This window comes from Microtus oregoni, unplaced genomic scaffold (assembly GCF_018167655.1).
Source record: "Microtus oregoni isolate MIOR12 unplaced genomic scaffold, Mior012 000015F_ref0000493, whole genome shotgun sequence".
Taxonomy (NCBI): Eukaryota; Metazoa; Chordata; class Mammalia; order Rodentia; family Cricetidae; genus Microtus; species Microtus oregoni.
In genome coordinates, this window is record NW_024543074.1 from 42,754,055 (window position 1) to 42,896,593 (window position 142,539).

The 142,539-nt window shown below is 48.0% G+C and overlaps 3 protein-coding genes and 2 non-coding genes across 6 annotated transcripts; 3 read left to right on the forward strand and 2 right to left on the reverse strand.

Moving 5' to 3' along the window:
- Positions 1-923: 923 nt before the first annotated feature.
- Positions 924-28,158, reverse strand: G3bp1 (G3BP stress granule assembly factor 1). The gene is made up of 12 exons (XM_041665687.1): positions 28,029-28,158; positions 15,409-15,521; positions 13,501-13,582; positions 11,613-11,786; positions 8,371-8,461; positions 6,913-7,006; positions 5,546-5,744; positions 4,795-4,896; positions 3,341-3,452; positions 3,068-3,196; positions 2,621-2,730; positions 924-1,967 (listed from the first exon to the last, which is right to left on the reverse strand). The coding sequence occupies exons 2-12, from the start codon at positions 15,501-15,503 to the stop codon at positions 1,758-1,760; spliced, it is 1,398 nt and encodes a 465-aa protein (XP_041521621.1). The 5' UTR covers positions 15,504-15,521; positions 28,029-28,158; the 3' UTR covers positions 924-1,757.
- On the reverse strand, positions 18,314-18,451 carry LOC121457204. The gene has a single exon (XR_005975703.1). It is a non-coding gene; the product is annotated as a small nucleolar RNA SNORA29 (small nucleolar RNA).
- Positions 28,159-39,964: 11,806 nt separating the features above from the next.
- Atox1 (antioxidant 1 copper chaperone) lies at positions 39,965-53,997 on the forward strand. The gene is made up of 4 exons (XM_041665268.1): positions 39,965-40,103; positions 46,118-46,193; positions 50,254-50,417; positions 53,858-53,997. Exons 1-3 carry the CDS (start codon positions 40,098-40,100, stop codon positions 50,376-50,378), a joined length of 207 nt encoding a protein of 68 aa, XP_041521202.1. The 5' UTR covers positions 39,965-40,097; the 3' UTR covers positions 50,379-50,417; positions 53,858-53,997.
- A 22,632-nt stretch (positions 53,998-76,629) lies between these two features.
- Sparc (secreted protein acidic and cysteine rich) lies at positions 76,630-101,157 on the forward strand. Of its 2 annotated transcripts, none has more exons than XM_041665498.1 (10): positions 76,630-76,746; positions 86,195-86,264; positions 88,547-88,609; positions 89,227-89,314; positions 90,563-90,684; positions 94,405-94,525; positions 96,708-96,841; positions 97,334-97,482; positions 99,504-99,652; positions 100,240-101,157. In XM_041665498.1, exons 2-10 carry the CDS (start codon positions 86,208-86,210, stop codon positions 100,266-100,268), a joined length of 912 nt encoding a protein of 303 aa, XP_041521432.1. In that variant the 5' UTR covers positions 76,630-76,746; positions 86,195-86,207; the 3' UTR covers positions 100,269-101,157. The 2 variants fall into 2 exon arrangements, with proteins under 2 accessions (XP_041521432.1, XP_041521433.1); XM_041665499.1 differs by having other exon boundaries at positions 88,550-88,609.
- Positions 88,056-88,158, forward strand: LOC121457263. Its single transcript, XR_005975757.1, has one exon. It is a non-coding gene; the product is annotated as a U6 spliceosomal RNA (small nuclear RNA).
- Positions 101,158-142,539: the final 41,382 nt, after the last annotated feature.

A 142,539-nucleotide genomic window follows, 5' to 3' on the forward strand; every position in this document is an offset into this window, starting at 1 on the left:
TTTCTTTGGCTTGCCTGAAACAAATGACCCTATAAGTCATGTGACCTGGTTATCTCCTATATGGTGGTTGCCAATGTTCAGATCTGTGAGGTGCTCCGACCACACGCCTGACTTCTCATTTTCATCCAAACTACCCGTGGTGACAAACCCATCACAACAGGTCTCAAAACAAACATCAGAAGGCTGGGGAGACAACTCTGGCTGAGGCGCAATGTGCGAGCCTGGAGCCCTGACTCTAATGCCCAGAACCCAAAGACAAGTCAGGCATAGGCCGTGTGCAGTCCTTGTGCTTACAGCAAGATGAGAAGCCAACAGGGATCCCTGGAAGCTTGTGGTGTATGGGCTACTCAAACAGGGTGGAAAGCAAGGACTGGTACCCAATTTGTTCAGTTTGCCACAAGTACCCTGTGTGAATAACCCCCACACACCTACACACACATACAAATAAACATTAAGTTAGATTTGACAATTTGGTTGTCCACACACTGAGGCTGCACACAGCACTCAACGCAACACTGTGTAGCAAGTTTTAGCAGTCTACATTGCCAGATAAAGTTTTCTTCCAGAAATATTTTAATAAAAATCGGCCTTTTCCAAGAAATACCCACTGCATGTCCAGAGAACCGTAACAAAATAGAAAATTTACCATATGGCTATGATTTAAAGAAAAAAATATGCAGACCCTGGGGCACGATAGCCAAGTCCGAGATTCAAGCCAAATCCTTCTGACGGGCCCATGAGGAACCTGGATAGACAGCAGAGTAGAATGTAGCCCACCAGCCACTGAGGTCAGAGGCCTCACAGAAGCACCTTCCTCAAAAGCGGTCCAGTCTGAGGTGTGATTTTAGGATAAGGCAGAACAATGTTAACACGACACATACACGTGATCAAAAAAAGTCTACAGCTCCCCCACATAGTCTGAATCTGAAAACAAATCTAGAATCTTTATTACTTTTCTTTAAACAATTGCGGGGACCGAAATCAAAGACAAATAGAAGGCACAGTTTTGCTCGGTTATGTTATCGGATTTGGGGTTTGTTTTCTTGTGGGGATTTTGTCCTTTTTTTCCTTTCTTTTTTTTTTTTTTACAAATACAAATAAAACATGAAAAACTCTACCTCAAAATAATCTAACAGTTCAACAAAAATCCTTAGCTGTGGTCTAGACATTGACAGGCTACGTCACAACTTAAAATCCAATGGCAAAAACAGAGGTTTAGAACTGTTTGGTAATCACATGTCAAAAGAACAAGGTTCTGGAAACACCTTTTATTCAGTTAGCCACACCAGCAGGGACCCAGTGGCAGTTGCCAAAAGGTAATTTTTCCACACCAGACAGGAGACGTGACTCTTGACAGATAATATGGATTTTTCCTGCTTTCAAAATGTTTATCAAATCCTGTGTCTCCCAACAATGAAACATCCATTGTCAGTGAAAGCGAGATGCACTCCTGTGGGGAATGGCTGTTCAACTCCAGTCTTTATCTTCTGCGTGAGCAGGAAAAGAGTCTCCCCTCCTCTTCTTTAAAAACCTACTCCTCCTAAAGTATCGTTCCGGAAAACTGGAAGTGAAGGACTAAAAGGTCAGGGGAGGAAAGGAGAGTGGGGGGCACACACCATGAACACAAGCGAAATGAAAATTGTACAAACTCGAGCAGTTTATAATAGACTACTCCGAGACACCAAAGGCTGGTTGAAGAAATCACCGCTCTGCAGGAGCCAGGGCTGTGTGCTGTGTGGAGATCGGGGCCAAGCAATTCACTGCCTTGGAGTTGTGATCCCCCTGCCTACACCAAAGCCTGGTTTCTGCACCATGCCTCCGCGGGGAGGGCCTCTCATCCCACCACTTGGCCCACCACGGGGGCCTCCTGGTCCACGAAGACGGTTATCCCTGCGGTCGCCTTCCCTGGCAGCTCGAGTCTTCTTCTCCTCCACATTCAGACGGACCGTGCCTCGGAACATGATGGGCTGTGAGGAACAAGGAGAGCAGGCACTGAAACTCCCAACCGTGACTACTCAAAGTGACAGAGACACCCCAGGAGCAACCAGCCGTCAACCCACTAGTCCTCACACACCTGCTTCTGCCAAACTTCATGTTACTAGTGCATGCGTATGGAGAGCTGTGCAGGAAGTGGAAAAGCCCGGAAATAGGAGCAACTAATGACACAAAGAAAGATGCTTCCACAGCTTTGGGATTCAAACCTTCTCACATACTGGGACAAAATACTGGTGCCTCAAGTAAAAACATGAAATGGAGTTAAAATTCCCAGAGAAAGCAGCTGAGGGGTGAAAAAGTACGGCACTTGAAGAATGTGAGCAGGGCCTGATACGCAGGGAGCTAGAAGAGCTGGACCCACAAAAAAATTGGAAAGAAGTACAGCAAACACCACTCAGTCCAGCGAAATGGAGAGAGAAGGTGTCTGTCACCCACAAGCACAACCAGCCTGTACAGTCAGAAACCTTGGAGTTACCAAGCTAGGTAACTCCAGTTCCAGGGGAGGTTTCCCCACTTTTCTCGCCTCTGAGGATACTGCCCATACCTGGTATGCATACAAACATGCAGGCGAAATGCATACACAAAACAAAAATCTTGAAACACTCATAGATGCAAATGTGCTTACCCTGTTGTTAAGGACCTTTTGAACAGGCTCAGAATCGTCAAACACAACAAAACCGAAGTTGGGTAACTTCCCGCCACTGTTAATGCGCAGCTCCACCACGTTCCCGTAATCTGTAAGTGCAAAGAGCTTATAACTTCCTTGCGGACACCCAGCTTACCCACACTCAGTTTTACATGAATTTAAAATGTCACACTAAAATGCAAGAGAGTTTAAATGTCCCTAAGATGAATGCTTATAACCAAGATCTAAGTGTTTCAGGAGTTTGTGAACTTTTGGTTCTTGGAGAGAGGACCCAAGACAATGCATTATGTTCACATGTTCCTTATATACTCCACTGTGAAGGAATCCTATGTAACACTGTAGCATGCCTACAACTCATTGTGGAAGCAGACCTGACATTATACCTCCGTTCCACTATGTGGCGCTGCATTGAGACTCAGCACTTACTTTGGAAAAAATCCTTCAGTTCCGACTTGTCAACCTCATGTGGCAGGTTCCCGATGAAGAGCTGGTGACTGTCAGGGTGCCTCACCATCCTTCGAGGTTCCACATCTCCTGCTTCCCCAGCCTCACGCACTTCAGAGACAAAGCAGACTCTCAGACTCTTCAGACAAGTTTCCCTCCACCCAAACAAAGTCTTTCCACTGCACAAACCAGACCCAGAGAAGAAATCCTCATCTCAAAACCACCCCAAGCTAGACAAACTGTCAAAGCTCTTACTTGATCGAGGTCCCCTCTGAGGAGGGATATTGATCCGTTGCTCTCGAACTCTCTGGTCTCTCTGAGGCCTTTGTGGTAGATTCTGTGACTCAGGCTTAGATTCTGGGCGGGGCTAAAAAAGGTTACACATTACCCTTTGTGGGAAGTAGCTTATGATGTTAATTCTCTTTAAAAAAAAATCTAATCGGGGGCTGGAGAGATGGCTCAGAGGTTAAGAGCATTGCCTGCTCTTCCAAGGGTCCTGAGTTCAATTCCCAGCAACCACATGGTGGCTCACAACCATCTGTAATGGGGTCTTCTGGCCTGCAGGCATACACACTGACAGAATATTGTGTACATAATAAATAAATAAATATTTAAAAAAATCTAATCATGTTTACTGTGTCTAAGTGCAGACATGCTATGCACAGGCCACAAACTCAGCCTTGTTATTTAGCTTTCATTTTTTTTTCTGTATGAGCGTTTTGCTCGCATACGTATTTGTGAGATTTTATTTATATATGTCTGGTGTTGGAGAAGGCCAGCAGAGGGCACTGCATTCCCTGGAACTGGAGCTACAGGTGACTGCGAGCCACCTGGGTGCTGAGAATTGAACCTAGATCCTCTGCAAGAAGAGCAGTAAGAGCTCTTAACCACTGAGCCATTAATCTAGCCACACACATTTAAAAGAAAAAAAAGAAAAGCCTTATGTGTAGGGCAGGAGAAATGGCTCATAATCCAGAGCACTGGTAGCTCATCCTAAGAACCGAAGTTTGATTCCCAGCATCCACCTGGTTGCTCCTAACTGCAATTCCAGGGAATCACCATACCTCTTCTGGCCTCCAAGGACAGACAGATACATGACGCACAAACATACTTGCAAAATACCCATGCCCAAACAATAAAAAGATTTTTTTTTTAATTATGTGCTCCTGCATGAATCTCTGGGCACTGAGTGCAAACATTGCCTATAGAGCAAGAAAAGGACATTGGATCCCCTAGGGCTGGAGTTAATGAACAGATGTGAGCCACCATATGGGTTCTGGGAATTGAACCCAGGCCTCTAAATGCTCCTAACAGCTAAGCCATTAAACAAAATTATTAAGCTAGAAAATAGCAATTTTGGCTTCAGACAGGTAGCTCCTGAGGCTCACAGACTAAATCTCAGAGCTCCAGGCCTACAAAGACTATCCCCCCTCCCCCCCCCCAAAAAAAAAGAAAAAGAAAAAAAGTGCCCTCAACGTGCACAGACCTATGTGTACAGCCTCAAAGAAAGAAAACTTCACACAAACCGAAAGGACCCTGCTTTCTGTCCAAGTGCTACTCTAGCTACTGCATAGTTCACCGCCCTGCAGAGTCCTCAACTGACCCACCCCAGTGAAACACCACCACCTCCTATCCACCCCCCTTCCCCATACACCAGGATCCCATTCTCTTAGCGTGTCGAGCAGCAAGTCTTAGATGCAGACCCTTACCTGTGAAGGCGGCACTTTAACCACATGAGGTGGTGTCCCTGTCACTGGAACAGCCCCGCTGGGAGGAAGGTTCTTACTAGTCACAGATGCCCAGGAAAAGGTCTAGGAAAAAACAAGATCAGCAACACAGTCATTAACTTCTGCTTCCTGCACGCCTATGCACCAGTCCCAGGCACCTGCCGCCAGCTTACAAAACTGTCTTGGAAGCAGCCAAGCATACCGGTTGTATAATCCCAATACTTCAGAGACTAAGAAAGGCTAGCCTGGCCTAGACAGTGAGACCAGCTCAAAGTCAAGCAAGCAATTACTATGGAGAAAAAGACCTTTCAAAAATAAACTAGCAGAAAGCCAGGTGCATGCCTTAATCCCAGCATTAGAGGCAGATGCAGGTGGATCTCTTTGCATTCAAGGCCAGCCTGACCTACAAAGCAAGTTTCAGGACAGCCAAGACTAGAGAAACCCTGTCTCAAAAAAACCAAAACAAATAAGCAAACAAACTAGCAGAGAGTAGGGATGTGACTCAGCTGCTGAGTCACATAGGTTTAGTCCCTCATGCCTTATAAATCTGGCATGGAGGCACATAACTACATTCCCAGTTCTCAGGAGATGGAGCCAGAGGATAGGAGCTCAAGGTTAGCTTTGAGGAGACAAGAGACTCAGGCTCAAACACAAAGAGCTATCCACAGCATAGGAAAAAGAAACGGGAAAATACTGCTGAGCCAGCAACTTAATGCTAAGCCCCAATCCATACCCTCAGGTCTTCCTGCGCTGGGGCAACATCCACTGGGGCCGGGGAAGTGCTCTTCTGCACATCCTCGGGAGCAGCTTCCTCCACTGGTGGCTCAGGCTTGTCCTCTTGGATGTCAGGCACGGGTTCTGGTTCTGCCTCCGGCTCCGGTTCTGGCTCTGGCTCCACAACAGGCTCCTCTAAATGCTCCTCCAAGTCATTGCTGTCATGGGAGAATGAGAAATGTAAGCCTATCTGTATGACTCACTCACCCAGAAACTTCAAGCTACCTAATGACTCCAGAGAAAGCTCTCGGGACATGAGTTTGTTGGCTAAATTCTGATGAACATACAATCATAAGGATCAAACAGAATCAAGTGATTCTCATTCAGTTACTACTAATTGGCTTACTTATATGTATCACAGAAGCACTGTATTGAACGGAGAAAGATCAAACTCTCCGATCTCTGAGCACTAGCTCAGGCACAGCAAGGCTAGTGAAGCCAGCCAGTCTCAAAATCCAAGACAGTAAATGTCATTAACTGTGGCTTTTAGTAAGATGAAACAGCTCCCATAAGGGGGGCTGAAGAAATAATGACTCAGGTTCTTCCCCAAGGTTCTGAGTTCAATTTCAGCACTCACGTGGCAGCTCACAACTGTCTATAATGTGAGCCGATGTCCTATTCTGGTGTGCTGACATACGTGTAGACAAAACACCCATATACATAACACCATAAAATATAGGTAAATAAATCTTAAAAAAACCCACATGGAATTCTGAGATAAGGCAGTTGCACCTCACACAACAGTGGTTACATTTCCACACCAGTTGCCAACACACACTGTCCCTGGCCATGTTTTAACTCCTGGCACCTGACCTCAGTAGGTCTGTGGTAAAACACATTCTTCCTTAGCCAGAGTGAACAGGTATGACCACACCTTGATAAACATTTATTTGAAAGGGGCTTCAAGCACATGGAACATCCATGGCAACGGTACACATTTTTCTGCCCTAGAAGCAGGACAATTAAAAAGACATACTTACTGAGGTCATGAGAAAATAATTTTAAAGAAGGGGGTTTGACATGTAGCCCAAAACTTGCCTTAAAAATTAATTTTTATGTCTGTGTATGTTTCGAAGTATGTATACTCAGCAGCGATAAGAGCTTTTGCTGCTCTTGAAGAACACTTGAGTTTGTACCCACCACCCACATGGTGTCTTAGGACTTCTTTTACCTCCAGTCTCAGAGGTTGAGATATGTTCTTCTGGCCTTTGAAGGCACTGACATGGAAGTGTATATACACTTAAAATTGTTCGTCCTTAGAAGACACACCTATCTGCAAGACAATTCAACTTCTTGTTGCAAGTCTTGAACAGAAGTTGCCCTTACCTGACAGCCTGATCATAGAACGTTCCAGAATCATCAGGCACCACCTCAGGTGTTTGTTGTCTTTCTTCAGATTCTTCTACTTCTTCCTCAGATTCTAAGAGAAAAATATGTAAAAGAATTATCACTCTAAATCCACAAATTCCTTAATTTAGTTTCTAATATAGGCACAAAGAAAAACACAGTAAAAAGAAGCAGGGCGATTTGGTTAAGTCAAGGCATAAGACTTTAATTGGAAAATTAAATATTAAGAACACAGACTCTTTAATAAGAAAAAGTTTGGGTTGGAGAGATGGCTCAGGCTGCTCTTCCAGGTCCTGAGTTCAATTCCCTCTTCCGGCCTGCAGGCATACATGCAGACAGACTACTCTATACACAATAAATCTTTACAAAATGTTAAAAAAAAAAGCTGTTTCCTGTGTGACAAGAACGTGACAAGCCAGCTTCCTGCTCCTGTCAGATGCCTTTCCTGCCTGTCCCCATGCCTCCCCCCACATGATTGGCTTTTCCCCCTTGAATTGTGAGCCAATAACCCCTTTCTTCCCAAAGCTGCAGCAATTTATCATAGCAAGAGAACCTGAGATGTCTGCCGCAGGGTATTCTGGGATGGGGTAAGAAAGGTTACTTTGTCCTGGGCTCAGCCTGTCGTCTGTCTTAGCTGAGAAAACCAGAGACACAGAAGTGAAAAGCAACAGAGCACCCATGTTCTCTACAAAAGTCACCCTGGAAGGTTCGTGCGGCCCAGTGACTGCGAGACTAGAGAACAAGCGGGCGCGTCAGTGCAGTCCTTGCCCACTGCTGGTCACACGGTTCCCATAATAAAAACAGTGCGTCTGGGAATCTCTCAAATCCACACCCTCAAAAGTGACTCCCTTTCACCAAGGGATGCAATTAACAGTAACAAAGACTAATACAAAATTCCTTCTCAGAAAGAAAATGTCAGACTTTGTGAGAACACTGGAGCAAGGTGAATAAACTGATTTAAAAAAAAGCAAAAGCCACAACTTGCTTAGACCATGCACCTGCAGCAGGCCACCCTGCCTTGTCAGCTGAGCACCTGGCCACTCTAGAGCTGGGTGGGTTGGAGACCTTTCCACAGGTCTGACTGTGCACCCCCCTCGGCCCTTTCTCCAGCCATTATCTACGCGTCATCACCAGCACAAAGCTTTAGAACAGCAATCCCAGCAGAGCAAAGGCCGTCACCTCGACTGCCCATTCTACCTGGGAAGGGCTGTGCTCCTTTTCCCGCACTCTGCAGCACAGGTGTGCCAGGCTCTCTGTGTGGCGCTCTGCACTGAGCCGGGCTAACTGGCTTGCTTCTGACCCAGGAGAAACTAACTATTCACATTAATTAGATCCCATGCTTTGAAAATATACACTGTAACACAAAGCATTCTCGTAAATTAATCTGGTGCTATTTACAAATTCCACACAAGTAACTGTCTATGGCCTCACACTTACCCTCCTGAGGTTCAGTGACAAAGCCACCAAAGACCTCATCTTGATATCTGAAGATGTCGTTGTGAACATAGAATTTGTTGGCCACAGAGCCCTGCAATGTCAGCACAAGTGTTCAGTTATTCAGACTTATAAAAAAAACTGAATCATGAGCATTCATCTCTCTACCTCCTGCTTCTGACGAAACGTAGACAGCTGGCTCGTATTCCCACTGCCTGACTTCCCTGCCATGATGGACTGTAGCCTCTAAACACGGACCAAACAAACTCTCCCCTTAAAGCCGGAAAACATCACTACAATACCAGCAGGTCTCAGCTACAGAGGAAATTGCCCCCAGCAGACACCTGACAACATCTAGAAACATTTCTGTTTTAACAATAAGGACTGGCTTCTGAAACCTTGAGGGAAGAACAGGGAGAATGCTAAATGACAAAGCACTCATGGCAGACAATGTCATCTATGCCTAGACTGAATGCCCTACTGTGAGAAATCCTGTTCGTACACAGCTGAAAGAACCATAGACATACTGTTAAAATGTTCATCCTTACCAGACAGACACGTAAAGACGACAACTTTTCAACTATTTAGAGGCAATGTAGTCTCAACTCAAAGTATTTAAAATGATCTAACTCTTACGTAAGAATATTAGTTCAAGTACTTATGGTAGTAAAAGCCAAAAGATTCTTTTAGGTTTGGACACACTCAATTCCAAATCAACCATATGTTTATTTGTTTGTTCTGGTTTTTTTTTTTTTTTTGCTTTTCAAGACAGGGTTTGGGGGCTGGAGAGATGGCTCAGAGGTTAAGAGCATTGCCTGCTCTTCCAAAGGTCCTGAGTTCAATTCCCAGCAACCACATGGTGGCTCACAACCATCTGTAATGGGATCTGGTGCCCTCTTCTGGCCTGCAGCATACACACAGATAGAGTATTGTATACATAATAAATAAATATTTAAAAAAAAAAAAGAACACAAAGCCCTCCTGCGCAGACACTTGGTTTCTGTTGTAAAAAAAAAAAAAAAAAAAAAAAGACAGGGTTTGTCTGTAGCTTCGACGCCTGCCCTGAAACTACCTCTTGCAGACCAGACTGGCCTCTGGCCACCCGACTCTGCCTCCCAACTGCTGTGATTAAAGGTGTGTGCCACCATTGCCTGGCTTGGCTATTCAATTTCTAATTTCTTAACCATAAAATGGGATATCAAAATATACTACAGTGCTTTGTGTACTGAGATGATTTATGCAACAATACATTTTCAAAGGAAACAAATACTTCCTTTGAAAGACAAAAAGGAACTATGATGAGCCTGTAATTAGCAATACAGGTTGTAATCCTTCCCATATGAAGTCGTCCTCCTCCTTTGAGACATCATCTCTTGGTCTCAAGCTAGCAAACCTCCTGCCTCAGCTTCTTAAAAGCTGGGAAATTGCTGGAATGGAAAGATAGATCGCTCAGTGATTAAGAGCACTGGCTACTTTTGCAGGAGACCCAGACTAAATTTCCAGCACCCACATGGGGATCCACTGCCCTCTTCTGGCCTCTGAGCACACTGCATGCATGCCAACAGAACTCCCAAATAAATGAAACAAAAAGTTTTTAAAGCTGGAATTCCATGTATACACCACTATGGCTGTCAAGTATTTTGCACTTTAAGTCTTAAGTACACAACTCAATGGTGGCACACACCTGCAATCCCAGTTCTTGGAAGGCCAAGGCAGAAGGATTCCTGTCTCAAAAACATCCGCCAGGCCGCAATGGCGCACGCCTTTTAATATCAGCACTTGGGAGGCAACACAGGTGGAAGTTCCAGCATAGTAAAGACTACAGAAACCCTGTCTTGAAATCGCCCCCCTCCCAACACACAAAAAAATTCTTCCAAAGATAGGGAGAGTAATTTTACATTCTAACTAGAATTTTTTAGGTGAACGCTGGAGAAAACACTCAGCAAATCCTTCTAAGCAGATTCCATACTTCTGCAGCTTCCTGCCCCTGTTCTCTGAAGACACAAAGATGGCATCCCTCATCATCCACTGAGGCACCTTCAGAGGCCTAACTACAAAGAGCCACTGTGAATAGAACAAGCTAATTCTCAGGTGGGACTTAAGGGGCCAGGGGCAGCACAAGAGCATATAAAGCATCCTGTGCACACCCCAGAAGAGAACATCACGAAGGGTTCCCACTGAGTAGGCCTAAGACATGAGGGATATGCTTAACAGTTACTAATGAATCATAACTCACTAAGTAGTCTAGAAATACATGTATGATGGTTGGGCGGATCTTTATAAGATAATGCCATGAATGAACACAGGGTAGTGGATGGGGTCAAACATTTCCACTCAGCCAAGACCAACAAAGACCAATGACAGCATACAAAACTCTGATGAAGACCGGCACATCCACACAGAGTCCAAAAATTGGTCACAAGTTACAAACCAGATACAACAGCTACCTAGCTTTAGTGGCAAGAACCTGTATACACTACCTGGAGAAACCAGAGCCACTAAATAGTTTCATAACCACTAAATGAAAACAAGAAAAACACATGGACATCATGTGACTGTGCTCTTCAGAACTTTCAATGCCAAGCCAATCAGAATAAGGTACTACCAGTGACGGGGGAACCAGGGACACACTACAAGGAACGCAATGTATACTTACATACAGAATCTTGATCAAGAAAAGCAAACTACTATGGAAGACTATACTAGCATATTTCCTAAAATTTAAATATGGATTATTGAGTAAGTTATACTGAGTATATTTCTTGAATCTGGTTGTTAACAGGATGTTTACAGGACAGAATTCCTTGTCCTGAGGAGATGCAGCTGGATGGGGCTGAATGGATACAAAGTGCCCTTCAGTACTAAGAGCTTAGAAGGATGAGACCACCAGGTGGCGGCAGTACAAACCTTTAATCCCAGGGGAGGCAGAGGCAGGCAGATCACCGTGAGTTTGGATCAGCCTAGTGGTACACAAAGCTAGTTCAAGAACAGCCAGGGCTGTTACAGAGAAACCCAGTCTTAAAAAACAAAACAAAAATAAAAGGGAAGAAGAAACCCACCTTTTTCACCCCCTCAACACATCTCCCTAAGCAAGTGAAGACACCATAGCTCCAGGCCAGGAGAACAAAGAAGTTCGGGCCCTGCGGTCATTCCTATAGTCCTGGGCTGCCAGGAATCTAGAGACTACACATGGCTTTTCATCTCTCAGTGCTCCATCACTAAGAGCCAACCATCATGCAACATACCTCAGGAGCAAGAACAAAGGTCTGCATGAACCTCCGCAGAGCCTGGTTATTATTGGACAGCAGCCCCATCACTTGGACCACCACCCCGTCATTCAGAGTGGCATGAGCATCCACGTGGCGGATTTTGGTGTGACAGTTGGTGAAGTTTTGTGACATCACTTTCCTGTGGATTTCCTGAGAAAGAGGTACAAGTCAATCTCTGAGGAACTCAGCAATTCAGAAACTAAGACAGCAGCTACCAGAACCCAAAACAGACCCTGGTAGATCCTCCAGTTCCTCCCAGTGTTCCCTGGTCCCTGACACTCAACCCTACCTCCTGCTTCAGCAAGCAGTCCTTGAGCAAAGACTCAAAGCAATCTCAAGAGCAACACAACAAGCACACTGAAGGGCAAAAATTTATTCCATGGCTTTGGTCAGCCTGGTAGTGCCTAGACCCACCTAGTCCTCTATGTATGCCCATCAGGAGGCACTAGATAGAACAATTGTTCTAAGACCCATCCTAACCGAGGACAGCACCATTCCCCGGGCTAGGGCTTTGTACTGTATAAGAGAAAAGAAGCCGGGCGGTGGTGGCGCACGCCTTTAATCCCAGCACTCGGGAGGCAGAGGCAGGCAGATCCCTGTGAGTTCGAGACCAGCCTGGTCTACAAGAGCTAGTTCCAGGACAGGCTCCAAAACCACAGAGAAACCCTGTCTCGAAAAAGCAAAAAAAAGAGAGAGAGAAAGGAAACTGAGGACCAGCCCTTCCTGGTGCTCCTGCTATCATTTCTTCCCCACCAGGATGGACTGGCCACACCTCAATAGCCCTTCCTGCCTAAGTTGTTTCCATCTGAGAACAGCACATAACCCAGAGACTTCTACAGTTCACACCTTAAATTTTACACAACACCCAGTTAAAAATTAAAATACAATAAATCTCATTCTGGTGAGATAGAGCAGCAGGTACAGGTGTTTGCTGTGGGGCTTGATGACCCACGTGTGATCTTGAGGAACTCCTGAAAAGGTGTCCTTTCACCTCCACATGCATGCCATGGCAGTCACACTCGCCCAAAGATCAATAAATGTAAGCATTTCAGAGCTGGAGAGGGCTGCATGGTTAAGAGCTCTTACTACTCTTAGAGAGGACCTGTATTCAGTTCTCAGCACACACATGCTCAGCCCTTGCAACTCCAGTTCGTGGGGACCCAAAGCACTCTTGTCACTCAGGCACTAGGCATGCACACGGCACAGATCTAAATGCCAGCAAAGCACTCACACACATAAAACAGATAAGCGAATGCACACACTGCTGTTATAATATGGCCCAACTGTCTGTGTGTGCTCTAGCTTCAGTGTCGCAGCTCAGCTCCTTACAAACTGTCCTGTCACATCCAAGCACTTGAGAAGCTGAGGCAGGATGGCCAGGCATACATAACAAGTTCCAGGACAGCCAAACACATGTATCAAAATCATGTCTCAAAAATAAAATATCGGCCTGGAGAGATGGCTCAGCGGTTAAGAGCATTGACTGCTTCTCTTCCAAGGGTCCTGAGTTCAATTCCCAGCAATCACAAGGTGGCTTACAACCATCTGTAATGAGATTTGGTGCCCTCTTCTGGCCTGCAGGTGTATATGCATAAAGAATACTGTACACGCAATAAATAAATATATCTAAAAAAATAAAATATCAAATAGTTGTCTTGAATGAGTATCTTTTAAGATTAGAAATGACAGTCCTATGCGGAAGCCAGTTATCAAACACAGAAATACAATATGATAACACACAGGCATTTCAGCAAACCAAGGAATTAAATAGGAGTCACCCTGCCTCCCCTCCCCACCCCCATGCCCTAGCCCCTGGTAGGCAGAAGCTCTCTCTTCTCTGCTACTACTGGTCCATAGCACCCACCTTCTGCCCATAAACTGCATCCGCTGGCTTCCCGTTGGAGTCCAAGCCCCCGTGGGCATAGGAAGAGTTCTTCCCATAAAATCTGTGCAAGAGAAGGCAATTTACTTCTCATCTTCAAGGACCCAAAGAGTAGGTATTTAGTGTTCAGGCTTGATACCTATCCACATCACTGGCAGACTCCCAGCAGGATCTGTTTATGTTTGTGTATGATAAATCCATTGCGACACCCCAAATGGGAACAGTCATCATTGAGCATGTGTGTGGTTTAAGTCCCAACTTGTTTCAGGCCAGGAAAATCATGTTGGAAAGGACCTTGGAGTTTGTCAGCAAAGCCAGGCACTTCTAATCAAAATGAAATTCCTGCTTCTGCTGAGGACATCTGCCCTGTCAAGACTGAAGAGCCGGTGCCTTCCCACCTGAGAAGGCAGTGGGCAGTTGTCCTGTGTGCCGGAGGTATGAACTTTTAACCCTTAAGCTCTCTCTCACCCATACACTTAAATACCCCGTTTTCATTAGAAGGACGTCGGAGAGACGCACAGCAAAAAATGCCAACTAAAGAACATCACTGAAGACATCTGCAGTCAGCCCAAAAACCCTAAAATAAGTGAGTCGATGCTATGGTTGTCTATTTTCCATCAACATCATGTTGCTACTTTTTTATTTTTTTGAGCCAGGGTTTCTCCTATGTATCCTATAGAGATCTGGCTGGAACTCACTCTGTAGACCACACTGGACTTGAACTCAAGAGATCCACCTGCATCTGCCTCCTGAGTGCGGGCGGAGATTAAAGGTAACTGCACCAATGCACCGGATGACATGCTATTTTTTACATTATTAAAGGAACTCACTTCAGCAGCCTCTGCTCTTTCCACTGTACTCAACAGAAATGGAAATGTAGGAAAAGGATATTGTTGGCCATAATAGCAATAGCCAGACAGTTGTGCACATAGTGTCTCCAGCTCCAGCTTGGGTTGTCCTGATGTGGATTCTAATACCACAAATTTAACGAACTTACATGGCAGAAGACTGACATAAAACTCGGCAAAAACTAAGAAAAAAGATAAAAAAATATGTAGAGACCTTTTCTGTGGCTCAAAGCCAGAGAATTTTAAATGCTCTGAAAACCAACAGCCCCAAGATGAGACCAGTTTCCCAAATGCTTTACCCAAAGTTTGTCAAGAGAAACAGACACTGTCTTAGAAATGATAAAGCTTGCCGGGCAGTGGTGGTGTACACCTTTAATCCCAGCATTCAGGAGGTGCAGGCAGGCCGATATCTAAGTTTGAAGCCAGCCTGGTCTACAAAAGCTAGTTCCAGGACAGGCTCCAAAATAACAGCAAAACCCTATCTTGAAAAACCACATGAGGCTGGAGAGATGGCTCAGTGGTTAAGAGCACTGACTGCTCTTCCATAGGACCCTGGTTCAACTCCCAGCACCCACATGGCAACTCACAACTGTCTGTAACTACAGTTGCAGGAAACCTGACACCACGGCAAAACACCAATGTGTATAAAATGAAAATAAATTAAAAAAAAAAGAAAAACCACAAAGAAATGATAAAGCTTAAAAAAAATCCTACTTGACTGAAGTAAAAACTATTGTGTTCTAGCCCACACTCATCTTAATACTTGTATGAAAAAGAAAAAAAAACCTAAGTTCACATAGTTTTATATACGTCAACACTGAAAATAGCAGATTAAAACCACACAGCTTTAGAAAGTAAATCTGTGTGAGCCTGGCAAGGTGGACACTTTTAATTCCAGCTCTCAGGAGGCCCAGGGACACAGATCTCTGTGAGTTCCAGGCTAGGCCAGGCCAGGGCTACAAACCACTGTAAGATCTCTCTTTCTAAGGTGCTTACGTGAAGAACCATTCCACACCACCCTCCTAGGCCTGTGAGAGCACACCTGTGCAGCATGTCCGGGGCTTGGTTCAGCAAGGTGTAGTACTGTCGCACAAACTCCCGCCCGACCAGCAGGGGACTAGGCTTCTCCATAACCATCGCTTTGGTCGATTCAACCTGTAAAACAATACAAATCAGTCAACCCATCCTAAGGCTTGAAAAGAACTGACGCACTGTGCTGGGCCAACTATACAGCATGGCTTCAGCATTCCTCAGTCTGACACTAGCTAACCTGGAACTCAGTGTGTAGACCAGGATGGCCACCAACTCAGATTTGCCTGACTCCCAAATGCAACCAGTAAGATTATAATCACACCCACTAATCTTTTTTTAAAATATTTATTTATTTATTATGTATACAATATTCCGTTTTGTGTGTATGCCTGCAGGCCAGAAGAGGGCACCAGACCCCATTACAGATGGTTGTGAGCCACCATGTGGTTGCTGGGAATTGAACTCAGGACCTTTGGAAGAGCAGGCAGTGCTCTTAACCTCTGAGCCATCTCTCCAGCCCCACACCCACTAATCTTAAAGCTTAAAAAGAGGGGGCTGGAGAGATGGCTCAGCGGTTAAGAGCACTGACTGCTCTTCCAGAGGACCTGGGTTCAATTCCCAGCGCCCACATGGCAGCTCACAACTGTCTGAAAATGTAGTTCCACGAGATCTGACACCTTCACACCAATGAACATAATAAAGTTAAATAAAATAAATAAATAAAGCTTAAAAAGAATAAACATCACAAGAACAAACTAAATCCATAAATTTTGCATCCAATATATTGTAGTCAGATGAATACATGAGGAAAAAAGTGTAAAAACTCATTATTCCAAATTCAGTTCTTAAACTAGAGATAAAACCCCAACAGTACACATTCCCTGCATGCACCAGCTTACGTTCCTAAACTCACTTAAAGGACTCCCACTCCCTTTTGGGGGTGGGGAGTAGTTCAAGACAGGGTTTCTATGTATAGCTTTGGTTGTCCTGGAACTTGCTCTTCAGACCAGGCTGGCCTAAAGTACTTCCACAACTGAGTTCACTCTCCTGTCCTATCAAGGACAGCAACCCCAGGCAGTACAGATAATGGCCATACCACTCTCCATACTCCCTAGTCTAGCCGGATCACAGTTAGTATACTAACACCAACCGCAAAATTACTACAGGCTGGGCGGTGGTGACCCAGAGATGGGCAGATCTCTCAGCTCAAGGCCAGCCTGGTCTATAAGAAAGAGTTCTAGGGGGGGCTGGAGAAATGGCTCAGAGGTTAAGAGCATTGCCTGTTCTTTCAAAGGTCCTGAGTTCAATTCCCAGCAATCACATGGTGGCTTAAAACCATCTGTAATGGGGTCTGGTGCCCTCTTCTGGCCTGCAGGCATACACAGACAGAATATTGTATACATAACAAATAAATAAATATTAAAAAAAAAAAAAGAAAGAAAGAGTTCTAGGAAGCCAGAGCTACACAGAGAACTATCTAAGAAAACAAACACACTCCAGGGCTGGAAAGAAGGTTCAGCAGTTAACAGCACTAACTGCTTCTCCAGAAGATGTGGGAATTCAGTTTCTACCACCCAGATGGTTCAAACATCTTCTTCTGGCCTCTATAGGCACTGGACACATATATACATACAAACACTCTTACACATTAAAAAAAAAAAAAACACCTGGTGTGGTGGGGCATGGCTTCAATTCTGTCTCTCAGAAGGCAGAGACAAGCAGGTTTGAGACAAGCCTAGTCTACATCTCTACCTCCAGGTTAGCCAAGGTTACATAGTAAGACCCTGTCTTAAAAAAAAAAAAGCAAATAAAAATTCAAGCCCTACAAATAAAGATAATCAAAATCAAATAGTATAGAGTTAACAAAATACTTCTGTACTAATATCCAAACATGAAAGCAAAGCAGAACATATACAAATCTAATTATAGTATAAAAGATCGATTTTATTTCCACTTTTTTTGTTGCTTTAAGTATATGGTATCCGTGTTTCGCCTGCATATGTCTCTGTATCACATGTATACCTGGTACCCTTGAAGAGAACACTGGATCCCTAGAACTGGGGTTGTAGATGGTCATGAGCTTTCATGGAAGCCCTATGAAAAGCAGATGGTGCTCTCCCTTAACCAGAGCCATCTCCAGCCCACTGCAGTTTTATTTTTTTTTAAATATTTATTTATTATGTATACAATATTGTTTGTGTGTATGCCTGCAGGCCAGAAGAGGGCACCAGATCCCATTACAGATGGTTGCTGGGAATTGAACTCAGGACCTTTGGAAGAGCAGGCAATGCTCTTAACCACTGAGCCATCTCTCCAGCCCCCCCCCCCACTGCAGTTTTAGTATGTGTATTCAACAGCAGCACAGCATCTACTGTCATTACAGAAGAAATCACCATCTATTCTACAATATGGGATGATATGGGCATCTTTATCATACAATTTCTCTCCCAAGTACACCTCTGTTAACACTTGGGTTTCCACTGATAGAACATACTGCTGCCTGTTTAAAATACAGAGTGGGAAGTAGTGGTGCAGGCCTTCAATTTCAGCACTCAGTAGGACAGCAGGCGCAATCGGAGTTCAAGGCCACAGAGTTCATGGTCTACAGAGCTGAGTTCCAGGACAGGCTCCTCATCCAACTACTTAGTGAGTTACATGACAATGAGTTCTACACAGAGAAACTGGACAGTGGTGGCTTTAACTCTAGCATTTGAGAGGCAGAGGCAAGCAGATTTTAGTTCAAAGCCAGACTAGTCTACAAAGTGAGTTTTAGAACAGCCAAAGTTGTTACAGGGTGAGAAACCCTGTCTCAAAAAAACCAAAAAAAATAAAATATGGGAGGGAAAAATTCTTTCAGGTTCACTACTCAAACTTGGGTTTTCCTACATGCAACAGTGTCCACTGTTGTAAGCAATGGTTTCCTGTTCAGCCATTTCATATAGAGGGAGAACACTGGAAAGCCCTCTCTCTTCAGATCATGGCAACTTTAATCTATCCCATAAGCATAGCCACTAAAATCTATTATCAAGAGAATGTGGTAGTCAAATGGGACATCAAGGTTTAGGAACGGTGGGGAAGCATGAACTGGCTCTGTCCCTCATATCTGGCTCATGCCTGCCCTTTCTGACCTAGGTCTTGGTTTTGGTGCAGGCTACCTTCTAACTCCTTGGCTTGGGTGATCCCCTAATTCGCACCACAATTGTTCAGATTATGGGTGCTCATGCCATGCCTGGAGCTCACAATCCCGCTGCCTCGGCCTCCCAAGAGCCAAGCTGCAGCATGGCCCGTTTATTGCGCTGTTCTTGAATATCTGACCCACTTACTTTATTTCACTAAATAAGGGTGATTCAGTTTTCCAACTGCAGCTGTGAGATTAGGTGTCAAATGTACAGTCGGGAAGCTTATATGGGTTTGACCTAGGTCCTCTGAGTATGCATACGGCTGTGTAGCTTGGTGCTCTTATGGAACTCCTAACAGTGGAACAGGGGCTAGCTGATTCTTTTGCCTCCTTTTGGGATCCTTTTTCTCCTAGTGGGCTGCCTCGCACAGCCTTAATCTTATTATAACTTCATATGCCAGGTTTGGTTGATATCCCCAGGAGGCCTGTCCTTTTCTGAAGGGAAAGGAGGAGGGGTAGATCTGGGGAAGAGCAGGAGGGAGCTAAAACTGTGGCCGGGTTGTAATATATAAGAATTAAAAAGAAGAAAATAGTATCTAATCACTCTGAACAAACAAGCAAACAACCAAAATTCAATCTCCAAACTGTGAATTCAGAGCTATCCATAAAGCTACTGAGACATGGATCAATGGTCTAGAGCACCCTGCATCTCTCCTTCAAGTGACACTGGTAACCCATGTATAACATAAAGGAATGCACTAAAACCCACCCCAAACCATTCCGTAAGCAAACATTTAGCTCCCACTGAGTTCCCGCCCTGACTTACCTCATCAGAGTGTGACCTAGAAGAGAGTAAGGCAAATAAACTCTTCCCTTAAAATAGGTAAAACAAAACCCAAAATAACTGAACCATCAGGGACTTTCAGCTATCACAGGTCAAGGTGGATCATACCTGTTATCTCAGGACAAGAGGCTAAGGCAGGAGGATTGCAGAGTGTGAAGCAGTCTACACTTTGAATTACTGTCCAATTCATCTTTCCCAGCTCAAACATGAAGCATGGATAACACAGCAACCCCTGAGAACACTTTTATCTCTCTCAAGCAAGTCAGCTCAATTCTCTGAAGCAGATTAATTCTATGGAGCCCAGTCTGGCCCAGAACTCATTTCTCTCCAGCCTTGGTCTCAAATGTTGGACCTCAACAGGCTATCGACACCCAATTTCTGTCCAACACAAAACAATTTAAAAAAACAAAATTCGGATTCTTTCTAGACACACATCTGCCAGTTACTGCTCCATGGTGACAAATGGAGACTGAGCACAAACCTGTGAAAACCAGAAAGTTCTATGAAAACACAAGTTGGAAGCACCAACTTGTGCCTCACTCAGCGGCAGCTTCTGGTTACACTGTGTCCTCTCCACTAGCTTTTAGAAATAGCTACAAATATGGATACTCTGCACACACCTCCTCCATTCTCAATGTCTAGCAGGCTAGAGATAAAGCTAAGGAGATCAGCACCAGGAAGCAGGCCAGCCCCATGACTTCAACTGCAAACAGCAAGTCCTGCCCCCGACCCTGGGAGAGTTATAAAGGAAAAGCAGACACCCCGTCCTAAGACAGTGCTCACTCAGTTGGCTGCTTGGAGGTGACTCCTGTTTCTTATCCTTTTCCCCAGAAGGGCCACCTCTGAGGGAGTTATGAATCCTACCCTTATATTATGATTTAGGGAAGTCAGAAACCAAAGAAATTTAGCCCAGGAAAAGTGAACAGTTAAATAAGCCATCTTCACTTAACAAAGCTGAACATTACAATAATGTATTATAATTTGTTTTTTATTACTGTGTGCCAGCACCCGTGGTGTGTAAATGCCATGTGTCCAGAAGCCTTAGGAGGCCCCAAATCCCCTGGTGCTAGAGTTCAGGGTGCCTGTGAATGGCCTGACATGGGAGTTGGGAATCAAACCCAAGCCTTCTGCAAGAATAGCAAACACTCTGAACCACTCAGCCATTTCTCCAGCCTCCCAACTTCATAAGCATTCAGTCCTTCAATAAACTCAATCACTGGAATTAAGGCCCGCTCCATGAGATAAATGGTAAGATGCTTGAGACAGCTCAGGGGCCAAAAACCTGAGACTAGATAACACATGGACCACAGGAAAACCAAATATTACAGTTAACATAGCAATAAAATGGCTCCTAATGACAACCTGCTATGCTCACAGATCAGTGCCTTGCTCAGCACACACCAGAGAAGCTTCCTCCTGCAGCAGATGAAAGCGAATACAGACCCACAACCAGACAACGTGCAGAGAGTGAGACTTTGGAATACTCAGTCCTAAACAGCACATCTCCATCAAATCCCTCCCCTCAGGGAACCCTGCAGAAGAGGAGGCAAAAAGATTAAGAGCCAGTGGAGACAGAAGACACCAGGGAAACAAGACCTTCCAGACACAACAAAGCTGACCCACAAATGAACCACACAGACAGGCAGCATGCAGAGGGCCAGGTGGGGGTCTGCGTTCCGTTCAGGGAAGAGGATGCCAAATATCCACCCCTACCTCAAAACCCCCCACCCCTAACTCAGAAGTTACCTCTAATTTTTAACTACTTACAAAGGAAAAATTAAAAAAAAAATAAGAGGGGGCTGGAGAGATGGCTCAGTGGTTAAGAGCATTGCCTGCTCTTCCAAAGGTACTGAGTTCAATTCCCGGCAACCACATGGTGGCTCACAACCACCTATAATGAGATCTGGTGCCCTCTTCTGGTGCGCGGGCATACACACATACAGAATATTGTATACATAATAAATAAATATTTAAAAAAAAAAAAAAAAAAAAAAAAAAAAAAAAAAAATAAGAAAGAAATATTAAGGGCAGGCACTATGCCCAGCAGTAGATGACCAAACAAAACGAACTCAATGGTATCTTTGGAGGTTTTTGATCTCACAATGCTTTATCTGGACCATTTTTTTAACCTTACATAGCTTTTGCTTATTTATTATGGTTTTCTGTGTGTGTCAATGTTTTGGCATCTGTATGTTTCTTGTTCTCATTAGCATTTTTTACCAGTTTGTTTTGTCCTATTCTGGTTTGTTTTTATTTTCTTATTTGTACTATTATTTTAGATACCAGTTTATATTCTAATGAAAGAGAAAGAAAGGGCATAGATTTGGGTAGGCGAGAATGTGGTGAGGCTCTGGGAGTAGGAGGGAATCAGAATATACTGCATGAAAAAAATCTATGCTCACATAGCATAGACCTGGAGAAGTCTCAGAGCCACAGAAGAAAAGGCAGTAGCATACCACACACAATAAAGCCCTTGATATTTCCTATTGGCTGCACTGACTTGGCTTGCAAGCAGCTACTTTTAAAAAGTCTCACTTGACCTCAGGTTGCCTGATCTCATGACATCTTTGCTGAAATGGACAGTACCACTTAGGGGTCCTCCCCTTCAGCACAGACAACCAGTGTCTACTCTAGTTACTGACACACGGGGCGTTAACAGCACTGCTTACTCTTCCCAACAAAACCAAAATAGCATGTCAACAGCTTACTTCAAGTGACAGTTTTAAGATTTTCTAAGCAACATATTAGTCACTATCCAGAATGCACAAGGATGAGGAGGAGCATGCTTGGCATGAGCAGAGCCTGAGTTCAAAGACAGAGAATCACTAAAGGACAACCCAGCATGGGAATAGACTAGTTGTATAGGAAGGACAGGACTAACAATCCCAGAAGAGCGCACACACGCACGCGCGCGCGCACGCACGCACACACACACACACACACACACACACACACAAGCACCCACATACATGGAAGTCAGAAGACAACTTATTAGAATCGATTCTCTTTGTAAAGTTGGTGGGTTTTGGTTGTTTGTATTTTTTGTTTGGTTTTTGTTTTGAGACAGGGTTTCACTGTGTAGCTTTGGTTGTCCTGACAACCAGGCTGGACTTGAACTTCCAGAGATCTCTGCCTCTCAAGTACTGGATTAACTCCAGCTCTACCCAGAAGGAATTCATTAACAAGCAATGCAGAGTATTAACTAAGGTGTCATTTTGACTATTTTACAAATGTATCAAAACACTAAGAAAAACAAACACTGTGATCCCAAAACAGAAGTTCTTATCAATGTGTTTGAAGGTTATATACATTGTATTTCAATGTTTGAAACCAGGCTCTGAGAACTGAAACAATGTCTTCCCAGGAGCAGAGTAACTTTGTTACAGAAATCAATCTCTTTAAGAAAGAGACCTGTCTAAATTCTTTAGATTTCCTCCCTACCTGCCACAATCCCTCCAAAATTCTCCCTGGAGAATGGCTAATTTTAAGCCTTAATCAGGCAAAATACCCTGCTAATCAATGCAAAGAAGAAAATACCTAAATTAAGTAAAAATAAAGAAGCAGCTAGATTTCAGGGAATATGTTTTTAAGCCCAGCTACTTGGAAAACCACAAGTTCAAAGTCTGCCTAGGCTCCAGAGTTCAAGACCATCCAGGGAAAACAAGCAACTCACAAAAAGCAACGAGGACTGAGCCACAACAAAGCCACAGTGCTGGCCTAACACAAGGCCCCAAGTTTATTGCCCACTACCACAAAGAAATATCCAATGGGGGAGCAGAGTGATTATACCAACAAAATATTAACATACAAGATTAAAAATCAAATATTGGGTAAGACAGCCAGGCAGTGGTATCTCATACCTTTAATCCATTTGGAAGGCAAAGGCAGGTGGATCTCTGTGAGTTCAAGGCCAACCTGAATTATAAAGCAAATTCCAGGATAGTTAGCCATAAACTGTTACAGGGAGAAATTGTCTCAAACTTATAATAATAATCACAACTAAAAGAATAAAAATTAACAAAAAGCTGAGGGTACTGCACTCCAGCATTTCAGGAGGTTGAGACAGATCAAGTTCAAGGCTAGCCTTTAAAACAAAGAAATCCCTGTCAAGCCAGGAGGTGGTGACACACGCCTTTAATCCCAGCCACTCAGGAGGCAGAGGCGGGCAGATCTCTGTGAGTTCGAGGGCAGCCTGGTCTACAAGAACTAGTTCCAGGACAGGCACCAAAAGCTACAGAGAAACCCTGTCTCAAAAAAAAAAAAAAAAAAAAGTTATGGCTCTAAACACTCGACATAATCAGGAATGTCTATACACTTTTAATCCCAGCACCCTAGCCGGGTGGTGGTGCCACACGCCTTTAATCCCAGCACTTGGGAGGCAGAGGCAGGCGGATCTCTGTGAGTTCGAGACCAGCCTGGTCTACAAAAGCTAGTTCCAGGACAGGCTCCAAAACCACAGAGAAACCCTGTCTCGAAAAGCCAAAAAAATAAATAAAAATCCCAGCACCTGGAAGGCAGAGGCAGGAGGATCATTAGAGGCCAGACTAGATTATAGAAGACTACCTCAAAAACAAAAACCCAGCTGGGTCTATGTGCAGGGAGCTTATGGACAGCCTGGTCTACAAAAGGAGTTTCGTGCAAAATTAGTCTTAGCAGCTTTGGTATACAAGCCTACAAACTCAGATTATCTCTCCTAAAGGAAACAGTCACATTTCCTTTCCCTTGGGTGTGAATGGAAAGGGGAACACAGTAATCCAACACATGCCACCTCACCCGCCCCACACCCCAGCAAGGTACCATGAACTACAGTGCTAGCGCTACATATGTCACTGGGGTGTGATTCAGACCTCTGAGGGCCTTCTCCAAAGCCATAAACCAAATCCAATCATAGGACAAATCCAAGAGAGGTCCTAAGTGTCAAAGATGTGAAGTACAAAGAACAGAAACTAAGATGAGACAAGGGAGACAACACATCTCAGGTGGATCCTGAAACAGAAAGGACATTTGCAGAAGGACCTGAGGAAACCAAAAGAAAGCCTAGCTTCCCTAGTTTTGACAAATATTGACTGCATGGGATGAGGTCCACAGATCTGCATTGTATTTCTAAGTCTAAATCTCAAATACTAGGAAGAAAAACTAGCTGGACAATTTGCTTTTCTCTCCCTGAGTAGACTCTGCCTATTTTTAAAGTTAGCAGAGAATTAGTTAACCCACGTGTGGCAGCTCAAACCTTGAAGCCAGGCTCAGGAGCACAGGCAGCCTATTCTAGACAGCACAGAACCTAGGGCTCAGCATGACAGGGTCCTAGTTCTGATTTCATTCCAAACACCACAAACACACACACACACAAAACTGACTAGATGGAAAGGTACATTACACTCAATCCTGAACAAAAGCTCCTACTCCTTGGATCCCATAATGCAGATAGACATGTCAGAATTTAAGAAAGGGTCTCATGCCAACTTATGTAGCTGAGGCTGGCCCTGAGATTTATTTTTAAAATACCAGAAGTACTTGGGGTTATGGTTGAGTAAGAGTCGCACACCACACCAAAGCAGCCATTTAGTGACCAGCCACCAGAAACTGACACCTACAATGATGTTCCCAACGAGGCACATTTCTCTCACTGGCCTTTCATACCTAAAATGTAGTGCATGTTCAAGAACATCGTTCCAAAGCCAAGCCCTCCCTCCTAGGCTGCAGCTTTCTGCTTTACAAGGCAAACCAGGCATTACAGGTATCCCTGGCTCCAAACCCTCTCACCTGCCTAGTCTAGATAGCAACTTGGTGTGCCAGGTAAAGATGCACATTAAAAAAAAAAAAAAAAACTAAAGAATAGTAAATATTTATATAGCCAAGGAACACTGGTCACTAGCTACAAGTAAGGTGACAGCAGCTAAAACTAACTTTAACTCCTGAGCTTGGGCAAGGTTCTCCCACTAACTGAGACAACTACAGGATCACATAAGACATGAGAGTTCCTTTTAGGTTTTGTTTTTTTGAGACAGGGTTTCACTGAGTAGATCTGGCTGGCCTGTAGACCAGGCTAGCCTGAACTCAGAGATCTACCTGCCTCTGTCTAAGAGTCCTGGAATTAAAGGTGTGCATCATCATACCTGGCCTGAACTTCCTATTTGACAATTACCACCTCTGTAAGTCAGCAATGTGATATAATTCAAGTATACATTCTATTTGAGTACTGAAACTCAACAAAACTAACCAGGCAGTTTTAATACACTGACCAAAAAATGGAGAAAAAACTTGGTGTGGGTCAAATTCTCAACTTTGTATTAAACCTGTTAACAATGATCTCAGCCATTGAGAAACCATATGCAGCCAGGTGGTGGTACACCTTCAGCCCCAGCACTCCAGGTGGTGCACACCTTTAGCCCCAGCACTCCAGGGGCAGAGACAGGCAGATCTGAGTTTAAGGCCAGCCTGGCCTACAGATGAAGAAACATCATCTCAGCTGGGCAGTGATGGCAATATGCCTTTAATCCTAGCATATGGGAGGCAGAGGCAGGCGGATCACTGAGTTCGAGGCCAGCCTGGTCTACAAGAGCAAGTTCCAGGACGTGCTCCAAAACTACAGAGAAACCCTGTCTCAGAAAAAAGAAAGACACTGTCTCAAAAAACAAAAAGACTAAATTCCAACAACAGCAACCTCTGGGGAGCTTGGAAGGGATTGACCCAAGGCTTCTGTCACTGCTTCCTTCAGCTCATCTCTCTGACATCAAGTTATCGGAATAAGTGTGTGTTTCCTATTTCTATCCCACTAGCCATCTGTCGGGGATCTAGAGTACAGCTCTTTGGAACATGTGAGGATGAAATTAAAAGATCCCCTCAATTAGATCATTTCACCTTAATATATTTGATCTCAAGCGGTTAATAAAATTACTAACATTCGCCTACCTGCAAGTCAACTGGAGCCAAGTTCCAAGGCAAAAATATTATATTCAGAAGCAATGCTGCAAGTTCAGCACTCATCCTCACCATGTTGGCTCTTTAGTGCCACTTTGTATTTATTTGGCAATACAGAAACACAGCATTAAACTTGTATGGCTTTTTAACTTTTTGCAAGGATGTGTGCCTTGAGAGCTAGGTCCTATACCTTTGTTGTAGTCTTTTTACAGTTGTAACATCTACAAGGACTTGGATCTAAACTAGTATGTTTTATTAAGTCCTGAGTAAAGATGATCGTAAACATTCAAAAATATGATTAGCACACATTAAGAGAGGTTGGCCACAAATCCTTGAAAACAATATCTTTGCAAACTTTAAGAGTCCCCCGAACAAGGGCTAAAATAAATAGCTGGGCTGGTCTTGGTGGGATACACTTAACTCCTACACTCAGGAAGACCTGACTTCATGGCAGTCAGTGCTCCATACTGAGAAGAGTTGATCATAGATGGTTTGGCAGGAGACCTATCGGCTATGCTTGCCAACAACCCAATCAGTGACTGTGTTCCAATTCACAATCACTGGACACTGGACACCATCCTTCCCCAAGCCAATTTCAGATGTGACTGTGGCTCTGGTGATTGGACCTGGAGCTTCCTGTAATCCATGCCAAGGGCTCCACCTCTGAGCTGGATCCAGGGTCCTATCCAATTTCAAACTTTAACCTCAACTCTGTTGAGAATTTAAACTCTCCGTTTCCTTGCACTATAATCTTCACATAGGTTTTTTAAATCTAAGTTTGCCCTGATTCACACCTAAAAGATTGAAAAGTTAAAAGGGATCTGGAAAAATCAAGATCTAGTGTCAGAGCCTGACTTCCTGCTGGCGGGAATTTCCCATTACCTCGCGGTGCGTTTCGGACCTGCAGAGGAGCACACTAGTTCATTACATTACACTGGCTGTGTTTTCTTCTGTTTCCCAAAAGCTAACTTGAAGGCGCATCTATCATCCCTTCATATAAAAACCCGTTTAGTTTTGAAAAAAGCCAAGTCCTTCTTTGTCATTCAAAACCCCACTAGCTTGCAATCTCCCTTCTCCAGAGTCTGACACTGGTTCGCACAGATGGCACCGCAGTTTTTCTCATGCTGAGTTTTGCACCCAGATTCCAGAGCTCAGTGTTCAAGGGAGTCCCGCGGGCACGCAGTCTACACAGATGTCTGTCCCTTCCCGGCTGAGTCCAAGTCACTCACCCACCTCGTTTCCTACCTGATCGCGGCCAGGTGACCGGCAAGGGCGGGAAAGGAGGAAGCTCTCGGCATAGTACAGGGGCACACAGTGGGGGCTGGAGAGATCAAGAATTGTGGCTGTCTCTGCACCACTGAACCCTTGATCCCGGGGTCGTGCGCCTCTGCTCTGCAGACTTAGGAAGCACGATCGCGCTCTTAGCGTGGGAACCCCCCCCCGGACCCCAGATCCCGAAGGCTTCTTTAAAGTCCAGGCCCAGGTACATCAACCCAGAAAGCAGGCGCGCGCAGCAAGATACGCGTGGAGCGCGCGGGCCACTCGGCCGCGTGACGCCCACCGGGGGCCCCACAAGGCCGTTGGCGCGGCAGAGCACGCACGGGGCCCAGGGCGCAGTCAGGAGGCCGCGCCGGCCGTTGGTGGGGGTGGGGACGCGCCGCGCGGCCTCCCCGGGCGCCCCGCTCGCGGCCCCAGATCGGCTCCCTCCCGACCCGCATCCGCCCCGCCCCACCTGCGTCCCACGTACCTGCGCGGCTGAGCGGGAGGACCGGGCTGTTGCGCGGGAGTAGGTGTCTGCGTCCCTCGCGCGGTGCCCCGGAACGCGTGCCCGCCGCCAGTTATATAGCCGCGCTCAGCCCAACCTGCTGCTCCCGTCGTTCGCAGCGACCAATGGTCGCCCCGCCGCCGCGCCTCTTGGTTGCGATTGGATGGTACTTTCATCCAGGGGCCGGACTCCTGAGTGGCTGCCTCATCTGCCTATGATTACGGGATCCAGAGCCCAGATGGACATGAAGTCTCACCAATACTTGAGTCGATCGTGAAAACGAGGGCGGGATGCCCTGTGAGCGACTCCCAGACAAGCCAATATCTGTACACAACCTCTCTCATTGGCTTACATATCTTCCTCTGGGCGGAAACCCGCGGTTCAGGCAGGAGCGGTTGATCCACAAGGTGGGGCCCGTGTACTTTGGGGAAGTAAACCCCATGCAAGTAGGAGGTGGGCGCGGGGGGACCAAGGAAGCCACCAGCCAATCGCAACGCTGGATGAAACTGATTGACACGGAGGGATGGATTTCTCCAAAGACAGCCCCAGGGCGGCCGTGCCCTCTGGGGCGGTTAAGAGGATGTGCTAGCTGCGCCTTCCGTTCTTTCCTTTCTCTTCCTCTTAAATCGAGTGCTGTCCCTAAGGCCCCCCTCTCCTCCCTTCCCTGGTGACTTTGGTACCCGGGATCCAAGTGACAAAGTTTCCCGGGTTTTTTTGTTTTTCCTCTTCACATCAAAACTTTTTTTTCTGCATGCGTTTCGGAAGAGCAGTCACTGCTGACCCTTAGCATTAGTCAGCACGAAATCAGTGGCCACAGAGGACAGCGAAGTTGGCTCGGGCAGGAGACCCCAAAGCACCCGGTGCGGCAGCCTCTCTGGGATTGCGCGTGTCCCCGGTGACTTCCCAGCGGGTGGTGCACGAGTGGTCCGTGGATGTTTTCAGGAGCTTTTTCCTTCTTGTGAGTGCAGAGACAAGATCCATACTCGGATCACCCTCAGGCCTGAGTGCGCCGTGGGGTGCGTCACCACCAGCCATTGTCACGTGCTTTTCTAATTGAAATGGAAACTTATCTAACTCTTAGGTAGACACGCCTAAAGTTCCCCACAAACGCTCCAGGGACCAAGTATTACCTCCTACTGTCCGCAGCTTGGGATTTTGTGATTCCCTCTGTTTGGCCACCAGAAGCATTTTATATTAAAGAACTGTGGTGGTCCAAATTCTAGATACAGACCCGACCTGGTCTGTGGTCCCAGGAGTTGGAGGCAAGGGGAGAAATTCAAGTCATCCTGGACTATATAACAAGTCTGAGGCCAGCCTGAGCGACATGAAACTCTGAAAACAAGCTAGCTTGCATTTGTTTGTTTTGTTCTGATTTTTTTTTTCCTTTTTTAGGGCTTTTTGAAACAGTGCTGACCTGGATTTACCATGTAGCTTAGGCTGACCTCGAACTCACGAGCCTCCTACCCTGACCTCCTGAATGCTGGGAATAGGGACATTAAAGTGTTACAGAGAATTTCTGAAAACGGGACACGTGGACAGTCCCCTAGTGCAAAGGAAAGACTCAGAGTCAGCCCAGTCCAGGGTGGAAGGGAAAGGGAACCATGCGGAACCTGGAACTCTGGAGGCCAGAAGCCAAGTGAAAAGTCTTTAGAGTTCCAACAGCCCGGCATCTTCTGCCATGACTCAGAGGGAAGCTTCAGGGTGCCTGTCTACAGGCCGTGGGCACTGAGTCCCCAATGGAAACCTGCTTCTAGGGCTGCAAGCACCAAGCCCTGAAGCGGCACGGACATTTCCGCATTGAGAATCCTTTAGGATCTCTTGGCCCAACTAAGGAATCAGAGAACTTTGGCAGATTTTCACAAGGATTTTTTTAAGTTGAAATCCCCGTGCTCCTGACTGCTTTGCCTTTCTTTCCTTTTTTTCTTTTTTTAATTGATTTAAAAAAAAAAAAAAAGTCTCTCTTTTGATTCTGCCTCTGCTGGGATTAAAGCAGTACACCACCACAGCCATCTTTTAAAAATAAAATAAGCCAGGCGGTGGTGGCACACGCCTTTAATCCCAGCACCCGGGAGGCAGGCGGATCTTTGAATTCGAGGCCAGCCTGATCTACAAGAGCTAGTTCTAGGACAGGCTCCAAAGCTACAAAGAAACCCTGCCTCAAAATAATAATAATAGCCGGGCGATGGTGGCGCACGCCTTTAATCCCAGCACTCGGGAGGCAGAGGCAGGCAGATCTCGGTGAGTTCGAGACCAGCCTGGTCTACAGAGCTAGTTCCAGGACAGGCTCCAAAACCACAGAGAAACCCTGTCTCGAAAAACCAAAATAAAAAAAAAAAAAAATAGGGCTGGAGAGATGGCTTAGTGGTTAAGAGCATTGCCTGCTCTTCCACTTTTCCGGGTCTTGTGCATGCTGTCCCTGTCATTGTGGGCCATAGATGTAGATGCCCTGTTGTGTCCTGAGCCATCCACTCTCTGCCCTGTACGATCATTTTCCCCCATATTCTGCAAGATCCTGAGTTCAATTCCCAGCAACCACATGGTGGCTCACAACCATCTATCTGTAATGAGGTCTGATACCCTCTTCTGGCCTGCAGGCAGACACACAGACAGAATATTGTATGCATAATAAATAAATAAAGATTTTTTAAAAAATAAATAAAATAAAATAATAGTAATATAAAATAAAATAAAAAATTTAAAGATGTATTCCTAAAGGCAGAATAAAGATACATATCTTTTTATTGTTTGAGAATTGTATACTTGCATGTGAAATGTTTGATCAAGGCCACCCTCTCGAATTACATTGGGTCTTTGTTTGAGTTTTGATTTTTTGTTGTTGTTGTTGTTGTTTTTCCCACTAGGTCCATTTAGTGCTGCCTGTATGTGCATGGTTGTAGGGCCATCTACCAGAGCAATAGTAGCCTCTCAGGTGGGACCTGCCTAAAGAAAACTGCCCTTCCCTCTCTTGAAGCCATCAGCAGCCTCTAGCTCCTCAGCTAAGGGTGGGACTTGTGCTGGAATTTTGACTTGAACTTTTCCGGGTCTTGTGCATGCTGTCCCTGTCATTGTGGGCCATAGATGTAGATGCCCTGTTGTGTCCTGAGCCATCCACTCTCTGCCCTGTACGATCATTTTCCCCCATGTTCTGCAAAGAACACTGAGTCTTGAAGGTGCATAGGCTATATAGACATCCCATTTAGGACTGAGAACTCCAGTCTCTTATTCTAGGATGTTGACAAAATTATGAGTATTAATCACCATTGACTGCAAGAAACTTCTCAGCAAGAGTTAAAAAATTTCACTAATCTGAGGGTGGCACACAGGGCCTGAGGTCCTCTCTGTAAACTGAGACAGAATACCATCTCAAGTTCAAGGCCAACCTGGGCTTTTTGTTGTTGTTGTTGTTGTTTATCGAGACAGGATTTCTCTGTAGCTTTAGACCAGGCTGGCCTCGAACTCACAAAGATCCACCTGCTTCTGCCTCCCAAGTATTGGGGTTAAAGGCGTGCGCCACCACTGCCCAACCAACCTGGGCTTCTTAGGGAAAGTACTTCAAAAGAAAGGAAGGAAGGAAGGAAGGAAGGAAGGAAAAAAAACCCTACCCAAGAAACATGAGTTTCCTGTATCCCAGCACAACCTCAAACTCCACAGGTATAAATGACCTTAAACTTCTCTTTTTACACATATTTACTTTTTTTTTTTTTTGAGACAGGGTTTCTCTGTAGTTTTGGAAACTGTCCTGGAACTAGCTCTTGTAGATCAGGCTGACTCGAACTCTCAGAGATCCGCACGCCTCTGCCTCCCGAGTCCAGCTCACTTAATTTACAATCTGGAGGAGTATACTGGACGTGTCGCACACACCTTTAATCCCAGCTCTCACAAAACTGAGACACGCCAGCCTGGTCTACAGAGTGAGTTCCAGGACAGTCAAGGCTAAGTGGGGAAACCCTGTCTCAAAAAAAAAAATAGAAAGTAAATATAACAATATGTTAACAGGAAGCTAAAAACAGGGAGCTAGGGAGATGGCTCAGCAGGTAAAGGTGCTCACCATCAAGCCTGGTGACCTGAGTCCAATCCCCTGGACCCATATGGTGGAAGGAGATGGTAACTCCCGCAAATTGTCCTCTGACCATCACATGTGTGCTGCACACAAGAAAGAGGAAAAGAGAGGCTGGAGAGATGGCTCAGTGGTCCTGAGTTCAATTCCTAGCACCCACATGGTGGCTCACAGCCATCTGTAATGAGATCTGGCACCCTCTTCTGGACTGTAGGTATATATGCAGACAGAACCCTATATACATAATAAATCTTTTTAAAAAGAACACATTATTTAAAAATAAAGAAGAAAGAGGAAAAGAAGAAAGAAGGGAAGGAAGGAAAGAAAAAAGGAAGGAAGGAAGAGATAGATAGATAGATAGATAGAGAGAGAGAGAGAGAGAAATCTGGCTACATAGTCAGACACAATGGCACAGAAACACAGACACAATAACACAGTCTCCACTTCCAGGGGATAGACACCAAACCATACAGAAAATAAGAGTGAGTCTACAGGTACTGTTATGGAGCTGTTCAAGAGAAAGCGAGCAAAGAGGAAGAATGGGAACATTTTTCTAGGCCTAGGGCTTAACAACATGGCAGAGGCTCCCATGGAAAGACTGGAGAGCCTGGGCAGTCCAGGTCCATCTGTGTCTTTTCGCTGGACTTGCACTGGTGAGATCGAATTTGGGTCACAAGAAACAGCTAATGATTACTGACAGAGGGATGAACTTTGTCTCAGCGGAGAAAATACGCTGAGTTTTCATTCCACAAGCTCTGCTAAGATTTTTTTTTTTCTATTTAATTTGTTGCTGTTTTGTTTGAGTCAGGGCCAGTCTGGCCTTTAACTTCTGATCCTCCTGTCTCCACCTTCCAAGTGCTGGGATGGCAGGCCCACGTCACCATTCTCAAAGTGTGGCCGGCCTGAGGAGGTCAGAGGGACAGTAAGTAGCCCTATCCTTCCACTATTTGGAGCCTGGACATCAAAGATTGTTACTGTCACTGGGCCCTTGATATAAAGATCTTTTTTTTTTTTTTTTTTTTTTGGTTTTTCGAGACAGGGTTTTTCTGTGGTTTTGGAGCCTGTCCTGGAACTAGCTCTGTAGACCAGGCTGGTCTCGAACTCACAGAGATCCGCCTACCTCTGCCTCCTGAGTGCTGGGATTAAAGGCGTGCGCCACCACTGCCCGGCTATAAAGATCTTTTTGTTGTTGTTTTTGGACAAGATATCACCACATAGCCTTGGCTGACTGCAACTTGATCTGTAGACGTGGGCTGGTGTGGAATTCAGAGCTCCACTTGCCTCCTGAGTGCTGGGATTTAATGGTACGTGTCTTCACTTTGGGCCTGGGATTAGGAGCTTGAACCCATCTTGAGCTACACTCACCTCTAAAAGAAGAAGGAGGAGGAGGACGAGGAGGAGGAGGAAAGAAAAGATAGTAAACTAAACCAGTAAACCAGGTCAGCAAGCGCTCTTCCCACAGTCTAATGACTAGAGTTTGGTTCCAGGAACCCACATCATGATAAAACCTACTCATGAAAGCTGCCCTCTGGCTGGGCGATGGTGGCGCACGCCTTTAATCCCAGCACTCGGGAGGTAGAGGCAGGCAGATCTCTGTGAGTTTGAGGCTAGCATGGTCTACAAGAGCTAGTTCCAGGACAGGCTCCAAAGCCACAGAGAAACCCTGTCTCGAAAAACCAAAAAAAAAAAAAAAAAAAAAGAAAAGAAAAGAAAGCTGCCCTCTGATCTCCAAACACATGACAGTGGCATACAAAAGTGGAAACTCACACATACAAAATAAGTAAGCATAATCTTTAAAATTAAGAAATAGCCAGGCAGTGGTGGCGCACGCCTTTAATCCCAGCACTCGGGAGGCAGGTGGATCTTTGTGAGTTCGAGGCTAGCATGGTCTACAAGAGGTAGTTCCAGCACAGGCTCCAAAGCTACAGAAAAACCCTGTTTCAAAAAACAAAAAAAAAAAAAAAGGTTGGAGAGATGGCTCAGAGGTCAAGAGCATTGACTGCTCTTCCTGAAGTCCTGAGTTTAATTCCCAGCAACCACATGGTGGCTAGCAACCATCTGTAATGGATCTGGTGCCCTCTTCTGGCCTGCAGGCATACATGGAGGCTGAACACTGTGTATATAATAAATTTAAAAAAATGAGTATTGTTTAAAATCAAAAAAAATTAAGAAATAAAACATGTGCCTTTAATCCCAGCAGAGGTCAACAGATCTCAGGATTTGAGGTTAGCCTAGCTACTTAGTGAAACCCTGTCTTGAATAAATAAATAAATTAATTAATTAAAAAACCCTTCCCCCTTTTTTGAAAGGCAGTCTGGATGAGTCTATCAAAACTCTGCACCAGGCTGGGTTAGAGGCGCAGCCAGCTCCAAGGCATGAAACTCTGTAGAAGCGTGCCAGGCGCTGGACACAGGCATCAACTGTGAAGGGACAGTCACTTTACCAAAGCAAGAGGCTCAGGCGGGCAGTGGTGGCACATGCCTTTAATCCCAGCACTTGGGAGGCAGAGGCAGGTGGATCTCTGTGAGTTCGAGACCAGCCTGGTCTACAGAGCTAGTTCCAGGACAGGCTCCAAAGCCACAGAGAAACCCTGTCTCAAAAAACCAAAACCAAAAAAAAAAAAAAAAAAAAAAAAAAAAAACAAAGCAAGAGGCTCGCCAAGGGCTATTACAGAGAAACAAACAAAAAACCAAAACTTCAAATGACAGACAATTCCTCACACACAAATTTATTCTACATGGAATTTTAGGGCAATATACGTGGTGCCATTGCCACACTATCTTCTTTTATGCAGGCGGTTCGTGCGGTTTGCAAGCACAGGCTGCTGAAGCTCGCTTGCTGGCAGGGACCTTGAAATGCCATAGAGTTGTGGCAGTAAACAAGGCTACAGCCAGTACCTCAGCCATGAGGCTGGAAAGCTAAGGAATGGGCTGGATCTAGCTGGCAAAGCCACGGCTTTAGTCCTACTGAGATTGCCTGGTAAATTAAAGACTCATGTGGTCAGAAAAACAGAGAGAGATACAGTAAAGAGAGCGTCAAAGATAAAGAAAAATTTTAAATGATTTACAGTGTGTTAAAAATATATGCAGACTAAAAGTTGAAGTTCTTAAAGTAAAAAACAAAAATAAGGAAGAGAGAGTTGTTGTGTGTGGTAGTACACACCTTTAATCCCAACACTTAGGAGGCAGAGGGAGATTGACCTCTGTGACTTCAAGGTGTGGTAGCACATGCCTTTAATCCCAGTGCCTAGAAGGCAGAGACAAACAGATCTCTGTGAGTTCAAGGTGTCTTAGCATACACCTTTAATCCCAATTAATCTCTGGGAGGCAGAGACAGGCAGGTCTCTGAGAGTTCAAAGACAGCCTGGTCTACAGAGTTACTTCAGGTCAAAGATACAGAGAACCTGTCTCAAAAAGCAAAAAGTTAAAAGTAAAAATAAACAAAATAGAGGTTAAAATAAAGCGTACAAAGATGGAAAATAAACAGAGAATTTTGATACTGTATGCTATTATGCTCTCTTTGAATTGTTTGAATGCTGAGGAAGGAGCAACAGCTACTAAAAGATATTTATTTATAAATGCTGCTGAGCTAATCCAACATAGATATTTTGATGCCTTGACTTTGAAATTTGGATCTAAGGACATGATGCTTTGGAAAGGAGTTTCTTATTTTGTTTTCACAGAGGATGAGACGCTGTTCATTTCTTCTATTCCGATTTGGTATGATGGACCACGCCCTCCTGAAGGGTTGGTGTAAACATCTTCAGAAAATTGCTTCGCTCAACTGCCAACTGAGATGAAACTAGCACACAGGTTATACCATGAAAGACCTAATTAACGACGCCCCCATTCAGCAGGAAGCAGTTTGGAGAGAAAAAAACTGCGCCCATATTCCCAAATATTGTTTATAAATGTTCTTTTACATTTAAAGGGGGATATGATATAGATATGAATAATTTGCATTAGTATAGATTTTGCTTTATTGATAGAGATTTAAGGTCAATTTTGTTATATGTATAAGTGTTTCTGATTTTGATTAAGGTATTGTGATTGTGTAGTTCATTTAAATATGTACTGTATAATTAAGAAATATAGGTTGTTAATGGATAATCATCGATAATAGTAAAGCTTGTAGTCATGTTAATTAGATTTTCTAGATATATAGAGATATATTTTAGATAGACATTCTTCATGTCTTTCAAAGTTTACAGAATAGGACATTTAATGTTTTAATAACTTAGGACTTTTCATGACAATGAGACACTCTGCTCCTGGCAGCACCAATGTACTTCAAGAGGAAGATGGGCATCGAAGAGGCACCTTATGGAGTTTGATAGCCATTTGGGCAAGAAACTGCTCTTGCCTGGACTATTGCATAAACTGGACACAGAGAACCCGCAGAGAGAGGGCACTGAACTTGCCTAAAGGTGAGATGATCTTTCGGGGTTCCTGATTCGTGAAGGAGTCTGCAAGACATTCTGCAGGACACAACAGATAGTGACTGAACAGACTGAATTTTCCTGCTTCATGGAAATGTCTGCTGGATACTATGGGCCTGAAGGCTGAAGATTGATGCCCCAACGGTACAAAAGAACTTTGGGTACAGGCAGCAAGATGTCTCTGTCATTTCTAGAATTTTGGACTTCTTGTTTACTTAGGTAATATTATAACCTTCTGGAGTCTTTGATGGAGTTAAGAATAGTTAGTTATAGTTATAGTTTTCCTTAGTTATGATAAAGATTATTGTAACTTTTACTTGATAACTGTTTTGTTATATGTAATTTTGCTATGTTAAAGTTAAAGCCTTTTTTTTTTGTTTAAACAGAAAAAGGGGAAGCGATGTGGGAGTGTCATATATCAATCTGTTGATTTCATTGGTTAAGCAATAAAGAAACTGCTTGGCCCTGTGGGTGGAGTAAACAGAACAAAATGCTGGGAGGAAGAGGAAGTGAGGTCAGACTCGACAGCTCTGCTGGCTGGAGCAGAGACACCATGCCCCGCTCCCGGGCAGACACACGCCATGAAGCTCCGACCCAGGATGGACTAGGCTAGAATCTTCCCGGTAAGACCAGTTCTCACAGATTATTAGAGATGGGTTGATCGGGATATCAGAATTATTCAGTAAGGGCTAGATAGAAATGGGCCAAGCAGTGATTAAATGAATACAGTTTGTGTGTTGTTATTTCGGGGCATAAGCTAGCCGAGCAGGCAGCTGGGGTGCCAGGGACACAGCCCCGCCGCCGCCCCTATTTACAACAGATTTGCGCCCAACGTGGAGACCAGAAGAAGTACCTGTATGTTCTGCCAGGTGGCACCTGTATGCTCCGCCAGGTGGGGACAGTGGCAGTGAGGTAAGTCAGGGGCAAGTAACAGGAAGTTTCACAGCAGGGGGTGAAATAAAAATGGAGTCACTTCTCCCAGACTGAGTCTGGGGCCATCCAGGCTTGGCGCTGGCTCTATGGGCTCTATGGTTTTTGCATCAGCCTCTGTGCCATTTCTGTTCTGGACAGGTAGATGGGATGTCCTTGTTCTCTAGAGTTGAGGAGAGGAGGCAGAGAGTGGTATCAATTCCATTAGTGAGGGACACAAATGTTTTCCCAGTATCCTCCCAGTCAGACTTCTCAGCCAGAGCCCTTCCCAGTGAGGCAGGGGACAGACCTGTTTCTTAGACATCATAGCTTAGCTTTCTGGACAGTAGAATCTTCTTACGTCCACCACATTTTTGTATCCAGGGTTAAGGGGTATCAGTGCTTGAGATGTGGTGTTAGATAGTCCAGGCTGGCCTTGAACTTTCAGCAGTCCCCATGTCCAATTCTCAAGTGACAGGATTACAGGTGTTCACTACCATGCCCAGCCTGCTATATTCTTTGTTTAGTTTTTTTTTTTTTGAGACAAGATTTCTCCATAGCTTTGGGTTCTGGCCTGGAACTAACTCAAGATCAAACTGGCCTCGAACTCACAGAGATCGGCCTGACTCTGCCTCTTTTTTTTATTTTTCGAGCTTTGGTTCCTGTCCTGGAACTAGCTCTTGTAGACCAGGCTGGCCTCGAACTCACAGAGATCCACCTGCCTCTGCCTCCCGAGTGCTGGGATTAAAGGCATGTGCCACCAGTACCCAGCTATCTCATAACTTCCGTGTTCAAATTATAGCATGATAATAACCGCTTGGCTCGCCTGCTATATTCTTACATTTATTTTAGTTTAGTTTATTTAAGATAGGTTTTCAGGTAGCTCAGCCTGGCCTCCAATTCATGCTTCCCTGCCTCAGCCTCCCAAGTGCAGGAGGAGGGGTTATTTACAGGCACACACACACACACACACACACACACACAGCTATTCTTAGATTCTTAGGCTGTTCCCTGTTAGCCAATGTCTCACAACTTTTTTTTTCTCAAGCGGGGGGGGGGGGGTGGGGGGATGTGGGGGGTGTGGGGGGTGGGACTGGCTTTGCCTCCCTAGTGCTGGGATTAAAGGCATGCGCCACCACCACCTGGCTGTCTCTTCTGTGTTCAAATTATAGCATGATTCCTGATACACAGGATGACAAGTTGCTTACTTAGTTTAGGGATCTTCTCTTAGGAACATAAATGGTGGAAATAAACCTAGTAGTCACGGTTGAGAAGGGTATTGTCTTCAAGGCTATTGGATTACTCATGAAGTAACTCAGCTAACTGGGGCAGCCATAAATGGATAGGAACAACACTTACATTCTCACAGGTTTCTTGTTTTTTTTTTTTAAATAAATTCATAGTTTATTAGTCAACATTTTTAAAGATTTATTATATAGTGTTATGTCTGCATATATGCCTACTCACCAGAAGAGGGCACCAGAGCTCATTACAGTTGGTTGTAAATCACCATATTCTTGCTGGGAATTGAACAGAGGCCAGTGCTCTTAACCTTTGAGCCATCTCTCCAGCCCTCTTGTTTTAAACTTGACACAAGAGTCATCTTGGAAAAAGGGACTGTAATTGAAGACCTGGTTCTATCCAATTAGCCTATAGGCAGGTCTGTGGAGATTTTTCTCTCTCCTGAGTGCTGAGATTAAAGGCCCCAGCTAACCTGAACTCTGGATTCTCCTGCCTCACTCTGTAGACCAGGCTGGATTTGAACTCAGAGATCCACCTGCCTCTGCTTCCTGAGTTTTGGGATTGAAGGCATGTGTCACCCACCACCAATTCTGCCTCAGCTTTTCAAGTGTTGGAATTACAAGTGTTACCAAAATGCCTAGTGCCTTAAATTTGTATATATTTTTTTTGTATGCTTTTCTGGATAAGGTCTCATAAATTCCACGAAGGGCTTGAACTCTGCAGTTCAGACCAAGCCTTGAACCTCAGGATCCTTCTGCCTCAACCTCTCTAGCAGCTGGAACAGACCTGCAGCCCTAGGCCAGGGTAGGGACCGAGTGACACTCAAGGAAGATGGAATCTTTAGGGAATGCCGGGATCTGATCTGCCCTTCCCAGGAGCCTTGGCCTTGCATTCCCTAGTCCCACACGAAAAACTACCCAGAAGAGAGCGCAGTTGAGGGCTAGTCGTCCTAAGGTCTCCAGTAACAGCCTCGGGCAGGTCTAAATAAAAAAAAAAAAGTTACCTCTGTCTGCATACCCCCCCCCCCCCCCCCCCCCCCCCCCCCCCCCCCCGCACCCTGCCATCCCCGAGGACCCGTGACCTAGCTCCAGAGGCGGGACCTAATAATATATCCAGGCTAGAAAGAGGTGGGAAGTAAGTGGAAGCCAGCCCAGGGGGCGGGCCCGGCTGTAATTTGGCCCTAAAGGACGAGAACTGAGCAGAGCCTCAGAGGGCGGAGTCTTGCCGCAGCTGAACCCGGAAGGGGCGGAGACTAAGCGGAGCCCAGCCCTAGGGCGGGGCCTAGCCGAAGGCGGGGTCGGCCTAAAGGTGGGGCTTCCAGGAACGCTCTCCGGAAGCCCAGCGTTGCTGCCCGGGAGAGGCGTTTCCAGTCGTCGTCGCCGTTGCTGCCCGGGCCGCGTCAGTCATGCCGGTAAGTGGCCTTCCCGCTCCACCCGCGGGAACCGTTGTCTCTGGCCCGATGTACCGCTGCCCGGCCAGATGCTGCTGTTAGAGCACAGGCTGCGGCCGGAGCTGCAGTCGTTCCTCAGTTTACCCTCCGCACCCACCGTCCAGCTTCTCGACCCTCAGGAAAGCTGCAGAGAGCACTGTGTTTCAGAACACAGGCCTCAAGATCGCTCTGGAGAGTCTTTCGAGGGACAGCCCCAACCTTACCTGCACGATGGGGAAACGGAAGCTGAGAGATAGGGCTGCATAGGGCCTCCGGTCCCTACCTTTTCCACGTGCATGCCCCTGCCGCCGAGCTGGCGGGGTTTCAGAGAAGCAGGTCTCTCCCCCCCCCCACCTCTCCTACCCACTCTGGCCTGCTTCCACTTCAGCACTGGGCAACACTGAACCGAAAGGGTGCTTTATTTATTTCCAGCCAGGAGTTCCCAAAGCTCAGAGAAGAGTTTGAGGAGCCGAGAGCAGCGCTCTATCTTATCTTTGGACTTACTCACTTCTATGCATGGTGGCTTCTAGCCTCATTGCTTACTTAAATAAGGGTCTTTGACCCATTGCACAAGAAGAGAAGGAAAAGTCCAGCGTTTGTTGGAAACCATTTATTGTTGGGAGCTAAAGCTAGATAGGATCCAGGATGAAGCCAGGTCACCTGGGAAGTAAGTGCTGGGCAAAACCAGTTGTACTGGCTTGGGGAGAAAGCTCTGATCCCAGTTGAGTTTCTGAGATAATGGTTAGGGCCTTGGAATCAGCAGCATTTTCTTCCTGGTGCCTCTAAACCCAGAAGTCTCCCGCGGGTATTACGTGTTTTAGCCGCTTATCTTCCTTGAGTGAACCCGTGCTCCCTCCTGGTGCAGTCTTAAACCTCAGGTGTCATTTCTTGTGGTTCTTGCCCTTTGTCTTGAGATCTTTCCACTGGTGGCACAAAACAAAGACAAGAAAAAAAAAAAGGCTTGATAAAAATCCATCCTACCAGTCAATCAAGACAGTCTGCCGTGCAGCGTGATTCAGACCCTGGGATATCAGAGTGGAGGCTGCCAGGCTCTCCAGGGGACAGTAGTGAAGGAAAACAGCTTGAGGACCCCTCTATTCTGTGCCTCTGGGGATTTTGATGGGAGTGAGGCATGGAGTAGACACCTTATATCGAAACCAACAGCTAAAGGCAGGGAGGTGGGTATTGCTCAAGTGTGCCTCAAGTCTAGGCAGGGAAATGAGTCTTAGCCCGAGATGGTTTGCAGACCAAAGCTTAACCCAGAAACCCAAAAGTCCGTGCCCTTGATTTGCCAGCTGGGCAGCCTCAGGTAAGCTCTGCCTCTGTGTGCCTTCATCTCTTCGTCCATAAAATAGGGATTAAAAACAGACCTTGCAGGGCTATGGTTGGTATTTGCTAGAATGATAGCATCAAAATATATAACAGAGCCAGCGACCCATCGTGCCCCCAAGGGGTGTGTGTGTGACTTTTCTGCAGATATAGGGCAAGTGGGGTCGAACAGTGTGGGCAGGCTTCCACGAGGACCTCAGTGGTTAAAAGTTTTGTGTTCTCTGCCCAAGGCAGACTCTGCTACTCATTAGCTACATCTCACTGAGTAGGTATCTAAACTCTGAGCTGCAGCTTTCTCAGCCCTCAGGTAGTTCCCTGGCTTATGGAAGCATTGTAATTATTAAAGGAGACAGTGTACAAGGTGTTTAGAAGAAGGCCCAACACATCAGAGATACTTAGATATTAGTAGTCAAGAATCCAGACTCCAGTGTTGTTCTCTAGAAGAACAAAGTGTCCTCTTTCTCCATTCCCAGGGACTCGTCCAGTTCTAGAGAGTCTGTTACAGAATTGTATCACTTAGTAGCCCTCTGAAGCATTACTATATATAATATACAATAATACAACATGTTGCCATATGACATGAATATATACATTATGCTTAAGAGGGTTTATTTTGCTTGTTTGTTGTTACGGGGTCTCACACTGTAGCTCTGGTTGACCTGTGAGTGAATGTGTAGCCCAGCTGATCCTTAAATTCACAGCAATCCTCCTGTCTTGGCTTCTCAAGTGCTGGGATTACAGAAGTGAGCTGCCACACCTGGCTTTAAGTTTTGTTTTGGGATGCTAGAGATTGAGTCAGGGCCTGTGTATGCTGTGTATATGCTTTGCCACTGAGCCACCACCCTTTGGAGACAAAACACAGGTCTAGAGGCACTGGGGAGCCATCCAGGGGTGGAGCAGGTCTTGACGTACTCTGTGGAGACTGGATCACCTCCCTGTCCATTAGGCAGACTTCTGGTCAGCCTCAGGTTTAGGTTTCACAATTTGTAGCCGAGAGAGAGCTCTGAGTTGAAATGCTGGCCTCCTGTGAGCTGCCCCCAGGCCTCTGGCCTCTGCTCTGTGAAAGACTTCCTTGTTGGGGTCCTCAGTTTGGAGCTCAGATAACTGTTGACTTTAGAGCCTTGGGCAGCAAAACTTATCCTCTGAAATGCTCTATAGAGCTTTGGCTCAGAGTCATCTTGTTGGGGGGAGGGGGGTGAGCATTCAGCAGTTCTAAAACCAGCAAGATTTCCCTGGAGCAAAGAAAGCCTCTCTCCTCTGTGCCTTTGCACCCATGACCTCATCACCTTAGTGAGCCCTGGAGCAAGAGAAAATGAATGATTCTCCTATCCTGTAGGAAGGGGGTTTGAGGGTTGTGGGATGGGTCAGCTGGTAAGGATGCTTGCAGCCAAGCCTGATGACCTCTGGCATCCACTCTTATTCCATAGTACACACTCCCACACGCGAATAAGCATAGCATAGTTATTATCTTTCAGATTTTTGTGTGTCCCATTTGTGTGCAGAGATCAGAGGAGGGCTTCAGACTCCCTAGAGTTGGAGTTACGGGTGGTTGTGGGCTATTTGACATGGTTTGGGGAGCCAAACTCGGGACTTCTGGAAGAGCACAAGTAGTCGGAACCACTGAGCCATCTCTCTAGCCCTATTCTTACTATTATTTTAAAAATTATCTGTTTTCAGCCAGGTGGTGGTGGCAGACACCTTTAATGCCAGAACTTGGGAGGCAGACCTGCTCTTTGAGTTTATGGCCAGCCTGGTCTACATAGGGAGTTTCAGCCCAGCCAGAGCCTGATGCCCCCAAGTGGTGTGTGCCCAAACGGGGTGCATTGAAAACATTGCATGAAATTACCTTCAGTCTGTGTATAAATATGATTCATGTTTAGACTCATCCCATTCCCAGGATACCTCATTATGCGTATGCAAATATTCCCTAACGAGGGACATTTCTGCTCCCAGGCACTCAGATAAGAGATGCTCAGCCTGTCCTAGAGATACTTTGCTGAACTTCGTGGGGAAGGTGGGCATTGAATTTGGGTATGCTTTTGGTCACCTTTTTATACAGTGCCTAGGATTCTGATGCAGGAAGATAGTTTAAGGCCCAGTGTAGACTTCATAGTGAGTTTTGGGCTAGTATTGTCTACATTAATGGACCCTGTTCTCAAAGCAACACCAACCCCCCCCCCCCCCCAAACAAAACAAAATACAGAAGCGGGGAGGGATAGCCTTTGTTTTGTTTTGTTAATGTTTGCAGTGCTATTACTCAGGGTTGGAGGTCTGGGCTGGCTGTTTCAATGCTCTTAGCATCTTACTCAACAAATAGTAAAGATGCACATAGATTACAAAGTAGCAAGGAAACTAGTCAAAACAGTGCACAAGACAAGTCAGGATATACTGCAGCAGAGCAGGTATCAAGGGCCCTACTTATTGTTGGGGCTTCCCTTTATGGGGTTCAAGGGAAGGAGGAGCTTGTTTGCTAGGGCTATAATCTGGTCACTTTTCTATACTGACTGACTTGGATTTTTTTTTAAATATTTATTTATTTATTTATTATGTATACAATATTCTTTCTACATGTATGCCTGAAGGCCAGAAGAGGGCACCAGACCTCATTCCAGATGGTTGTGAGCCACCATGTGGTTGCTGGGAATTGAACTCAGGACCTTTGGAAGAGTAGGCAATGCTCTTAACCGCTGAGCCATCTCTCCAGCCCCCTGACTTGGATTTTTCAAGACAGGGCTTCTCTATAGCCCTGGCTGTTCTGTAACTTGTTCTATAGACCAGACTAGCCTTGAACTTGGATCCATGTGTGCCACCAGCACCCAGCAGATGCACCTGATTTTAATTATGTACGGAATTCTCTCCACAATCGCACTTTGAGGACAGTTGGCCTCTTTGTGCATGTGCTCCAGAACTGTCTAACCCCGGTCAGCCCATTGCCAGCAGTTCCCGGATCGTGCTTCAGGATGTTTGGATGGAAATGGAGAAATCAGGGATTGATGAGAGGAGTAACTTCTTATTTCCAAGTTTAAAACAAGTGTGGAGGTCAGTCTTGGGTTGTTAACAGGTGGCTAGGTTCATTGTCAAAGACAGGTGTGTATAGCCTAAACCATTCCCTATGCTTGGCTGTCTCAGTACTGGGCAGTAAACCCAGGGCCTTGCACATGCCAGGCCAGCAATGTACCACTGCATTACATTCTCAGGGCCTGCGTGTTGTATTTCCAAAGGAAAAGAGAAATGGAAGAAAATAATTATCAGAATCCAATTACTTTCACCTAAAGGCACTTAGTCCCATGATCTCATTTTATTAACATATCAGCTATCTGTTGTCCTTTAATGTTTATCCCCAAACCTAGAGTCAGGACCCGAGAGTGTCTGGACAGTGACTAGGCTTGACTTGGGGTCTTCAGGAACAGCAGTGCAGATCAGAAGCTTGCCCAGGCTGGTGCACTCCTTGGCTTTGACTCTGCTTCTTGCCAGGTGGACCTCTGGATGAATAGTAAAGTGTCCTTTAACATGGAAGCTGGCTGGCTCTGGAGTGACCCGAGAAGGGAGCAGGGCAGAAGCCGGCATTGTGACCAGCTTAATCACATAATGGTGCTTTGGCCCTTATGTTGAATACGCTCAGGCTTAGGCTACGATGTTAGGGAATGAACTGTCAAGGACTTAAATACCAGGAGGCAGAGAAGATGGAGGTCATGGTGGAGGCTGGCTGCCACATGTCAAATCCTGTGATTGTCCCGTTCTTCATCCAGAAGGGACTAGTACCCCAAGAGTTAAGCTACTGAGGTCATACAACTTGCAAGCGCTGGAGTGCAGATGCTCTCATTCCCAAATATTGTGAAGGAAGGGATATTGGCCCAGTCCACTGAAAACAGCCAAAGACCCAGAAGTTGTCCAGCAGTGATGTTGATCATTGATTCACTCATGAAATAAGTGAGGGACCTCTATGCCAGGTGCTGTTCCCAGTGCTGGGCACAACAGCGACTATTTGTGCTTGAGCAGCACAGTTGTGTGCTCGCCTACCTTGACTTCTTAGACATCTTGGAGATTGTAGAGCCTCGGAAACCTGGGATCCCTTCCCAGCTGCCTCCAGTGTGCTGGGGAGCCTGGGGAATCCTTCCCCTTCCTGGAACTCGGGTGCTGCCCCTGAGCACGGAGTACTTGGGTCAGAGCAGTGGTGCCACACATCTGAGTAACCTACCTGCTGGCATAATCGATGTCCCCATCCTGGCTGCTGGGCAGACCTGCAGCCTGTGTAGAGTTCCAGTGTAGAAAATAATGTTCTGATTCAGAAACAGGTTCCAGATTAGTACTGCTGGGAGCGGGGTCACCTGTGGCTAAATCCTTGGCCCTGAGGCAAAGCCCATAGCTCACTCGTGAGGCAGTAATCTTGAGAGGGAGGATTGGAAAAGAGCTCACACAGACCTGGATCCTGTTCATTCTGTGCCAGACCTTGCAGAAGACATCATGGAGATTGTCTCTGTTGGTACAGCCTGTGACACACAGAAATCCTGTGCCCTCCCCCCACCATCCGTTTACTAGACTGGGCTCATAGACAGGCTTCCAGTGGGATTGTGCTCACTCTCTGCTCCCTGTCAGCCCCTAAGAGGCCCCTCAGATGGTGTGTGGGTCCCCTGCATGGCCTGACTCATGATCTCCGTCTCTTGCAGAAGCACGAGTTCTCCGTGGACATGACCTGTGAGGGATGTGCCGAAGCCGTCTCCCGAGTCCTCAACAAGCTGGGAGGTGAGTGGTTCTCCTGGAGAGAGTATGGGGAGTCATGTTCAGGTACATGCGGCCCACGGGGGTCAGCTGCAGGTCAGCTGGTGCACACTCGGGCCTCTGCTCGGTGGCTTACGTGGAGACATGTGCCTCACTGCAACCACCGTTTCTTCCATTCGCTACACTCCTACCCCCTCGGTTTAGTCTGGTTTTTGAGACAAAGCCTTGCTAAGTAGCTCTGGCTGCCCTGAAATGCATCATATAGACTAGGCTGCTCCTAAATTTGTGAGAATCCTTCTGCCTCTGCCTTCTAAATGCTGGAATTACAAAGATGGGCCACCATACACAACTCCATTTTGTTGTTCTTTCTGTCTCCTCTCCCCCTTCCTCCCTTCCCCCTCCCTCTTCAGGGTCTCTGGAGCTCAGGATGGTGATCATGGACTCTAATCATCCAGCTTCTGCTTGAGATGCAGGCACACACCACGAGTGCACAGTGACTGTCCTCCTCGTGTGAAGGCAGGAACTGTTTAGAGTTCAAGGACTTGACTGAATTCACAGAGCCAGTAGGGCAGAGCTGGGATTTAGCCACACTGTTACTGGGATTTAGCCCTGGAGTTGTTACTATGATAGTGATCTCCAGGGTGACATCAAATACAGATAACAACAGCCAGGCCTGAAGGATACCAGTAAACCCCGAAGCCTGAAGGTTCAAAAGCTTAAGGCCAGTCTGGACAATTTAGGGAGACTTGACTCAAAGTAAAAATGACAGAAGAGGCTGGGGGTGTAGCTCAGAAATAAAGGGATTGCACAGCCTGTGTGACATTTTAGATCAAATCCACTGTACTGCAATAAAATAAAAACAATGAATTTATAAGAGCCAAACAAAGCTGGGTGTGGCAGCTCACACTGATAATCCCAGCCCTTGGGAGGCCGAGATGCTGTAGGCATTGCCAGGGATTTGAGGCCAGCCTGGACTATGGAGGGAGACCCTATCTCTACAAATCAGAAATAAATAAGACCTAGGGTAACATTACTACTGAGTGTTGAGACTGCCTATGCATTATCAGTCCACAGAGTGGGACTTGACACGGTGGATCAGGCTGGTGGCGGGTAACACTCGTGCCCAAGGGGAAGTGCCTTGCCCAGGTCCCATAGTGAGTAAGCCCGTGATTCAGTAACTCTGAGGTTTGTAAGATGGAATATCTTTTTAAGTTTTGTTTTTTGGGTTTTTGTTGTTGTTGTTGTTGTTGTTTTAAAGACAGCGTGTCCCGTTGTAGTCCTGGCTGGCCTGGAACTCACCATGGGTAGCCCAGGTTAGGCCTCAAATTTTAACAGCCCTCCTGCCTCAGTGTCACGAGTTCTGGGCTTACAGGCATGAGCCATACCCAGCTGCACTGAGATGTCTGTTCACAAGAATCTGAGACACTGAAGAGCATCTGGCTGCTGACTTCCCACAAGGCCATAGGCTTCCCTCCCCTGGGTTTGGGCATCACCAGCTTATGATCTGAGAGTGTCAGCCCATATCAGCGTACGCCAGAGACACTTCAGAAATGAAGTAGGGTCTGCCGGGGAGATGGCGCAGTGGGTAAGAGCACTGACTGCTCTTCCAGAGCACCAGGGTTTAATTCCCAGCACCCTCTTGGCAGCTAACAACTGTCTAACTTTTTGTTATATGTAGATTCAGAGATTGCAACCATGCCCTGTACCACGTGCTTAACAGCCCTGCTGGGCCTGAGGGGCCTTTACCTTTGATAAGTTTTTCCTTGTGCGGACTAGTTTATGTTAACTTGACACAAGCTACAGTCATTTGGGCAGAGGGAACCTTAGTTGATAAAATACCCCTACCGGATTGACCTATGGGCAAGCCTGGGGTGTGTTTTCTTGATTGATTGGTGTGGGAGGGCCTAGCTCTTGGGGAGCAAAGCAAGCCAGTGAGCAGATTCCTCCATGGCCTCTGCTTCAGTTCCTGCCTCCAGGTTCCCTCCCTGCCCTGCCCTATACTTCATGGTGGATTGTGATGTGGTAATGTATGCAAAATAAAGCCTTTCCTCCCCAAATTATATTTGGCCATTGTGTTTCATCACAGCAATACAAACTTTGAATAAGGCACGCCTCCCCTTGAGGACAGTCGGGTGTTTTTAAGTTCTTAGGGCCTGGGTAGTCAGACTAAAGACTGACTTAGGCAGGAAAGAGCATTGAGGTTGACCCCAACCCCTTTATGACAGGTGGGAAAGCCAAGGCCTGAAACGGTCCTGACCACAGCCTGGCACACCATTTTAGAGGAGGGCATCGTGGCTTTTCTTTTTTGGTGGAAGTAGGGATTGGGCAGTAGGAAGGCAGTTGGGCAATGGCTGTTAACACCCCACATGTGCCAGGCTGTTGGCCCACGGTTCTGCTCTGATTCATGGTGTGGAATGATTTCGTAGGTGTGGCCAGGCGGGCTTGGGTGCACTGGTAGTAGAATGAGAACAGTGTCAGGCAGGCAGAACTGATTCCCCATGCTTGGAAGGATTGAGTCAGCAAGCAAATGTGAAGATACCCACACTGGGAAGCTGCGACAGGAAAATCATGAGCTCAGGTCTCCCAAGTCTGTAGAGTGAGTTCAAGGCTACCCCAGGCAACTTAGTGAGATTGCCTCAAAATAAAATGTATAAAAAAGGCCTGGGGACGAAACTCGGGAATAGAGTGCTTGCTTGGCATGTGTGATACCCTGGGTACCAGTAGCATAGAAAAGGGGGGAGATGGTTGTGGGGAAGGTGGGTGGGGTCCTCAGTGGTAGCTTATGCACGTGAGACACATACACAGAAGGGGGGTTGTACAAGCACTAGACGACACAGTGGGTAAGGGTGCTTGCTGCCAAGTGAGTTTAATTCCCAGGACCCACATAGGAGGAGAGAGCTGATTCCAAGCTGTCTTCTAACCTTCACACACACATTTTCTCTCATGTATATACATACCCACACACATGCGCACACTCAACATGCTCGTGCACCTCACATGTGCTCATACACACTCTCACTTATGCATACTCACACACATGCTCACCTACAGTTTCTTTCACGTACTTAACACAGACTCACGCATGCTTTCACTAAAGTGTAATAATTTGAAAGGAAGGGACTGGAGAAATAGTTGAGGGCACTGGTTGCTCTTACAGAGGATCTGGATTCAGCTCTCAGCACCATATGGTGGCTCACAACCATCTGTAGCTCCAGTTCCAGGGGATCTAGCGTCCTCTTCTGGCCTCCATGGGTACTGCACACATGTGGTACACAGATATACATGCAAAGAAAACACTCATATACATAAAAATAAGTAAATCTGGGGCTGGAGAAGTGACTCCACGGTTAAAAGCATGTATGTCGCCTGCAGAGGACCTAGCGCCCACTTTTCCAGACCCCATAACCTCTGGCCTTCAGGGGCACCTGCACTCATATGATCATGCCTTCATACAGAGCCATACACATACATAATTTAAAAATATTTCAAGGGCTGGAGAGATGGCTCAGAGGTTAAGAGCATTGCCTGCTCTTCCAAAGGTCCAGAGTTCAATTCCCAGCAACCACATGGTGGCTCACAACCATCTGTAATGGGGTCTGGTGCCCTCTTCTGGTCTGCTGGCATACACACAGACAGAATATTGTATACATAATAAATAAATAAATATTTTAAAAAAATAAAATAAAAATATTTCAAATAAAATTATAAAGGGAGGGAGGAGGGCTCTGTATTGCTAAATTGGAAGGTTAGCTTGAGGTGGTAGTGATGGCAGGTTTGGGGGGAAGGGAGCTGGGTGGAAAGAGAAAACTCTGAGGGCTGAGGAAATAGCTTAGAAGGGGAGTTCTTGCCTGATCCTTGAGGTCCTGAGTTCAGTCTGCATTGCCAACACCCCTCAGACACAGAGAGGGGCCTGCAGCAGAGCCTGCTGTGCTCACAGTGCCTGAGACAGAAAGAGCTTGCTGCTCCCTGGCTCCACGAGAGGTGCCTGGCGCTACAGGGATGATTAAGGAGGCTGACCTCTTTTGTTCTTAGGGTGGAAGGGTCCTGCTTCCCCCTCCCACATCCCCGTTTCCTTCTTCTGCAGGAGTGGAGTTCAACATTGACTTGCCCAACAAGAAGGTCTGCATTGAGTCTGAGCATAGCACCGACACCCTGCTGGCAACCCTCAACAAAACAGGAAAGGCCGTTTCCTACCTTGGCCCCAAGTAGCCAGAACCTTGGGCGAGTCCCTCTGGATGTACTGAAGAGGTAGGTGGGTGAGGCCCCAGCCTTTCCTGCACAGACTTGTTGCCTCTCCAGGGGTCCCCTGGGTTCCAAATCCCTCATCTGAAATGCTTGGGCCCAGAAGCAGTTCAGAATGCAATTTCTCTGGGGTTTGGAACTAGCTCTTGTAGACCAGGCTGGTCTCGAACTCACAGAGATCCGCCTGCCTCTGCCTCCCGAGTGCTGGGATTAAAGGCGTGCGCCACCACCGCCCGGCCAATCCTAAACATTTTTGACATGAGCTGGCACTCAGGAAGTTCTTATTTTGAAGCATACTGCAACTGAAGTTCCTGGATTTAAGGTGCTCAGCCTGAACTTGGACCCCACCCCCACCCCCACCCCCACCCCCACCCCCGAGACAGAGTTTCTCTGTAGTTTTGGAGCCTGTCCTGGAGCTAGTTCTTGTAGACCAGGCTGGCCTCGAACTCACAGATTCACCTGCCCCTGCCCCCCAACTGCTGGGATTTAAAGGTGTGCACCACCACCGCCCGGCATGAACTTGGACTTCTTAAGTGAGGTAGGAGTGGGCCCTGATGTGTTCAGCCCACTGCCCCCCTCTTAAAGGGTCACAAGAACATCATTTTTCAGTACAAACCAGAAACTCAAAGTATTGATGGCCACTGGGGAATAGACAGAATGCCATATTATATCTCCAAAGTCCCTTTTGGGACTTGAGGGGCACCTTGCCTGGTCAGCAGGGTCTAAGTTTAGAGGATCTGGCCTTCTTGGAATGGTGAGCCTCTTGCTTTGGTAAAGTGACTGTCCCTTCACAGTTGATGCCTATGTCCTGTGCCTCGCATGCTTCTACAGAGTTTCATGCCCCGGAGCTGGCTGCGCCTCTAACCCAGCCTGGTGAAGTCAATGACCCATATAAGCTATCTTCACTTTATGGGTCCCGGGGGGGCAGAAAGTAGCCCAGTGCCAGTGCCCTTCCCTCACCTGGCCGCCCAGCAGTCCTTCCCACCGTGCCCTGCAGTCTCACTTCCTCTACACTGCATCTGACCCATGAATCACGATGGTCACTTCTTTGGTGGTTTGTATCGTCTCTGGAACTGAGAAAAACGAGGCCTGGTGAAGGAACATGAGCTGACCAGAGCCCAGGCAGATGGGTGGCAGAGGCGGGAATGAGCCAGACTCCTGTGCGAGTGTTGTCATGATGGCAACTGTATCGCTGACCCTACAAGTGACCCATGAGAGCCCCTGGCAGAGGCCAGCTGTAATCAACTGGGGGTAGGAGGGTCCCCAATTTGAGCATTTGGAACCCAAGCGGTGTGTTTTGTGTATATGGTTACATCCCAGCAAATTAGAAGACATGGATGAGCCAGCTCACAAGAGGCTAAGCCAGGAGAGGAATAGCAAGAAATCAAGGCTAATGTGGCTAATCAAGGCTCTGTGTAATTAAGGTTACACAGAGACACACTGTCTCAAAATAATAAAATAATAATAACAAGGCCAGAAAGATGTTCAACAGGTGAAGGTGCCTCCTGCCAAGCCTGACAACCTGAATTCAATCTCCAGGACCTACGTGGTGGAGAGAACTGAGTCCCACAGGTTGTCTGACAATCAGACATGGCACATTAATATCTCTCTCTCTCTCTCTCTCTCTCTCTTTCTCACACACACACACACACACACACACACACACACACACACAAAGCTTAAACAAACAGATAAATAAATAAGCCATTGTTCCCCATATCTCTTCTGGCCCTGGATTTGCTCCATGGCCAGGAACAAGCCAGTGTGAACAGCAAGGAGTCTGGGGTTCCAATGCCAGTTCTGTTCTCATTCCAGACTGTGACTGGGCCATTTTTCACTTGCCTGAGATTTGAACCCCTCCACTCTGTCCCACTGCCTTTTTGGGTCTCTGCAGTCTCTTTAAGGTTCGCCCCCTCTGGAATGACGACACCAGCAGTCTCTGCCACGCTTAGGAACTGTACATCCCTGGGTTTTGTGGGTCAGGTGAGAGTGGGCCACTGACCTCCATCTCTTTCAAACACCCTTGTTGTGCTTTGGGCATCCATGTACAATTTTTCGGTTTGGATTTAGTTTGTTTTATTTTTTTTTAGAAATCATTTTTGAAACAGGGCCTCCTTGTATAGCCCAAGTCATCTGGAGTTCGCAGCGAACCTTCTGCCCTAGCCCCTCTGATGCTGTGATTACTGGTGTGAGCTCCCATGCCCAGCTCCTCCATGTAAGATTGTATTTGAGGGCCAGGAAGATGGCTTGGTGGGTACAGGTGTGTGCAAGCCTGGAGACCGGAGTCTGAGCCCCTAGAACCCACATCAAGGTGGAAGGAGACAGCAGCTCATCCCTAGACCTCCACAAACATATGATGACACCCACACCATAACTAATAAAAATGTTCTGTTTAGTTTTGAAAAAAAATATGTTTGATAAGTATGAGCTCTGTGGGGAAGGACTGGAGGGAAGAGTGGCCCGTGGTGGCCCGCAGTTTGGTCTACACACAGAGACTCTTGTAAATGCAGTAGCCCCTGCTGACAGCAAGCATTGTTCCCTGTGGCTTTTGCTATCAAGGTGAAAATGAAGTTGACGTGATGTAGTTAGCTGTGGTCATGGGCGCCACTCATCGGCGCTTTCTGCATTCACCGTGTGCACGGCCACACCGGTACCCTACTTGAGAGCATTTTATTCTCTGAGAAAAACACCTCATGTCCGCCACCCTCACTACTTCCTCTTTCGATGCCAGTCTGTTCTTGCCACTCTGGGCTATCGGGCTGTCTTTTGTTTGTCTTTCAAGACAGGGTTTCTCTGTGTAACAGTCCTGGCTATCCTGGAACTTGCTTTGTAGACCAGGCTGACCTTGAACGCCCTGAGATCTACTTCTCTGACTCCCAAGTACTGGGATTAAAGGCTTGTGCCACCACCGCCCGACACACAAAGGGAATCAATCATATGGTGTGTTTATTTGCTTGCCTGCTCATTTGAAGTAGGGTAGCCTTGGCTAGCCCTGAACTCAAGATTTAGTGAAAATGATACTGAATTTCTGATCGTCCTGTCCTCGCCTCCCCAGGCTGGAATTACAGGATAATGCACCACCAGCATCGTGCCTATGTTTGTTGTTTGTTGTGCTGTTGGTGTTGTTTTAAGGTTTCGCGTAACCCAGGCTGGCCTTGAACTCCTTATCTTGCTTTTACCTTCAGTGTTGGTATTACAGAAGTCTGCCACTGAACCTCTCTGACTTTTTCAGGTAGGAAGTGTCAAACTTGTAAGCACTGTATAGAAGGAGTTCGCTCCTGCAGCTCACCCAGACTCAGCACACCTCGTTACTTTGTAGCATTCAAAGTTTCACCTGCACAGCTGCACATGGGCAGTACAGAGAGGAATCCAGAGACCGAGGTGCAATGTCTCCTTATCTGCAGTAGGTGGCGCCATTGATCCGTCTACTTTTCCCTCTCTTCTAGGCTGTTGATCCTGTTTCCAAGCAGATTAGGAACACCAACTGCTCAGTCCAGCTCAGCCATGGAGTTCCTGCCCAGACAGGCCCTCCCCGGCCGGCTTCCTGCCAGCTTCCTTGCAATAAAGTCAAGCTGCATTTGTTGAAGAAGCATCTGTTGTGTGTTTTGGTGCTGCTTGCTCACCTACAAGCTGCTGTCGTGTTTGCCTATGTTTCTAGAACCTCCCCCTGGAGGTCAGGTGCCTATCACATGTCCATTCTCTGGTGTGTGATCTTGAGCAGCCCACTGCCCTCCCTGGGCCTCTCTGTAATGGGAATATCATTGGGCCAGATCCGTAATTTCTTCTCACTATGTAGACTCCATATTTGAAAACCCGTCTAGTGAGAAGCGCCACTCTGGAGTGGTCAGAGGGGAAGCCACTAGAGAAAGGTTGCCCCAGTAGGACTTGACTCCAGCACCTCCTGGCTGGTCTGTTTAACCTCTCAGTGCTCAAGGCCTGGGGGAGAACAGCGCCTTTGGCAAATGATCGTGATGGTTGCAGTGATAATGAAGCAATGAATGTGAACGGTTTGGAGCAGGGATCTTCCAGCAAGCACCCACTGCTTACTAGCTTTTATGTATTTCATGGATCATGGAGAGAGGCACGGCAAACTGGTCCCCTTTACAGAGCTGCTCGACAAAGCAAGGTAGTGTTGGTTTGTGTAGCTCTACGGGGGGGGGGGGGGAAGTGTTTGAGGTGTTACATTGCTGCAAAGCAGGGATCCAAAGAGATGCTAAGATGGACCCCAAGACCATGCAGCACACTGGATGTCCTTGAACACATGCAAGACAGATTTCAGACTATGGGGAGAATTGATCTGGACAAAGTCATTGCCTCATGACCCAGGCCCAGGTGCGGAAGCTGGAAAGAGGAAGCCACACCTTACAACATTGACCAGAATCCCATTTTTCTAAGCAAGTAGAAAATCAAACGGCCTTCTGCGCATGAGCAGGGTTACTAAATGTTTGTTCACTTGTTTTTGTGAGGTCAGGCATCACTATGTTAGCCCTGGCTGTCCTGGAACTCAGAGAATCTCCTGCCTCTGCCTCCCAAGTGATTGGATTGATGGCCTGCGCCACCATGCCCAACCTTGAGATTTAGTTTATTATTTGAGCATGTATGTATCTTTGAGTGTATGCCATGTGTGTGCAGATACCTGCAGACACCAGAAGAGGACATTAGATCTCTTGAGTTACAGGCAGTCATAAGATCCTTAAGGTGAGTAAAGGGAACTGAGCGTGGTGAATCCTCTGGCATTTACTGGTTGTCAATGCTGCTTGACCTTGGCCAGCCATGACCTTGGGCTAGTCAGATAATCTCTCCCAGGGGAAGCTTCTTCACCAGGTCGATCACAAGCCTTTACTCCAGAGAACTGGGTAGCCAGAACTGAGGCACCCTATCACTCTGGGCAGTGAAGGCAAGGGGGTAAGGAGCACACGCCATCCTCAGATACACAGTCTGAGGCTAGCTTGCGCTGCACCACCGCATCAGCTGCCCACCAACCAAGTCTTAGGCCTTCGTGGTCCCTTAGGGCCCCAGGGCTTCTTCTCTCCAAGCCTTCTGGTAGTTGTTTCTTGACCACTAGATGGCAGTGTGTTTTGGATTTGATCTCGAAGGACACAACTAAGGGCCCCAGCTGAACGCACTGATCTCAGCTAGAACTTTTGAAGGGGCAAAGAACCCTCTGTGGAGCCCCTAGCCCTAAGAGGCACCACTATCTCAAGTCTTAGTGTTTCCAATGGACTAGGCAGCCTGGACCAGCTCACCTCAAAAGGGAGCCATCCCAAGCTTGATGTCGTATCTTCCTCAATTCTCATCATCGGAGACAGGGTCTCTACTAAACCTGAACTAGATAAACTCCAGCTAGAGTGTCTAGCCAGTGAGCCAACAATCCATCCCCTTTGCCAACCCTAAATCTTTGATTTGGTTTGCATTTTTCTTTTTCTTTTTTTTTGAAACAGTGTGTTGCTATGAAGATGGTCTCAAACATCCCCAGTTGCTATTAATTATGATTGTGTGTGTGTGTGTGTGTGTGTGTGTGTGTGTGCACATGCGAGTGCATCTGTCTGTCTGTCTGTCTGTGTATATGTGCCATGGGTGCAGGTTACCTTGGAAGCCAGAGGCACTGGATCTCCTGAAGCTAGAGTTACAGGCAGTTGTGAGCCACCTCACAATGTGGGTGCTAGGAATTGAACTCAAGTCCTTTGAAAGAGAAATATGATCCCTTGAATACTGAGCCATCTCTCCAGCCCCTGTTTATTTTGTTTTTGAGACATACATGGTCAAGGAACACACTAAGTAGTCGGGATGGTCCTGAATTTCTGAACCTCCACCTCTGCCTCTCAGGTGCTAGGATGGCAAATACGTAGCACCGTGCCCAGTTTATGCAATACTGGGGATCAAACCCAGAGCTTTGGGTATGCCAGCCTAACCCCAGCCCCAGTCCAGTTTCTAATTTTTCAGACTGCTCACAGTTGCCATCAAGTTTCCCCAAGGGCGTAGGGAGACTCGTGTAGAATAGACCCTCCTGAGGTTGAAGAGCTGGCTCACTGCTCTTGCAGAGATCCTGAGTTCAGTTCCCAGCAACCAACCACGTGGGGGCTCACAACCGTCTCTAGTGGGATCTGATGCCCTCTTCCACCATAAAGGTGTACACGCAGATAGACATAAATAAATCTTAAAAGATAATGGACCCTTCCCATCTGATGTCCCCACAGCATGCAAGGCAAAGCAGCTTGACTTGTTTTGTTGGTCTTGCCCACCTAAGTAGGGTCTTGCACAGTGAGCAAGCACTCTGTCACCTGCTTCCCCAGCCCTGTTTGTGCATGTGTGTGTATCTTCTATGTATGTTAGCCAAGACTGCTTGTTCATTTCCTGGCTGCTCAGACCCTAATAATCACACAGAAACTATATTAATTACAACACTATGTGGCCAATAGCTTAGACTTCTTATTAACTAGCTCTCATAGCTTAAAATAACCCATTTCTATTATTCTGTGTATCACCACAAGTCTGTGGTGGTCTCCTGATAAGTTTCTGGTTGGTGGCTGATATCTTTCTCCTTTGGCAGCTACATGGCTTCTCCCTGACTCTGGCCTTTTTTTTTTTTTTTTTGGTTTTTAGGTTTTTCAAGACAGGGTTTCTCTGTAGCTTTGGAGCCTGTCCTGGAACTAGCTCTTGTAGACCAGGCTGGCCTCGAACTCACAGAGATCCGCCTGTCTCTGCCTCCCGAGTGCTGGGATTAAAGGTGAGCACCACCACGGCCGGGCATGACTCTTCCTTCTTTTCTCCTCTATCTCTGCTTGGAATTCCCACCTTGCTCTGTTCTGCCCTGCCACAGACCCAGAGCAGCTTTTTTATTAACCAATGGTAACAAAGCACATTCACAGCTTCCAGAGGGGAATCCCACATCGATGTGCAGCTATGCATGCCTGTGAGTGCATGAGGAGCTCAGGCGGACATCGGGTGTCCTGCTGGATCACTTTATGCGTTATTCCCTTGAGGCTCTCACTGATTCTAGAGCTAGGCCAGCAGCCAGCAAGCCGGAAACCACCCTGTCTGCAGCTCCCGTAGCACTAAGTTACAGCCACATGCAGCCACACCTGGCTTCTTTTCAGGTGCGTGCTGGGATCTGAACTCGGGTCCTCCTGCCAGTGCAGCAAGCATTCTCACCCGTGCAACCACCTCTCCAGCCCCGACTGTTTGCTTTTGAAGGAAGAATCAAACTGTGTAGCTCAGACTGGCCTCCCAACTCAAGATTCCCCAGTGCTGGGATAACAGATGTGTGCTGCTGCACCCAGCTGCGATTCAGTTTTAGGGACTGGTTTTCCACCCGCAGCCAGCATGTTCTGGACTTCAGTATTCACTCTTCCCCTACTGCTGGGTCTGTGGCCTGTGAAAGGGGATGGCTTCTTCTGTGAAATTGTTTCTTCGTCTGTCCTAGGGGGCTCATCACCCTAGCTCCTGCAACTCTTTATGTCAGTTCCATAAGGAGAGCGTTGTCTTTCAGTTGGAAAACTGAAGGTTGATGAGAGAGAGGAGAGAGAGAGAGAGAGAGAGAGAGAGAGAGAATGAAAAAGCAAGAATGGACTCCAGAGGGTTGTGTCTGTGCCGTGTGGGAGGAGATCGGTCGTTTGGGCCACCGCCCTCCCCATGACATCTCCTTTAATTAGTGCCCATCTCTTACATAGCCCAAGTCTGTTATTTCTTGGGAGTATCCATTAGGGCTGCTTTTAGACTTCTGTGTTTTTGGCAACTGTGTCCACTAAACTAAAGTAAAGGAATCAGGTTTCCTCAATCTGTTGGTGTTAAACCTTGTTTATCATCAATGTATGTGTGTGCACGCACACACACGGATGAGTGAGTGACTGTGTGACTGTGTATGAGTGCATGAACGTGTGTGAGTTCGCATGTAAGTTTGCAAGTGTGCAAGATGCCAGAAATGGGGACAGTGGAGGTGGTCATGTATCCCTGCTTCTCCTGAGTGCTTCCCCAGTCTCCCCTGGTGTGATGCAAAGCTTGGAGCACTCATCCTGCTCTGGACGGCTCGGGAGAGGTTCCTGTGTCGTGCCCACTCCTCGTGCCTAGGGCTGGTAAATTGCAACACATGGGACATTAGCCTAGCTCTTCCCAGTGGTGGTACCACAGGGAAGAGTCCTTTCTCCTCTCTGCCACCCGCTCCAGCTTCTGTCCCATTAATACCATCTCTCATACAGCTTCTGTCCCCGTACATACCATCCCCCATACACATCCCAAATCAAACAATCTTGTATTAACGGAGCCTCTGGAAAATATTTTCCGTTTTGCTGCCCCTGTTCATTTGTGACAGGTCTCAAGTTCTCCAGGTTGGCCTTGAATTTGCTTTGTCACTGAAGATACCCTTGAACTCCTGATCTTCCCACCTTCACCTCCTAAGTGCTATGTGTACCAACATGCCCAGCCTTCTGGATGCCTTTTTGATAAAGGAAGCTGAGAAAAGGTGGGAGAGGGCCACACTGTTCCTACCCCAGCTTGCAAGGTCCTGGTGTGGCTGGGTGAGAGTGCACTGGACCAGGGCATTGGAGGACCCTCAAGAAGGGGTCACGGTGGGGGTTCCCTGTCTATCCTCTACCTGCCACTGCGTCTCCAGGTGGAGCAGGTAACCCACAAAGTCGCTAGCTTATGGGTGCTCCATTGAAACCAGTTTCTATGCTCCGCACTTGAGAACACCCCCACCACCACCCTACAAGATCACTGGCATCCCACTCTGGGCCTGGCTCCCCTTCTGCCCTCAGTGCAGGCTGAATTTGAAAATAGCCCTCCTAGAGGCAGCTGTTTGTGGCCACATGGCTCCCGTTTTACCTAAACAGAAGCTGTGCTCCCTATGCATGCCCAGTAATTAGAGGGCCACAAAGCCAGAGATGGCAAGGGATGGCAGGAAGGACAGGTCGGAAGACAGAAGATGAACAGCCTGGGGCCCGTAAAGTGCCACACCCCCTCTGTGGGGTTAAGACCCTCCCAATGCCACCTCAGCTTCTGCCTCTGCTGCAGACCAAACTTCCTGTGGTGACAACTGCTCTGGGTATTCTGGACCAGGACAGAACTGCACCAAACCCAATAGTTTCCCCCATCTTCCTTTTTGTTCGCCCTACTCCGATTGAGATACACGCTACCTTTTCCTATTGGTGCTCTGTCAGTTTGACCCAGGATTCTCAGGTTGGCCTGGAACTTCCGATCCTCCAACCTCCACGTCCTGAGGGCTTGGGATCACAGGCATGCATCATCACACCCCTTTCTACAGTACTGGAGGTGGAACCCAGGACTTCATGGGTGCTGGGCGAGCGCTCTGCTAGCTGAGACACACCCCCAGGTCCTCACTCTCCACATTTCATGTTTCTTCTTCTTCCTAGAAGCAGTGTCTCATTACACAGGCTGGGCTTGAACCCCAGGTCCTCCTGCCCTCACCACCCTCATCCGGGGTCACAGGTTCTTGCGACATCATCAGCTCATCGTCATTTTCTCGTTTTCCACTTTTGAAGAATACCGGCCGGGTGTTTCATGGGTTGTCTCACTAGAGGAGTGGACTCACATTTTTTCTGGATTACACTGGAACTGGGGGAGGGCAAACACCTTTACTGTACCTTCTGGGAGGAGCCTCTACTGTGCTGTGGCCTGGCCATGTTACCTGAGGACACTGAGATGGACTATACCACTTTCTTCCCCTGTAAAACAACTGTTTTTCTCTTTCCATTCTCAGCTCTCAGAAAGCAAATTTGCCTGGCCAGCCTCACATAAGGTGGGGGCGGGGGGCAGTGAGAAATAAGTTCCCCCTCCCCGGGGTGGGGGCAAGGAGTCCCTACACACGCTAATTGAAAGATGTTTTTTGGAAAGCTCCGGTCTGTCTTTTCATGTCAGAGTGGCTGGATGACACTGCATTGTGATTTGTCTCACCAGCCAGCCAGTCTAACACAGTCAGGGAGCTCCAGTGTCAGCGAGCGACCAGGTCCCCCCAAATAAGTGGGATGCTGGCCATGGTGGTGCATGCCTTCACCCCAGCACTCAGGAGGCTGAAGCAGAAGATAAGGGTTTGAGGCCAGCCTAGGCTGTGAGTAGGAAGACCCTAACTCCCTATCTCAAAACAAATGAACACGGATCTGGAGAGATGGCTCCATGGCTGAGAATATACTGCTCTTGTAGAGGATCTGAGTTCAGTTTCCAGCATCCATAATTAAGAATAAGTCATTTTGTTTGTTTGTTTTGTTTATTGAGACAAGGTTTCTTCTCTGTAGCTTTGGAGCCTGTCCTGGAACTAGCTCTTGTAGACCAGGCTGGCCTCAAACTCACAGAGATCCGCCTGCCTCTGCCTCCTGAGTGGGATTAAAGGCATGCGCTACCACCGCCGGGCTAAAAATAAGTCTTAAAAACAGACAAACACCCCTAAAGCATATACCTGGTCCACTTACACTTGTGACTACTGCACTGGTTTATTAACATGGCCTGGAGTTAACAATCCTCTGCCTATTCTCTCCAAAGTAAAGTGCCTGGCTGTGTGTGGTGGCGCACACCTTTGATCCCAGCATTTGGGAGGCAGAGGCTGGTGGATCTCTGTGAGTTCAAGGCCAGCCTGTTCTATAAGAGTGAGTTCTAGGCCCTTTGGGGATATACAGTGAGACTCTGCCACAAAATAACAATAACAATAATAATAATATATTAATTAATTAAAATATAAACTAATTGCTATTAAAGGTGATGCGGTGGCACTCATCTCTGCTTTGGATATTTCTCAAATTTAACATTTAATGTCCCAAGACTTTATATCCCAAGAAACCTTTGAATTTGGAATAAAACAAGATGTTCTGCCGCCACATTTAACTAAGGAGTAAACATTTGAGGAGGGTAAATAAAACATGGTCAGATCTAACAACCAAGCAGTCATCTTCGCCTTTGCTCCCAAAGAGAACTGTGAAGCAAATGCTGTTCACAGAGAACGGCAATCCCCCTCACCAGAACATTTGCTGTTATTGTTGGGATATGACTCAGGCTTTTAGGTGACTGGACAGTATTCAGTCATACAACTTCACCGCCATCCTATTTAACCTGGTCCCCACAGATGGAAATTTTCTTTCTTTTCAATATTTGGCCATAATTACCAAGTCTGACATAAACATCCGTATTTATCTGTAAACTGGCAAACTCAGGGTAATAACTTGTTTTGAAAACAAAGTTTTCCTGCTAAAAACCAAACTTCTGGGAGTCTCTTTTCCTTCAGGTGGACCAAGGATGAGTTAACATAGGTTCCTAGCCAAGGCCCTGGGAAGGCAGCCCAGATGAGGGGAGCAGCATCCTGGGGTGCAGGAGTGAGAACACAGTCTCCTCCTGTGGTTCCCAGCTGGGAGAGGGTTGTTTATCAAGGCGGGTGGGAGAAGAGCCGGCCAGACGCTGAGGGGTCCAGTGCTTCCCCGGGCAGGACAGAGAGACTGGGCCTATTCAGTCAGGCTCTAAAAGAAGCAGGGAAAGGCAGGAAAAACAAGCCCAGACACACACTGGGTGGCTGCTGGCTGGCCCAGCCTCTCGGTACACCAAGTTCGTGCAATGCCAAGCAATGGGACCCAGCCAGCTCTTCCCAGGAATCCACCCCAGGCTGGGCAGGTCTCAGTTGGCTCCTTGGCTCCACAGTTGCTTCCTGGGGCTATAAGGAATGGATTCTTACAGAGTTTGGGGGAGTTCAGTACTTTTCCAGAAAGATGAGCATCCTGGACCAGGAAGGTGATTTTCCAGTCATCTGTGCACTGTGCCTGTGTGGATACATTCTTACCTACTTCAGGAGTGGCATTTGACACAAGGCCTCAGTGTCAAACAGGAAAAAAAGTTTGAGAAATGTCAGGCAGGCCTGCCGAAATCTAGCAGAACTGTAATGCCGGGCCACATGGCCCATGCTTACAAACGCCACACTTGAGAGGCAGACGCAGGAGGAACAGATGCTTAAAATCTTCCCCAGCTCCATAGCAAGATCAAGGTCAGCTTGGGCCACCTGAGATCCTGCCTTTTCCCCACCTTCCACTCCTCACCCCCCTCTCCCAAAAAATCTAGAATTGTGAAAAATCCTTATAAGGTTTCTAAATGCAAGAACAAGGAGGAAACTGAGCCAGATTAAGACTAATAGCTGGGCGGTGGTGGCGTACACCTTTAATCCCAGCACTCGGGAGGCAGAGGCAGGTGGATTTCTGTGAGTTGGAGGCCAGCCTGGTCTACAAGAGCTAGTTCCAGGACAGGCTCCAAAAGCTACAGAGAAACCCTGTTTCAAAAAGACAAAAAAAAAAAAAAAGACTAACTAATATAAACCGGTTGGTGGCTCATGTAATGGTGCTCTCTTCAGAAGGGGTGGCTGAGGCCTTTTCTTCTCTCTCTCTCTCTCTCTCTCTCTCTCTCCCTCTCTCTCCCTCTCTCTCCCTCTCCCTCTCTCCCCCTTCCCTTTTCTTCCATAACCCATAACTATACCCAAACCCTCTCTCTGACCCTATCTGTCTCCCACGCACCGTGGCTCCTCATGGGACTGACTACCCTGCAGAGTTCTCTCACCAGCCACCTCCCACCCACCTAGGACCCACAGAGGCCTGGGGTGATGGGACCCGACTGCCCCTCGTGGTCTGCTGTCACCCCTCGGGGAACCACAGCGTTTTATCTAAACCATCACAAGTCATGCCTTAAATCTAGCACTTGGGAGGCAGAGGCCGGCAGATCTCTATGAGTTTGATGCCAGCCTGATCTACAGAGCACGTTCCAGGCCTGCCAAGGCTACACAAAGAAACCCTGTCTAGAAAAAGAAAAAAGAAAAAAAACAAAACCAAAAAAAGATAAAAAGAAAAACAAAAAAAATTAGGAAAGTTATTAACACCATAGACAATATGGCTGAGGTTTGCAAGCAAGTTCAAGCCCACAGAACTCACTGGGGACAGGGGGAGGGGATGGTGTCCTTTTGTTGAAGTTTCAGAGAGTCTCAAGTCTTGCGGTTGGTTGGTAGTCCATAGTATTCATTTGTAGTTAGACTGTCTCCAGTTCCTGGCACCAGGAGACAATAGAGAGATTGGGCTCTTTAGCTAACGTGTGTCTCTTTCACAGGACAGGTGGATGCCTTACCTGTAGCTCCTGAGTGGTTAGAGGAAACTTCCTTTGGCGACCTGAGGACCACAGCTGCACAGCCACAACAGGGTACCTGTGAGCTACGATGAGGGCAACACACCAAAGCCCCAACTTCAAGTGTGGTGGTGCATGCTTGTAATCCCGGCACACAGGGCAGAAACTGGCAGCAATAGCAAGTTCTAGGCCAGGAGGCCAGCCTGGGCTGCGTGAGACCCTGCTTAAAACGACAGCAGCAACACACACACACACACACACACACACACACACACACACACACACGAGGAAGGAAGGAAACATTAAACAAAGTTGTTTACCGGCAGAATTCTCAGAGCCTTCCATAAGCCACTTGTATGAACAGATAAGTGTTAGAAACTTTTCAAAAGAGAAACCTCGTGGGCACCACTCACCCAATGTCTAGTCCTTGGATCCTTTAGGGAACACACAGTAACTAGGCCTGACCTTGAGCATACAAGGATCTGACCCAGGGAACCCTTTGGAACCTGCCACCACCGCCCCGCAATAAATAAATATTTTTTAAAAAGAATATTATCCAAAGGGGCTAGAAAGTTGTCTTAGAAGTTAAGAGCAGCTGGGCAGTGGTGGTGCACGCCTTTAATCCCAGCACTAGGGAGGCAGAGGCAGGCAGATCTCTGTTAAATTCGAAGCCAGCCTGGTCTACAAGAGCTAGTTCCAGGACAGGCTTCAAAGTTACAGAGAAACCCTGTCTCCAAAAAAAAAAAAAAAAAAAAAAAAAAAAAAAGTTAAGAGCAACAGTTGCTTTTCCAGAGGACCTGGACCTGAGTTTGATTCCCAGAACCCACAGGCAGCTCACAACCATCTCTAACTACAGTTCTGGAGTGTCAGTGCCTTCTCTGGCCACTTCAAGCACTGCACACATATGATGTACTTACATATGTGTATCCTAACCACTCATACACATAAAATAAAAATATTTTAAAAATAATTGTGATATTATTTCTTTTTTCTGGGGGTTGGGTTTGTTTGTTTGTTTGTTTTTGCTATTTGAGACAGGGTTTCTCAGTTGCTATGGAGCCAGTCCTGGAACTTGCTCTGTAGGCCAGGCTGGCCTTGAACTCACAGAGATCTGTCTGCTTCTGCCTCCTGAGTGCTGGAATTAAAGGTGTGTGCCACCACTCCCGGCTAATTTTTTTTTTTTGAGACAGGGTTTCTCTGTGTAGCCTTGGCCATCATGAAACTCACTTTGTAGACCAGGCTGGCCCCAAACTCAGAGGTCTACCTGCTTCTGTCTCCCAAGTGCTGAGATTAGAGCCATGTGCTACTACACCTAGTCGGTATTTCTTAAACTTTTAAATTTTGATACCTATGTTTTTTATTATTATTGTGACAAAGCAAATGTAATAAAAATTTCTTTTCTGATCTTACTCTTGTCTCACTCTCTCTAGAATCCTGCTATGTGGTTCAGGCTGGCCTGTAACTAGAGATTCGCCTCCTCCCCACCCCCACTCCACACCTCTGCCCGTCCCTGTCCTGCTAAGTCATGGAATTACAGGCGTGGCCACTGTGCTGCTTAATTTTTATCATATTGACACGAATAGAGTCACCTGGGAAGAAAGAATCTCAGCTGAGGAACTGCCTCCACCAGTTTGGCCTGTGGGGCAGTGTCTTGATTGATGAGGGAGGGCCTAGCTCACTAAGAGCCGTATCACTCCTAGGCGGATGATCCTGGCCTGTATAAGAAGACAGACTCGTGGAGCTACACAGATTATTAGAAATGGGTTAGATCGATATGTAAGAGCTAGCCAATAAGAAACTGAAACTAATGGGCCAGGCAGTGTCTTGCCCGGCCTTCCCTCAATGATGGGCTATTACTCAGAAGTGTAAGATGAAGTAAGTGTGTTTCTCCTAGGTTCCATTTGGCCAGGGTCTTATCACAACAATAGAAAAACAAACTAGAACAGTGCCGTGCCTAGCCCCATAATGTGAAGTCTTGGTCGGAGATCAATCCCAATCAGATAAGGCTGCAACGGTTACTAAGGCTGACAATGGTCCAGATTCTGGGAGAGGGTAAGAGAGAAAAGTCAGTCACACAGAAAAGATAATCGTGGCTTTTTGATGGGTGCTACGAAGACAATAGCTCAGAGTAAAGGAATAGAGGAGATATGCAGGGAGGAGCCAGCTGCCTGTGACTCCAAGATTAGGAGGATTAGAAGCTAGAGGATACATTGTCTCTATGTTGAGATCCTTTCTCAACAACACGGAGCAGGATGAGCAAAGGAAGGGGTGTCTTTTCTGTGAAGACCTAGTTAGAGAGGCAGGTAGAACCAAGATGATGCTGATGGGCCAGGTCCTAGTGGGCTTGGAGGACCAAGAGACAGAAGTTGGGTTACATTCTACTGAGGAGAAACAGCGGCCTGGCTCTCAATGGAGCCCTGGCTTATTCCAGAGGCCCTCCATCCTTACTCTCTTTGACTTTTTGTCTCCCAGGCACCAATCCTGCTGTGTGTCTGTCTGTTCACCTCTGTGTTTGCCTCTTTTCTGACTCCTCCAACTTCCTTTCTGCCTCCTACATAAATGGGCAACACCTCTGGGTGTTAGGGTCAGATGTAACCACCCTGTCCCTGCCCTCAAGAACCTTATCCTTCTGCCACAGGAGAGCAATTTCCCAGCTAAATTCACACTGTTATCATGAAGTTACATCCCCTGCCCTTCTTGTCTATCACTATTTTTAAGCTCTCCATACATTTTAATTGTGTGTGTGTGTGTGTGTGTGTGTGTGTGAAAGCACACATGCATGAATATTACTGTGAGTGTACACAGGTCAGTGGACCTGCTTACAAGAGCACTGCTTAACCACAGTGGTCCTGGGCACTTGAACTCAGGTCTTCAGGCTTGGCAGCAAGCACCTTTACCAATGGAGCTATCTCTCCTGCCCAAATTTTACTCTTCCTAGTGTGATACCATCTTTCTCTGGTGGCCTCTGCTTCTCTCTCTCTCTCTCTCTCTCTCTCTCTCTCAGTCTTGCTTACCTTTCCTCTCTGATTTCTTTTTTTTAAAACTTTTTTTATATTTATTTTATTTATTATGTATACAATATTCTGTCTGTGTGTATGCCTGCAGGCCAGAAGAGGGCACCAGACCCCATTACAGATGGTTGTGAGCCACCATGTGGTTGCTGGGAATTGAACTCAGGACCTTTGGAAGAGCGGGCAATGCTCTTAACCTCTGAGCCATCTCTCCAGCCCTCTCTCTGATTTCTTATTCTTGTTTTGTTTTGTTTTGTGATGGGTTTCCCTGTGTAATAGTCCTAGCTGTCCTGGAACTAGCTCTTGTAGACCAGGCTGGCCTTGAACTCACACAGATCCACCTGCCTCTGCCTCCTGCCTGCTGGGATTAAAGGCGTGTGCTACCACTGCCCAGTGATTTCTTATTTTTTTTTATAAATTAAAAAAGATTTGCTTTAAAATCACATGCATGTATGTGTGCTTTGTGTGGGTGTATACACCTGAGTACAGATATTCATGGGGCCCAGAAGGGGGCATCCTCTGGAGCTGGAGTTCGCAGGTGGTTGTGAGCTTCTTGTTGTGAACACCAGGAATTTAACTTGAACCCTTAGCAAAGGCAGTACACACTATTAAACCCTGAGCCATCTCCCTGGCCTTTTTTGAGACAGGGTCTCACTATGGAGCCCTGGCTGGCCGGGAACTTGCTATGTAGACCAGGCTGGCCTCCAACACACAGAGATCCATTTGCTTCTCCCCCTGGAGTTCTGGGGTTACAGGATCACACTGTGTAACCCAGGCTAGCCTTGCGCTGCACTCCTTGCCTTCCTGCCTCAGGCTCCAGAGTGCTGAGAGCGCACCACCACGTCAGGCCTTGATCCCCAGTTTTAAAAGGGTGAAATAAGACAAGATTACATACTAGTGAGAAATCCCACACGGAGGTATCAAGGAGGAAAATGAAATTGCGCTCATCTTCACCTCTTTCCAATCTATTCCCTCCTCTGGGCACTCAAAGCTCTCTCTGTGTGTGCAGAAGTCTCAGGTCTCCACTAGCCATCCCCCCTTTGGTTGTACACAAAACAAAGAGTGGGATGGGGGAGGAGTTTGTGCCACTGTGGATTGCACCCGGGGGCCCAATGAGTGTTAAACCAGCTCTTTTCCACTCAGCTACCCCAGCCTACTACTAACCTTGTAATCGCCTCTCTTTATATATTTATGTGTGTGCGTATGTGTGTGGGTGTGTGCGCGTCACAGAATACTTAAGACGGTCAGAGGACAACTTTTAGGAGTCAGTCCTCTCCTTCCACCCTGTAGGTTCTGGGGATGGAATTCAGACCATTGGGCTGGGTGGTAAGTGACTTTATCCATTGAGCTCCCCCCATCAGCTCTACCAACCTTTTTGACAGTGCTCTCTCCCCCCTCCTTCTCTCTCTCTCTCTCTCTCTCTCTCTCTTCTTCCCTCCCTCTTTCTTCACACCCTATCTCTCCCACTAGCTTCTGCCCTGTCCTCCCCACTCTCTCCCTTTCATTCTCCTCTCATGTTAGTTCTGCCTCTCAGTAAAATGTCGGGTTTGTTTTTGTGTGTGTGTGACAATCTTAACCACGTTGACCAGAGTAGCCTTGAGTTTCCAGTCTCTTGCCTTAGGCTCTTGGTAGAAGTACAGGTACGGGCCACCAAAGCTGTCTTCTTGACTTAATAGGAAGGGCTTTGTTTGATTTTTCAGGTTTGTTTTTGTTTGTTTGAGGTGGAGTCTCCTGTAGGGATGCTGGCCAGAGCTGAGTGTAGCGCTTGGGAGGCGGAGGACCAGGTCAAGATCATCCTCGGCTACAAAGAGAGCTCAAGACCAGTGTAGGCTACCTTAGATCCTGTCTCAAAAACAAAAAATTGTTACTATTATTTTTACTTCTCTTTCATAAAATAAAGAGAGAGAGAAAGAGGAGGAAAGAAAAGCAAAGAAGCTGACAGATAATACAAAGGGAATTCAAAGACAGGCATGTGCAGACAGGCCGTGAATGGATTAGCAAATGCTGGGAAACTCTGCTAGGCCACATGAGATACTGATTAGTGTCCTCCAAGGAAATTAGATTGTGTCAGTGGACAGAAATCCACGGGTTAACATGTAACTGTAGAGTTCAAGCCCTAATCAAAAGTAAACAGCGAATCCAGCAAAGATAAACCCTGAGCAGAGATAGTGCCTGGACGGGCTCAGGCACCAGGCTCCCAGCCAGTCTAGAGGTCACCGGATTGACCTTTGGCCACTATCACATTCCACCTCTTTCTCTGTGACGTAGGTTATGGCTCTCTGTCTCCCAACTTGGATGCATCTCTTCTTTGTCACCTTCTAGGACTTGTTTTCTTTCACTCCATCTCTGCCTTGACTTAACAAATTCTACTGATGGCCTCACTGGTGGGGTGGGGTGGGAGGGTAGGCTATGCCCAGGGTCTGTACCAGGAGCTACAAGGGGAAATAACAGGGCTCCATCCTACCTGCCTTGGTCTCTGTCCGTGTTTCTCTGAAAAACTGAAAGAAATCCCAGGGAAATTCTGAGGGCCTGGAGGAGAGGAGGATGTGGGGACGTGGCAGTGGAGGGGAGGGCTTAGAGCTACCGCGGTGAGCAGAGGCATGCTCCCAGCTTCAGCTGACCAGAACAGAGGTGATTTCACGCTGAAAAAATGTCTGAATCAGGAGAATAACTCAACTGAGGATGGGGAGGTGGCTGCTCAGTTGGAGAGAGGAGGGGCTGGAGACCGCAGCCTGGGACCAGATGGGATATCTGGCTAGGATCTGGCCTAGCTCTCTGTTCTCACTCATTGTTCTGGAATCTTAGTCTGTGCTGCAAGTGGAAGGCCACACAGAAGACCAGGATCTAGATCAGGAAGAGCTTTGGGGCATGAGGTAGAGAATCCTGTGGCTCTGTCAGCAGAGACAACCACTGAGTACGGAGTGAAGAATTCAGGAAGAGAGAGAGAGATGGAACCATAAGAGGAAGAAAGGCAAACACCGAATTGAAAGTCTAAAAGATGGCTGACGGTGTCGCATGGTGGGAGATGACTTTGTCAGTGCCCAAAACTCTGGGTTCAATCCTCAGTCCTTCTACAGAAAAGCATTTCTGGCATGGGTGCGGTGGTGCGCTCCTTTGATTCCAGCGTTAGGGAGAGAGAGACTTAGGGAGAGAGAGGCAGGCGGATCTCTGAGTTTGAGGCCAACCTGGTCTTCAGAGCAAGTTCCAGTCAAGGCTAATCATATTGTGAGACCCCGTTTAAAAGAAACGTAATTCTTGAGGGGAAAAGCTATTTCTAGAGGGTTTGATTATTTTTTTCCGGGCATTAGTAGCTTGTTTACAATTAAAGTAGCAAAATGACTGGGGATACAACAAGAAAGACAGAGCTGGGGCTACTACCTTGCCCCTTGATTCCTGCTGTCGGGGAAGTCGGCTGAGGCTGACACACTCATCTCCAGGATGGACAAACTAAGACCAGGAGGTTGGAGTTGACTTGCCATGTCCTTGTCTGACTAATAAGGTGCTTAGGTCTCTCAGCTTCCCATCTAGTGCTCTTTTTAAAAGGTCGAGAAAACAGTCATGTGGCTGAGCAGGTAAAGGTGCTTGCTACCGAGGCTGAAGACCTGGGTTCCATTCCTGGCACCCACACAGTAGAAGGTGAGAACGATCCCCCACTAGTGATCCTTTGGTCTCCAAATGTGTGCTGTAGCACCCCTGCCCCCAGAAATGTAGTTCAAAAGAAGTTAAAAGCAAACAGAAATCAAAGGTTGAAAGAACAGAAAGGAGGAACGACGCCGAGGAGGAAAACCAGGCGTGGAGCGAGAAGAAAGTAGGCAGCTATTTTCAGATCCAAGCGACAGGGCTGGCAGTGTAAAGCATGATCCCAGCACTCTGGAGGCTGAGCACGGAAGACAGCAAATTCCAGGGCAGCCAGAATGAGAACCTGTGTCCAAACCATAAAAACAAACTCCAGATACCCAGGTCAGATGCTGTCTCTTCTCTCTGAAGACAATGAAAGGAGAGGGGCCTGGGAGACGCTGGGTTCTTAGTGAAAGAAGGCTCCGGTTAGACTCCAGTTTCTCACTGGGGGCCCCAGGGGAGCTGGGCGTTTTTGTTTGAAGAGAAAACCTTTTGAGAGGGGAGAGAGGTCGGGTCTCTGGGTGAGAGACACTGGACTTCAGGGTTGAAAGCACACTCTTCCTACTGTTCCAGCCTGTGAGAAGGAGCTGTGGTATCCAGAGGTTTGCAGAAAGTGGGTCTCCAGTCTTTAAAGGCCCCCGTTCTCCTCTCAGGACTTTCATGTACACGAAGAGCCAGGGGGCTCAGCGTCCATTAACACACTTGAAATGCTTTTGGTTTTGTTGCTTATTTCTTTATCAGGACAGGATCTCACCCTGCAGAAGAGAGGGTTGGATTTTACTACATAAACTAGGCTGTCTCAAACTTGCAATCCTCCTACCTCAGCCTCCTAAGTGCTGAAACTATAATGCTAAGGCCACCACGCCTGGCCTCAGTTTTTTATAACAATAAAGTGTGTGTGTGTGTGTGTGTGTGTGTGTGTGTGTGTGTGTGTGTACGTACACCATCCATGCATGCAGGTGCCCTCAGAGGCCAGAAGAGTTTTGGGTCTCCGGGAGCTAGAGTTGCAGGTGGTTGTGAGCCTCCTGATGTAGGATGCTGGGAACCAACTTTGGGTCCTCTGCAAGAGCAGCAAGTACTCTTAACCATAGAACCATCTCCTCAGCCCCCTCAAATTTTGTTTTCAAGTAGTAAAATCACTTTCAGATGTGAGATCTTAGACAAAAATCTGATTTGTTAGCCAGGACATAGCAGTTCTCAGGCCGAAGCCGGGGCAGGGTAGAGACCTGGAAAGCTGCCCCCCTTCTTTATCCCCTGGAGGCTTCCATGTGGGGTCCTAGGACTTCACAGACCCTGAGCAAGCCACTAAGAAAGGATCTTAGAGCCTGTGAGGGAGTCCAGGAGCCAGGAATGGGGAGCACGGCACAACAGGACACTGTCAGCAGACAGTACCTTCCACCAGGGTCGGCCTTCTCTAGGGAGGCAGAGTAGAAACTGAGCTAGGCTCTTCTTCTGGGGCATCTGAGCTCTCCAGGAGATGCATGGAGTGGCTGAGTCATGGGCTGGGTTGCCACGTCCCAGACTGACTAGTCCTCATCATTCCTGGCTTCCCACACAGCCACTGAAACTGACAGAGGTTTGCTTTGTGGGCCCTGCCAGGGCTGTGTAAAGCCGCCACGTGTCAGCCCGGCTTTTCTCTTCCCTTCAGAGAGGAGTTCTAGGGGGTTCAGAAAATTGGTACCTGCCTGGGAATGTTCCTGGCCTTCGACCAGCGGCCAGACTATTACAGATCAGGACTGGGAAGCCAATCTACCACCTCGCTCCTCCATCCAGGTCGAGCAGCAGGAGACAGTGCAGGCCAGGGCAGAGCCTGCACCCCAAAGGCATGGGTACAGAACCTGAAGGAAATTGAAGTGCCACAGAACCGGAACATGAACCTCTAGCATTCACACCCTGAGCTCCTGTCCTCCTTCATTTTCCTAAGTGAATGGGTGACAGGCATGCACTACCGTGCCCATCTTCATACAGTGCTGGAGGCTGCACTCAGAGCCTTGTGGCTGCTAGGCAACCACTCTACCAAATGATTGACAGCTCGGCCCCACACAGCTCTAGCCTTTCAGAGTCCTTTTCCACATCCACAGCAGGAGCCGGACTTGGTTCCCAATATTTGCATCAGGTGGCTTATAGCCACCTATAACCCCAGCTCTAAGGGATTCAACACCCGCTTTTGGCCTCCGAGGGCATCTGTATTCAAGTGTACATAATTAAAAATTAAATCTGAAAAGAAGATTATTAACATTTATGGAGTGTTTGTGGCATATACAGTGAACCAAATGCATCTCATGTCACCTCATTTAATATTCACAAGAACTTTATAAGAAGTTTCTATTTGGGTAAACCGAGGCTGGAGGTTAAGTAACATGCCTCAACTTACACAGAATTAAATGACTTGCCCCAGGTTCAAGCCCAGAGCTCTGACTGCAAAGCCAGCTCTGATACCACTCTCTTGTACTGTCTTCTGTCTACCTCAGTCAAGGCAGTCTTAGAGAACCCCATTTTCTCTACCTACAGATCATATCCATGCACCACTCAATGAGCCCAGAAGATAAAAGTCCTTTGTGGATTGCACAGCACTGAGGGCGAGTTCCTAGCTATCTGGGGGGAGTACAGTGAGAGGAACGAAGGGCCGAAGTCAAATTTCATCCTCCTCTGTGTTTGGCCTTGCCCTGATCAGTAGCCTCTGTGCCCAGGGGATCAAGCCTGAGTGACAATGGGATCTTTGTGTCCTCCAGCCAATGAGAAGATCTGGTTGGAGAAAGATGCAGTAACAAGGCAATGGGCTGAATCAGTCTCTGGTGAGCCCCACCCCGTGAGCCCAGCAGCCTTGGCTCTGAGCCAGATACACAGAGAGTACATCCATCCACGAAAGCTGTGATACATGATCCTATCCCTGCATCTAGAGCAGGCCAAGCTGGCACCAGCTCAGTCTGGGTTAGGATATCGAAGCCCTAGGCTTTGCCATCCACGCTGTTCCATTGGTCTTGTAAGCCTTTATTTCCTAACTGTTCAAGCAAAGTGGGACTGGGTTGGAGTTGGTAGATTAAGAATTTTGAGGTGAGGTAACATCATCATGGGGCCTTACAAGATGGAGGCAGGAAGATCAAAGCCAGACAAAGAAATGGAAGCAGAAGTAGAGGTGGGAGTGAAGCACTTAGAAGGCAGAGGGAAGCAGGTTGAGGATGTAGCTCATCAGGCAGGATGCTTGCTTAGCTTGCAGGAAGCTCACTTGGCTTGCAGGAAGCCCTGGTTTCCATTCTCAGCATCACATAAAATAGGCATGGGGAGCTGGACGTCAGGTCACACGGGCATGCCCAAGGCAGTGGGCTAGAGGGACACGACAGGAACAGGCTGGAGGGGACTTGGAGAGGGTGTTGGCCTGGAGCAAAGACCTCACAGTCCTGACTTGTTATTTCGCAAAATGTGAAACAGATGCAGGGACTGGAGAAGTGGCCCCGGAGTTAAGAGTGCTTGCTGGCCTTGCAAAGGACCCAAGTTTTGATTCCCAGCACTCATGTCAGAAAATTCATGAGCACTGGATCTCTAGTTCCAAGGGAATCTGACACCCTTTCCTGGCCTCTACTACTGCTACTACTACTACTACTACTACTACTACTACTACTACACACACACACACACACACACACACACACACACACACACACTTCCTGTTTTGTAAGGGTCATCAGAAAATCTATGCAAAAAACTTGTCCCATTGCTTGGTCCAAAGTATGTGTTTAAGAAATGCCCATTGTCCGCTATGTTCAGCAAGTCCGGTTTTATCCCAAGCTTTTTCAGACCCAGGCCAGCTGGCCTTGGTGGGTTCCGGATAGAACGTCCCCATTGTCTCAGTGTGTGGGTGCACCCCTCGCGGTCCTGAGTTCCTTGCTCGTGCTCTCTCTCCTTCTGCTCCAGATTTGGACCTTGAGATTTCAATATGGTGCTCCAATGTGGGTCTCTGTCTCTGTCTCCTTTCATCGCCTGATGATAGCGGACAATGAGGACTACTGAGAACTCAAGAACAATGGCAATGGGTTTTTGATCCCACTGCACGTACTGGCTTTGGGGGAGCCTAGGCAGTTTGGATGCTCACCTTACTAGACCTGGATGGAGGTGGGTGGTCCTTGAACTTCCCACAGGTCAGGGAACCCTGATTGCTCTTTGAGCTGATGAGGGAGGGGGACTTGATCAGGGGAGGGGGAGGGAAATGGGAGGCCGTGGCGGGGAGGAGGCAGAAATCTTTAATAAATAAATAAATTAAAACAAAACAAAACAAAACAAAAAAAGCAATAAATAAATAGAATTAAAGATCTCACACAAAAAAAGAAATGCCCAAAAACATTTTTAAATTTTCATTTCATCTAAAAAAAAGAAAAAAGAAAGAAAGAAATGCTATTTAGGGCTAGATCTCTGTGAGTTTGAGGCCAGCCTGGTCTACAAGAGCTAGTTCCAGGACAGGCACCAAAGCTACAGAGAAACCCTGTCTCAAAAAAAAAAATAAAATAAAAAAGCAAAAAGAAAAAAAGAAATGCTATTCAGGGCTGGAGAGATGGCTCAGTGGTTAAGAGCACTGACTACTCTTCCAGAAGACCTGGGTTCAAATCCCAGCATCCACATAGCAGCTCACAACTGTCTGTAACTCCAAGATCTGACATTCTCACCCAGACATACATGCAGCCAATGCACATAAAATCATAAAAATAAAACACATTTTTAAAAAAGAAATGCTATTCAAAGCTGGGTGGTGGTAGACACCTTTAATCCAAGCACTCTGGAGGCAGAGGCAGGTGGATCTCTGTAGGCTGAATACTGTATACATAATAAGTAAGATATTTTAAAAAACGAAACAACAACAACAAAAAACCAACTAGCTAATTAAAACCTTTCGGACTGAGAGATGCACAAGGCCCCTGTTTTCCCCGGGCTGCTGTCAAGGAGAGGAAGTACATGATGTCGGATGGTGACAGCTATGAGGAGGAAGGGAAATGAGGCTAAGGTTATCCTTTCTCCTGTGAGGGAGGCAAGGAGAGAGTTGAGTGGCCAAGAAGGCCTCTCTAAGGAGGAGACCTTAGAATAGAGTTCTGAGGGATGTGAAACATCCGGGCTCAGGAAAATCACGTGGAGAAATGTCTCTCAGCCAAGGTAGTAGGAGGAGTGTGGTGAGGACCTGGCGAGAAAGGGAGGGGCCCTGGTGTGTAGAAGTTTATCCTAGACTCTTCCCTGCCTTCTCCAATTCCATGTTACCCAAACCCAAGGACTACTTCAATATCTCTGCCTTTCAGGAAGGCTCTGCCAGTCTGACTCTCTGGGAGAAGCCTTAGGGTCTGCATCACCGAGGATGTGGTTCTATGTTTGAGGTATATTCTTTTAGCCACACCCAAAGCTCCTGCAGCATCCATGATGGTATTCCCTGAAGTAGACACGCACAAAGTGCTCGGTCAAGAGCTGCCGCATGGATGGCCAGTTCACTGGGCTGACATGTAGACTCAGCTTTCTTGGACCAGTTTTGGTCAGGTGTTGTATACAAACTGTTTGCCCGGCATGGGCCTGTGCCCTTCTTATTAAAATGGTCTCTTAACAGCATCTAAGTCAGGCTGGGAATGTAGATTAATTGGTAGAGTGCTTGCCTAGCATGCATTAATCCCTGGATCCAATTCTTAGCACCATATAAACTAGTCTTGGTGGTACACATCTGTAATGTTAGCACCCAGGAAGTAGAGGCGGGGAGATCAGAAGTTCAAGGTTATCCTCGACTACATGATAAGTAAGTGGTCAGTATGAGATCTTGTCCAAAAACAAACAACATCTAAATGGAAAGCCTGCTATGTCAACCATGGCTTCCCCACCACCCCTCGTTATTGCTCCCGATCTATCAATATTACTGCTCTCTGTGTTTGTCAGGTACCACTGATGCCAGTTTCCTAGCAAGTTTAAATCCCCCATTTATCTATGGCTGAGTGCCGCTAGACTTAGAGGGGGACTTTATGGACCAAGACTTCACCTCATCATCAAATGTCACCAGCAGTAGCTTGTTTTGTTGGCACTGAGAAAATTCCGGACTTGTTTTTGTCACGACTCCCCCACTCCTCGAATTGCTCTGCCCTTCTGCACATCACCTAAGTCCACAGGAAAGTTCAGTCAAGTTCACTGGCTGGCTGGAAAGCCAGGACGCTGGCTTTAGCTGTGTCTCTTGGGTAATGCCTTGGACACTTCAGGCTTGGGGCCTCAGCCGGCCTCAGGCTGAACAAGACCCGTGCTGTTCTAGGTGACTTCTGTGGCTGTTCCAGCCCAGACCCTCATGTCTGTTTAGGCAGCAGCCCCGGAACAGATGAGGCAGGTGGGGCCAGGATGTCTGGGTACCACAGCCTGCCACAAGGCAAGGAAGGAAGAAAGAAAAGACAGTTAGCTTTGGTTCTGGGGAAAAGGGGGAGGCAGGCCAGGGGAAGGAGGAGACAGAAAAGGAGGAGGGCCTTGGGTGGAGGCGGAGGGTGAGACAGACCCTGCCCAGAGCTCCAAGTGGCTTCCTGCTGCTTGCCTCTAAACCCCTCCACATTCCTGCAGCCCTTCAGACCGCCGGAACTGTTCTGCCGCCTGCCTGCCTGCCTGTCTGCGCCGAGGTATGCAACACCCTGCCAGCCCCTGCTCTTCTGTAGGCTGCATCAGTCCCTATGCCCCTTCCCCATGACTAGCCTTGGGGGCCAGGAGATAAGCTAAAGGGAGGCTTCCCTTCGGGCACAGACTGGAAACCTGTTGCTCACTCACAGGGGAACTTGCTCTCTGTAGCTCTGCAGAAAATAGCCATGATTTGTAGAGATTACTGTCTCTCTGTAGGCTCTCTGGGGCCAGAGGCCGCTAGTCTGTCCTCTGTCACCCTCGGTGGCAGCTGTCTCCTCTTCTGGGAATCTGATCCTCATTTGCCCATCACCACCAGGAGAGTCCATCCGGCTAGCAGCCTACTGGGTCTGGCTCCCTAGTCCAGGAGAACAGAGAGAGAGTTCTGGGTCAGAGTGCTGCTGCCCAAACGGGACTTTGCAAGAAAGGTAAAACAATCTGTTTAAAAGCAAGGCATTGCCTCTAATCCGTTCCTTCGGGAAGGTTCAGGTCCCTGGAGTCTCAACCCACCCCCACCTCACCCCGTGGCAGCGTCAGTCAGCCTGTAAATTCTTTTGTCTTTCCCAGCCTGGGATTGCCATTGTTCCCATTCTAATTCTGAGAGCTGGTCAGTACAGGAACCCACCGACAGTTGCTTTAGTTGTATCCAGACTTCTGAGAAAACCAACTGATACGATCCCTACACTGGGAGCGAGGTGATTGGAGGAGGGGAGTAGGGGATTCGGGCTCCAGGACACCTTTCACACCTCATTGCTGAACCCACCCAAGACTCGGACCAGCCTGGGGGATGCTAGTCTGCTCCGAGCTATTCTGTGAACTTTCCCAGGGTGGCTGAGATAAGTCTCACCCGAAGGGAACAGGCGCAAGTCATCCTCCCCAGGGACAGATAGCATATCTGCAGGGGGAAAGTCTCCACTGGCGACCTTCTAGGTTAAGTTTCTTGAACCATCCGAGTGCAGGTAAGAGGAATGAGATGTGGACCCTATCTATGTGGGGTAGCAAGCTTTAGGCACAGTTTGTGGGCAATCTCACCAAGGCATCTCCCTTGAGTTTAGCCTTCCTGTCCTAATAAAGAGGGTTAGTCCTTGGGAGTACCTAAATTCCCATAAGACTTTGAGCCTACGAACAGAATAGCTTCAGGGCGTCTCTGGAAGTTCCTGCAAATTGTGTGCATAGTGTAGGTGTGTGTGTATGTGTGTGTGTGTGTGTGTGTGTGTGTGTGTGCGCAAGTGCGTGCATGTGAGTTATGCCTGTGTGTGTAAGAGATGACAGGTGTCTGTAACTTTCAGGTTTAAGATCTTCCCAAACAGATATCAGACCCCCAGAATGGTGCAAGGGTGTGATGTGGAGAATAGAAACAAATTTGTATTTGCCAAGGATTAAGCCAGAAAGGAGTGGCTGGGAGAAGAGAGAGTTAATTCAGCCATCAGCTGCCACATCGACAGGGCTGCACTGGGGGGAGGGGGGAGAGAAGAGGGGGAGGTCCTGAGAAGGAGTCAGCTTTTGAAACTTTCTCCAAGTCCCACCCACCAAGAGGCTCTTCTCCCTGGTGACTCACTCCAAGAGGAATGCGAGTTGCCACGGTAACCTTTTTTTTTTTAACCCCTAGGGTCTCCGCCTACTGATTGGGAGGGAACTCTGGGAACGGTCAGGGACCGTCAGGTTCCAGTCCCCCTTGCCACCATCCCACCCATCCCCGTCCCAAATAAGAATCGACAGCAAATTCCTGGCCCGGTCCCCATCTCCCAAGTCCCAGGGCCCCCAGGACTGTGATAATCCTCTAGTGAGGCCCTTTGCAGGACAGGGAGTTTGGGTCTGTACTCAGAAGGTGTTGTTGAACCTTGAACTAATCTGTTTTCTTCCTGAACTCTGGCTTCCTCCCTATTTCGGGCAGTAACAGCGGTCCTTAGGAGAGGGTGCTGGATGGAAAGGGATAGTGCACGCACGGGGAAGCCTTTTACAGACCTGTAGCGGATAGATTTTAGAAAAGACAGGATTCTTCAAAACCCCTTTCCCCCCGGCAGCTCCAACATTTGGGGTCCAGAGACCATCTTCGTAAAAGTGCTGTCAGGAATACTTAAAAATACATTGTTTAAATTCATTTCAGTTTGGGAGTCTTCTTGTCGATTTCCCAAGAGCAGTGCACCCTCCTCTACAGAAAGTCTGGCCACTAGGGCTGGGACCTGGACTCAGTCTGGAGTGCTTGCTGGGTAAGCCTGGGGACCTGAATCTTGATCCTCAGCCCTCAAACGGGGAGCCAGGTGTGGTGCCTGCCTGTCTGTAATCCCAGCACTGGGGAGGCAGAGACAAGCAGAGCGCTAGAGCTCATTGGCCAGCCTGCCTGGACTCATTAGCTTCAGGAGAGTGAGAGACCCTGTCTCAAAAAAATAAAGGAGATGGGTATGGTGACATAAGCCTTTAGTCCCAACACTGAGGAAGTAGAGGGAAACTGACTTCTGCGAGGTAGGGGCCAGCCTGGTCTATATAAGTGAGTTCCAGGCTAGTCAAAGTTTTGTGTACACACACACACACACACACACACACACACACACACACACACACCACATACAGGAAAGGAAGAAAGGAAGGGCAGGTATTGGTCAAAAGCATGGGTTATAATTCAATGGTGACATCGGAAAAGATGCTGCCTGTCTTAGCCTCAGTTTCCCATTCTGTCAGATGGGGACGATCTGAGCTTGATATCCCCTGAACCCAGTCCCAGGCCCTGACTGCCTTGGAAGGAGGAGCACCCTGCATGTTGAATAGTAGCCTCCTTTCTCATCTGAGGAGAAGAACAGGAAAGAAGGCTCTGGTGGCACTGGCTCTGGGTGGTCCCGTGTCCAGCTGTGGGCTCTATAATCCAGTGCACATCTGTGCTTTTCACTTCCAGCTGCAGCTTTCAATGTTGAAAACAAGCTTTAAATAGTAGAGGTTATGAAGCAAAGAATGCTTGCCTGCCGAGTCCTTTTGGGCTGGCGGAGGAGTCTGGGGAGATAAATAAGCAAAACACATGGGGTACAGAGTTTAAATATGTAGATACTGACTTTACCACACACATGGCTAAAAAAAAAAGTGCAGAATGCAGCCACACCCTCACATTCTTCTCTCTGAGTGAGATCCTCACACACGCACATGCGTGCACACACACACACACACACGCATGCATGCATACATGCACACACGCACACACATACCACACACGGAGAGAAATTCTCTAAGTACATCTCTAAAAAAATATTAGTTTTAGCTGGGCAGTGGTGGTATACACCTTTAATACCAGCACTCTGGAGGCAGGGGCAGGCGGATCTCTGTGAGTTCGAGGCCAGCCTGGTCTGCAGAGCTAGTTCCAGGACAGGCTCCAAAGCTACAGAGAAACCCTGTCTCATAAACAAACAAAAAAAAATTAGTATTTATTTACTTATTTATTTGTTTATTTGTGTGTGTGTGTGTGTGTGTGTAAGCACAATGCCTGTGGGTGCCCTCAGAGACCAGGAGGGGGCACCTAAATCCCCAGATCTACAGTTGCACGTAGCTGTGATCAGCCTGATATGGGTGCTGGGAACTAAACATGGGTCTTTGATAGAGCAGTAAGTATTCTTAAGGGTTCAGTCAGTTCTCCAGTCACCATGCCCCTTCCCCAGGTACACCTCGTGAGTATGAAAACCGTGATCCTTACATACCAACAGATGCCAAGTCAGGCAGGCCATTCGTCACCTATTCCAGACACACCGTCAAGGATGCAAACACACCTACCATCAAATAGACTATCAGTCATGAAGAAGCCATCTCTCTCTCTCTCTCCCTCCCTTCGAGAGAGAGAGAGAGAGAGAGAGAGAGAGAGAGAGAGAAAGAGAGAGGCATATGAGTGCCCTCTTTATTTCCTAGATACAAACATTGAAACTCAGGAAGGGAAAGAAATTCACTTGAGCTTATACGACAGGTTGGTGACTGAGTCCAGCCTCCCCATCTTTGGAACCTTGTCAGGTTCTGGTCAGTTTGGAGCTGACCTTGCTCCGTAGACCCTAAATCATTCATAATACATAATTAACAGCAATTCCTCCCTCCTTTTGCTGGCCTACAGTAGCCTTCCCCAGCCTGAGTGTCTTGGTCATTAGGCCCAAAGCCCAAGGAATGGGAATTCTAAGTAGTTTCTTGGTTTCTTCCCACTGGCCCCTCCTTAGCCTCCAATTTAAAACAGGCAGAAGGAGAGGCTGCAGAAGCTTCCAGTCAACTTTCCCCTATACTGTAGAGTGTGGATCCCTGCTCCTCCCAGCCTCACTTGTGACTCCTGGGACAGCTAGCTGGCTTGCACAGCGTCAGGGCCAGCGCCAGCAAATGGTGACTTAACAGAACCCTTTAGAGAACAGCCTTCGCCTTGGCCAGGAGTGTGGTGGGCAGCAAATCAGCTCTGCTTTCGTCTGTCGGGCCATAGATATCTAGTAGGAAAGCCATGAGCAGAGATAATGACTTGGTCCTTCCAGGAACCTGATATAAAGTCCTGGGTTAAAGGCTCTCTTTGGATCATCTTGTACTGCTTGTGGCATTAGGATCTCAGACTTCAGTGGAAAAAAAAAATCATAATTAAAGTTTATATATTTTTGAATTTTTGGTTCAGAAACCACCTTGCCCTAGGAATCTGAGTGAGTTACTTTCTTTCTGTAAGCCATGAGTTCTTTGTCTAATGTAGAGACACAGTAAAGAACTGTCATGTGACTCCCAATGGCAAGCCATTAGTAGTGGCTGTCAGAATGGTATTAGAATGCTAATGCCACTCCAGACTTTGAGGGAAAGAGATTATATGATGGATTAGTAATGTCTGCCACACACACAGGCGGGGTGTGGGGAGGTTGGTGTGCTACTTATCTGCTGCCTTTGGAATCCCTTAGTCCTTTCCAGATGTTACATCTTAGACACTTTGATGTTTCTTATCCCCCTGTATTTGTGGCCACCCCTGATGCCACAGGGATGACTGTACATTGAGTCCCTTCCTTTTGCCTTTATTTGTTCTGGAGAAAGTTGAAAACTCAGCCTGGGCTGCCAGCAGGACCCAGTCACATGGTCTGGAGGAAGCGCAGGCAGCAGGAACTCCTCCAGCCTGGTCTAGACAAAGTAAAACGTGGCACTTTAGGAAACTCTGTGGAATTTCAGCAGGGCTGTGTCCAGCCACAAACTCTGGAGCCGCCTCCGAGCTGCCTAGAACCAATTCTAGGTTTTAACATCTGTGACTCTTAACCACTTCCCTTCCGACAAGAAATAGAAATAAAAAACAAGGAATCTGGTGCCAGTGGGGGAGAGGATGCATTCCAAAATCTGCTAAGTTAACCCAGGAGTTCAGAACAGATAAGGACTTTTGGGGCTTCCTTGCCCAAGGGTGTCTGGCTGTTTCTAGGGGAATCTAGAGCTATTTCCAGGTGGCTTATGGTGCACCCAGGCCCAATTCCCCTCCTAGTATACTGAGCTCTTTCTTTCCCTGTGTGTGATGTGTGCTTGCGCTTGTGTGTATGTGCTTGTGGAAGCCAGAGTCAGCCTCAGCTGTTGCTCCTCAGCTCTGTCCACTCTGTTTTGGGGACAGGGTCTTTCACTGACTTTTATCTTGCCGATTCGGCTGGACTGGCTGGCCGGCAAGCCCCAGATCCCTTCTGCTTCTGCTCTCCCCAGTACTGGAATTGCAGGCATGTGCTGCCATGCCCGGCTTTTACACTAGTCCTGGGGATCCGAACTCAGGTCCTCATGATTGCATAGCAAGCACTTATTAATTGATTCCCCCCATTCCTGCTTTTTGTTTGTTTGTATTTTTAATTTTATGCACACAGTCACAGGGTCCAGCAAAGGCCCTGGTCTGTTAGGGGCACTGGTCTTTGGAGAAGGTTTACTCAACAAGGCCTTGGCAGCATTTCAAGGTTCAGTAACCCCCTGGGTCTGGCCTGGTGGTGCCCAGCACTCAGGAAACAGAAACAGGAAGATCACAGATTTGAGGCCAGCTCTGGCTACATAATGAGACCTTGTCTTAAAACACAGAACAGTTCCCTCATCCCCCAAAACCTAAAATCAACCAAACTGGGTGTGGCGATTCAGGCCTGTATTCCCAGCATTTGGGGGGTGGAGGCAGGAGAATCTGGCCTTTGAGACCATCTTTGGCTACAGATCAAGTTCGAGGCCAGCCTAACTAAGGTCTCTGAGACCTTAGGAAGTTTTCTGAGATTGCATTTCTCCACACACTTTCCACCTAAGTTAAGTCGTCCTAAGAGTCTGTGGTTCTGAGTCACACTGTCTAAAAGCCCACAGTTCCAAAGCACCCTTGGGTTTTGATACTCAATGGCATCTCCGTGTCCGTAGGGAGCTCCTAGGAGCCCCTTTGGGTTTCAAGGGAAGCAAGCTGGGGGCTGGCTGTACTTTTCCATCCCAACTCTTCCATCCGAAGAGCTAGACAAGTGACCTCTGCTTCGGGTCCTGCTGGCAGCCCAGGCGAGTTTTCAGCTCTCTCCAGAACAAATACAGGCAGAAGAAAGGGATTCAATGTACGGAACAGGGGGAGGGGGTGCCAGGGCACCAACGGGGGCTGTCTGCATTTGGTGGTCACCAAGCCAAGAGTAATACACCTCCACTTCCTTCCCTGCCCAGGGCATTTTTCCTACCTACGTCTCAGGCCAGTTTGGCCCTAGTGGGCACCATCCTGGTGACCATCCCGGGAGCAGGCAGCTGCCAAGGGAAACATCGCACAGAGTTGAGAGACCATGCTGATACCTGTCACTCATGTGCTGGGCTGCTGGCTAGGCATGGATCTTCCTTCCCAGGCTTCTTTCTTCTCCTCTGTGCTATTGGGCAGAAAGACCTGCCTCAGGCCATCTTTTGGCTTGTGAAGACTCTGAAGGTATTGATATGTTCCCCAGCAAGCTGGACCTAGGTTTGAGTGTGAAAGATCATGGCTGCCTTGTACTGACTAGGGGGTCTTAACCATACGCTCTGGCCTGCCTGGGGTGACTGTTGTACCTCCAGCTAGCTTTGAAGAGTGGACCCCAGCCTCTTTGGCCGGAGGTGTATTATAGAACCTCAGAGACGCGTCTCATGGGCAAGCAGGGGACGTAGCTCTTCATCCAAACTAGTTAAGCCCCCACCCCACCAGCTGCTCACCCTGATATTTAGAGGAGAAAGATTCTGGGATTGGTGAAGAGCACCAGGCAGAGCTGGGATGGGGACAATGACCACCTCCCCTGAGAGTTTATAGGTCTGTTTTCTCCCTACCCTCACCCAGCCTCTGGGCTTAAGGCTGTGAAGCACTCTAGGACTTAAGTCCCGAGATAGGGCAGATGAGAGTGCAGGATGATGGAGGCAGGACAGTCTTGGGGTCCCAAGATCCCCTCCTTTTCCTTCAGCAAGACGGGGCATCCAGACTCAGGTCTCTCTAACTCTCTAACCTGAAAGGTATGACATCTCTGGTCCTAGCCTGGCTACCTCTCCAGTGATCGGACTTCTCTGCTTTTGAAGACTGGAGAGGGTGATGTATGGGCTCAAGCTGGCAGCCCCACTTTGACCTTTCCATTTCAAACACCTCAGACAAGGTCCTCATTGATACCCCCTCTCCTGTCCCATCTGCCAAAAGTCACATGCAGAGGATGTTGAGCTCGCATTTTCCAAACGGAGAAGCAAGAAGGGGAACAAGAGAACAGCTGTGAGAGGGGAAGGAATGTTCCAGAAGCTGACTAGAAAAAGGAAAGCCAGGACCTTTCCACCAGGCAGAGCTGTCCTGAAGCAATGACAAACTTCCAAGTCAATTCATTGACTTCTTTACAGTTTTCCTTCATGTCCACACCATGAAGTAGGGGGTGAGGCTCTTCTCAGCTTAAGCTATTGCAGGACTGTTATAGTCTATTCCTCTTCTGCCTGTTCTGCTACTCGGGTCCCATCCAAATAGTTCTGTAGTGCTGTAGATTGATTGAACTCAGGGCCTTGTGCATGCTAATCAAGCATGACACTTCTGGGCTACACCCTCAACTCAAAGATGTTTAGGAATCTAGACTATTTTTTTCCTTTCAAAGGCTATTATCCAAGGGAAGAAGGTGGATGCTAGAGGAGGGGCTGTCAAGACCAGCTTTCTTTGTGTTTGCTTGGCGTCAGGGACTGAAAGCTAAGCATGTACACCCTACTCCTCTGCTACACTCCCAACCTTCCGTTTTGTAAGCATTTTGAAGACTGTCCATCATCTCAAAGCTGGCCTCCTCTAGCCCTCTCTGTTGACAGAGGAGCCAAGGCTTAGAGAGAACATAGAATTTAACCCATACATGGAGACAATATCGAGGTAGAGTGAGAGCCTGGGCATTGAATCCAAGCCTTGTAGTTCTGCCCATACTGCCAAGGCATCTCCCAGCACCAAGTTTTGTCAGTTGAGAATGAAGAAGCTAGGGTTGGTGGGGCTGATAGGGAACTCTTGGGTAAGCAGATAAGGCATCGCCATTGCTCCTTCAAAAGCTCTTGGGTGGCAGAGGGAGCAGGCTTGCTCTGTGTGCCTGTGGAAAGAGACAGAGTAGACCACAAGCTTGAGGGAGGCAGATTTCGGAAGAACTTTCTAGATCCATTTGGTAACAGAAGCCCATCTGGTTAGCCCAAGGAGTCAGATGTTCCCACCACAGGTCCCTGAGTCACCAGCAGAGGTCTGTTCCAAGGTCCCTTCCTGGCTTGAGTTGGAGAGTTTAGAGTTTAACATCTTGAAAGCTGGATCAGAGCAGTGATCAGGGAGCCTTTTTAGATCTTAACGCAAGGGCACAGCTGGGTGATTTCCCTGGAGGACCCAAAGAAGGCTGTCCCTCTGGGCAGAGTGGAGAAAATGTGATCTCAGATTTCCACCACCCCAGAGCATGGAGCTTTGTTTTCAAGTGTACCTATCTCATTGTCCCTGATTCCTCTTGACTTCTCCCATTGAAGAGGAGGGGATGTGGAGGGGAAGAGGAGAGGGAGGGGGGGGAGGAAGAGAAGGGGGAGGGGAAGTAAAAGTCAGGGGAGGAGTAGAGGAGAGAGAGCTTGAGGAGGAGGGGGAAAAAGATCTTAGAACAAGAAGAATCGAAGAGCCCAAACTTGAGTTTTTAAGCTGTTGTCTTTGTCCAAACACGTCAAAAACCAAAATCGATGTACTTAGAATGGAGACTTCATCTCATGACCATAAATAGGAAACTCTGTACCTTTATCCTCAATAGCAGGAAACTGGGAGATGGGAAGGGCCACGAAGCAAACAAACCCATTCCATTCATTTGCAGCTGCACGGTTTCCCTTGGAGGCCCCAGGCCAGGTCTGCTTCTTGCATGAAGAAGTAGGACAATGGCTGTTGGAGGTACAAAGGGCATCTTAGCACAAATGAGGCTTCCTTTTAGCAGCCAAGCAGTTAACATCCCCATCTAACGTCACCTTTTGCCTCTCAGGAGGAAGCGTCTCTTGCTGATCCCATATTTTCTCCTCCCCCAGGGTTCCCAGCACCATGAGGGCCTGGATCTTCTTTCTCCTCTGCCTGGCCGGGAGGGCCTTGGCAGCCCCTGTAAGTACCGAGAGATGGTGTCTGAGTTCTGACTCATTCTGCTTTCTCCAGTTTCTGAACCTGCTCTGGGTGCTCAAGGAGACAGCAGGCCTGGGACGTGACTCAGTTGCTAGAGTGCTTTGCTTAGCACTCATGCACAAAGCCGAGGGTTTGGTCCCTAGCATTGTAAACCCAGCCTTATGGAACACACCTAAAACTCTAGCATTTGGGAGGTAGAGGTAGGAGGATCGGGAATTCAAGGTCATCTTCAGCTGTGTAGTGAGTTTCAGAGCAACCTGGGTTACTTGATATGCTGTCTTAAAAAAAATAGGGGCTAGAGAGTGGCTAAAAGCGCTTCCAGAGGAGCCAAGTTCAGTCCTCAGAACCCATATGGTGGCTTACAACCAGGGGCTCTGGCCTCTTGTGGGTACCAGTCATGTATATGGTACACAGACTACATGCAGGCAAAACCCTCATACACATAAAATAAAATAAAAAAAAAAGAAATCTAAAAAGATATTTAAAAAAATATGTATTTTGGGGGGCTGGAGAGATGACTCAGCATGTAAGAACAGCGATTGCACTCCCAGAGGACCCAGGTTCAATGCACAGCACCCACATGGTAGCTCACAACTATCTGTCACTCCAGTTCCAGGGGAATCCCATGCCCTCATGCAGACATATATGCAGGCAAAACACCAATACACATAAAAAATACATACATAAATAAATTTTTAAAAATATATCTTCTTTTTTTAAAGTCAGCAAGGTTAGGAGAAATAATGGGAAGAAACTATTGGGTAAAGTTTCCAAAAAAAAGAGAGCTCCCTGTAACCCATAGGTCAGAGCTTGTACTGCAGTTCAGGGTCCTTTAGCAGGAACTGGCCTCTAATCTGGGTGTCAACAGCAGAAATGAAGGCTTATCTATGGGAGGGAAGCTGGGAAAGGGACAGGCTGGCTTGAGCCCATGAAGCTATTTGATTATAAGTAACTGGCTCCGGCTGAATTGTGGGGGGCAGAGAAGACGCAGACAGAGATCATGACATCGGAGACTGTTGGAGGCCTGGGACAGGGCAGCCGCAATTGGATCTTGGAGTAAGATTGAAACTGGGCTGGCTTACTGGGAGTGGGAGAGGTTGCCATCAAAATGAACCAGAGATGCCCATCATTCCAACTTTAGCGAATGTGCTGCATATAAAGCAAGACAAAACAAAAAAGAAACATATTCAAAGAGAGCCAATCTGGCCAAATGAGGTCCTAGCCCCCCACCCCTTCCTCGTTCACTATATACAGTTTGCCTCCAACTCCCATTCCTGGGTTATTTGTACCAGTGTGCCTGGCTAGGAATAGCTTCTTTCAATCCGCATTCCCTGATGGCAGCTTCTGGCCAAACTCGTCAGGCAGGCAGAGTTTGACTGAAGACTTGGAGAGGTTTCTTTTAATTTTGGAAGCGACTGCAGCCAATCAGAGGCCTCAAGGTTTTGGTCCGGCCCCACCTGATCTCCTGGAGTCTGAAATGTTAGGAAGGAATTTTCTAGTAACCATAAAACGAGGTCACACATAATAGGAAGGAAGGTGGGACATCTATAAGAAGTCACAAAGGGTGTTTATTCTGGCTGGGTCTCACAAAAACCTCTGTCAATAAAATAATGGTTTGGTGGAAAGTCTGTAAAAGCCAAGTGTGGTGGCCCAAGCCCATGATTCCAGCTTTTTGGAAGGCGAAAACATAATTGGCGAGTTCAAGGCCTGCCTGAGCTCTGTAGCAAGCAAGATCCTGCCCAAATGAAATGAAATGAAGTATTGAGATAAGGGCTCAATTCAGTAGTAGATTGACTAAAACGGAAATGATACAGAGAAGATCAGCACAACTCTGGTGCAAGGGGACACAGGAATACATGAAGTATTCCATACTTTAAAAAAAAAAGAAAGAAAGAAATAAAGAGGGGGCCAATGAGATGGCTCAGCAGCCAAGCCTGACAAACTGAGTTTGATTCCCGGGACCCACTCACACGGTGGAAAGAAAGAATCGACTCCCTCAAGCCATCTCACCGTGGCGTGGGTGCTCACTCCATCCCATACGTACGACTCCTGCATACAAATTAAATAAAAATGCAATAACAAACGTTTTGAAGGAAGGTAGAAAGGAGGATGGAGTTGCAATGTGGGCTCCAGCCAGAGACGACCTCAGTGTTCCCAGCTTGAGATCTCAGTGCCCCCAGGCTTGTGCTCCCAGCCAGAGACACTCCAGGGAGGAAGCTGGCCTGGACCTTGACCAACTCTCTGAACCCTGTTTTCTTTTCCAGCAGCAGACTGAAGCCCCTGAGGAGGAAATAGTGGCGGAGGAAACTGTGGCTGAGGATACTGGGGTACGTATGTGGTGCGTTGGTGGTAACCCCACCCCTGACCCCCTTCTGACTGGTCCCTTCCTTGGCCCATTCAGGCAAGGGCAGTGGGGCTGGCTCCTTGCTGGAATGGTCCATATGTCCTCCTCTTGTGTGCACACAGGACCCAATATTAACTGGATCATCCCCAGACACTCATGACTGTTCCCCAAACTTTCATTTGAGCCCCAAGGTTGGGAGGATTCAGGAATGTTTGGGCTTCATATTTCTTCCACTATTATCCACAGTCTCCCTGCTGTGAAACAAAGGGACCCACACAGCTGGGCCTGGCAGGCATAGAGGTCTTTTGTCTTAACATCTTAGAGGCCTCTGATTTATTTTAATGGAATTTGGGGGCTCTAGACATATTGATAAAGAATAATAAAGCGAACAGACTAATAATAAATATAGGATTCCATCTAAATTCTCCACCCTAGCATTTGCACCATGGTCTGAGCCCAGCCTACTTTTTTCCTGTGTGTCCCTCATACTCTCTTGTGGGTCTCTGAAACTTCATGCAGGTCCCTTCCTCCTCTGTAACTCTTTTCCCGGACTGGGATGGGGTGGGGACCCCTGTCCTCATTCTTTCTCTTCCATGCCAGGTCCCTGTGGGTGCCAACCCAGTCCAGGTGGAAATGGGAGAGTTTGAGGACGGTGCTGAGGAAATGGTCGAGGAGGTGGTGGCTGACAGTAAGTCTCCTCCCTGTCACTTGGCACATCTAGATGGCCCTTGCCCGTGTGGACACAAGGACATCTCGCAGGAAGTTTCTGACCGAGGGGATGCACTGTGGGGCCCTGGCAGCTGTAGAGGGCCAGCTGGAAATCTTCAGGCTAGGGGAGTCTGGGATAGATCTATTTATAACCAGTCCATCCAAGCTGTGAAGGGCCGAGGAAACGCCACAGTTGGGTGTCACATTCCCACAAAGGTCATGATCACATCTGGTCACCAAGATTCCCCCAGGGCCTCAGTCTGGACTCGAGCTTCTCCCAGGAGTCCATCTGAAAAAGCTGACTGACTCATTCAATTTCTACTTGATCCAAGGAAGCAGGGGTGTAGGGAAGGAGCCTGACATAAATTCTAATGCCTCGAGTAGAGAGGGAGTGACTCAGGGCTCCAGTCTTCAGCCCAGAGGCTGAGGTATCCGGGTCCAATGGATTAAAGGCGTGGACTTTGGAAGCAGAGATTGAAACAAGGTTTGGATCCTTTGAACTAGGGCTTCCATATCTTAACAAAGCAGTTGTGCAGATGGAAGCCCCAAGAAAATGGCCCAGTGGGTAAGAGCACTTGCTTCACAAGCATGAAGACCTGAATTCAAATCCCCAGCACCCACTTCAGCTTTCTTGAGGGGACAGTTAAGGGTATTTGAAGAGAGCTGGGCGGGCTTACTGAAGCAGGGGCTGGGGTCTTGAGTCATATCCTTTTCCTCTTCTGTGCCCAGCCATTGTTTCCTGTCGAAGTGGGGGGCCCATTGTCTACTGTGGGCCTGGGTTCTTCCTTTTCCTTTGGGGACACCTGGTTCTATTCCGTTGGACCTCACAGCTCACTGAATCCATGACAACAGCTCAATCTTCCAAGTCATTCTAGAAAGTGCTTTGAATCCAGAAATGCTGCACTGTGGTTGCTCAGCAGGGAACTGAGGATCTAGGTGTTGTTTCAGTCTCTGGGAGAACCATATGCACCCCAGGTTTCTGAGTCCCAGACTGAGGTTTCAGCCCTCTGAAAAGGGCCTAGTCCTGACCTTGAACTGAATCTCTAATCCCCAGACTGAGTCAATTGCTATCCTAAACTCCATGACTGAGCACAGGAGATTGAGGGATGCCCAAATCTCTGGTGTTGGGAGTCTAGTACAGCCAAAAGTTGTCAGCCCCAAATTCCCATCTGTGTGGTGTAGGGGGCTGTGCCATCCTGGTGAGCTGACACTATGTTCTGTCCTCCAGACCCCTGCCAGAATCACCACTGCAAACATGGCAAGGTGTGCGAGCTGGACGAGAGCAACACCCCGATGTGTGTGTGCCAGGACCCCACCACCTGCCCTGCTCCCATTGGCGAGTTTGAGAAGGTAAAAGCAGGGACCTGCGTCCTGCAAAAGTTCAATGTGCTAAGAAATCGGTGGGCATGGGAGACCTAGCAGGGCATCTCCATTCTCAGAAGTCCTCTCCCTACGACCAGTCAGAACAGGAAAGAGGAGCTGAGTCATAGTTGAGGGCCTCCTCAGCCCCACCCTTCTAGCCACTGATGAGAATTCAAAAGAATTTACTCGTACCACCAGGCTCCAGACTCTGTGCTGAACTTGATCGCTAAGTGCTACACAATCTCAGATGGAATGCACTCTTGTTAATACTTTTATTAATTTTTTTTTTCAGGGTGAGGTTGAATGTTTATTCAGGGGGTTATGGAGGAGGAAGGGTGAAGGGGGAGACAGAGAGGGAGGGAGAGAGAGAGAGAGAGAGAGAGAGAGAGAAGAGGAGAAAGGGACAGAGAAGGGGGGAAGCAGAGAAGTGGGGAGAGAGGCAGAAGCAAAGCTGCCTCTCCGAGAGGAAGATCCTTTTATTAATTTTTTACATTTTATTTATTATGTGTGTATGAGTGTGTGTATCATGCATGTGGAGGTCAGAGGACTTCCTGGGGTCTGTTCTCTCCTTCCACCATATGGGGTGCAGGATCCTAAACATCAGGCTTGGGGACAGGCACCTTTACTTGTTAAGCCATCCCACTGGCCCTGTATTGCATGTAGTTAGTAAAGCATTGTGCCTACAGATGGGGGGTCTAGGGTCTGCTTAAAGGCTCACTGCCAACCCCATCTCCATCACTTGGTAGCTGGGAGATCTTAGCCAAGGTGCTGAGAGGTTCTAAGTCTTAATCCCCTCATAACTGAAAAGGGAGAGAGAATCCTGAACTCCTAGAGCTGCCCTGCATTTGTTTAAGGATGCCAGGTATGTGACAAGGACCCAGCGTTGTTATTTCTTAAACCTATCCATTCTATTTCCAGTAGTGTGCACTTACCATATATCCATCCACCCACCCACCCACACATCTGTCATGTGTATATGCACCAATTCTTACACATTCATCCACCCATACAACTATAAATCCACCCATGAATCCATCCACCTGCTCAGCTACCCATCAATTCACCGGTCTATCTGCCCATCTACTCATCCATCTGTTCATACATTCATCTATCCATCCACCCACTTCACTGCCCATTCACTCACTCTACTCAACCATTTAAAGCTCATCATCCATCCATCCTTCCATCCTCCTATCCATCTATATAGTCATCTATCTATCCATCCATCCACCCCTCTACACACTCACCTATCCATTCATTCAAGCAAATACTTTTTGGATACTTATTTAGGCCAACTATTGTGGTAGGGACTATCTGGTTCAGGGCAGAAAACCTGGCACCACTGTTCTTCCAGCAACTTCCAATCTAGCTGCTTATTTTTAAATAATTTTCCAAAACAAACCTTGCCTCTGGGCTTCAAATATTATCTTCATTTTTTAAAAATTGTTTTTATTGATCTATACACTTTTCTCCACTCTCCTCCCTTCCTCCCTCCTTCCTTTCTACCCTCTCCCGTGATTCCCATGCTTTCAATTTCTCAAGAGATCTTGTCTTTTTCTACTTCCCATGAAGAGTAGATCTATATATGTTTCTCTTAGCATCCTCTTTGTTGTCTAGGTTCTCTTATTAACTTCACTTTTAACTCCACCCCCCATCCCATGGCTCTCTGATGCTGCAATCTCCCCCTACAGCAATGTGTAAGCCTTTACTGACTCCGGGTTCTTCCCCTATCACAGGGTGCTCCTACCTGGGTCTCTGCTCTTATTTAGCCCTCAGCCTCTCTTTATGGTTCCTCTATGACCAGAGGTTTTTCCGGCAAGACTCAGTGAGTCAGTTCGCCCAGCAGAGGTTCACTCCAGACCATATCCTAAATAGTCATCTGGATCACATGGGAAGCAGAGAGAGGCTGCAGCATCCAGAGAGTCTCCATCTAGGAGGATCACACAGGGCTCTTTTACCCAGCCCCATACATGGTGCGGCGATGCTCCTGATTAGAGGAGCCCGCTGGGGTCAGTTCTCTCGCTCTGTCATGTGACATCTTTACCTGCTGAACAGGCTCACTGGCCCTTCAGTTTTATCTGAGCAAACCCTGGTGGTCCAGGCCTAGCCCAGGCACAGGGAGGCTGAAGTAAGTGACACGTTGAAAGTTCAAGGCTTGGTTCTGCCACACAGTGTGCTTAAAGCTAGCTTGGTCAGGGGGCTGGAGAGATGGCTCAGTGGTTAAGAGCACTGATTGTTCTTCCACAGGTCCTGAGTTCAATTCCCAGCAACCACATGGTGGCTCACAACCATCTGTAATAAAATCTGGTGCCAACTTCTGGCCTGCAGGGATACATGCAGGCAGAACATTGTAAACATAATAAATAAATCTTTAAAAAAAAAAAGAAAAAAAAAAGCTAGCTTGGCCAATGTAGTGAGACAGTGTCTTAAGATAAAACAGTAAAGGGATAAGGCTTTGAATCTGGGATAGAGTACCTACCTACCGTGCAGCAAGCTAGTCAGCTCTAGCAATTTAAAAATGTTTTTACCAGGGACTGGTCCCACGCTGAGTGTGGACCAATTCTAGACTCCCATTGGGAGCACGGGTACTCTGCCTAAAGCATCTTCTGCAGGCAACCCATGCTCAGTGAACAACTAGGGAAATGTCACCAGTCAAGCTCCAGGCCCCAGGCCATGGGCACCCTTATGCTTCCTTCTTTCTTTGTGTTTGTATGTTTGTGTGTGTGCCTACATGTGTGTATGTCATGGTCGGTGTTAGCAGTCAGTTCTCTTCTTCTACCATGCGGATCCTGGGATCAAACTCGGTTCAGTAAGCTTGGTGGCAAGTTTTTGTTTTATTTGGTTTTGTTTTTTGGGACAGGGTTTCTCCATGTAGCCCTGACTGTCCTGGAACTTGCTTTATAGATTAGGCTGGCCTTGAATTCATGCCTCTGCTTTCTGAGCACTGGCATTAAAGGTGTGCACCCCCACTTCCTGGCTTGAGTGTCTTTACTCTCTGACCTATCTCATCTGCCTTACTGTGTCTTCCGGAAGGATAATGGTTCATAGCTTGCTGTGTTCTTTATGCATGGACACATGTCTTTCCCAGCCCTTTCTTTCACTGTCTTTGAAGTACCTTCCATGTCTTGACTGTGACTCAGATTTGCTTCTGCTCCAGAATCACCCCTAGCTCTCCTATGGGGGAACAGTGGGGTCTAGAGTGATGGTCTTAGTCAGTGTTCTAGCGCTGTGAAGAGACATCATGACCACTCTTAGAGAAGAAAACATCTAATTGGGGCTGCCTTACAGCGTCGGAGGTTTAGCCCACTATCATCACGGAGGGAAGTATGGTGGATACAAGCAAACATGGTGCAGGAGAAGGAGCTGAGAATTCTACACCTTGATCCACAGACAGAAGGAAGAAACTGCCATACGGGGCATGGCTTGAGTATCTGAGTCCTCAAAACACATCTCCAAAGGACCACTTCCTCCAACAAGGCCATTACCTCCTAATAGTGCCACTCCCTATGGGCCTATGTGGGCCACTTTCTTTCAAACCACCACAGTGGGCTTCTGTTCCCCAACCTCCAGTTCACCTCGTGTGTGAGAACTTGGCTGTTATTATTAGTTGTTTGGGTTCCCGTGTCCCCATCTCTGAAATGGGCAAGGACAGGGCTACCAGGTCAGGCTTTGGGAATGAAGGAGAGGTGCCCTGTGCTTGGTCAACAGGTGTGCAGCAATGACAACAAGACCTTCGACTCCTCCTGCCACTTCTTTGCTACCAAGTGTACCCTGGAGGGCACCAAGAAGGGTCACAAGCTCCACCTGGACTACATTGGGCCATGCAAATGTGAGTGTGCCCACACCTTCTAGCCTTCTGCTCAGGGAGACGGCTTTGTGTTCTCTGTGATCTTGGGTAAATTTCTTCCCCTCTCTGAGCTTTAGTGTACCCATTCATAAAATAAATTCAGGCCATCTTATCTCCCGGGAAGGGACTTAGCAGTCATAGGGGCACATTTTAGAGAAGAATGAGAATGTTCTTTTTTTTTTTTTTTTTTTTTTTTTTTTGAGGCAGGGTTTCCCTTCGTAGCCTTGGCTCTCTTGGAGACAACTTGCTCTGTAGACCAGGCTGGCCTCAAACTCACAGAGATCCTCCTGCCTCTGACTCCTGAGTGCTGAGATTAAAGGTATGTGCCACCATCGCCAGGCAAGGCTGATCCTTCATAAGGCTAACTCAAAGCCTTCCTGTTTCAGCACAGTAAAATCAAAACCAAATTTGACCTGGGCCCGCAGAATATTTTAAATGTCTTTCAGTTTGAATGTTTTTCAAATGGGGGCATGCCTGGAGCTGGGGAGATGGCTCAGTGGGTAAAGTGCTTGCCATATAAGCCTAAGGACTGAGTTCCACCCCCAGAACCTATGTAAAAAGGCTAGGTGTGGTAGCACACATGTGTGGTCCCAGTACTGGGGAGGTGGAGCCTGGAGGATCCCTGGGGCTCACAGGCCAGTCCTCCTAGCCTAATCAGTGAGCACCAGATCAATGAGAGAGAGAGAGAGAGAGAGAGAGAGAGAGAGAGAGAGAGAATGTCTCAAAAAATAAGAAGTCAGATGACCCCCGAGGTGTGATGTCTGAGAATGACCTCTGGCTTCCAGCCAGGTGCACATACATATATGACTATGAGCACACATCTATGCCAAAATAAATAAGTAAATAACTACATTCAAAAATAGGGGCGTGCCTTCCTTTCCTTCTGTTCCTCTGTATCGACACAGACCCTTAGCCCCTCATTCCCTCATATTCCTCGTCCCCCTTTTCTAAAAGCCTAGGGGTTTTGAAGAGGGATGCCAGGAGCTCTGCCTGGCTCTTTGTTAGTGACCCAAGCTGCAAATTCTGCTGGTATGGGGTTTCCTTATCATATGAGTCTCCCAAACCACACTCAGTGCCCATGAGACAGCATAAGCTGTGTATAGCATGTTCTGTATAGGGAACATTCTTCCCCGTGGGCTGGGACTATAGCTAAGTGGTAGAGCGATTGTCTGGTGTGCACAAGGGCCTAGATCCCATCCCCCTGCTCTGCAAGCCAAACTGAACCAAACTCAAACAAAGGAGAGCCCCTCCCCAGCCTGAGGTTTTCAGCTGTAGGAAGTGAGGGCAGGAAACAGTGTCCCAATAGTTAGCTCTGAGCTCTTAATAACAGGGCTGGGATGTGCAAGGAAGGGCATAGATTAGAGAGCCTTAGAGAAAACAGGGTGGGGGATGTGCGCAGGGAGGCTTGGGCCGTGACGAGAGGCATGTTCTAAGGAGCCCTTAGCAAGTGGATGCTGATGCCTCTGAGGCCATCCACCTGCCCATCCAGCTCCACGTGGGGCTTTCCACTCCCGGATGGCAGTGGTCCTAGCCTCAAAGGTACATTCTTTGGATTCACAGTAACAAAAGAGCACACACCAGATTGCCCTCTCCTCCCTGCTGGTATCTATCCAAACTGGATGTAGGCTGATGGTCTGATACTCTGACTGCAAGCAAGAGCCTTCTCTTGCTCACTGCTAAGTTCAATGACTGGAGAGCCTGAATGAAATCTCGAGGTGTGACATTCTGGGGTTAAAATCTCTAAAGAGGTTCCGGGGGTTGTGTACTCTTGAGCCTTCTCCCCACTGTTGCTATGTTGGACAACATATGGATAGAGCTATGGATAGAGGTTATTTCAAGTACCTTCCAGGGTTTGGCCTCCAATAGCTGAGATCACATCCCACCCATCACCGAGAAAGATGCAAGAGCATTTGGGGTGGCGGTGTGCCGTATTAGGTTAGGTGCAACTGGGGAGCCTCAGGACCCCTGAGCTTCCCCATGCAGTCTTCTTTACTTACCAAGAAAAGACGTTGGGAAGGGTCTGCCTCAGAGGGACAGAGGCGCCAAGGCCAAGGTTGCCTAGTGAAGTTCCTGTAGGGAGTAGGGCAAGAAGCCGAGAGTAGCCAGGTAGTGTGTCTGCCCTCTGGGGGGGCCAGGTTGACTAATCTTGTCTTCTGTGCCCTAGACATCCCCGCCTGCCTGGATTCCGAGCTGACCGAGTTCCCTCTGCGCATGCGTGACTGGCTCAAAAACGTCCTGGTCACCTTGTATGAGAGAGATGAGGGCAACAACCTCCTCACCGAGAAGCAGAAGCTGCGGGTAAGCGGCCTCCTCCCAGCTTGGACCAGTCTGCCTGCTGTTGACCTCTCTGGACCCTGCTGATGGGAATCTACGGCCAGTTCTTAGAACCGGGCCCCGAGGTAGCCCCACTTTGCAGGGTGCCTTCACCCTGGATTCCAGGACACAAACCTCCAGCTGCCTTTGGAGGCTCTGAGAAGGTCTGTAACAGACGGACCCAAAGCATAACCCTATTATTCCTTCTCCATCTGAGTCAACAGGTCTTCTCCTTTAGTGGGCATATGTAGCCCTGTGCCAGAGACCTAATATAGATTTCTCAGTCTCTCCTTAAGCCTCCTTAGGCAGCGATGGCATGAGTCAGGCAGTACTATGACCTCCCCATCCATGGACAAGCTGCTGGCTCCCACCAGGGCCTCTGTCTTCCTCTCACTGTGGGCTCTGGCCTTGACTGGCCTCTCGTCACAGAGGGGAGGGGGCTGGGATGCTTGGTCACCTCATGATTCCCACCTACAGGTGAAGAAGATCCACGAGAATGAGAAGCGCCTGGAGGCTGGAGATCACCCCGTGGAGCTGCTGGCCCGAGACTTCGAGAAGAATTACAACATGTACATCTTCCCTGTCCACTGGCAGTTTGGCCAGCTGGACCAGCACCCCAGTGATGGGTAAGAGTCAGGGTGCTCAGGACCATAGGCTCAGCTCTGGCCTGAACTGAGGCTGGTAGGGGTACGAGATGAGTCTGTAAGGCCCCTCGGCTCAAGACTCCACGGTCTGCTTAGGGTTAGAGAAGATGGAAGGAGTAACCTGAGGAAAGATGAACCCTGAGACCCCCTAACATTAGAAGCAGGAGCCGTCAGTACAAATAATGATCCCTAGAGCATCCAGGAACAGACTCCAATGTGACCCAGGGCCAAGGCACAGCAGCCTTGCTCATGCCTCGCTCGTGCTTGCTCACGGTCCTTCAACAGCCTACGGCCGTCATCCCAGTGGCCATGTCCCAGATCCAGACTGAGTTTGAGCTCCATGAAAACCACCTGGCCCCAGAAGTTCCTCAAAAATCAGTCAATGGCTTCCACATCGCATCGCAAATTCCTGACTTGGGTTGTGACCAGGGCATTAAGGAGACTGCAGGGAATTCAGAGGACAGGCAGCACCTGAGCTCACACACACACACACACACACACACACACACACACACACACACCCCGCTGTCACTGCTGGCCTCCTTTTGCAGCTGTGAGTGTAAGAGACCCTGTTTAGCTCCCAAAGAGGCAACTCACTCGATCCTTCCTGGAGCTGTTTCGGCTCTTTGCTTTGAATGGCAGAAAACAGGTGGTCACTCAGGGGACAGGCAGGGCCACCCTGCTGGCATGTCAGGGAGAAAGAAACCAGGCCAGGAAAGCTCCTCTCTGAAATGCTCATTGCTCGCTCCGTGTCCGGCTATGCGCCAGGACACTGCCCACCCTGCTGGTCAACTCCCCCGCCACCCCCAGTGCCTGGCTCTCCTAGGCTCTGGGAAGCTCTCAGCTGCTCCTCTCCCAAGCTCTTGCTGTGGCTAGGATCCAATTGAGTGACATGGGAGTATGAAGGGGAGAGTCCTAGGGGACATCCCGATCCCATGAGCCAAGTGGCCTAGAGAAAGTTCTAGATGGTTTGCTGGGGCTGGGTGACTGGGAAAATGCTCCAATTTCCTCTTGGTCAGAGTTGTTGGTGGCCTTGCAGCTGCCTGAGTCTGTTCTCTCGCAAGACAGTGAAGGAGAGGCCTGGTTGGTTCAGATTCTGTGTGATGCTTCTTGCAAGCAGGAGGCTGTGAAGAACATTGGTGTCCCCTGAAGTCCCTTGTGGGCGATAGTATTCTAGGGACAATTAACTGGGATTCTGAAGGAAGGAAAGAAAGAGAAGAAAAGATCGTGCTCTGGAGTCCAGCAGGGAGGACAGTGAGAGGGGCTTCAGAGGACAATCCTTTTGTCGTTCATTGTGTGATATACAGAGGACGCAAGAAGGTTCTGTACCCTTTCCATCTCGCTGCCTAGCCAGCTCTGGCTCAGTCCCTCCTAGAAGTCAGAGCCATCACCAGGTACATGCTAGATACATGCTAGGCAAACCTCTCACTAGGAAATTCTAGGAAGGTCTCCTATCACTGATCCACCTCACACCATAGCCCCTTACTAGACGATTCTAGCTAAATACTCTACCACTGAGTCTTTTCCCCAATTCTTTACCGGTAGATTCTCAATGGGGGATTCTAGGCAGGTGCTCTATTGCTGAGCTACAACCCAGCCCTATTACAAGACTGGTGGGTCTGTTTTTAGACCCTTTTTCTGGTACCTGCATCTATGTATTGATGTGTGAGCACTGAAAATCTATAGTGTGATTTCACTAGATTTTGACTTACCATAACTGAGGTGCTGAATACACTGTTTCTGTGTGGCTACCACTCAGCCAAGTGACACTTACAAGGAAGTCACTGAGACTCAGAACCAGAACAGCCAGTTCCTCCCCCTGTCATGTAGAATAGGAAACCGAGGCTCAGAGTGAGGTAATGTGGCACTATAGGCTCCATTGTAGGTCCATGGCAGAGCTGTGGGTAAAGCCAGGATGCCAGCCCTGGACTCCTACCACTGGCTTCCTGTATTGAGCTGTGTGTTCTCCCCTGCTCATATCTTTCCCCACTCTTTCCTGCCAGGTACCTGTCCCACACTGAGCTGGCCCCACTGCGTGCTCCCCTCATCCCCATGGAACACTGCACCACACGCTTCTTTGAGACCTGTGACTTGGACAATGACAAGTACATCGCCCTGGACGAATGGGCCGGCTGCTTTGGCATCAAGGAGCGTAAGTGTTGGGGTTCAGGGCGAAGAAGTGCCCCCGAGGGATGGAATGTCGTCACTTCCCCTCTGGTGGCTCTGTCTGGCGTTTGTCTGTCCTGTCTGTCTCCTTTGCCTGTTATTTGCTGTCTTTGTCTTTGTGCCCTGAAGGTCTCTTTCCTGACCTTTAAACATTAGTCCTCCACAGAAGTGTTATTTTGGGAACTGGCTGCCTCGGGAGAGGAAACAGGAAGTACAACTTGGCAACCAGTTCAAGAGATGGAAACAGGCTAGAGTCAGGGAGATCAAGGTCCCACTCAACCTCTTCTCAGTGACCTTGACTGGTCACTGGTGCTGGGACGGGAGGAAATCCAGCAGACCCTAGGACCCTAGGACGGACACCCAGCCTCCCTGTTTTATTAGCGTATAGTGATTATACACAATGACGGATTTCATTATGACACTTTCTTACATCTACACAGTATATTTTGGTCATCTTTGAGGCTCATTACCCTCCTGTTCCCACTCCTGCTGTCCCCTCCTCTTCCCAACCAGCCCCCTTCTGCTTTTATGTGGCAGAACCTTCTTTTAACTCCCACTCTCCTTCCTTTGCAGAGGACATCAACAAGGACCTGGTGATCTAAGGTCACACCTCCTTCTGCAGTCCCGGATTCTCTCCCTCTGATGTCCCCCTTACCATTCCCCCTTTGTTAAAAATGTTTGGATGGTCGGCTGTTCTGCCTGGGGATAAGGTGCTAACATAGATTTAACTGAATACATTAACGGTGCTAAAAGAAGAAGAAAAAAAAGATACTATAACCTAAGTCATGGCATTTTCCCATGTAACTCGACTCTGGGGCGTGGCCCATCCACAGCCCCCACAGCCCCCACGTCCCCTCCACGGCCCAGTGCCTCACTGGCTGTGTTGGAAATGGAGTCACACGAGCTTGCCTTACCCAAGCACGAGGTATCTTTAGCTTTCATTCCTGTTTTCCACTTGACTCTAACACTCACCCATCCAGACTCTGCTGATCTCATTTTGGGGTGGGGGCTACCTGGGGTCTTCCCCAGGTGTTTCGTAGGAAGGCAAAGGAAAGTGACAGACATAGGATACAAAATTTGGGCAAGGATGCTCTGAGACCCGAGGATCCACCGTTCAGAACCCAGTCATGGTAGCCTAGATCAACGATTTGAGAGAATATTCCGGAGCTGTGAGGACTCCCAGCAGCCCAAGACCTCACTGTCTCTTCCACTCTTTAGGCAGTTTCTTTCTGTGTTTGGTTGTTGGTTCAAATTTTGGCAAGCCATGGGTCTATGGGTGGACCAGAACATCTCACAGGATTCTCCTACTGATAATGGGCTTCCGGGGTTCTTCCTGGGGGCTCCAGGCACTGGGAGGTCGTTTCAGGAAAGCAAGACTCAAGAGGAAGGCATAGAAAGTTGTAACGTAGAGAAGGTGAAGCTGGTGAATTGGTTTGATTTTTTACATCTAGACGGCTATCATGAAGTTTCTAGCATGCCCCCACCCCCACCTCGCTAATAACCATCTACTAATCAAGAGAAACTTCCAAGTCAATGGAACGGTCGGATCTCGCAGGCTAAGAATTTGTTCACCTCCAAGCATTTCATGAAAAAGCTGCTTCTCATTAATCATGCAAACTCTCACGATGACGTGAAGAGCTTGACAAATCTTTCAAAATAAAAAGTAACGACTTAGAAACTGCCGTCCTGGGTGATGGTGTGTGTGTCTTGGTCTCAGGCACTTTATTTCCCCCGACCCACAGATACCTGGGCATCTTTGTGTACACCTGCATGGATGCAAACACACTATTATGATTTTATACATGCTTAGACACACTCATACACAGGGAAGCCCTGGCTCCTCTGAGCACTAATTTAACAGGTGAGGAGTTCATTCAGTTCCTGGCCCGTGGTATAGCTCAGTTGGTAGAGCATTTGCCCAGCTGCACAAAGCCCTGGGGTTGATTGATCCCTAGCACTGTATAAACTGGGTGTGGTGAAGAAGGCCTGTAATTCCAGCACTGAGGGGATGGAGGCAGGATAGTCTTTCTCAGCTACATAGTGAGGTGGAGGCCAGCCTGGGCTACATGAGACTTTGCAGGGGGTGGATTAGTTCTTTCATCACTGCAGCCGCACCTCAAGTGCCTGAGAACCATGCGGTAGCTTTGGTCACCCCACGGAAGAGGATACATTTTCTTCATGGGGAAGTTCTAGGTAGCTGAGTCATCCTGTAGTCCCGGCACTTGGGAGGCAGACACAGGCAGATCTCCACGAGTTTGAGGCCAGCCTGGTCTATATAGTTACAGGCCAGCCAAGACTGCATGAGAATGCGTTTCCAAAAAAAAAAAAAAATATTCTAGACACTCAAAAGCCACAGAACACTTTATGAAGCTTGTTCCGATCAGATGTGCTAATGTGATGTTTCAGGTTCCTAGTCCCGAAATTCCCTTGGAGAGGAAGGGACTGGCTGGAAAGATCTCTATCACTACAATGGGCCACACAGCAGTTTCTTCTGACAGTCTGAGGATGATTAACTTGAGTTTCTAGAGCAGAAACTAGCTGGACTTCTGTGTGTGTAACGGGATGGGGAAGGAAGCGGGCCCCGGGCAGTTCTGTCCTCACCATGCGATGTGTACAAGCCCAGCACCACTGACGTCTCTGAACAGTCAGAGGGCTTAGGAAGTTCCTGCAGTGCTGCCTTCACTAGCTGCTGCTTATCAGGCGACTGCCATGTATGAGACCGAAACACACAGCCGAACAACTCCCTTCAGACAGAATGGTGCATGAAGGGAATGAAGACCGGTGCTGGTGCAAAGCCCGAACCTGTTTCCTCTGGCCAGGTGAAGAGCGAGAACTTGACCCGGTGGGTGATTGATGCAGTCTTGCCCCTGGGCCGGTCTGGGCCGGATCATCTATAAACACGCAGCACTGACTCCCAAAGTCCAGCTCTCAACTAACCTGGATTCCCGGGACTTGGGAGACTTGGCTGTCCTGGGACTTGGTTGTCCCTTGAGGCAGTGAATACAGGGAGGAGGTGGAGCTTAGCATGCCTCCCATCCCTGTAAGTGAGCATCTCCTATATTGAATCTTCAGAATTTCCAAAAAAAAAAAAAAAAAAAAAAACAAAAACAAAACAAAAAAAAACCCAAAACAAAAAACAACAACAAAAACAAACCCAGCATTGAAGAATTAAGAATCAAGGTTGAGCTGAGGGTCCCGGGAGGGCAGGACATGGGCACACACACTGCAGTCCACAATGAAGTTGGTCTTCTGATGGGAGCATCAGTCTCCTTAGAGATGGCGCTTTCCTGTCCACCTGGCTCTGTCCTCCCATCCCTTTAACGCAAATTACTTAAGACACACCTGAATCCTGCACTTGGGAGTGGGGGTGGGGACACGAGCAGGCAGATCTCAAAATTGAGGTTAGCTTGGGTTGCATAGTGAGTTCTAGGCCATCCATATATACATAACAAGACCCTGTCTCAAAAACTAAACAGAAACAAATACCCACCCCTAAAGTCCTTTAATATCCAAAGGAAATTATATCCTTACCCTAGATGGAAGGCCAGCTTCGTGTAGCCTAGAACATGACTGGGGTTGTGACTCAGTGGACAGAGGCCTTGACCTGAGTTTGAATCCAGAACAAAAGAAACTGGGAATGATGGCACAAAACTATAATTACAGTCTCTGGGAAGTAGAAGCAGGAGAATCAGAAGTTCAAGGTTATCCTTGTCTACGGGTAAGATGGAAGCTAGCCTGGTATGCTGGCTGGTCAACTTGACACACAAACTAGAGTTACCTGAAAGGAGGAACCTCAAGAAGAGGCCTCCATGAGATCCAGCTGTAGGGCATTTTCTTAATTAGTGATTGATGGGAGGGGCCATTGTGGGTGTGGCCATCCCTAGGCTGGTGATTTTGGGTTCTGTGAAAAGCAGGCTGAACAAGCCAGTAAGTAGTAGCCTTCCATGGCCTCTGCATCAGCTCCCGCCTCCAGGTTCCTGCCATGTTTGAGTTTTGTCCTGACTTCCTTTGGTGATGAACAGCAATGTGGAGGTGTAAGCCAAATAAACCCTTTCCTCTACAACTTGCCTTTTGGTCATGGTGTTTTTTGTTTTTGTTTTTGTTTTTAGTTTTTTGAGACAGGGTTTCTCTGTAGCTTTGGAGCCTGTCCTGGCACTAGCTCTTGTAGACCAGGCTGGCCTCGAACTCATGGTCATGGTGTTTTGTTGCAGCAATAGAAACCCTAACTAAGACACCTAGGCTACATGAAACCCTATTTTAAAAATAAAACAACACACACTCCCCAAAAACCATCTATACCCTAGAGATAGACCTTAAAGATAAACAAATACAAACAGTGAGAAACAATGCCATGCATGAGTGCCTGTGTCCTGTGCCTCTCACTAATAGAGAAGTCAGACCTTGCCACACAGTTCAAAGGAAAACCAAATCACAAATAATTAGACATAAATTAAGGCTGACCAAGGAGCTTTCCTAAAACCATCTTGGAGCAAAAATGATGATTGTCTCTCCCTTATGGGAGGTGTAGGTCTTTGGGGGACCATTGAAGACTCACCATTTCCAGGAGAGTAGGTAACCAGAACCATCCTTGAGATGGTAGGTACCTGGGTCAAGGGAACCAGAAAGGGACACTCCTCATCCTTCCTCCTTCCCTCCCATCATCCCATCCTTTCTTCCTTCTATCCTCCTATTCATCCTCCCTCCCTCCTTCCCCCTCTTCCTTTGCCCCTCCCTCCCTCTTCCCTCCCTCCCTCCCTCCCTCCCTCCCTCCCTCCCTCCCTTCCTCCTTCCCTGTGTAACAGAACAGAGCCTTTGCCAACACTCCAGGCTCATGGTCCATTTGTGAAAACCCTGGCAGTCATGTTTCTGCCTTTCAGGGTGTGGTGCAAGGTACAGAAAAGGTCAATAAGTCGTCATCATCACCACCATTGGCCACTCTCTTTTTAACTGCGATGCCCCATTATTCCCTCAGTCTAGACCTGTCCTTGTCCCCTTTCCTCCTGACAACCACACTTCTTCCCCAAGGCCACCTGTGCTTTGGGAAGGAACAGGGGCATCTCAGTCCTGCTAGGCTGTACCAGGCTACTTAGAGTCTGCTTTAGTTCTTGCTACAGGGACTCTAAGTGTTAAATATGTCCAAACTGAAATAGGAGAATAGGCGTACTCAAAGAAGACAGAAGGGCCCGGACAGGGCTGGAAATATGATATCCAGCCAGCTGTGGGTGGAGGCCTCTTTTCTTCTACAAAGTGGTCAATGGGCAGCTGGACCACTGAGTGATACCATAAGGAACTCTATGATCTCTTTTTCTACTTGGATGGATGGCTTCAGGCATATCAGACCCTGGTAGCCCTTATAACCTGATTTCCAGCTGTACTCTCGGATCCAGCGGGACCCAGAATCCAGCCAGTCACCAAACTAGGAGGCATCTAGGAGAGTCTAGTGCCCCCTGGTGGTGCTAGAGAGAATGGTTCCCAGGGATGCAGGATGTGATATTTAAAGTCATAGGGTGACCCAGTATGGCCCCTCATTTTCCACATTCGAAATATGAGTTTCAGAGAAGCAGAACCCCTTAGGTAGGATCACCCAATAAAACACAAGACTCCTGGATTTATTTGATCTTTGGACAAACAATAATATTTTTTTTTTAAAAAAATAAGTCTAACTACATCTCATTTGCTGCGATGTCTACTCAAATGACTCGTTGGGTCCTGAGGTTCACATTTAACTGCGTGTTTCTGTAGTAAGCCTAGCAACACTCCAAGCTCAGCCACTGAATTCATGTGTGAGCTGGGCCTGCAACCCAGACTTGACCAACCCTTTCTCTCATCACCCGGGCCCAGTTGCCCGGCGTCTTACAACAGTGCTTCATACAGCTCAGGCTGGCTGCAAATTCCCGGTGGAGCTGAGGATGACCTTGATCTCCTGCACCTCCCAATGCTTGGATCACAGGTGCCTCATCACTGTGTCTAGTGTCTCCTGCTTGCAGCTCTGCTCAGTCCTCAGCATGGGCACAGAAAACGTTGGTGTCATTCTGGCACAGAATGATCAGAGGACCGGAATTCCAGCTGTGTCAACCATAAGGCATGGTTCAGGTGGGAGAGAGGTGAGTCTTCTCTTGAGCTCTCGCCATCACTGAGAAACTCTGCAAGGTCCCATAATAGACCCATGCCCAGCATCCCTGATCCAGGCTGGGAGTGAGAGCAGCTTGGGCATCTGCATTTCTGGAGATTCCCCCAGGTGATTCTGAATGCATCTCAGCAATGAGGACCCCTCCACCCATCACCACAGAAAAGAACAAGGGGCTTATGACAAGTTTAACTCGTAGAAATCTGTCATTGTCAGTCTTGCGTGGTGGGATAGTTAGAGTGTTCTTTGTGAAATTAGCACACGGTGAAGGACAAGCATCCTTTGACTACAAGGTTTCTGCAGCCCAATGCATCTTCAGGGCAAGGTAAAATTCCACAGCAAACTAGGTCTGAGGGACTTGGTTAATATTTTTGAAAGAGAGTTGGATACAAAGCTTAGACCATTCATTTGTAGACAGTTGGTTTAGAGAAAAGGTCCTGGGATTGCTAAACAGTACCATTTAAACGAAACAAAATGCTGTCTTGTTGTCTATTACTCTTTGAGGGGTACAGCACTGCACACTGTAGTCTCAGCGCTCAGGAACCTGAAGTAGGAGGATTGTGAGTTCAAAGCCAGCCAGGGCTACATAGGAGACCCAGTGGTTCAGCTCAGTTGTCAACTTAATGAGGTATAACAAAAAGCTGGATGGTGGTGGCGCATGCCTTTAATCCTAGTACTCAGGAGGCAGAGGCAAGTGGATCTCTGTGAGTTCGAGGCCAGCCTGGTCTACAAGAGCTAGTTCTAGGACAGCTAGGATTGTTATACAAAGAAACCCTGTCTCTATCTCCCCCCAGAAAAATGAGGTATAACATTACCTGAGAGACAAGTCTCTAGACACACCTATGGAATTCTCTTGATTAGATTAATGAGACAGGAAGACCTACTGTCCTGGCTGGTTTTATGTCAACTTGATACAAGCTAGACTCATCTGAGAGGAAGGAACCTCAATTGAGAAAATGCCTCCATAAGATCCAGTTGTAGGTCATTTTCTTAATTAGTGACTGATGGGGCCTGGGTTCTATAAAAATGTAGACTGAGCAAGTACAGTGCGCACGTCAGTAAGTAGCTCCTCTCCATGGCTTCTGCATCAGCTCCTGCCTCCAGGTTCCTGCCTATTTGAGTTCCTGTCCTGACGTCCTTCATTGATGAACAGTGATACGGAAGTATAAGCTCCCCAAGTTGCTTTGGTCATGGTGTTTCATCACAGCCATGGTAACCCAAACTGAGATATTCATCCATTGTTGGTGGCACCATTCCCTGGGCTAGGATCCTGGATTGTATGGAAAGGAGAATGTTGAGATGAACAGCAAGTATTCATTGCCCTCCTCTTCCTGACCGGGGGTGAAACGTGACCAGCCACTCAGGCCCCAGCTGCCTCCACTTCCCTGCCACAGTGGACTGACGCTGTGAGCCAGGACAAACCTTTCCTTAATTAAGTCATTTCCATCTGTGTATTTTTATCACAGTGATAGAAGAGACTGAGACATTCCATCTGAAAAAAAGCAAGCGCTGGATCTTGAGGCCATTCCCTCCGAAAGGAAACATTCCTTTTGGGAAGCTAATGAAACCTGTAACATCCAGGAAACTCTGAAAATTGCAAGACCCAGAAGTCCTCCCGCAGGGTCACACCAGCAGGGAGCAGCTGCAGAAGAAGAGGAGACTCTCGGGGAAAGCTGCCAGTAAGCTAGGCACGAAGCCCCGGGATGCAGCTGTTGGGAGCTGCCACTCACAGTGGAGTGTTCTCTTCAGTGATGCAGCTGTTCTTGATACACCCGTGCTCCTGTACATGACCCCAATAAACTTGCTTGCGCACTAAGCTGGACTTGAGTGGAGTTTAGTCTATTCTTTTTGTCTATCTAGAGTGAATAGGCTTCCCCCCCCCCATGTCTTCCCAAGTAAAGTCACACAGCAGCTGGGTGTAGAGTCCTATGGGTAGAGTGCTTATGTAGAGTCCTGTGTGCTCGCCTCGCAAGTGCAAGGACCTGGGTTCCATCTCTAACACAGCAAAGAAGAAATGAAAGCATAACCTGAGCTATGAGGACCTCACAGCACTGTACTGACTAGCTCGTTGAAGACCCTCCAGCTTTTCTAGCCTCTGCCACTGAATGTCAGTGTCACCACCGCAACATTCCCGAGGGTCCCAGGGGCAGTGCAGCAGCTGTCACTATTGGGAGTCTTTCGTGCAAGTTTACTGAGCACTACCACAAGAGACCAGCAGGGGGCAGCCTGCCCTCAGGAACGGACTCTTCCCCAGCCACTTGGCTCAGGCAAGGAGTAACACCTGCGGTGTAGGTTTTGAAGACTTTGGGGAATCATTTACTCTGCGGCGCCACTCAGCACACACAGGTTACACAGGTGGAGAAACTGAGTCTCAGAAGACGTGTGACACCACTCAGAACTGCTCTTCGTGACGCTGTCAGAATCCCCGGGACAGAACCCCAGAGTACACCTCCAGCCCTCGGGCAAAGGATCACTGAAGAGGGGGCAGAGGCCTCTGGAGCTGGAGCCTGGCTGCTGACCGCAGAAGAGACCATAACTTGCCGAATGCAAGGGGAGAAGCTGGGATCTGCTTCTCTGATACAAATGCAGGCCTGAAGTGGAAGATCACGTGATGGCTGCCAAGTCACCAAGCCACCTCCTACTCCCAGCCAGTGTTGAAAATACTTCGGCAAGTGAGAATGACCGAACAGAAAAGCTCACACTGTGCAGAAGGCTATAAGATGAGGCAAATTAACATTCGCTCTTCTTTGTATGTATTTCAGGAATTGCACTGATATTAAAAGATAGTAATAAAATAACATAAGCACTGTCTATCCATCCTTCCGTCTGTCCTTACCTGGATTTTGCATTTGTGTTACTCAGTAGAATGGGGCACCTTCAAGAAAGGCAACAAACAGAAGCCACCGAAAGCTCTGATATTTAAATGTGCACCCTGAGGGCCCACAGTATATGTGGAGGTTGGAGAGAAACTCCTGGGAGTCAGTTTTCTCCTTGGGATTGAAAGACCTGGATAAATCCAGACCCCCCCCCCCCCCCCCAAGCAGGAAAAAATAGAGCCAAAAATCTAAGCAGGGAGAGAAGAATCAGAAATCTAGGATTAGCAGGTTCAGTTTTAGGAACTAGCTGAAGTTAAAGTTAGATTGTAATCTTGAGTATAATCTTGAGAAACAGGGAGTTACCCCCTTGTGATCATCACTGGTATTTTCGGAATTTTCCAGATTACTGGGCTGTGGTTTCTTCCTTTAAAAACCCCTTCTCCCAGTTACTCTGGGTCGAACTCCTCCCCTGAGTGGGTTATGAGTCTCGGCCCCAGTGCACTGGTTCCTGTCCTGTCAAATAAACCTCGTGTGATTGCAGCATGGACGGTCTCTTGTGAATTACTGGGGGTAGGGGGGAGTTGTGTTATTCCGAGACTTGAGTGAGAGTCTCCCCACACCAGGGGTCTTTCAGGATCAAATTCAGGACTTAGTGGCAAGTGTCTTAATCCAGTGACCCTCCTCCCTTTTTGAGACAGAATCGCCTGTAACCCAGGCTGGCCTTGGACTCTGTGTTGATGACCCTGAACTTCTGATCCTCCTGCTTCCACCTCCCAGGTGCTGGGCTTACTGTCACAAAGCACCATGTGGTTCTGGGGACTGAACCCAAAGCTTTGTTACATACTAGACAAATACTCTACCAACTGGGACACACCCAAGCCTTTTGTTTGTTTTATTTTGCTTATTCTATAGCCCCGGCTGGCCTCAAACTTGCTGAAATACTCCTGCTTCAGCCTCCTGAGTTCTGAGATTATAGTCATGAAACATCACACCTTGATCATGTGTGTATTTTAGAATTTGAACTATCAATCAGAATCTCTTTCAGGTGGTGGCTTCTGAGCATCCCTTCCTTGTGGGGACCCTACTGTATGACCCTAATTCCCTGTGCTGTGGAGCAGGCTGCAGAGAGTAGCATGTGCACACATTCCCACACACAGAGCAGGCTTTCTTCAGGATGGATGGCTGCAAATGGAGCTGCTGGCCAAAGAACATATGTGTATGCATTCTCGGCACAGGATGCTGAGCTGACCTCCAAATGCACCAATTTCTACTTCTTCCTCAATTGTCTCGGAAGCCACCTTCCTCCTGGTATTCACCTCTGCCACCTCATTTCTTGCTTCATGTGTATTGTGTATGATATGCACGCATGTTCACATACATATGAGTATATGTGCATGTAAGGGATGCAGGTGCGGAGGCCTGAGGTTGACACCCAAGGGTCTCCCTTTGTCCCTCATCCACCTTATTCTTCATGGCAGAGTCTTCAAGTCAAGCCCACAGTTCGAGGATGTGGTGTGTCTCACTAGCCAGCTTGCACTGGGCATGCCCTGTCTCTGGCAGCTGGGCCTCCTTGTCTGCCCAGCATCTGTGTGGATTCTGGGGATCTGAACTCTGGGGCCTTTGCTTGAGCAGCAGACAGTTTAACCACTGATAGACTCAGATAGTCAGGTTGGCTGGTGCCCAAATGTCTTTTGTAGCCCTAACTGCATGTTTGGGACCGCCCTGAGAAGTGGGTGTGGCCTTCACACAGACACGTGGGCTTTCTTCTCTCTCTTTCCCCTTCCCTTTCTGCCCCTCTCCTTCCTGGGAAGACAGGAGGCTGCGGCAGAACAGCCCTCCACCTGAACCTGCCCCAGTCCCTCCTCCAAGGCCCCCAGCCATCTTCCCACACGCTGAACAAGTCCTGGCCTCCCTCCCAGGGTGCCCATGTGGTGTCTGAGATAACATCTTATCAAGTCCTTTGCCAAGAAGCCTGCCTTTTTCTGCCCCTGGAAGGAATTATTTTCACTTGTTCTGAAGGAGTCTCTGCATGCTCTCTCTCCTTCTGCCAAGAAACCCGAGAGGCCCTGAATTCCACCACACCTGGATGCAGGCTCTTTTGGTTTAATCTGCCCAGTGCTTTCCAAAGGGTTTGAGAGAATGGGGCTACAAGCTGCTTAAAGGCTTAGAGCTGGGAGTGAGGGAGCGTCTGCCTGTGCTTGGTGAGGTCTCTTGGATGAAAGACTGGTGAGAAAGAGGGTTTACTGGAGGGGGCAGAGATCCCCCTGGGGCTGCTTAGACGTGACCTGCCAGCCACATCACCAAAACTGCTGAGCAAGACCATTTCCAGCCCTAAGTTCTCAGAACTGGAAGGAACGGAAGGCACGGAGTGTTTAGGGAGGAGATCAGAGTCACTGCACCTCATGCAACTCCAGAGGACACTGAACTGAGTGGTGAACCCCCTCTTACCCTCACTTAGCCTCCCAGTGGCTATCATGACCAACATAGAACCTGTGGGAGGAGTCTAAACATTTTTTTTTGGGGGGGGAAGATTTATTAATTTATTTGAGTTTTTATTTCATGAATATGGGTGTTTGCCTGCATGTATGTCTGTGCACCATGTGAGTGCCCAGTGCTGGCAGAGGCCAGAAGAGGTATTGGATTGCTGGAGATGGAGGTAAAGACAGTTGTGAGTCACCAAACATGGGTGCTGAGAACTGAACGCAGGTTCTCTGCAAGAGCAGCAAGCACTTTTAACCACCGAGACATCTCTCTGGCCTCTTAAATGTCTTTTTGATATTGATTTAGTTGATTAATTAATCTGTGTGTTTGTGTGTCTGTGTGTATGCACACATACATGCATGAGTGTGCACATACATCTCTGCATTAGGATGAAGAAGGGCATGTCTAGTCCCTGGGAGCTGGAGTTACAGATGGTCCCAGGCCACGAGGCAACCTCCAGAAGCAGAAGCCCACCACAGACCAGTGAGAACCGATGAGTCTTCCCTCAGCCACACAAACCTGGCCATGTTCAAAATCTCTGCCCATCGCTCTTAGGGTCTCAGAGGCCTCCTAGTAAGACGGAGAACTTGGCGAGGACATGGTAGCAAAAGGCTGACATCTCTGCTCTCGGGAGGTGGGGGCAGAGTGATCAGGGGTTCCAGATCCAGGCTGCAGATGTAGCTCAGCTGATGAAACACCTGGCCGCCACACAGGAAGCTCTGGGTTCACTCTCTGTCACCACATAAACCAGGCAAGGTGGTGCACACTTGCAATCCCAGCACTTGGGAGTGGAGGCAGGAGGATCAAAAGTTCCAAGTCATATTCTGCTACAAAGTGAGTTCAACACCAGCCTGGGATACATGAGCCTGCTGAAAACAAAGACCAAAGAATGTTATCTACCCCTACCACCCTTCTCTTCTTTTAGCTTCTCTTCTCTTTCTTTCTTTTCTTCCTTTCTTCCTTCCTTTCTTCTCTCTCTCTCTCTCTCTTTCTTTCTTTTTGAGACAGGGTTTCTCTGTCCTGGAACATGCTCTGTAGACCAAGCTGGTCTCAAACTCACTGCTGATACCCACACACAAGTACGAATAATTAAAATTAATAAAAATAAGTCTTTGGAGCTGGGAAGATGGCTTAGCAGCTAGCAGCACTTGCCACTTTTGCAGAGGACCCAGATTTGTTTCACAGCACCCACGTGGTGCCCCACGACCATCCTGAACCTCAGTTCCGGGGGATCCATCTCCCTCTTCGGTCTCCTCATGCACCCAGCACTTGAAGAAATTGGTTTTTACAGAGGTGGCTGAAGGGGTGGGGAATTCCTGGAGAGGAAGGCTGGGGGTGTTGTAATTGGGATCTTGGGGGGTCTCTGCCTAGGTAGTGGAGTGGGAGGGAAGCACAGCCTTGCTGCTCTCCCCTCTTTTCAACCTCTGCTCATCTCAGTTTGCCTCGGGCTAGTATCCAACCTCAACTACAAGACCTGTTTGCAAACCAACAAACAAGATAGCAAACAAAGAGCTGTGTGTGCGCGCAGCTGTAACCAGTACCGCAGCTGGCTGGGTGCATCCAAAAGCAGCTCTGGGCTCTGGCGCACATGGCATTTGGGCAGCCGAGGGGAGAGAGCTACTCTCCCAGCTGTCCAGGCCACCCTACCCTCCACCCCTGCAGTGGTCACAGTGGGCATTAGAGGCAGGCATTGGATCACACAAGCTGAGCACCTGTCCACTCCTTTTGTCCTTCTGAAGACCCATGTGGTGACCCCAGGCTACCTAAAGTGTGTGGTCAGCTGGAATGGGCTGGAAACTGGTGGAGCTGGTCACACCCTGCTCCCTGGAGTCAGGGCTGGAAACCCCTTCAAGGAATTCAGCAGGTCACTAGCACTGCTGGAGCAGACAGCAGTGGGTGGGTGTGGGTGGGTGTGGGTGGGTGGGGCTTGTTCTGTTCTTCCTCTGCAGCCACAGGGAAGGAGAGGAGGCCAGGAGCTTCCTGCAGAGCTAGCAGCTGGCTTCCTTCAGGTACCTCTGTGGTGCACAGTTTTCCCCCTTCCCGTCTTCCCATTTAGAGCCTAAAAGCTTCTCAAAGCTCAGGACAGTTACTTTCTAGTTCTTAGCGGTCTCCCTCCACTCCTGGTCATTTCTGCATCTGCTGTTTTTGTATAGGCTACTTGTGTGGGCTTGATTGTCTTGGATTCTGTTTGTAGACCAGGCTCTGAACTCAGAGATCCACTTGCCTCTGCCTCTTGAGTACTGGGATTAAAGGCGTGTGTTACGACGGCCTGGCTTTTTCGGTGTCTCTTGCACTTGACTAAGTTAGGAACACAGAGTCAGAAAGGCCCTTGCCTGAAGTTAGATGGAGACTGCTATTACCCTCTCCTTGTGCCACAAAGAGGCTTAGAGAAAGCAAGGGGCCCATAGGTGGGCAGGCCTCAGAGATGAGTTGAACTAAGCGATAAGGGTGATCCCTGCGGCACGCCCATAAAGGCAGAGATCTGAGATCTGGATCTGGATCTGAGATCGTCAGTGTGGTGGTTTGAATGAGAATGTCCCCCATCTGATCAGGTGTTTGAAGGGTTGGGAAGGCTTAGGAGGTAAAGCCTTGTTGGAGGAAGTGGATCGCTGGGGCGGGCTTTGAGAGCTTAAAGACTTGCATCATTTTGAGTTTGCACTCTCCGCTTCCTGCTTGCAGTTCTAAGATGTGAGCTCTCAGCTTGCCTCTCCAGTCACCGGCGACTGCCTGTTGCCAGCTTCCCTGCTGTGATGGCAATCCCTTCCTTGGTCACAGCGTAGAAAACCTAAGACAGTCTGCGGCATCTGGATCAGCTGCATTTGCAGAATCAAAGCTGTGAGCTGCTGAAGGTTGAAGAGCCCCACTACTGCACATCTTTCCTTATGTCAACGATCCGAGACCTGGGACGTAGCTCAGATGGAAGAGTGTTTGCCAAGCATCCATGAAGTCCTGGCTTTGATCCCTATCACTGTAGCACGAATTCTAATTGTTCTTAATAAAAACCCAGGGTCAAATATTAGGGGGTGAAAGCTGAGAGATCAGAGACGTGGAACAGGCAACCACTAGAGAGCTTTTACCTCTACCAATGCTCAGATCAAAGGGGTGATCCTGTCCTCAGACTGCGTCCTCAGACTATCTCCTCAGACTGCAACTGTCGCCAGCAAACCTCATACTGCATCTCCAGGCTGCTCTGAGCTTCTGCCTCCTCCCGCCTTATATTCCCTCTCTCTGCCTAGCCGCATCACTCCTGTCTCCACCTCCCTAGTGCTGGGATTAAAGGCATGGAATCCTAAGTGCTGGGATCACCTGTGTGTGAGCTCTGTTTCTCTTATAGACAGATTCAATCTTATGTGGCCTTAAACTAACAGAGATCCCTCTGCCTCTGTCTCCTGAGTCCTGGGATTAAAGGTGTGTGCCACCACTCCCTGGCCTCTAATGGCTTAGCTCTGCACTCTGATTTTCAAGCAAGCTTTATTTGTTAAAACACAAACAAAATATCACTAAATATCACCCCAAATCCCATTTTTTTGGCCAGGATCTCTCTCTGTACTTCAGGCTACCCTTAAACTAAAATCCTCCTGCCTCAGTTTCTTTCTTTTTTATTTTTTTTTAAATTTTTATTTTACATGTATTGGTGGTTTTCCTACATGCATGTCTGTTTGAGGATGCAGGATCCCCTGGAACTAGAGTCACAGACAGTTGTGAGCTGCTGTGTGGATGCTGGGAATTAAACCCGGGTCCTCTGGAAGAATAGCCACTGCTCTTAACCACTGAAGCATCCCGTCATCCCCCCACCTCAGTTCTTAAGTGCTGGGATTACAGACATGCACCACCCACACATGACTCCTTATCTTCAGCAGATACTTAAGTTTCAAAGCACAATGAATAAAATTTGCTCTGTCAGACATGACTATATCAACCAATATCTAAAATTAGGATCAAAGCACAAATACCTATTGTTGTGGAATATTATTTTAATCATGTAAAGATGTGTTATATTTGTTTGTGTTGTGGAATATTTAGCTATGTATAGGCGTGTTACATTTGTTTATGCTGTGGAATATTACTTTAACTGTTTACAGGTGTGTTATATTTGTTTACGCTGTATTGTTTAACTATGTAAAAATGTGTTGCATTTGTTTCCCCTTGCCTGCCTAAGGCAGCTGATTGGTCTACTAAAAAGCTGAATGTCCAATAGCTAGCAGGATAGGGATAGGCAGGGCTGGCAGGCAGAGAGAATAAAAAGGAGAGAACAAGGGAGAAAGAGAGGGGCACGCCTGGGGTCAGAGGTCAGGCAACCAGCAGCCAGTCAGACACTGGAGGAAGCAGGAAATTAAGATAGAAAGAAAGAAGGCAAGGAAGGTAAAAAGCCCCAAGGGAAAACATAGATAAAGAGAAATAGATAATTTAAGTTAAAAGAGCTAACTAGAAATGAGCATAAGTTAGGCCAAGCATTCAGATCTAATAATAAGTCTCTGTGTCATGATTTGGGAAGCTGGCTGGTGCCCCCCCCCCCCAAAAGAAAGCCTGATACAACCTGAGAGCCACAGTTTGTTTTTCCCTTAAATTTTATTTGTGTGCGTCCATGCATGCGTACATATGAGTATGTGTGTGTACCTGTGCCTTGGCATGCACATGATCAGAAGACAGCTTTGGAGTCTTTCTCTCCTGCCACCATTGTGTGGGTCCCAGGTGTCAAATGCAGGGCTCCAGTCTTAGCCAGCAAGTGTCTTTTCCTGCTGACCTGATGAGCCATCTCGCTGGTCCAAGGTGCGGTTTTTACTTTTCTCCTAGTAGGTCTACATGAGCTTTGCTGGCTTCTTCCTTGTCTACAAGATAACTGAGCCTGGAAAGAGAGGAGCAGTGATGTCTCCCCATGTCCTTTCTCCCCTATGCACACTTCCCATACAACAGCACCTTAGGTCTAGAGGGCCTCTCTCCCTCTCTCCTCCCTCCCCACTCACCCCTCGATTCTCAATACACTTCTTTCGCTTCCATGCTCACCTGTTGTTGGTGGGCATTGCTCATGGGCCTTGTGAGAAGAGAACCCTGAATTGGCTCCGGTGTTGGGAGTTCTGCTGGGCTGATTGTTCAGCACCTTTGTACCAACACCAAGCCCTTGTGAGTCTGGTGGTCAATCTCTTCCTGCTTCTTGATCTGCTGAAATGTGAGAAAGGGCTCACTGCTACCGCCTAGCCTCCTCCACCATGAGGGGTGGCATTCCTTTAAACCATGGGCCAAATACATCTTTCCTTCCTTAAGGGGAGGAGGTTGCTTACCTTGAGGCAAAGAAAGGAAGAGGAGGGGCCAGGGCACAAATACTTTTTTTGAGTGTAGCCTCCATGTTCCTGGAAGACTTTTAACTAGGCCCCACCTCTTACAGGTTCCCTGACCTCTCAAGAGGACTTGCAGGTTGGGGACCTTTAAGAGACATTTTATCTTAATTGTTGTGTCCACAGAGTTCCTTGATTTTAGACTAGCTGACCTTGGGAAATGGAGATTAAGTTTATATGCCCCCCTTTGGCTATATGTGTGTGGTGTACATAGGTGTTTTATGCATGTATGTGAAAGTGCATATGTATCTGTATGTGTGTGTGTGTGTGTAGAACAGAGATTGACTTCTGGTGTCTTCCATGTTCTCACCATATATGCTGAAGCAGGGTCTTCCACAGGAACCCATACCTTGCTGATCTGACTAGCTGAGCTAGCCAACTTGCTCTGGGTTGCCTGTCTCCACCCCATGTACACTCAGATTACAGATGGGCATTTGTGTGAGTGCTGGGTATCCCTGGGTCATGGGACTGTTGTGAGGATGAAATGAGATCAGGCATGCAGAACACCTTCATCGAGTCACTGCCTCTTTAGTCGTGGTCATTATTGTGAGCGCTGTAGGGAAGGATGAAGACCTACTCATGAGAGGTCTCTGACAGCCTGCCCATTAGCTTTCCACCCCACAATAGCAGAGGAGGAACAGCTTATTTGGGGTGAAATTTTCATCCTGAGGTCGCTTGGGTCCCTTGCATCTGTAACCACGGGTGGGACAGAGCACTTCTGTGGAAGCCTGGGATGGAAGAAAGCTGCCACAGGCCCCCAAGATCCTGGAGCCACGATATCAGCCAGGCCCCTCTTCTAAGTTTCCAGCACTTTCCTATGGTCCATCAGATGAAGAAGTAGCCTAGAAATGGGTGGATCATGAGGGCTTGTAGAGCTCAGAGTCCTCGTGATCCCCCCAGCGCCCCCGCAAGCACCTTCCAAAATCACAAGATCTGGTATCCAGCTCTTGGCACATTGTCTTTGGGAGGTGGGGAAATTTAGTTCTAAACAGAACAGGAGGTAGCTTTCTTTTACTTTGAGTTTTTGCTTTTGAGGCAGGGTCTCTAGTAGCCCAGACTGGCCTCAAACCTGCTATGTAGCCAGACTTCCAATCTTCCTGCTTCTACCTCCAGAATGCTGGGATTATAGCCATTTGCACTACTGTACCTGGTCCAAGGACTGACTTTCTCCGTATTGGCCCTAGAGGGCAGATCAGGATCAGTTAGACACAAGGAAGAACTCTGCTAGAGCCCTAGGAAGAGGGATGGGTTTTGGGGGGTATTTGGGGGGAGACTGGAGAGCCCCATGGAGGGGTGTTATGGAAGGGACTATGTTTTCAGATGGAAATTGTGTGAGCCTTGGGTTTCACTGCTGGTGAAGCCTTGGGACCAGGCTGGTTGAGCAGCTGCAGTTCCAGTAGCTCACAGGGAGCCATCAGGTCTTTAATCACTTGAGTTCTGACACACCTAGCCTGGGATCTCTTCCAGGTACTCCGCTTCCAGTCCCAGAGCCTAGCCGGCTGTCAGTCGCTCAGCTGGAGCTGTGAGAGCAGAGGAACTGGTCTGGGCCCAGCATGGCTCTGTGGGGAAAGCCCTTGGAAGTGACTTCTCGGGGCCTGAGATCCCAGTTTGCATCAAATAACAGCGGTTGACAGTTTTTGCATCCACTGCACGGCTGCAAGGGGACACTGCAGCACTTAATTTTTTAGGAAACTTGGCTCAGAGAACCAAATCCTTAGCTTCAACACAGAAATAAATTTTGGTCAAGGCAGTGCGCAGCAGGGTTGGAGGGGATTAAAGATATTGTATTGCAGATTTTATTTAAAAACATGAGGGTTTAAACAGGGTTAAGAGAAAGAGATGCTTAGAGAATGCAACACACCCAAGTGTGGATGTGGGGCTATTTCAATAAAGTGTCTTAACCATTCGGAAGGGGAAACCTCAATTGAGAAAATGCCCCCTATAAGATTGACCTATAGGCAAATCAATAGGGGGCATTTCTTGATAAATAATATACTAGATGTGGCCCAGTTCACTGTGGGTGGTGCCACTCCTAAGCAAGAGGTCCTAAGTGGTATAAGAAAGCAGGCCGAGCAAGCCCTGGAGAGCAAGACAGGAAGCAGCCCTTCTCATGGCCTCTGTTTCACTCCCACCTCCAGGTTCTTGCCGTGCTTAAGCACCTGTGGTGGTTTCACTCAGCGATGGATTGGGATTAGGATCTTTAAGTCAAACAAACCTTTCCTCCCCATGTTGCCTCTCATCATGGTGTTTTATCACAGCAATAGAAAGAAAACTTAAGACCCCTTTGGTCCCGAGACTGCTGTGTTTGGGGTGACTAGACACAAGAAAGTCTTTGGGAGGCCTGCTCAGCTCTATTCTGAGACTCCTAAAACTTACGGAAACACAGAATTACAGCGTGACCCACTGGGTGACAGCTTATGAGCTTATGGACAGGGTGCCTCTGTCCTGTCTTCTCTCTGTAGCACCTGCACTACGGGACGGGACACAAGCTGGGGACTAAGCTGGAGACTTAGAAACACACACACACGGACAGACAGACAGAGACACACAGAGACACGGGGACTCAGGTCATCCTTGATACAAGAATGCCAACTTTATTGTGCTCCAGGGAAGCTTATATAGGGATCCTTAGCTGATAGCTACGCCCCAGCTCTTGGGATCTTTCAGCTGCAGGCCTCACCAGAACCCACTCCCCTGCCATCAGGGTCTTGTGCTCAGAGCAGCTGCAGGCACAGGTAAACAAGTTGTTTTGCTCAGTTCACTCCAGCAGGCAAAGGGTCTGAGGCAGGCAAAGGCAAGGGGCCAGGGGTCTGCAGCCCTCAACAGCTCCTCCTTTTCTATATAATTAGACCAGGCCTGTCTTGGGTTACAGAAGTGCATATCCACATCTTATCTGTCATAAGGAACACTTGCCTCAGCACGCAAGGCCTCTGTCTTAGGTTGACTGTGACAGGCTCCTGCTTTACCTGCCTCTAGCTCACTGGTCTTTCCATAGCCTGCTAACCCATACTGCTCTCGGAGGAAGCCCACTCTCTTGGGCAAATAGCAATTTACATCACTTGCTGCTCCTGCTGCTGCTGCCTGTTGTAGAGGCCGAAACCTTCCAGCTACAGGAGCCCCTAGGGCCAGCTGCTCAGCAAGCCTAGGCCGTATGGGAGTGGCTGGACTGGCATAGGCGTGGCACAAATATAATGAAAGAAAGGGAGCAACCAACCGCATGCTTCGACTGTTCTTAGAAAAGGAGGCCTAGCCGGGCGGTGGTGGCGCATGCCTTTAATCCCAGCACTCGGGAGGCAGAGGCAGGTGGATCTCTGTGAGTTTGAGACCAGCCTGGTCTACAGAGCTAGTTCCAGGACAGGCTCCAAAGCCACAGAGAAACCCTGTCTCGAAAAACCAAAAAAAAAAAAAAAAAAAAAAAGAAAAGGAGGCCTATAGGTCAAACCTGAAAATGCCCTGGTGAAAATGCTCATTAAGGGAATTCTGGATCTCTAAGACAGTAGCAACCTGTCTGGCTAGGGGATCAACAGTGCGAGCCACAGTAGTCTTCTGAATGGTTGCAATTCCAGTTGTCTGGGAGGCCGCAGTGGTGACAGTAGCAGCCACCCGTGGTGATCCTGAAGTCTTCTTGACTCACCAGAACAGGCACCGAGCCTGGAACCTGGCCCACAGTGGCAGTCATCTCTTTAGCCCCAACAGCTGTTCAAAAGACACAAAGCTTGAGAACACTTAAGGGCAGAATAGCTCATTAGCCACAGACAGCCGCATGAGAAGCCCTATTTTGGCTCTGGTTTTCCATCTTGCTGTGCTAGTAAACAGGGTAGAATCCTGCATAACCAAGGGTCCAAAATTTAAACAGGCACAAAGTCCACAGAGATACCATCCTGTGAAGGTAGATCCACATTGGGCTGGATTCCAGAAGTGCAACTCCTGAGAATCCTGGCTAACATTCTTGTAAAGTGAACATAGTCCCCATCACCACAATGAATAATGTGCTCTGGGCATAAATCATAATACTGGGCCAATATTTAGCACAAGGAGAAAGAAAATTCATCAAAAATAAAACACAAACTGCCAGATAGTTTCCACATCCCAATAACATTATTACGTCTTCAATCAATGGCTGGCTGTTCCATAGCCCAATCAATGGAAAGGAAGTACAGCTACACGGGACTATCCAGGCCTACCGGCATCAGCACCCGAGGATTCCTGACTGGGGCCCATCATACCTGTTGGCCGTGGCTGATGGTCAGGAGAACTGTCCCATAGAACACACAAATTGTTCAGGAATCCATTTGGGGCTTTCAATATCCTGTGGAAACACACATACACTTCTATGCCCCCAAATGAGGACTGGATCAGGCCCCTTCCATGCTCCAGCCAACACATCCTTCCGCTGTACCATCGATGAGTAGAGCTGCGGGGCTACCAGTGCCTCTGAGCAGCCAATGTTTGGGTATGTGATTCAACTGTTAGAAAATTTAATATATAGAGAACATTAGAAAGTACATCCCGGGGAGTACTATACTCTTCCTGTTTTGTTTTATGAATATAGTCTTTGAGAATTCAGTGAGCCCATTCCACTATACCCTGTCCCTGGGGATTGTAAGGAATTCCTGTCTTATGAAGGATGTTATAATTGTCACAGAATAATTGAAAGCCTTTACTGATAGAAGCTGGTCCATTGTCTGTTTTAATCAATTTTGGGGCAAAAGGATTTGAAGTGGCAAGGAATGGATTCTGCCACGGAGGTCTATAGAAACATCTTTTTGCTTGTCTCCTTTCTTCCTCTTCCTCCTCCATAAAGTTATTGATAGATGTCACAGATTCCTCATCTTGAATTTCCTCAAAAGTTTTGGCCAAATTACCTAACTGTTCCTTCACCTTCCCATTGTTGCTGAGAAGAGCGTCTTTGACTAAATGCCAAAGTGAAAATATTTCCATGGGAAATTCTCCTGGTCCTCTCTCTTTCAAAGCTTTTTGAAGGTCAGCTTTTACGTGATCCCAATCAGGAATATTAAAACCTCCTGTCTGTGAAAACCAGGGACTAAATTCTAAAACTGTCTTAATAAATTCTTGTGCTGTCTCAGTCTTAATAGTGGTGCCCTGCTTCGTTAAAAGAACCATCAATTGACTGGTCAATAGCTGAACAGAATTACTGGTACCCATCTTCAATCCACCTTCACCATCAATCTCTTACTTGCTTGCTGTCCAGCCTTTCCAGGGTGATCACCCAAAGTCTCCCCAATTCCCAATCTCACAGGGGGCCTCCACCTGTAGTACCTGAACTACAGGATGGTACGTGAGCCAGGAACTAAGCTGGAGACTTAAAAACACACGCATACAGACAGAGAGACACACAGAGACACGGGTCATCCTTGATACAAGAATGCCAACTTTATTGTGCTCCAGGAAAGCTTATATAGGGATCCTTAGCTGATAGTCACACCCCAGCTCTTGGGATCTTTCAGCTGCAGACCTCACCAGACCCCACTGGTCTCGTGCTCAGAGCAGCTGCAGGCACAGGTAAACAAGTTGTTTTGCTCAGTTCACTCCAGCAGGCAAAGGGTCTGAGGCAGGCAAAGAAAGTCAAGGGGCAGCCCCCACTCTCTCTCTCTCTCTCTCTCTCTCTCTCTCTCTCTCTCTCTTTTCTGGAACTCACTCTATAGACTAGGCTGGCCTCAAACTCACAGAGATCCACCTGCTTCTGCCTCCCAAGAGCTGGGATTAAAGGCGTGCGCCACCATTGCCCATGTCCTGTCTTCTCATTTGAATTATCAGAGTAGTAGATTTCTTTCTGCAGTGGAGCCAAGATAGTCACTCCAATACAACAACTGCTTTTCTCCCAAGGAGAAAAAATCTTATCAGTATGATTGTGCCTGCTGGACAGTGGTGGCACATACCTTTAACCCCAGCACTTGAAGACGGGCAGGTGGATCTCTGTGAGTTTGAAGCCATCCTGGTCTACAGAGTGAGTTCTAGGACAGCCAGGGCTACACAGAGAAACCCTGTCTTGAATTTTAAAAAAGGTGGCCAAATCACTGTGGTAATTGCAACTGCTTTTGTTGTTGTTCCCTAATACCTAACAAGAAACAACTTAAGGAGGGTGCGGGCTTATTTTGGCTCAAAGTTTGGATGTATAATTCATCATGGTGGGACAGCCACAACAGCGGTGATGTGAGGCAGCCAGGAAGGACAGAGATGGATGCTGGTCCTCAGTTTGTACCTTTTCCCTTTGATTCAGTGCAGGACTCCAGTCCATGGGATGGTGCTACTCACATTGAAGGAGTACCTTCCTTCCTCAGTTAAATCTTTCTGGAAATACACTCTCAGATGTGCCCGGAGACTGTTTCCAAGGCAATTCTCTCTCTCTTTTTAAAGACTGTATTTATTATTTATTTATTTTTTGTTTTTCGAGACAGGGTTTCTCTGTAGCTTTGGTGCCCGTCCCGGAACTAACTCTTGTAGACCAGGCTGGCCTCGAACTCCCAGAGATCAGCCTGCCTCTGCCTCCCGAGTGCTGGGATTAAAGGCGTGTGCCACCACCGCCTGGCCTTACTGTATTTATTTTGTATACAATGTTGTGCCTGCATGTATGCCTACAGGCCAGAAGGGGGCACTAGATCTTATTTTAGATGGTTGTGAGCCACCATGTGGGTGCTGGGAGTTGAACTCAGGACCTCCGGAAAAGCAGCTAGCGCTCTTAACCTCTGAGCCATCTCTCCAGCCCTCCATAGCAATTCTTAATCCAGCGAAATTGGCAATCAAGATAAAAAAAAGATTAACTATCATAGCACCCAATATTTAGAAAGTTCTAGAAAAAGCTTATGAAGTATGGAAAAAAGAGAAATGACAAACAGCAGCGGTACCTGCAACCTAACTCCTTTATCATGGCATCATTTGACAGGTGCGGACTTCAGAATGGGAAGGAAGCCCTGCCTTCCACACAGCTGCGGAGACTGAGACCCAGGGAGGCAGACTGGCTCACTCAGTATCAGTGGGTTGGGTTTAAGGACTATGTATTTTGAGTTTCGGGCCAAGACTGGTTTGTAACATAGAAGGCTGGTGTTTTCTTAGCCTCTAAGCCATCTCTCCAGCCCAAAGGCTGGTGTTTTCTAATGATGTAAGAAAGATGATTTGAAAACATGGACAAGTTGGAAGCCATGTTTGATGGGGTTGCTTGCTGATCTTTGTAGTTTCCTCTGGGAGCAGAGGGAGCATTCTTCTCTGCCTCTGAGTACCCACCTGGCCCTTCCTTCCATCCCACACCCTAGAAAGGGCAGGATGAGGCAGAACTCAGCTCTGTTCCTCAAGTCTTCCTTGCCGACTCCTCCTCGGCCTCCCATAGGAAACCGGGCTGGAACTAGCCCAAGAACCAGATGCCACAGTGCCACCCACAGGGCCTGGCTTGTGCAGCCAGGAAAACAACCCACCTGTGTATTGTCCCATTTCAGTTTCCAGGATCCCAGCTCATTCCTTTAACTTAAGTGTTGGCCCAGCCCATGGCTTGTCACATTCACCCTAGAGAGACAAGCTAGTTCATCAGGAGACTGGCCCCATGGTGCTGAGGGGGTGTGCTTCTTTTCTTTCCTTACTCACACCCCCATTTCGGTTCACTTGTTAAGGAGACAGCTGAGGTCGGCCCTTGAGGGCCTTGTATACATTAGGCGAGTGCGTTGCCGTTGAACCGCACCCCAAGCTCCTCACTACCATCTTGAGGGAGCTTGTTGTCACTGAAGATGTCTTACCCAGTGCTATGAGAAGATGGGTGAGTCTAGTTTCACGAGTGGCCCTTGTGGGGCAGGCACTGGGCTAGGCGCGGACACACTTTACTTTCTATAGTTCTTACAAAAGCTTGTGAAGCTCAAACATCTTTTTTTTTTTTTTTTTTTTTTTTTTTTTTTACCTTGTTCATGTGTGAAACCTTGCTGCTCAGGTTAGGTGGAACACAGTAGGGAAAGGCAGTAGTAGGGATTGGGGATTCTGGGAGCAGGAAGGGCCGTGGCTTTGAGGTGTGTATGTGGGCATCCTCTAGTCTCAGACATTGCCACAGAGCCATTTCTGCTGTCTGCCGCCTTCCTCCTCCATAGCTAGGTAAGCCTTGGAATGGGCCCCAGGGATGATCCACCATAATCTTTGTTTTCTTTCTGAGGCACTTGAGGACACAGCCCAGGGTTGGACAACCTTGGACACTGTTATTTCATGGTGTATCTCAGGATGGTGCCTTCCTGGAGGGATGTGATATAAGGTCTGTCTGTGAGAAAGATAGGGACTAGCCTGAGCCTCATGGTCTCTGCAAGAACCTGGACTTGAACTCTGAGCTACTGGGTGCTCTTTGGAGCCCTGTTGCTAGATGAGATGAAGGCTTGGGCCGTGGTGTCCATCTTGTTTACTCCACAGCCAGAAGCCTTCCCTTGAGGAAGGAGCAACTGCATTCCCGCCTGGATCCCAGCTAGCTTACCCTTGAAATAATCACAGAAACTGTATTCATTTAAACACTGCCTGGCCCATTATATCTAGCCTCTTATTGGCCAATTCTCACATCTTGATTAACCCATTTCTAATAAATCGGTATGTTACCCCGAGGTCGTGGCTTACTGGCATGAGTCTAGCCAGCATCCGTCTCGGGAAGGGGAATCATGGTGTCTGCCTGACTCTGCTTCTTTCTCCCAGCATTCTGTTCAGTCTACTCCACCTATCTAAATCCTGCCCTATCAAAAAGCCAAGGCAGTTTCTTTATTAACCAATGAAAGTAACACATAGGCAGATGACCCTCTTCCATCATCCCCTTCTAGTGCCCTCAGCATCCCACCCTCTGACCAGCCCCTGAGCAGCTTGGGGGAAAGGCCAGCTGCAGGCGGGGTGGCCTCCAAACCAAAGAGCTCTGATACAATGGGCTTGCACCAGCACCATAATCCTAACATTTGGGAGGCTGAGCGGGTGGATGATGGCCACAAATTCAAAGTTTGCCTGGGCTACAAAGTAAGTTCCTGTCTCAAAACAAGCAAACAAACACAAACCCAAAACTCAAAGGAATGACTCCCATCCCCAAACAAGACAAAACAAAAAGCACGCAGGCAAACAGAGACAAGGAGAAGCCTGGGGGACTGTATTTTCCATTTCTAGCTTTTAGGAGATTCTCTCCTGGGGAAAATCAAAACTCTGGATTTCAACATCGGACATTCTTTCCAGGGAGTCTCTTCTTGGCTGGCCACGCTATGGCTGTGTAACCTTGGACAAATAGCAACCTCTCTGGGTCTCCAGTCCTTTTTCATAAAGGGGAGAATGAGTTTAGTGTGACGAATAATCCCAGCACTTGGGAGGCAGAGATAGGAGGACTAAAATTTCCAGACCAGCCTGGGCTATATAGTGAAGCTGTACTTTAAAAAAAATGGTGCTTAGTATTCTCAACCATGTCACCTGCTGTCAATCTTTTGGCCTACTTTAATTTGTACCATCACTCAGTTCCAAATAAGTTACCTTGTTTATTGGGGGCAAAATCAGTGCTGAAGAGATGACTCATTAGTTAATAATACTGTTCTGTCAGAGGACCCAAGTCTGGTTCCCAGCACCCACATCAGGTCTCACAGCTAGAGTTACAACTCTAGCTCCAGGGGGTCTTTTCTGGCTTCCGTGGCTGCTGCACCTCCTGCACAAATGCTCCTCTCTCCCGACACACTTAAAAAAAAAAAAAAACAGCTCTTGGGCTGGAGAGATGGCTCAGTGGTTAAGAGCATTGCCTGCTCTTCCAAAGGTCCTGAGTTCAATTCCCAGCAACCACATGGTGGCTCACAACCATCTGTAATGGGGTCTGGTGCCCTCTTCTGGCCTGCAGGCATACACACAGACAGAATATTGTATACATAATAAATAAATAAATAAATATTTTTAAAAAAACCAACTCTTTCCCTAAATGGTGTTAGGAGGACTAAATGAACTGTGTATATAAACTTGTTTACAAAGTAATTGTAGTGGAGCTGGGTATGACGGCTGTCCTCAATGATTCTGTCACTTCAAGGTGGAAGCAGGAAGGTTGTAACGTAAAAGTCATCCTCAGCTGTAGATTACATGAGACACTGCCCCTACCTCCATTATAATATGGAGGTTTAGTGCTTGGGCCCTGGAATAGCACAAACTGAGTTTGTGTGACTCAAAAGAAAACCATCTAAAATTTTTGTGGCTTAGTTTTTCTGCCAACAAAATGGATTTAATGCTAGTTACGACCTCAAGGGGGCGTGGAGGAGGTTAAAGGCTTTGATGTACTGGGACCTCAGTCCAGCCTGAGCACCCCCATTCCTGTTTCCTGCCTGCAACAGCTCTCAACTGCCACGTGCTCTCCACTGCCACGCGCTCTCCACTGCCACGTGCTCTCCACTGCCACACGCTCTCCACTGCCACGCGCTCTCCTCTGCCACGCGCTCTCCACTGCCACGCACTCTCCACTGCCACGCGCTCTCCACTGCCACGCGCTCTCCACTGCCACGCGCTCTCCACTGCCACGCGCTCTTCACTGCCACGCGCTCTCCACTGCCACGCGCTCTCCACTGCCACGCGCTCTCCACTGCCACAGGATCCTCTCCTCTGCCACGAGCTCTCCTCTGCCACACGCTGACCACTGTTCTTCTCCCTGCCCCTTTCTTCTCATCTTCTCCGTGTTATGTCATTCACACAAAGGTCCAAAAATATACACGAGATGTTTCCTCCTGTCTGCAGTCATCTCTAGAAAGGCTCTGTGTGGCCGATTCTTCATGTTTAGAGTGTGTGTGTGTGTGTGTGTGTGTGTGTGTGTGTCTGTGTGTGTGTCTGTGTGTGTGTGTGTGTTCCTCTCATTAAAGAAATGGAAGCTTTCTTTGGTTCTTTTTTAAACATCTATTTATTGGTTTGTTTGTTTATTTGTGGGGAGGCATATATGTGTCACAGCTCAAATGTGGCGGTCTGAAGACAACCTGCAGGGATCAGTTCTCTCCTTCCACCATGTGGGTCCCAGGATTAGCACTCAGGTCAGAGTTGGCAGCAAATGCCTTTATCCAATGAGCCCCCTTCCCCTCTTCTTTCTTCTTCTCCCTTCTTTCTCCCCTTTCTGCTCCCTCCTTTTCTTCCTCTACCCTCCTCTCCTCTTTTTCTCCCTTTTTCCCTTTCTTCTTTCCCTTCTTTTGTCCTTCCCTTCTTTCTTCTCTTCTCTCCTTTTTTTTCTTTTTTCTCTTTTTGAGTCAGGGACTCACTTAGCTCAGGCCAGCCCCAAGCACATTTATGTAGCTGAGGCTGATCTTTTTTTTTTTTTTAAACTTTTTTTTTTTATTTATTTAACTTTATTATGTTTGTTGGTGTGAAGGTGTCAGATCTCATGGAACTGCATTTTCAGACAGTTGTGAGCTGCCATGTGGGTGCTGGGAATCGAACCCGGGTCCTCTGGAAGAGCAGTCAGTGCTCTTAACCGCTGAGCCATCTCTCCAGCCCCCTGAGGCTGATCTTAAACTGATCTTCCTTCCTTTACCTCTTGAGCACTGGAACTGCAGGCATGCACCACCCCACCATCTTAGTCCCCATCTTTTTGTTTTGTTTTTGAGACGGGGTTTCTCTGTGTAGCTCTGGCTGTCCTGAAACGCACTCTGTAGACCAGGTTGGCCTCAAACCCACAGAGACACACCTATAAGCTCTCAGCTGTGCACCTCTATTAACCCACTCTTTACCAGAGCACAATTAGGCTGTTTCCACCATCTCCAGTCAGTGTGGCCGTGAACGTGCCACTTTTCTGGATTCCTTTCTGTCCCTCTCAGCCTGTGACCACTTGCTGGGTCATACATGGAAGGGTCCTGGGGACAGTAGCCACAGTTTACATGTCCTAGAGCAACCTGGGCTTTGGCTGTGAACTTGTTTCTCACTCACAGTCAGGTGCTCCCCCACGATTGCATTTTAGACACTGATCTAAGTCTTTCAAAGAGCCTTGGTGGTTCCTAGCCCCAGGACGCATCATGAGGATGGAGGTCTACTGCCCCACCTCATACCAGCGCTAGACCGGGTGCTAACCCAACCCTGTGATTCTTGCTCTATCTGTCCATCACTCTCCTCCCAGAGAAGGAAGCAAAGATGTCGGACAAAGAGGACAGAGGTTAGGGCTGTGCTGGAGCCCCAAAGATCCTTCAAGTCCCAAGGCTTGGAATGGCTGGGGAGCTCCACTGAGCAGATGGGGGAGGGGAGCTCAGCCAGAACCCCAGCGGGGATCACACAATGATGGATGCTTCCTTCAGCTTCTTCCTGTGCCAGCTTGTTCCTGATGAATGGGCTTGCACAAGAGGACAGAATATAGGGCAATGCCAAGTTCCATCCAGCCCTCAGCCCGCGGCCATCAAAGAGCCCTTCCACACTCAGAGCCCTTGTAATTTGCTCTCATTTATCCTGCTTTGTTCTGGGATGGGGTGCCGTGGGGAACCCCCAGGCAGAGGCTGCAGGCTTGGTCATGCAGCTTCCTCTCGCCTCATCTCTCTTCTTCCAGCCTTGGGAGGGCAGTCCCTGAGGGATGGCACTTTCTCTGTAGGGGTCTGCCTTGTGGAAGTGGTGAGTGTGTTAGCTCCAGAGGGGTACATTCAGTGCCCTGTGGCTGACTAGGGAGCAAGATTGGGAAGGCCCTAAATGCAGTAGGACTCTGTTCGAGGCCTTTGCCTATCTGAACCAGCAGGTTCCCTTCTGTCAAGAGGCGCCTGCAGCTGGCACGCCCAGTTAACGCCAGTTCTCAGAAGGAAGAAGTCCTTAGTGTCTCTTTTGCCACTGAACTGTCTCTGCACACAGCCCTCCTGTCCTGCCTGCTGTCTCAACCTGTTGCTGCTTCCTCTCAGCTTCCATGTGCCTTCTCCAGTTTGCAGGGTTTTTTTTTCCCCACAGGCCTCCTTCCAAGATGAAGACATAGTATGGTGACCACGCCTGGGCCACCGTGGGCCCAGGTGGTTGGAGGATTTCATCAGGTCACTCAGCAGACACCAGACCACTTACAGTCCCAGCCGGTCAGCTTCATGGTGAGCACTGTCAATGCTAAGCAGAACCAGGGCTCTGGATAGACCAGCACTCCTAACTCTTCAGATTGTGTTGGTTTGAACATTTTCTGTTCAGTCCTCCACTGCCTGCTGTCCACATTTCCTCCTATACTTCTCCATTTTCCTCCCCTTTTACTTTTCTTCTTTAACATTTATTTAATGTGCATGCATATATGTGTGTGGTGCGGGGGGGGGGGGCATCTGGAGGTAAAAGGACAACTGTCTATCTGTCTTGGCAAAGTTTTCTGTATCCTAGGCTGGCTTTGAATTTGCCATGACACTGAACCCCGGATTCTCCTGCCTCTACCTCCCCAAGGCAGAGATTACAAGTGTGTGGCACCATGCCTTTATGTGGTGCTGGGGATCACACCAGGGCTTTGTGCAGGCCAGTCGGCTGAACTGTGTCCCAGCCCCTGTTTGTTTTTATTTTGTTTATTCACTTTGAGATAAGGTCTCACTCTGCAGCGCTGCCTTCCTTACTCTCCAAGTCCCCATCCTCAGACTTCTGAGTGTTGGGGTTGCGTGCTCCAGTCCTGTCTTATTACTATTACATTAATTGTAAAAGTTTTATTTTGTGTGTATGATTATTTTGCCAGCAAACAAACAAACAAACAAAAACAGGGAGAAAAGGTTTGTTTTGACTCAATTTCAGAGGAAATAGCCCCATATTCCTGGATCTTGCTGCTTGTGACTCGTATTAAGCCAGAGCCTCAGCCTCATGATGGAAGCATGGTGGAAGGAACAAAACATCCTCTTCAAGTGCACATCCCCATGACCTACTTCCTTCAAGTAGACCCCATCTTCAGAAGTTCTCCCACTGCCCAATAGCCCCTTAAGCTATGACTTGTGGTCATAGTGGACTAGCAAATTCTTTTTTTTTTCCTTTTGTTTTTATTTATTTTTATTTTTTTTTTAATTTTATTTATTATGTGTACAGCATTCCTTCCATGTGTGCCCGCAAGCCAGAAGGGGGCGCCAGGTCTCATTATAGATGGCTGTGAGCCACCATGTGGTTGCTGGGAATTGAACTCAGGACCTCTGGAAGAGCAGTCAGTGCTCTTAACCACTGAGCCATCTCTCCAGCCCCCTCCTTTAGTTTTTATTGAGCTCTACATTTTTCTCCACTCCCTTCCTTTCCTCCCCATCCCCTGACTAGTAAATTCTTGAGGTCAGAGCCCTTGTGATCCAACCCCCTGCCCCCCAAGGCCCCGCCTCCCAAGGCCCCGCCTCCCAAGGCCCGCCCCAAAGTCCCACCCCAAGGCCCTGCCACCCAAAGCCCAACCTCTGAATACTGCTGCTCTGCGAGCCAAACCTTAAATATAAGCGCTTTTGAAGACACTTAATGATCCAAGCCATAACAGGTTCTGAGACCAAGAATGCTTGGGAAGTGCTGCACAAGCCCCAAATGGTTCCAGTCTTGTACCACCTTGGCTATGCTCCAAAAGAGGCCTGTGTGAAGGCGTGGCTCTGGCTTTAACGTTAAGTCACAGAGCCTAGCTTGTGTCTCACTGACAGGTCCACAGGAGAAGCTCCGTCACACCATAGCCTGTGACTCAGCGCATCGGCGCTTGTGATTGACACATGGGACTCAATCCTAAATCCTTCTCCAGGTTCTTTCTAAGTCTTCTTGAGAGTGAGGGTGTGTCCCTTTTGATCTGTGATTCTGAGAGCACCTACGGTGTCTTCCTTACAGTCTGAGATGCCGTTTACAGTACTGCCCTAGATAAATGTTATTGCCTATTCAGCCTCGGGGTGTGTGTGTGTTTTTTTTATGTGTATTTACGTGTATATGTGTTTGTATGTGTGTGTATTTGTGTGAGTGTGTTTATGTATGTGTGTGTTTTTTATATGTGTATGTGTTTGTATGTGTGTCTCGCTGTGTGTGTGTGTGTGTGTGTGTGTGTGTGTGTGTGTGTTTGTATGTATTCAACTGTGCACGCAGAGGCCAGGGTCTAGCACTGAGAACAAGCTCAGGGCTGGAGTGCTTGCCTAACAGGCAGGAGGGCCTGTCTTCAGTTCCAGGGCTGGTATCAAATGAGTATGATTGTTCCTGCCTGGACTCTTTGAGGCTGGAGGTAGAAGAATGAGAAATGTAAGGACGTTTTCAGCTTCCTGGGGTCCAGCCTGAGCTACTACATAAGAGCAGTCTCAAAAAATACAAGCTCACAAACATCCCTCCCAACTTGGTGACAATCCATTTGGTGACTTCTGCTTGCTGGGATGGTGATTAGAAGCGGAATAGTGAAGCAATGGGTGACCCCAACAGGAGGAATTCTGTAAGCATGCATGGCATGGAGTCCAATGCCGCACCTTGGCAGATCTGGAGAGAACTTTATGAAATGCTTGGCAGAATGTTCTAGACGTATAGGGGAATCTTCTCTTCTGATGGCATTCCTGATTTAACCTTTCATATGAGCCTGCCAATCATTCTCCTTGTTTTAGAGCCCTTTTGCGAAGGATGTATGTTTCAAAAGGATTTTATCCTAAACTATTAAGTTACAATGTGCCTTGTTCATGACTTTGCCTTTCAATGTTTTTTGCTTGCTTGTTTGGCTGAGACAGGGTCTTACGTGCCCAGGCTGGCCTTACACTTACTGTGTAGCTGAGTATGGTCTTGAACACCTGATCCTCCTGCTTTCATCTCTGAAGCACTGGCCTGTACCCCACTGTGCCTGGATGTTTTGTTTTGTTTTGCTTTATTTTGAGTCAGGGTCTCACTATGTAGGTCCTGGCTGGCTTGGAACTTACCACATAGGCCAGGCTGGCCTTGAACTCCCTCACATAGGTCTAACTGCCTCTGTTGGACTTGCTCAGTTAGCTGTTTGTTTTTGAGACAGTGTCTCACTATGTAGCCAAGCTGACCTGAAACTCACAAGCCCCTCACTCCGCCTCTCACGCGCTGGGTTTACAGGTGTCTACCATACGCCTGCCTCCTTTTAATGTTCTGATAAATGTTCCCTACTGAGTCGGTTAAATGATTCCAGCCCTCAGGGGCTATATTAATTCAATTTAAGGACTCACCAAGAGCATTTCAGATCCCACTTGGCAGCTTGACGGCGCTTGGTTTGGCTTTGAACTGTGTCACCCATCCAGAGACTTGCCTGAGAGTGGATCTTGTTCTGGAAGCTGGCAGAGGCGCAGTGTCAGAGAGAACAAGCCTCTCATCTGACTTGAAAAGAGACTGCAGGCTACGAACTTCTGTCCCCAGTTAGGACATTCCTGAGTGATCCTGGCTGAATGCAAAGACATTCTAGAACTCTAGATTTTCAGCTGACAAGTGGAAAAAGAAATCTAACCTCTTGCCCTTTCAGCACCTGCTCAGAGGATCAAATAAGGTCGAAAGACATGGAAATACAGAGAGCACTTGTCTCTCCCGGGAAGCCTCTGACGTCCCTCCCCTCCCTGCTCTCTCCTGTGGCTGTGTAACCCCCAATAGTCCTAAAGCTGGATGGCTCTTCTCTCCACAGTGGCCTACCCCACCCTCCCCCCCACCCTACTACCACTCCCCACCCCTCAAGCCTGCCTCAGGAACTTCACTCCTGATGTCCTTTGTTTGGCAAGCTGATCCCCAGGAATCCACCCTGGCTCTATAGCCTTTGGAGAGCATCCATTAGCTGTCCTCTTGTCTGAAATGCCTTCTCTATGTTCTGGACCCTGGTCAGTGTCCCCAGCACTTACATGAGCACTGGCACACTGAGGAGTTAGGGGTCTACCTGTTGACTCTTTAAAATGTCAGTACCAGGAGGGAACTGAGACTAATTTTTTCTGCTATCATCCTGGTGCTTAGAACCTGGCATGCATGTACTTTTCTACCAAAACAAACAAAAAATAGTTTAAAAGACTGAGAAGAGAGGGAGTGGGTGAAAGCATGGAACCCAGCAGAGACTGACCTAAGAGTGTGGAATGGGGTAGAGGGGTCTGGCAGATGGCATTCCAGTGGGGCCAACCGTGTGGAGCAAAGGCCAGGAGACCCCCTCTCTTGTTCTTGCCCCAACCTCACCTCCTGGCTTAGGTGTATTAGCACACAGCCTCAGAGTAATTACCAAAGGCCTTTGGATTGTTTACTCCTCATTAACCACCCTCTTTGCTCACTTAATTGGTCCAAAGCCCGTGGCATGGGTAACTAACTGTGTAGCAATTTGGCTCCCGGTCAGCAGCAGGGGCAGCTGAATCGTGCAGCTCCTAGGCTCTGGGAGCAGCTCATATTGGACGGTAGAGCTCAGGCAGGCTGTGGCTGCAGACCGAAGCACCTTTGATGTCCTGGCAATGTGTTCCTCGGGACTTGCTCAACCTCAGGATCTTCCCCCTGGGTTGAGGAGGCATGCCTCGTGGAGCTCTCGAAATCCCAGCTCTCTAGAACCCACACAAATGAACAGAATAAATCTAGGTCCTGATTCGGAGCAATCAGGTCTAATGCATATAGATGCCTGGCCACCCCACCTCCTACCCTCTCAGCTTTCATTCGGTCTCTCTTGTCTACTGCCTGCTGCCTTCCTGGGGAGAGGCTGCTTCAGACCCTAGGCACAGGCTGTTCCTCCGAGTCTCCCAGTGTGTCTGCTTCTGTCACGCACAGACTATTACTTTCAGAGGTTTCTAATCCCTCTTTGGTTCTCCATTTAGTTAAAAATAAATGAATAGATTAATCCAAACTCCTCCTCCTCCCCTAGGGGACATATCATCACCTGAGTATTGTAGACGGTCACATAATGAAGCTGTAGAGGTCTCTGAAGACTTCTTTCTGAGCTCAGAGTTCCAGTGCTATGCAGAGAGTAAGAAAGGGGGTTTGGGGGTATGCTTGCCTAGTGTATATAAGGTTCTTGGTTCCATCTCCAGCATCCACACAAACTAGACCTGATGGTTCATGCCTGTAATTCGAGCACCGAGGTCTTAGAGGCAGGAGGATAAGCCATTCAAGGTCTGCTCCTTAGTGAGTTCAAAGCCAGCAAGGGCTCTGAGATTGACAGTAAAAAAACAAAACAACAACAACAACAAAAATGCACACTATGTCATTCCCACCATTGAGAAGTGCCACAAAGTTACACTTAAGGGACGGTGACGAGGGGTGGGAGCCGCGGTGGGGAGGGAAGCTAAGAATAAGCTTTCAACAGAAAACTGCTATCAGAGGCCGAGAGGACAGAAGGCCAGGGTTGGACAGAGGGCCCCGGAATACTTGATGCAGGTGTGAGATTGAGGTGGGGTGGGATCTTGGTAGAGAGCCTGTTGCTGGGGCAACAGAGATGATGGAAGGAAGTGTGGGGGGCAGAGCTGGGTGGAGAGTATGCGGTTCTCATGCAGAGTCACAGGAACGAAGGAGGAGCTTTAGGAGCCCCTTGGCTTAGTCAAGTCCTTCAGGCTCCCAGGAGAGCAGATAGCAGGGATGATGATCACCCAGGGAGAGAGAGGCAGGAAGAGGGGCTAGAAGGGCAGTTTGGAGGAAAAGTCCGGAGAATCCAGAGCGACGGACCCCATGATCTCACGTGGGGAGACGGGGCATGGAAGCCTATGGCACGTGTCTGATGGACAGCAGACTTGGCTTTGTGATGTGACCCCTGACCCCAGCAGGAGGAAGGGTTCATTTGTCAGAGCTCAGCTCTGGGGTCTAGGCAATTCCTGAAACAGAACAAGGTGATTTCCGTTTCCCACCTGCTGGCTTCTCAGGGAGGGCAACAGGTGACTTTCTCCTTCTCTGTACTCCCTGGGCCAAGAACAATGTCAGACAGAGTAGAGCGGCCCTGTCTGGCACTGGGTGGCCCATCCCTGGAGTCCCTGTCTCTCTCAGGGACCTCACAGGCAGGCTCAGGGCTGTGTCAAGAGGCATCTGTCAGTTCGTGGGCTCAAAAGGGAACTACCAGTTCTACCAGTAACCAACCCAGGAGGGAGACAGCCTTCCAGCCTCACCCACTGCTGTCCTCAGGTTACGGGGCGCTCTGACAACACCCCTGCACCCTTCCCAGCTGCAGGAGCCCCACCTCCCAACTACAATGCTGTGTAGCTGCTTTTTCAAATCAGCGGTGTGCATACTGTTTGCGTTGTCTGAAAGTCGCCTACAGTGTAAAGCAGGGGCTGGGTCAAGCGCTTTCTGGAAACACACGAGGACTTGAGTTCAGATTCCCCAACACCTATGCGAAAAGCTGGGTATGGTGGCACAAGCCTGTAATCCTAGAGCTGGGGAGGCAGAGACAGGAGGCTCCCTGAGGTTGCTGTCCAGCCAGTGCAATCAAACTGGTAAGCTAGATTTAGTGGGAGACCCTGTCTCAAAAAAAATAACATAATAGAGAAAGGCACCTGGTTTTGACCTCTGGTACAGATGCGCGCGCGCGCACACACACACACACACACACACACACACACACACGGTGCTTTGGAAAATGTCAAGGAAGAGATACTCTGGGGAGGAGATTTAATTCAGGTTCTGCTCAGTTGCCCCCAGTTTATTTTCTGTGATTCAGATTGGTTCAGGAAAGAGATATTCCTGCCTCATTGGGTCCCCAATACTCCCTCAAAGAGAAGGGCATTAGCAGAAACTTCTCAGGAAAGGGACTTAAGTCCTGCACTCTTTGGCCCAGCCTGGCTCATGACACAAGTTGCTCCCAATGCCGTCCTTAATAAGAAAGTCAGCCCCGGAGGCACTGGGGCCTCGTAGTAAAGTTTTAGTAGCCATGGTGGGTTTGATCCCATACTTCTGAGAAAATGAGTCACTCCAGGTTCAAGTGAGGAGGAATCTGTGGGCAAGTCTCAACAGCCTGCTTCTAATTTGGAGATGGAAAGGTGTTTACAACCCCCCAGAGGCAATAAAGACGAGAGGAAGGCGCACTAGGCAAGGGGCCTGTCTCCCGCCATCCTAAAAATCTGTTTCACTGTGTGCCTGGCATCATGTTAGTCAAGGCTTCTTCAACAGACCTAAGGATGTGACCCCTCCTGTCTCTTGGCCTTGGCTTCCTAACCAACAAACGCGGCAGTGGGGGCTCCTTCTGTTTCACACAAATGGAGTCTGCAGCTGATGCTGCTCCCTGGAGCTCCCATGTGAGAAGGGCCATGGAGGAGTGAGGGCATTCAGGAGGGCCGTGATGGCTGGTGCAGCTGGGATATCTTCTGCCTGTCCCTTGCTGCTTGGGGTGAGTGCAGAATAGGTTAAAGTCACCAAGTAGGGAAGGACGAGTCACCCAGTCCCCTCCTTCTGGAGCCTTTTCCTCCTTTTGTTCTCAGGGATCTGCTCCGTTTACTGGGGTTAGGCAAGCCTGGCCCTGGGCTGGGAGCCATGCCTCTCTGGCAAGAGACTCAGTACTGTAGTAACTTGCCCTCGCTCTGCCCCAGGCAGCAATCTGAAGCAAATGTGGCGGAGAAAGCCTGGACTCTGAGAGCACAGGCTGACTGGAGCTAGAAGTGACTTTGGAGAGCAGAGTCCAAGACACATTTGAAGGATGAGGAAACTCAGACTCAGAGCTGAAAGAACATTTCCCAAGCTCTTGCAGCAAGTTAGGCACAGACTCAAATGCAGAGATCACAATGCCAACACGGAGTCTTTCTTTTTTCCTGGGCTGAGCTACAGGATTTGGGGGCAGTTCTTGGGTTAAAGTTGTCATGAAGAGGTAGTGCTAGCACAAGGAGCCTTGGTACCAGGTGCCAGTGAAGTAGGAAAAAGGGGCTGGTTCCATGGGATTGCCATCTTGGTGCCCATCCTGGCCTTTGTCTGGTTAGCTCAGGCACTCGAGGTGAGCGATTCCTTGGAGCCCCATAGCAGTCTGCAGGTCCATTCTCACCAAGAGACTAGGCCTAATAAAGATCCCTTCGGTTCAGGGCTCAGCCTTTGAAATAGGCTTGGCTTCAAGCCTAGTTCTTCTTCTTCGCAGCTGTGTGGCCTTGGGCAAGTCCCTTAAGCTTTCTGAAGCCGAGCTACAGTTTACAACATGGCTGCATGACTAACCCCTCCCCCTGTGCCCCGGTGTATTGTGGGAAGGCAGAGCACAGAGAAAGTGCGGGAGAAGTCAGTTACTCTTGTTCTGCCTGGCATTTCCTCAACTGCCATGGATCAGTCAGTCTCTCTGTAGCTTCCTCCTCTTCCTTCTCAATGAAGTAGCTGCTTTTGGGGCTCCCTCCTTGTGGGATACAAGGCTTCTAAAGGCAGCAGAGGCAAAGCTGCTCCCTTTATAAAATACAACAGGGGAGCCATGATGCTTTGGAAGTCTTGCAACCTAGATAGTTTTGTGGTTCCTGGACCGTCTCTGGGTAGACCAGTTGTCTGTGGGCTTGGGCAAAGTTTAGGGCAAACAAAGGACAAGATGACAGATTACAGGTGCCTGTGAGCTGTATGGCTCTGGGGTCACCCTTCACGTCTGTGTAACAGCTTATCTAAGGCACCGCAGGACCAGAATCCCCGCATTCCCTCCCTCATGGTTGTCTGCATGCTCGGCTGATGGAGTGCTTGAGAACCTGAGTTCAGACCCACGTGGAAAGGAAGGCACAGCAGTGTGCATCTGCAATCCCAGTGTGGAGGAGACAGAGACAGGGAGTCCCCAGAGATTGCTGATCAGTCAGTGAGAGACCTTGTCATAACTAAGTGACTAACTAACTAAGGTGGAAAGAAATAGAGAAAGGCACTCAACATTGTCCTCTCGCCTGTACATGTACACACACAGTTGTGTGCACACACACACACAAACACAGGAAAGGTAAAAGCTTTTTACACGTCTCTGCCTCCACCCCCTCCTGTGTACACTAGCCTTCCAGGGAAATCAGTGCTTGGGGGATAGATGACCCCATTGCTGTCCCAGGGTTGGGTTTGAGATCTGGGTCAGTCCACCAGAGTGCTGGATTCCATGCAGTCACTGGGACTGGCTGGAAATGGCCTGGGATCCAATCACAGCCAATCAGGGTCTACCCTGGGACTTTTGTTCTCAGTTCTCCCAGAATGGGAGAAACTAGCTGCTCTCATTTCTACAGACAAAAGTGTGGAGGGAAGACACACAAAGAGCTGCCCGGGATCATCAAGAGAGCTAGCTCAGATGTACACAGAAGGACAAGAGTAGAGACGGCAGCCTCTTGCAGGCTCTGTCTGCCCATCTGGCCCCACACCAAGACCAAAGTCAAACTGCTTCTGGGCTTTTCAGGGGATATTCATTCCTTTCTTTCTTTGCTTTTTTTTTCTTGCTTGTTTACTTTCTCTGTGTAGCCTTGGCTGTCACTTTGCGGACCAGACAGGCCTCACACTCAGAGACCCACCTGACCCTACCTCCTGTTGTTTTCCTTCTACCTGCTGTTTAATCCATTTGTTTATGCATAAGCCACTAAGCCACTCTGATTTGGGTTTATGTCACTTGCAATCAACATTTAATTAGGACAAAAGAGAGACAGAAAAGGAGATATGGTGAAAAATTTTAATCCCAGTGCTCATGAGACAGAGGCAGGTGGATTCAGGTCTACAGAGCAAGTTCCAGGCTGGTCAGAGCTATGCAACAAGACCCTGTTTTAAAAAACAAAACCAGGGTTCCCTGACCTGTGGGAAGTCCAAGGACCACCCATCTCCATCCAGGTCTAGTAAGGTGAGCATCCAAACTGCCTAGGCTCCCCCAAAGCCAGTATGTGCAGTAGGATCAAAAATCCATTGCCATTGTTCTTGACTTCCCACAGGTCAGGAAACCCTGATTGCTCTTCGAGTTGATGAGGGAGGGGGACTTGATCAGGGGAGGGGGACTTGATCAGGGGAGGGGGAGGGAAATGGGAGGCGGTGGCGGGGAGGAGGCAGAAATCCTTAATAAATAAATAAATTTAAAAAAATAATAAAAAAAAAACAAAACCAAAACAACTGACTTCAGATAAACAACTTCTAGGAAAGTTTGGCTTGTGGTCTCAGCAGCTTCAGGCTTTTATTAGTCTACTGCCTCTGAGCCTGGGGTAGACAGCATGGTGGGAACAAGTAGGAGATAGAGCAGAGAGACTGAGAAAGGGATGGGCTCCAATATCCCCTTCAAGAACTCATGTCCAGTGACCTAACCTCATCTACTAGGCCCTGCCTCCAACACATGCCACCTCCCCCTTTAGTTCCTACTTGTTACCAAGCCTATAGCACATGGGCCTCTGGAGGACCTCCAGACCCAAACTACAGCCCTGAATCATCAATGGTAGCTCCTGGCCCAGCTAACAGAACTGGAGATGGAGATCGGGGCCAGGAAAAGACAGGTAAACCTCAAGAGGCACGTGATAATGGGCCAAGACAATCAACCAATCAACACTTTTTTTTTTGATATCTTATATTTTTGTAGGCATTTAGCATCTTGTGATAGCCATGTGACTTGGGTTTACACCATGACACCCAGGGGGAACCCACTGGGCACATACACACAAAAAGCATCACCATGCCTCCTACTTCCTTCCTTGAAAGTGAGTAGAAGCATCTGGAGCTGCAGTAGCCACATTGTAACCGTGAGGCAGAAGCCAAAGACATTATGGAGCCACTGACAAAATTCCAATAGCTGTCTGCCTGTGTGCTTCTTGCAGTGTGATAAAAGCAAATTCCTTGTGGGGAATGGAGCTGGATACTCTATAATAAACCATTCAGAAAAAAAACCTAGCCAGGTGTGATGGCTCAGGCCTTTCGTTCCAGTGCTAGGGAGGCAGAGGCAGGAGGATCTCTGAATTCCTGGACAGCCTGGTCTACAGAGTGAGTTCCAGGACAACCAGGGCGACATAGAGAAAAAAAAAAAAGAAATAGGAACCAGAAAACTGCTGCAGGTGGCCTTTTGTCAAGACTACACAGATGATAGCACTGCAGACACAACTGTTTCTCAGTGGCCACAAAGTGTCCCACTGTGTATTTTACTCATGGGAGGGCATCTTGCTGAAAGTGACCTGTTCATTTCATACACCGCACAGACTCAGGTATTCGATAGTCACTGTCATAAAGGAGAGAGACGGAAGGGCCCCCAAAATAAAAAGACACCTAGCACCATCAGTAGGGATGATGAAACACACAAAAAGAAAAGACATGGATTGCACAGCAGATGGCCTAATATCTTTGAGAGCCCATCATGGTCCAGCTTCTGTTGTTATAACAAAATACCCAAGGCCAAGCAAGTCATACAGAATAGAATGTTCCAGAGGCTAAGGTACTCTGACAGGATGGCACTGGTGTCTGGCTAGCCTGGAACATGGGTAGCTGAGAGTATCTGTATGCTCTTTTCATTCCAGTACATGAACTTGGGGCAACACCTTCAAACCAGAGCAAGGTCAATGCCTCTGTTGTCCTAAAGCTGGGTCAAGTCGTGACAGTTTTATAATGGCCAGTATGGTCATTAAAGATGGACTCAAGAAACAGGGGATGTGGGTCCATGGGTAGAGTGCCCACCAAACATGTAAGAAGGCCCTGGGTTCCATCCTGGGCATCTCAGAAACAGGGTGTGGTGACACTCAGGAAGTGGAGGCAGGGGGATTAGTTCAGCCTCAGCTATATAGGGAGGTCGAGGCCAGCCTGGGCTACATGAGCCTGTGTCTCAAAATAAAAAAAAAATTAAAGAAAGAGACACACAGACACAGACACATATAGACACAGACACACACAGACACACACACACACACACACACAGGGGGGATGGTAAGAGACAAACACGCGAATGGGCTTTAGTTAAAGAAAACAGAGAAGGAGAAGACTCAGGGAAGAGCTTGAGAAAGTTGAGCCTGTCAATCAGCATCTCCCCACTGCCAAGACCAGTTCAATAAATGCTCCAGATGCTCAAGGAAGCTGAGGACTGCATTTTGTCATTCAAGGACATTCCCTTCCTCTGTGTGTGTGTGTGTGTGTGTGTGTGTGTGTGTTTGCAGCCCCTACCCCTGCAGAGGCCGGAAGCATCCTGAGCCACCCTGCCTGAATCATCCCTCTGTGGTCCAGCTCCCTTTTCCTGGTTTCCCCAAGACCCAGTGCTCTGAGTACCATCCCTGACTCACTCACCCTGTCTCAGGCCAGAACTGTGGTTTTCACAAGTCTGGGCACAGCCTGATGTGGGTATGGAGGGGTGGGTACTGGTGGTGGAAAAGAGGAGGTCGCTCTCAGGTAAGGACCAGGAAGTGATTCAGATGTGGGCTGTGTGTCTGGACTGAAGTGTCAGGGCCATGTACTGGTCAGGAGTCACCGCAGGCTATCTGTAACCAGGACCCCTGACACTGAAGTTACTGAGTCTCCTCCATTCTATTGTCCTTGGGGGGTGGGGTGGAAAGTCTCTGGCATTCAAGTTGGTTACATTCATTTCTGGGTCTTAGTCTGAGCCTCTGGTATCTCAGTTTCCACTTTAACGCCCCTGCTACTGTCAACATCCCAGGCCCCTGCTCGGGGTATTTCTTCCACTATGGCACACTCACTCAAGGGTGGCCTGCAGGGGCCAAGGTGATGCTTGTCAAGGAAGTCTAAAGGTATTAGAGGTTGGGATAGTTGGATGTGCTCTGTGAGTCCCCAGGTATAGTTACCGTTCCTAGAGTGGGGGATGGGAGAGAAGGGGAGGGAAGCATGGAAGAAGAGAGGAGAGGGAAGTGAAGAGGAGAGGAGGACCAGGCAGGTGGCTGGAGCCATAGGCATCAAATGCATTCTCTCTTTGTGCCCTGTGGCATTTGGGTGCACCTGCTTGGCCATCAGCCCTTGTTCAAGAGTGTAGGAGTCTTCAGAAGGCCAGTACCAGGCCAGGTTCTGACAGTGTCTAATGTAGGAGACTGGAGCACACATCAGAGAGCCTGGGTTCAGGCCAAGCCCTCCCCAGATAAGAATGTCAGCTCCCTTCGCTGACACATGAGGCCACCACTACCCCTACCCACCCCATGGAACCAAAAAGGGCTGTGCACATTAGCAAACTTTAGGCCAAAGTTTGCCCAAGAGAAGAGAGTCTCAAGACCCAGAATCCTCTGTGGCAGAGAGGAGCAGATACACCTGACCCCCAGCCAGCACCAGCCATAGTCAGGAGAGCCCAGACCCTTTATGTCACCCGACTGTCAACAGCCCCTTGGACTACACAGCCAATCAAATGCCACTTCCTGTTCCCTGCACCTACCACAACTCTGCTGACACCTGGAGGGGCATCCTTTCAGCTCTATGGACTCTCGTGCCCTCCAGC

Excerpts from the sequence above, each read along its gene's own strand:
- Atox1 (XM_041665268.1), top strand. Across the intron at positions 46,194-50,253 it reads AGTCCTCAACAAGCTGGGAG|GAGTGGAGTTCAACATTGAC; the intron begins GTGAGTGGTTCT and ends CTTCTTCTGCAG.
- G3bp1 (XM_041665687.1), bottom strand. The coding sequence starts at position 15,503 with ATGGTTATGGAGAAGCCTAGTCCCCTGCTGGTCGGGCGGGAGTTTGTG. Across the intron at positions 2,731-3,067 it reads ACTGAAGGATTTTTTCCAAA|ATTACGGGAACGTGGTGGAG; the intron begins GTAAGTGCTGAG and ends TTGCACTTACAG. Across the intron at positions 1,968-2,620 it reads AAAAGGTCCTTAACAACAGG|CCCATCATGTTCCGAGGCAC; the intron begins GTAAGCACATTT and ends TGTTCCTCACAG.
- Sparc (XM_041665498.1), top strand. The coding sequence starts at position 86,208 with ATGAGGGCCTGGATCTTCTTTCTCCTCTGCCTGGCCGGGAGGGCCTTG. Across the intron at positions 86,265-88,546 it reads GGAGGGCCTTGGCAGCCCCT|CAGCAGACTGAAGCCCCTGA; the intron begins GTAAGTACCGAG and ends TTTCTTTTCCAG. Across the intron at positions 89,315-90,562 it reads CGAGGAGGTGGTGGCTGACA|ACCCCTGCCAGAATCACCAC; the intron begins GTAAGTCTCCTC and ends TCTGTCCTCCAG.